A 144,179-nucleotide genomic window follows, 5' to 3' on the forward strand; every position below is an offset into this window, starting at 1 on the left:
TTCATAAAATATCATTTTATAAAATATCTCTTAGTTAAAAGATTTTCTGATTTATTAAGCCTATCTTTTGGGAAAATCTGTTTTGGAAAATAATCTTTAAACGTGTGTTTTTACCAAGTCAAATTCAGTTGAGAAAGTTTAGGAAGCTGTAAAACATTTTCTGGAAAGTAGAGAAGTGGTTCGATTTTGCTTGCTGCCCAAGATCCCACTACTTGCACTTCCAATTTTTGAGGAAGTTGTGACTTAGTGGAGAATAAGCAACGACAGTTTTAACTTCCTCCTTAGTCTATAAATAAGACTTGGTTTTCTGTTAGAAAATACACACTTGAGCATTGCAATCTTTTAGTTTTCAGAAAGAGTTTTAAATCCACTTAAGTCCTTGAGTGTCTTAGTACTTAGCATTAGAGATTAATCTTGTGGTATTGGGTTAGAGTTTAGGTAAACTCTAAAGTGTTTTTACTTTGAGTGAAGTAAAGAAAAAAAGAGAAAGAGTTAGAAAGCTCAACTGGTTGAGGGATCAGTTAAAGGAGACTCAAGTTCGTTGAGGAACTTGGGTTAGTGTCTTAGTTTGTAATAGGTTGTTTGCCCTATTATAATTAAGACTTGAGTCTAAAATCCCTTGTGATCGAGGTTTTTCTTCTTGATTATGGCCAAGAAATTTTCCTCGTAAAAATCTCTCTTTGCACTTTAAGTTTCTTTAAGTTTATTTTATATATTCCGCAAAAATTACCCTAGTTCCTCTACAATACAATTCACCCCCCTATTGTACTGTTCATTCGAGTCAACAATAATAGTGGGGATTTTTTTTGTCATTGGTGGGGAAAAATTATGACCAACAAAATGTCCATGGGGAGAAGGAGTAAGAAAGTGGTTAGGTTGGGATTGGGCAACCAAAATATTGCCCATTGGTGAGAATGCTCTAATAGGAAAATTTTTCAGGAAAAAAACCTTTTAAAAACATCAATTTGCGAAAAAAACCTTTTAAAAGCTTTTTGGTTAAAAAATCCACCACATTCTTTTTTTTTTCTCCAAGAAGAAACCTGTTTAACTAATTACCCTCTAATTTGCTAAATTACTTTCTAATTTTCTCCTATTTCTTCTAATTACCCTCTAATCCACCCCTAACCACCCATCCCCTTTCCCCATCAACTTGCTGCCTAAATCCTCCCACCTCGACGACCACCCCTTTCCCCTTTATCCCCGTCGGTGGCCACCAGGCCACCTCCCTTAGAAGCAAACAAGTAACAGCAAGCAATTTTCAATTTTTGGCTCTAATTTACTCAAACATGCTCAAATAATCAAGTCCAAATCAATTGCAATTTGCTTCCAAATCACCTTAGAATCACATACATACATAATCAAAGCCAAAATAAGTATTAATTACAAGCAAGATGCACATAATTGAAAACCACCAAATTGATTTTTCTAGGGTTTTTGAACAAAATAATCACAAAATTCAAGCAAATTATATGATTAAATTTAATTATTAAATAATTAGGTGGGTTAGAGGATAAATTTTATTATAACCAAGCTAATACAAATGATATAGGAAAAAAGTGCCAAAAAAAAACTTTTAACATGCAATTTCTTTTAATGGACGTGGGTTTGAGAAACAAAAGAACAAAAATTAATAAATAAATGGTAGGTATTTGTAATTCATTTTACTTTACAACATCAAATAATAAATGATAAAAGGAAAAAATGATGGGAATAATCCCACCTTTTGAGCGTCGGAGATTAATAATCCTACCTTTGGGATTCTTTTTAATAATCCCACCTTTGACATCAATCCACTTTAAATGGTCCCAACCGGTCAAGTAACCTGTTATAACAAGTTACTTGACACGTGACGGCCTATGATTGGTTAAAAAAATAAAAATAAAATAAAATAAAATATTTAAAAAATTTAGATATTTTATAAGAAAAAATAAAAAATAAAAAATAAAAAAACCACCCACCACCAACCAGCTGCCCAACCCCAGCCACCCTCGCCTCCTGCAACCGTCGTCATTGCCGCCAATATCCCCTGCCCCACAACGCCGACCACCCAAATCGATTGCCCCAACGTCGACGCCCCCTCTCCGCCTCCCCCGAACCACCAACCTCCCTTCCACCGCCACGAAAACCCTCGAAAACCAACCATCCCACAACCCTCAAAAACCCTTTTTTCGCCCCAATCCTGAGCCCTCCCCTTCCTCCGTCCCGATCTCGGCCTCCCTCCATTTTCCTCGGCTTCGATTCAGGCCGATTGGTGGGTTTTCGATTATTGAAGGTGGTTTTGGGTTTGGTGGGTTTTTGATTTTTTGAAGGTGGTTTTGGGGTTGGGTTGGCTGGGGGTGGATTGCGGTACGGTGGTTTTGGGTCTGGGTGGTGGGGTGGTGGTTCTGATGTCGGGCTTGGTCGGTGGTGGCTATGGTGTAGCTTAGGTGGTGTTGTTTTTTTTTTCTTTTTTTTAATTTTGGACGAATCAAATTGTGACACGTGTAAAATAAACTTAATAAAAAAAAATTATCTCTTCAACAGGTTATTGGTCACCCGGGACCATTTTGAGCGGATAGATATTAAAGGTGGGATTATTAAAAAGAATCCCAAAGGTGGGATTATTAATCTCTGAAGCTCAAAAGGTGGGATTATTCCCATCAATTTTTCCATGATAAAATATCACTCTGTATAATTGCTTCATGCTTATTGAATCTAGAATATTAATATCCAAGAAGGAATCAACCATCGGTATGGTTAATTATAGCTAATTAGAATTTATTTTATTGTGCAATTACCAAGGAGTTAAGAAAAAAATTTATATAAGGAGGTCATATAAATGCATAGAGTGTTCCATTGGACTAAACATTATTATAGATGTTATGCATATGAAAAGTTTTTCAAGTAAGTTAAACATTATTAGCGTCCATGCAATGCCTTATTTTTTTCTATAAAAAGATTTTATGCAGTAACCTGTCACGCCAACGTAAGGATGCCACATAGCATGTGGTGCCTTGACTATTAATAAAGGCAACGTAAGACATTAGATAATTAGTCCCGGATCACTTTGCCTTATTTATGTTGAACTTAAATAATTTTTTATTGAACCAAACTTATTTTTACTGAACTATGAATAGTATTTTTATGGGTAATTCTTATCCCTGCACTATGTTGGGCACATCACGGATTTTTAATGAGATTTGTGGGTCCTGAATGTTGTAGTTTGGTAGAAATACATGCATTGTACTATGAATACAAAATACATGGGCGTTTATTTCCCGTTTGAAACGGTTACCCGTTATTTAGGCCGTTATTGTATTGAATCATGCTCATTTCTCAAGTTCGTCTTCTCTCTTTTTCTGTAAGCTCTGGTGACTAAAATTCCCCATTTTTCCTCCTTTCATACTTGGAAGGAGCTTCCCATCGACCTGTTAACCAAAAATGTCATCATAAAAATTGTATGCGAGTCGTTTTCAGTGATGCAAGGCCGTAATTGAATGGAATGCGGAATTTGGTTAATTGAATTGATTGAGGTAATTGTAATCAAGCTGAGCTGTGTTCTTCCATTTCCTCTGAGCTGAGCTGTGTTCTTCCATTTTATGTTGGGATTTTAGGGTTTGTGTAATTCAATTTGAATTTTATGGTTTTATGAGGTCAGTTAGTACACTATGAACACAAATTTGGATTTATTGTTAATTGAATTGATTCTATGTATGTTTGTTAGTGTCTGGTAATGAGCCATAAGTTTGGATTTCTGCTAAAAATGTAGTAATTGCAGTCTGTAACTTTGGGCAAGCTATAACAAGAAATTTCTGTTTGACAAGGTCTGATTGTATGAATGGTTATTGTTATGATAAGATTTATGGAAAGCTTTTGTTACTTGTATAGAAATTTTTGTTTGATTAGATTTGTGGCTAGCATGTGTGATGCTTGTATGAATGATTATTGTTGTCTGATTGTATGAATGGTTTTTGTTATGATTATCTTTACCCCATAAGTTGTTGAGTTTGTTATCCCCTAAGTTGTTGAGTTTAGTTATCCATAAGCTGTTGAGTTAGTTAATGGTAAATATTTGGGTTTGTAATGTGCATAGTGTAGAAAGGGGAATTCCTGAATGATGTTGAATTCGAAAATGATGAAGAAATGTTAGAGTATAATCAACAAATTGTTGAGCTTCATGGAGAGCTAGACGGGAGTGGTGATAGTGGAGGATATTGCATTTCTGATTAGCAGGAGGAGAAGGGTAATGTGTCCATGGTGAACATGGACTCTGTTAGGGTGGATCCTCCTAAGGTGGGAATGATTTTTGAATCATGGCAAGAAGCTGATGTTTATAATAATGCATATGGTAAGCAGGAAGGATTTGGGGTAGTGCTTGCTCAAAGTGCGTATAAGATGGTGTAAGGAGTGAAGGTAAAACGTGCCGCAATGTGGAAATGTGACTACTTTGGTATACCAGAAAATAGAAAGAGGGTTGCGGGTAAAAGACTTTCAAGGGACTTAGAAGGGGAACCTGTGGCAACAAAGAAGTCGAAAAAATGTGGTTGTGGTGCAAAGGTGTATGCTGGATTGTTGGAAAATGGTAATTGGGAGTTGAAGAAAGTGGAGTTGAAGCATACTAACCATATTCTAACCCCATCTTAAGCATTGTTTGTTCCAAAGTACAGGATGGTTGAATTGGAGAAAGTGCCTTATGTTAGGCGAAGGCTTAAATTTGGTGTTGATGTTGGTATAAGTTCCTCAACAATGCACAACATGTTGGCTAGTGAGAGGAATGGCTTAGGTAAATGCCATTTACTAAGAGGGACTTGCATAATTATAAGGCTAGGCAGAAGAAGCTGAAGTTCAAAGATGGAGAAGCAAATGCGATGATGGATTATTTTCAGATGATGCAGAAGAACAACAAGCTAAGAATTTCTATCACATGTAGAGGTTGGATTCAAATGGGGTGCTACATGATGTGTTATGGGTTGATGCTAGAAGCCAAGCTGCTTAAGAGGATTTTGGTGATGTCGTGTGTTTCGATACGACTTTTCTAATGAATAAATATGATTTGCCATTTGCAAATTTTGTTGGTGTAAACCATCATGGGCAGACAACTTTGCTTGGCTGTGCCCTAATATTTAAGGAGAATACTGAAACTTTCAAGTAGGTGATGTTATTCTTTTTCATCTCTAAAACTTCTATTTATACGCTTAATTTTGCTTAATTTTGTACTGCTTATTTTGTTTACAGTATTTGTGAAATGTTATGGTAAGTGGGTGTTTTCAACATGGATTGATGCTATAGGGGGAAATCCTCCCATGGCAATCTTAATTGATCAAGGCGCAACAATGCACAAAGCATTGAAGGAGGTTATGCCACAAACAAGGCATAGATGGTGTCTTTGGCAATTTACTGAAAAGCTTGGCAGCAAGTTAGACAAGTGTAAAGGGTATTCTGAATTCAAAGAGGAGCTAAAGAACATAATATATGATACTTTAAGTATGGAGGAGTTTGAATTAAGGTGGAAGCATTTCATAGCATAGTATAAGTTGGAGAGTAACATGTAGTTGGCTGTATTGTATTTGAAGCGGGAAATGTGGATTCCCGCTTAAGCTCATGTTTTGGGCTAGAATGAAGACCATGCAGAGGTTGGAAAGAATTCACTATTTATTTGATGATTTTTTCGATAAGAATACTGGACATTGTGACTTTGCTGAGAGATTTGTGAGGGCTATGAAGCACCGGGTGGATGCAGAGAGGTTGGCTGATGGGAAATTTGCTATTTATCTTCGTGGCTTAGTGACAGATTTCAAGATTGAAGAGACATTTAGGAATGTTTACACAGATGCAAAATTCGTGAAAGTACAACAAGAGTGCAAAAGGTTGATGTATTGTAATTGTAGCAGCACAAAGGAGCTTGGATCTAGGTTGTTTGAGCACTTAATAAAGGACAGAGTTAATGTTTTAGTGAGTTTGATAAGAAGGAAAAGCCGGTAAATAGGTGGAGATTTTGCCGGGTTTTGTATAGTTCACAAACCGAAGAAGAAGAGTGTCAATGCAAGGTGTATGATTATAGTGGGATCTTTTGTAGGCATTGCATCAATGCTCTTGAAGTGCAACAGGTATTTAATGTGCCTAAGAAGTACATCTTGGATAGGTGGCGTAAAGATATTTACCGCAAGCATAGTAGAGTGAAGGTTGCATACCATGATATTTCTAATACTGCAGAAGTCCTTTGTTACGACAAGATGATGATTGCATTTGAGCCTATTTACTGCCTTGCTGGTGAGACAAACGAGGCGTTGAAAATGGTAATTGCAGGGCTCAAAGAGCTAGAGACAAAGGTTAAGCAGATTATTAAACCTGGTCTTCCATTGAGTAGTGTTGGTAAGACAAGGACTAAGAGCACACTACATAATGTGAACAAGGCAATCTGTGCTACTGTAGCAGCTACTCCTTCTTCTGTCGGTAGGAGTGTTATTTTAGGGGATGCTCTTGTGGGAAATACAGGTGAGGACCTGCCACAACCAACTGTAGGTGGCATTAAGGATCCACCTACCAATAGGGGTCCTGGTTGTGTGAGATATTCTAGGTTTATGACCACATTTGAGGAAGTGTGCAGACAAAAAGAAGCACAGAAGAAACACTATGAAGAAAAGAAGTGTCGCAAGGACAGAGCAAAACAAAGAGAACAAGCCGCAATAGAACAGCTGAGTGATCAAGGGGTAGCAAGGCAAATTGACTTCGATCACAGCCTAGGACCAAATAGTCAGGTAATCATAAGTAGATCCATAAGTAGATCCATGTGATCAATTTTATGTAATTATTTGCATGTAATCATAATTTAATCCATAAGTAGATCCATGGCAAGTTATATCTAATGCGTGCACGTGTTCTTATGTATAGTTCAGTGAAGTTACGGTGGGAAACTACTTGATTTCAACGGGATGTGATTACTCAGAAAACCGATGTTCGAGGATGAGCTGATGCAACGTAATGGTATTCAGTGGGGTTGATGAAAAATGTGTTGCTTTGAAATCATGAGAAAATGGGGACACTTAGACCTGGGCCTGTTGTGTTGTATAAATTTAATGGGTTGTTGTTCTTATCATGTTATGAACATTTCATTATTATATTATGGCTTTATATGGACTTTTTAATCTGCGGCCTTGTAGGTTGTTTATGCAAGAGTGAGTTTAACTTTCTTCTAAATAGTTTAACTAGTTATTGGCTCGAGTGATGCCCCCGGGTCAATTCAAAGTGAATAATTGAAACTTACTACCTTTAAATTTAAATTATACGCACTTACTCATAAAAGTAATTGGAATTGTATTACTTGTGTGTGTGTGTGTGAATATATATATATATATTACGATTGACAACTATACATTATATATAGGCACATTTGAAAAATCCAAGCCAATATCAAAGACAGAGGAAAAAGGTCCGAAAATAAAAAAATAAAAAATAAAAATTTGCTAATTAGATATATTATTACTAAGGAGTTACAAAAAAATTTAATAAATAAGAATATTTGCCCATTTAAAAAAATATTATTATTATAGAGAGTAGATGCCTCAATATCATGCCTCAATTTAAATAGAATTGAATGCTTAGACCGTAATAAATATATGTGACTGGTTAGACCATAGATGATACATGTTGTAATAGTTTTGACAGTTTATAAAACTGTTATAACATTTTCTCTTATTAATTAGTTTTATCATTAAATTTATGGTCAAAATGAACATTTTTATTGTCATTTACATGTAAACTTTGAAAACTATCAAATGCGAACGCTTTGGCATTCCCATGTTTAATTTAGTAATTTGAACGACGAAATTACTTGTTTACATAGTAATTTCAATGTTCATCCGTTGTTTTTGGCATTCCTATTTTTAATTTAGTAATTTGAATGACGAAATTACTTGTTCAAATAGTAATTTTAATGTTCATCCATTGTTTTTGGCATTCCCATTTTTAAAGTTTTAGTTAGTGTGTGTATACCATCTGGAACAATTAACCGTATAATACCTTAATATAATGGTATATATATGTACAAGAATGATAGTATTATTATTAATATTAAGCTTTACTAACCCATCTCAAACAATCAATAGTATACAATGACAATATGACAATATTTAAATATCTAAATGACAGTATTTTTTTTTATTTTCGCAAACAGTTTATTTAGAGGTTGTCAGACAATGGCTAATTGACCACATTGGTATAAAAGTTAACACCCTTGTGACATATTAGTATAAAATTTATTGTCGGCGACATATTGGTATAAAAGTTAACAATTGGCGACATATTAGTATATAAGTTAACAAGTTGTGACATCTACCCCTATTATGTCATCAGAGTATATGCGTAGTTTACTCGCACTTATTTTAGTGTTAAAAACTTTTATCTGACATTTCTTTTTCCTGTTCTCTATTTTTTAAATTAATTTAAAAAGATTTGAAGTAATATCCAAAGAAATATGAAAAGTCAATAGTGAAAAAGAAGGAGAAAATGAACAGGAGAGCCAATATGAAGTAACTAGTAACTTTTGTATGTATTTTTTGTTCAACACCAGCTTAATAAGAAGTAATTGTTATTTTAAGGTGTTGGTTGAACTAGTAAGACTAGGCAATAGCTTATTAATATGATCCGATCTTCTCTTTTGCGTTTAATAAAAAATTATGGATGCGGGGAAGGATTGATTCATCAAAGTTATTGTATTAATTTTATTTTTTTTTTTTACTTTTTACTGATGCTTATTTAATAATTTAATTTAAGATGATTTAACTATTCATAACATAGAATTTTTTATAATTTTTTTTAAATGAAATAAAAAGAAGAAATAATTATTGATAATATTAGGTGGGAGGGAAGAGGGAAAAAGTATATTCTGGTAATAAAAAAGTTATGAAAGAAATTAAAAAACATTATACGAAGTATATATAAACATAGTGTAGAACACGCGCTTTCATCCGACGAGAAAGTAGAGGTAAATATTGCAAATTGTTAACTTAAATTATATACCAATATGTCGCCACATGTTAGCTTTTATACCAATAGGTCGCCACATGTTAACTTTTATACCAATATGTCGCCGGAAATAATCATTATACCAATCTGTCAGAAGGATGTTAACTTTTATACCAATATGGTTTATTTGTCGTCGGAAAATTACTATTCAATTACTAATGACAGTATAAATAATGAATTTAACATCACAAATCATACATTTGACAAAAAAAAATAAGGATAAATTTGTCTAGAATGAGTATTTTATACTTGACAACAATGGGTATTATATACCTGACAAGAATGGGTATTATAACTTTGACATGAACAAGCACTACAAGAAATACGGCTTTGGGCGATGAGCTGTATTAGCATGGGCGACAAAATATATTTTTGTAGCCTAAACATGCTAAGATTCGAATCCAATTTTGTGCAACGAGTTTGAATATATTGGCTACCAATTTAATTTTCATTGCCCAAATTTAATACGGCGACGAAATAATTTAATTCCACTGTCGCCCAAAATTATAAAAAAAAGGCGGAAATTTTGATTTTTATTTTGTAAACTTCCCATGTATAGGAATTGTAGAGGGTTTGCTCGCAGTTTTTCCCAAAATAATGAACTCTTAATTAGTTTTCAACTCCTACCTCACCTCTAATTCCATCTTTTCCTCAACTCAATATCAATTTTTTTTTGAAGCAATCAAAACCCTCGTACAATTTTTCTTCCGGTAGCCGCTCCGATCAAGTCAAAATCTGGGTTTTCTCTGGCGCGTCTTCAACACGCTTGGTAGTGTAGTTTGCATCTATAGATTATCTATTCCAGGTAATTCGCATCCACATATTCAATTATTTTAACATTATTGGGTGAAATTTGGTCTTTGAATTGATATAATCAACTATGGGAGTTGATTGATATAACATGCAAGGTAGAAAACCCAATTTGTTTGCCGAATCCTATTACACTGTTTTTGGTTCGTTTTCTCTCTTTTTTTTTAATTCTTTTGCGATTCTTTGTTATTGGTTTAGATATGTTTATTTTCTTGCTGATTCTGTATTAAATTATTGTTTGATTTTCGATTTTATTGTGATTTTTATTGCAATTTTCTAGTATTTTTATTGGGTTTTTTGCGATTTTCTTGCTGATTCTGTATTAAATTGTTGTATTTGTATTGTGATTTTTATTGCAATTTTAAATATAATTTTATTATAAGATAAATTTGACAAGAATGGGAATTATATACTTGACAAGAATGGGGATTATATACAAGAGTGCGGATTATATATTTGACTCTCTACCTATAAAATCAAACACATTAATTGAATATTAAATTCGTAAACAAGCTAAATACCAATGAATAGATTTCCAATTAATAACATATTCTCAATAACATTAAGAGTCCTTTTAACATGCTAGGATAATTAATGTATTTGTGTAGTGGTGTTCCTTTATGCACTAGTTATTGGAAATAGTTTTGCATAGTATAACATTGTTATGTTATATAATGCAGATTGTCGGATTATGATATAATTTAACTTGCAATTTAAACAAGTAATTATGGTAATACTTTTGTTTATGTTGGATTTGAATATAATTTTACCTATCAAATATGTTAATAAAACATGCTATATATTTTAAACCATCAAAGATGTTTTTATTATTATAATTTCAAGAACCAATGCATTATATTTGTACCGGGTAGCTAATAACAATAAAAGATTCAATTTATGACATATTTCATATCACAATGTCGGAGAATTGACTACACAATGTTGATTTAATTATTTCACTTTTTGACCATAATTTGAAAAAGTGTGACATATTTTATTAAAGAATAGTATTTTAATAAACATAATTACAGATAAGTCAGGCACATTCCAATACTGCCAAGATTCTTTACGTACAATGACGTCCTCTCGATCCTAATGCAATGTCGGTCATTGTTAATCTAGTACAACGTCCATAAAATGTATTTCCTAGTTTTATTGTTAAAAGTATATATTATACAGTCATTACTTGTAAGTATACTATCAAACAAACTTTTGTAGACTAGATTGCAAAACAAGAATTTTATAAAGTTAAATGGTTATATTGTCATTATTGAACAATAATATAATATCAAAAAGCAATATAATGGATATCATCTAAAAAGCTTTTACAATCATGCAATTTATTGTTATATTATGATGTCAGTTTCATAGTTTATACTGTCGTATAGCTAATATATACAATTAGATGGCTATTAAGAGCATTCAATTTTGAATGACAATATAGTATTTTTATACGACATTGGAAAAGGAATCTTTTGATTCTAATCGAGTGAACATCGTCTGAATTGAGTTATCACAACCCATCGCACATATTTCAAGTTTCTGAAAAATTAAAATGACTTTGTTGACTATTGTAAATGGAATATTTTGAATCTAAGCGTAGTACTTGTTTCTTTATATAAATACGTTTATAGTAAACACTAATACTGTCATTTTGTCTTAAGGGTCTTATAATCGTTAAAGTAATACTGTCATTTAGACTTAGTTATACAGTTATTTCTATGTATTACATAACAAATACGATATTCATGTGGGTGAGCATTATTTTATTATATATGATAGTAAAAATATAATTAAATGACGCATACTCTTCCTATAATTGTTTTTTATTGAGAAGTCATTGGATGACAAATAATACTGTTGTTTGAGATTGTAAATGGAATCATTTAATCGAAACCTAGTGGACTGATCTCTGTATAGAGTAGTCGCACATCCATCACACATATTTCAAGGTTCTGGAAAAATGAAGATTACTTAGTAGAGTATTGAACAGGAGTAACAAAGTAACTGTCTATAAATATGGACTAATGTCATAAGTCCCTACATACCTCCTAAGCCTTTTCCAGAGTTCTCCTAAGATGTCTTCGATAAATAATCAACAATATCATGTTTTTATAATTTATACTGTCAGTTGTATAATATTAGATTAATTTTAGTTTAATTAATAGTTGTGAATTTCTTTAGCGCAAGGTTTACGACTCGCTAGCGAACATTACAATTGTATGCGATGAAAGCAATAACAATGTGGTAAATTATTTTTTTTTTTATTAATTTTTTGTAAATATTAATGCTTTTGATTAATTATTTTATTTTAATAGTTACGGTATATATAAATGTTAGTGCTTGGAATTAATTGTTTTATAAATACTTTTTATTAATTATTTTATTTGTAATTATTAATACTTGTAATTTATTGTTTATAATTAGTAAATTCAATTAATTTTTTTTTGTTTGTGAAATGCAGCGTATCCCCGATGTGTTCAAAGGTTTAATTTCTGATATGGGTGGGCATGCACATATACATAGGGTCTCGGACACTACCCACTCATGGAACTTGGTCACCACGCTAGTGGAAATTGATGACTAAAGATTTGCAATCTTCATTGACAGCGGGTGGAAATAATTTGCTACGGTTAATGATATCTATGCAAATGATACTCTAGTTATTTACTACGCGTATCATGGTAAGTTTTATTGTAGAATTTTCAGGGGTGAGGTTGATATCACCGGTGATGAACAATTTCAAAAAAAAACCAATCAAGTCCTGTTTAAAGGCCACCCGCTGTGCAATTTGAACAAAGGAAACAAGTTACTAGGAGGAAACTGAGTAGGATGATTCATCATTGTCACAATTCCCCGCGGGTGCCCTGCGAACAAGACGTGGTTGGTTTTGTTGAAATTGTTCATCATCGGTGATATCAACCTCACCCTGGAAAATTCTACAATAAAACTTACCATGAAATGCGTAGTAAATAACCAAAGTATCATTTGCATGAATATCATTGTCCGTAATAAATTCTTTCCACTTGCCGTCAATGAAGATTGCAAATCTTGAGTCATCAGTTTCCACTGTGGTGACCAAGCTCCGTGAGTGGGTAGTGTCTAGACCCCTATGTATATGTGCATACCCACCCATATCGGAAATTAAACCTCTAAACACATTGGGGATACGCTGCATTTCACAAAGAAAAAAAAAAGTAATTGAATTTACTAATTATAAACAATAAATTACAATTACTAAAAATTTCAAATAAAACAATTAATAAAAAGTATTTATAAAACAATTAATTCCAAGCACTAACATTTACAAATACCATAACTGTTAAAATAAAACAATTAATCAAAAGCATTAATATTTACAAAAAAATTAAAATAAATCAAAATAAATAAAAAAAAACTAATTTACCACACAGTTATTGGTTTATTGTTTTCATCGCATACAATTGTAAAATTTGCTAGCGAGTCGTAAACCTTGAACGAAAGAATTCACAACTATTAGTTAAACTAAGATTAATTTAAGATTATACAAATGACAATATAAATTATGAAAAAGATGATATTGTTGATTATTTACCAAAGACATCTTAGGAGAACTCTGGAAAAAGGCTTAGGAGGTATGTAGGGACTTATGACATTAGTCCTTATTTATAGACAGTTACTTTGTTACATTAGACTAGGGCTACAGCTTACTCCTGTTCAATACTCTAATAAGCCATCTTCATTTTTCCAGAACCTTGAAATAGGTGTGATGGACGTGCGACTACTCAATTCAGAGATCAGTCCACTTGGTTTTGATTAAAAGATTCCATTTACAATGTCAACAACAATACTATATTGTCATCCAATGACTTCTCTATAAAAAAAATAAAAAATAAATAAATAAAACAAAAAACAAAACAATTATAGGAAGATTATGTGTCATTCAGTTATTTTTTTATTGTCATATTTAATAAAATAATGTTCACCCACATAAACATCGTATTTGTTATGTAATACACAGGAAAATACTATATAATTTAGTCTATATGACAGCATTAGTGTTTACTATAAACATATTTATAAAGAAACAAGTACTACACTTAGATTCAAAAGATTCCATATATAATAGTAAACAAAGCCATTTTAATTTTTCAGAAACTTGAAATATGTGTTCACTCAATTAGAATCAAAAGATTCCTTCCAATGTCGTATAAAAATACTATATTGTCATTCAAAGAAGAATGCTCTTAAATAACCATCTAATTATATATATATATTAACTATACAACAGTATAAACTATGAAGCTGACAGCATAATATAACAATAAATTGCATGCTTGTAAAAGTTTTTTAGATGATATCCATTATATTGCTATTTGATATTATATTGTTCAATAAATGACAATATAACCGTTTAACTTTATAAAATTCTTGTTTTGCAATGTAGTCTACTAATGTCTATTTGATAGTATACTTACAAGTAATGACAGTATAATTGTAGACACCTACTTGTGTCTCCCCCAGAAACCAAACCTAGTGATGAATACCTTTCACGTCATTGATTATCGAACGAGGTGAAATGTGAAAGAGTCTCGTGAATTCCTCTGTTTTTAATAAAAAAAAAAAAAAACCTTTCTGTTTTCGAAAATCTTTCTTTTCGTACCCTGTTTATGAAAAATGTCCAATCCAATTTAGTTTTGTCCATGACAAGGGTCCAATAATAGTGTAGTTAGATTGGGTTCGAAAAGAGCTTTCCAACGATATATTATAAGCCCAATTCCGATTAATAATGAGGAAGTTATGGCCAAAATACTAAGTTGGGCTCGAAATGAGTTTTATATACGGCCCAATGATCTAGTGGAGGGCTCATTAATTATTATTCCTAAAGTCATTAGTATTGACTTTAATCTTCTAGAATAATCTAGAAGGTTCTTTTAAGTTCTAATGGAATTAAGATTATAATTATATATTTAGAAAATAAAGAATTTTATTTGGAATAAAACAAGTGTTTTAAAAAGAATTAAATCTGATTTTTAAAGATAAGTACGGACGTTAATTAGTCTAATTTAATTAGATTAAGGACTCTGTACGGCTTTGGGTTAACGCGTGAACCATCACGAAACGACAGCTCCATCGCGCGCGATGAAGCTGTCGTGCCGCGCTAGACCTTATCACGCTGCGACAGAAGTAGTTTTATTCCAGATTGGATTCAGTCTTTTTCTGATCGTTTCTGAACTATTTTTCTTATAAATAGGGTCGTATTTCCCCATCTTCAAGAATGAACAATCATCTAATTCTATTCTCTTCTCTCTTAAGCAAAGCTTATTCTTTCTCCCTCTTTATAAGCCTAGCCTTCTCATAAACACAATACCGCATTTACGAGTTCTAGACACACCTAGCCAAGCTCGAAGTTGCCTTCGCCCTAGACGTGAAAGGTTGATAATTTCTAAGGGTTTGGTCCCAAATCCCTATTTCAATTATTTAAATTAATTGTTTGATTTAATACTTTAATTGAAGTTACTAACATGTGTCTTTTGTTATTAGAAAGAGATACGAGGCAACAAAGTAAGTAGTTTTATTGCTTTAGAAAGTATGTTTATATTATTTTAATTCCTATTATCGTGTTAGGATGCTTTTATTTCTTTCTAGTATTATGTTTAGATTGCTTCCTATTTTCTTCTATCATGTTAGTATCATGTTAGGGCTAAATCTTTGATTTTTAATGTTTAGTGACATGCTAGGATTTGTTATTAATCTTGTTAGTATCATGCCTAGGATCTTGCTAATATCATTATGCTTTATTGAGATTGAATATTATGATGATGATTTGTTGATAATATTATGTTGCTTGATATTATTTTTATTGCTTGATCACACCCTCTCTTGCAGGATTAAAGGAAATTTGTACTTGTAATCACGCTTAATAAGATAATTAATAATTTTATTTAGGTTAATGTGATTTTAATTCAAGTGATCGCCAATAATAGATTTGTTTGTGCATTAATATTCAACCTATATAGATTAAACAGGTTTAGGGTTAATATATTGATTGTATGTTAGTCAGAAAGCGCACATGAATATGAGAAGAATAAAGTAGAGGTCTATTTTTAGGGTAGGTTCAATCTCTTTTAGGTTGGATTTGTACCTTCATCCCCGAATATCCAGTCATGGTTCAGGACCACTATGGAGTTAGCGATCTCATGGATTGTGAAGGGGTGTAACCTTCACCCTGCGAACGGTTTACAAGTTCCTAAAACTTGTTGGCGACTCTTTTACTCTATCTTCCTTCCCTTTGGACGCCACCATGCTTAGGTGTATGATCACAGTGGGGCTCAAGTGTGGATGCTTGAAATATTCCCTACAGATAACATATTAAACAAAATATACAATGAGTAATGCATCTAACAACTTCCGACGTATGCAATGAATAATCCATTAACCTATGACTCACACATACACATGAACCTACATATGACTCAAAAAAATGCAAGACAATTTACAATGTGTTAGGTTTCGATGAGTCTAACTCACCGCGGAAATAAAACCCGAGCCTAAGGAAAAACTCACAATTAATATAACCAAAATGCATAAATAACAATATTAGAGAAAAGACAAAATTACCCTTGAAGCGTGCTTCGCTCGACCACCAGAGTTGTTATTTGAGAAAGCTCAACATCGTAAGCGCAACAGCCTCCGACGATATCCACCCACAACGCGACCCCGATCGGTCTCTTGCTTGGAGGTTAGCCAAGCCGGACCAAAACACTACTCGAGTAATTAATGAACTTATAGGTTTTCTCTCAAGTGGAGATGCCTAATTGAGTTCTTACTCAAGTGAGTTTTCCCAATTCCCAAGTGGGATATTTATAGGGAAACTCAAGTGAGAAATCCACTCTCCCATCAATGTGGGAGAGTTGGTAACATCAATTTTCTCCTTTTATTTTTAAATCAAAAACAAAAGAAAATAGCCAACAACTAATTAATCAACAAGTGGCATTCTAAGAGGAGGGGTTAGGTAAGGACCACAAGGGAAAGCGGGGACCAATACTTGATCCCCAAGGCTCCCAAAATCGGCTCCCCTATTGCCACATGCGCCAATGGGCTGCTGCCACGTGGCAGGCCAAGCCTTGGCACCCAAGCAGCCTAGCTGGCGCTTCGTGTGCGTGGCTGGCCTGCGACTGAGCGGCTAGCCGAAGCCCCATGCAGCAACGCTGCTAGCAGTACTAGCATGCTAGCGCGCTGCTAGCTAGCTAGCACTACTAGCTCAATGCTGCGGCTGCCCCCGCACATGCTGGCATGGCTTGCTAGCCATGTGCTGGCAGCCTTGCTAGCAATGGTGTGCTAGCATGCCGCAGCACCAGCTAGCCAGCCTAAGCTCGGCTTGGTGCGCATGCTAGCCACCTTGATATACCAAATGCCCCTAGCACTTGGTTTGCTCGGGGCATTCCGATGCTAGGGGTATTTCGGTAAATTGTTGATTAATTATTGATTTTACCGTCTCGTCTTTTATTTATTCGACTCGACTTGCGACGCTCGGTTTCGACGTTCCTAGCTCGATTTCCGACGTCTAAATATTTAATACTCAAGAAACTCATTAATTCCTTCTGAATTAATTCATCGTGTCGGATCTTTAGTTGCTTGGGTCTGACCCGAAGGGTTCAGTCAAGATTAAGATGTAATATTAATTATGCATTAATATTACTGATCGGAAGTGGACTCCACCTAGGCATTCCGATCACTAGAACTTACTGAATAAATAGCCTTCCAATAGCTCCGAACCCTTTATCGGAATAATACACTTGTTCAAAGGACACCATTCCTTTCACAATGTACATTGTGGATTTAAGAAAATCCATATTTTATAGGACTTCTAGTCTAAGAGATAAACTTTTTATCATTATCATTATCATTATCATTATGTCGACATTAAATGAATATATATTTCAGATCCCTTATTCACTAGTCCATTCCTATATACATATACATATTATTTATCGTTTCCATAGCATACAAGTATCATAAAATTCTTTAAGATACAATTTTGCATTGCTATTTTACAATTATATCTGAATACATCTCCAATCGGTACCATTATCACCTTTTTCATATCATAGATCATCTATTATAGTTCAAATATCTATACCACATATCTAGGGTATTTCTCACACCATGATATTAATATACTATTATTATACTTTAAAAGTATCAACTGCACTATCTTTCCATATATCATATATTTATATTGGAACCAATCATACAATCTACACTTCCGGTGTAGTGATTCAAAAAAAATTGGCAAGAAATATCTTAATGTATGCACATAATATCATTATCACTATGACCAAAATGTATCTCTCTATGCCTCTGGATGGGTCATAATGGTATACAAATCAAATCATAAATGTGTAACATATCTTGGTACAAAAGTTGGCATGTAACTTTACAAAGTATCATTAAAGAGATCAACTAATTATAATTTTATAATTTTGCCAACTTACTTCAATTCTTCTTCCCCTAAGTTGGTAAAATAACTCAAAAATATTGGGGCAATTCTTCACCAACTTAGAATATAATTTCATGTGCAACAAATTTCATCTTACAAGAAATTATAACTCAACAAATTTCTATCTCTTCTGAATAATAATGAAATCTATTAATAGGGAATCATGAATTGTGCAGTTGTCTATTTTTTTTAATTCTATTTCTTATGTGTTGACATAAAATAGCCCCAATCAAGAAATTAATTTAATATTAAAATCACTTGTACACAAAGCCACTATATGGTAATGCTCCAAATACTTTAATGATGAGTTTCTAATTACTCAAAATCGCTACACATATAAGTTATAGTGAGCTTCTGGCCACTTATTACTTGTTTACATGTAAAATTGTTCAAAACTAGCATATAATCTCTTGAAATTTCTTTAAAACAAACTATGAAATCACAATCTAAATATAAATCAATCTCAATGTTATGTATTGTCATTCAATTCATTTCATATACTCTCTCCGTCCCTTAATACAAAACCTCTATAAATGCTAGAAAGAGGCTTTGTATTAAGGGATGGAGGGAGTATCTAACATGAAAGAGCGTCAGCACATTTTCATATCAAATGAAACATTGATTTTCTAAAACGGGTAATAATTAAACCCGGATGGCCAAATTTAATTATCACATCTAATCACTTCTCTACATTTGAACTCTGGTCGATTTTCCAACACTAGTGATCACTTTATTAAACATGCATTGTTTTACGTATGGGCATGAATATGATGTGATATTAGAACACCAACATGTATGTGTTTCGTTATACAATTGGCAAGATGATCAATTAATATTTTATCCAACAATTACTCATACTTTGTTGGAGTTTTGACTATAATCTTGATACATGTTAATCTTATTGGACAATTCATACTCTTCAAGAGTTGTTTTTATAATCATGTAATGGGATTTATCACTTCCTTAAATTTGTCATTGTCAATAGTTGCTCATTTCCTTTTTCAAAGGTTCCTATATTTTAAATCTATTGGACTACCACGCTTTAGGCGTGCTTTAGGTTCATTAGTAACCGATGTTGTCCTTCTGGGACATTAATTTTAATTGGAGCATTTGCAAATGATATTTAGTCAATGACATTTATTCATATCCATCTTTAGGATAGTGTCATTGTAAATATGTAATATTATGTTATGTGGTCGCTCTTATTAAATAAATTGCTGACATTAATATTAAAGGTAATGTATGCACTAGTGACCATCAATGTATCATATAATTCATGTGCAATGATTACATATAATAATAAAATAAATAATATCTCCCCCTAATCCTTGCATATGGGGGTATGAAATTAATCCAATGGCATTTGAAATCCCTTGCATTTTTTAAGCCATAAATTCTTTTGGCAATGTCATGTATCAAGTAAAGAAAAATATTCTTATTAAACTCTTACTTGTTCCTCTTGCCCAATTATATTAATCTTTATATTGAAAATTCTGTAAATTATGGGCATAATAAATATATTTTTCAAGTAATTTGCTCAAAATAGCGTGTTTAATTTTTTGAACTCATAACACTATTCTTTGCTCAAATAGATACTCTTATGAACTTTTCCATAAATTATATATAATCAAGAAAACAACATACAAATGTACTTATTAATTCTTCAATAATCATGAGATTTCTCATTCATTTTCGAGAATGAGCTAATAAGTCTAGTTAGATATGAACCACCAATTCTCACTCAGAGTTTGGTATCAACAATATCCATCCAAAATCCTTGTATATTTCTCGCATGATATATATAGGAACACATTAGTTTTGTGAACGGAGAATAATCTAGTCAACATACTTTCAAAACTATTAGACATTTCTAGATCGTTCTAGAAGGTTTCTAATCATTATAATTTTAAGGAACTTCAAGTCCGTATGTCCAAGACTTCTATGTTCAATTTACACATCATTCCAATAATAATCCAGCTTCATGTATTATCGTGTCTACTAAATAATTATCCCTTACTAAACAAATGTTTACAAATATGAAACATTCACTTTAAATAAATTAACTTAACTTAATTCAAATAAATTAATTAGACAATCTACACATTTTAGAACAAGAAGGTAACAACAAAATAGGACCTAAGCTGTAATCAAAACATACCTTAGTTGATATACTCAACTATACTGGAAAAAATGAATGTTAAGAAACAAGAGCAACCACATGATGAGCACACAAGATTAGCGTGTCATATGTTAGTGGAAAAACTGTACTTGAGATATCAAGGTCATTCATAAAAAAATTTTGTAGCACATAATCCAACTTCACCCACAGTTTCATAAGTCATATGTCTTATGTGAAACACTTAAGAGAAATTAATTATTCATAGTTGGAAACCCCAACCCACATCATGTTATGCATATCGCATGTGAATAAACGTGACTTCTTTCATAATTGTAAGGAATGACAACTAGCTTTTGGGTAAGCCGCATGATATAAACAACAAAAATAGATTTGCTACCGCAAATTTACAAAATTCATGCACAAAACATTTATAAATGTTCATGAAATAGGGCTTCGAACTACAATACATTGGGTTACATACAAAGTGTACTTTGTACAACCTTACTTTTCTTTTCTATCCTTTTGCTAATAAGCACAGAAAAGTATTGGATTTAACTCGACTTTCAACAAGAAAAGAATGCTACACCTCAAAAAATTTACACATTTCAAATTCAGTAAAAAACATAGTTCATAAGAATTAATACTAATAGTAATTGTAAATTCCCTTTTAGAGTCAACTAATAGGGATAATCAAATATTATGCTCCATGATAAACAAGACCAATGACCAAGATTATAGAAAAAGGATAACAAAAGTACTTTCAAGAGATCGAACAAATAACGTCATGAATCAACTAGAACAAATTATAAAGTTCCTGATCATACAAGATTTAACAAAGAACGTAACAGGTATTTAGAAGAATCAAAGAAACTGCAAATCAACAAGTCGCACAAACAAATAAGCTATCAATCTAACATAGAAATCTTCCTTCTAACACACTCACCAAGGTGAGTTACACTAAATTTTAATTATAATCAAACACCGCATAACAAAACAATACGTCATAATAACATCACATGTATAAAAGGGAATAATAAGTATATTTTGTAAAGTTAAACTCAATAAAATAAATGAAATTGTGAGGAACTTCCCTGCTAATCACAATGGCTTCATGGATTATCATTGCACGAGCTCTTGTTACCGCCTATCGAAACTCAAATATTAGCTTAATTTTAACAGTAATTTGATGCTAAATTCCTTGTTTTCAAGGCCATCAATTCTTCCACAAATTCAAGAAATCAACAGTACAATAATAATCGGTGGCTTAGAGTTATGGTGCTGATAACGTGTTATGAAATAAATAGAATAGAGAATAGTGTAGAGAAAGATATAGATGGTAATGTATACTACTATCCATTTCATTCAGTTATGCCATATTTATACATGAGCATATGATAACCCACATGGACAATGAAGAGTCCATTTAAGTAGGGGTTACAAAGTATAGTAAAGTAGTGTCATAATATAAGGGGGTACAAAGGGGTTACAATGGGAGTTATTAAGAGGGGGGAGTTATAAACCATAATGGACATCCATAATAATAACAAATTACAACATAGCATGTTTTATTAACATATTTGATAGGTAAAATTATATTCAAATCCGACAATAAACATAAGTAATACCATAATTACACGTTTAAATTGCAAGTTAAATTATACCATAATCCGACAATCTGCATTATATAACATAACAATGTTATACTATGGAAATCGATTTCAAATAATTAGTGCATAAAAAAACACCACTACACAACTACATTCGTTATCCTAGCATGTTAGAAGGACTCTTAATTTTATAGGAAATATGTTATTGATTGAAAATTTATTCATTGGTATTTAACTTGTTTACGAGTTTAATATTAAAGTTGATTAGTGTTTTTGATTTTATAGGTAGAGAGTCAGGCATATAATCTTCACTCTTGTCAAGTATATATAATCCCCATTCTTGTCAAGTATATAATCCCCATTCTTGTCAAATTTATCTTTAATAAATTATATTATACTGTCAGTTTGTATCCTATTCATCCCCGTTCATTCAAAGTATAATACTCATTTTTGTCTAGTATATAATACCCATTGTCAAGTATAAAATACCCATTCTAGACAAATTTATACTTCTTTTTTTATCAATTGTATGATTTATATTGTTAAATTCATTGTCATTAGTACTCCCCCCGTTTTAAATACTTGCTCCACTTTCCATTTTTTGTTGTTTTTAAATACTTGTTCCATTTCCTTATTTGAAATTATTTTATAATATTTAATTCATTTCTCTCACCTAGTGGGCCCAATCTATTAAGCTATACTAAAAGCAAACCTATAATGACATTTGGCACAATTTCATTAATTATTTTCCCGCCAATTTCATTATTTCCGTATTTAATTATTATTATATTTTATAATATTATTATTTCCTTATTATATTTTATTCTATACTTATATTCTTATATATTATTATAGTATAATATTTATGTATGATTCTATTGCATAATATTATTATTAAACTAATGTAAGAAAATATATACATAGCAAATATATCAACCATATTGTTCACAAAATAGAAATAATGTGAAAAGGCAGTATAAAATCTTTTCAAACTTCCAATATTAAATTTATACTCCACAATACATACTATCTAAATATAGTTTAAATTTACCATTAAATATTACTTTTATGCACGATTGACAAAGTAATAAAAGAACATAGAAAAGACAAATTTACATGGAAAAGTTAAATTTGCACAAATATTGTTGCAAATTGGAGGAAATTTGGGTAAAAAAATGATATTAATGGTACTTGATAAAAGCAAATGAGACTATCATTTTGAAATTTAAAATTGGTCATAAGTGACTATCAATAAGGGACGGATGGAGTATGTACCTACCACGACCTTATATATGAATCTAAAAGTTTAACTACAAAAATGTTGTATGGTATAAAAAAAATCAATATAAAAGAACAATCTTGTGATGATATATGTATTAAAGTATATGATTATAAGAATGGTTAACACTTACTAATTTAACTTCTACTTCTTTGTAAAAAAAAAAAAAGAAAAAAAAAAAGCTATCTCTTATAGATGGATATAGCCCTATAACAATTCTTCATATAAAAAAAAAAAGAAAAAGAAAAACCTATCTCTTATAGATGGATATAGCCCTATAACAATTCTTCATATATAAAAAAATAAAAAAAAATAAAAAATAAAAAGAACAAAACAAAATCCATTACAAAAAGGTCTTATATAATGACCATGATTAATAATAATAATTCAATTGTATCCGTGCATGGCACGGGTCTTACACTAGTATAAATTATATTTTACTAATTTCATATTCACTCTCTTCCAATTCTCTCAACTACTTTTACATTTTACAACATTTTATTCTTCCTCCTATCCCACTACCTCCATATTTAATTATTTTCTCCAAATTCTCCTAAAACTCTGCGTATGGAGAAATTGAGCAAGTATTTAAAAACGGAGGGAGTAATTGAATAGTAATTGTCCGATAACCTCTAAATAAATTGTTTGCGAAAAAAAATATTGTCATTAAGATATTTAAATACTGTCATATTGTCAATGTTACTATTAATTGTTTGAGATGGGTCAGTAAAGCTTAATATTAATAATAATACTGTCATTTTTGCACATATATACCATTATATTAAGGTATTATCCGGTTAATTGTTCCAAATGGTATACACATAATAACTAAAGCTTTAAAACATGGGAATGCCAAAAACAACGGATGAAAAATGAAATTACTATGTGAATAACTATTAAAACTATTGAAAATCATCGAAAAATTTGTGAATGCCTTCCGAACTCTACATGTTCTTCATTCCAGCCCAAACACATGTGCTTCATGGCCACGGGAATCCACATTTCCCGCTCCGAGTACAATACAGCCAACCACGTACATGTTACTCTTCAACTTATACTGTGCTATGAACTGCTTCCACCTTAATTCAAACTCCTCCATACTTAAACTATCATATATTATATTCTTTAGCTCCTCTATGAATTCAGAATACCCTTTACACTTGCCTAACTTGCTACCAAGCTTTTCAGTGATATGCCAAAGACACCATCTATGCCTTGTTTGTGGCATAACCTCCTTTAATGATTTGCGCATTGCTACGTCTTGATCAGTCAAGATTGTCATGGGATGATTTCCCCATATAGCACCAATCCATGTTGAAAACACCCACCTACTATAACATTTCACAAATACAGAAAACAAAATAAGCAATGCAAACTAAAGCAAAATTAAGCGTAAAACAGAAGTTATAGAGATGAAAAAGAATAACATCACCTACTTGAAAGTTTCAGTATTCTTCCTAGATATTAGGGCACATCCAAGCAAAGTTGTCTGCCTATGATCGTTTAAACCAACAAAATTTGCAAATGGCAAATCATATTTATTCATTAGAAAAGTCGTATCGAAACACACGACGCCAAAATCCTCGTAAACAGCTCGGTTTCTAGCATCAACCCATAACACATCCTGTAGCACCCCATTTGAATCCAACCTCTACATGTGATAGAAATTCTTCTTATTCTTCTGCGTCATTTGAAAATAATCCATCATCGCATTTGCATCACCATCTTTGAACTTCAGCTTCTTTTGCCTAGCCCTATAATTATGCAAGTCCCTCTTAGTAAATGGCATATTGTCTAAGTCATTCCTCTCATTAGCCAACATGTTATGCATTGTTGAGGAACTTATACCAACATCAGCACCAAATTCAAGCCTTTGCCTAACATAAGGCACTTTCTCCAATTCAGTCATCTTGTACTTTGGAACAAACAATGCTTTAGATGGGGTTGGAATATGGTTAGTATGCTTCAACTCCACTTTCTTCAACTCCCAGTTACCATTTTCCAACAATCCAGCATACACCTTTGCACCACAACCACATTTTTTCGACTTCTTTGTTACCACGGGTTTCCCTTCGAACTCCCTTTAAAGTCTTTTTCCCGTAACCCTCTTTCTAGTGTTTGGATTACCAAAACAGTCACATTTCCACGTTGCGGTACATTTTACCTTCACTCCTTGCACCATCTTATACACACTTTGAGCAAGCACCACGCAAATCCTTCCTGCTTACCATATGCATTATAATAAACATCGGCTTCTTACCATGATTCAAAAATCATTCCCACATTAGGAGGATCCACCCTAACAAAGTCCATGTTCACCATGGACACATTACCCTTCTCCTCTTTCTCATCTGGAGTGCAATATCCTCCACTGTCACCACTCCCCTCTGCATGAAGCTTAACAATTTGTTGATTATACTCCAACATTTCTACATCATCCTCAAATTCAACATCATCTAGGAATTTCCCTTCCTCACTAGACAAATACAATACTTTATCTGCAAGTGCCATTTACACCTACACTATGCACATTACAAACCCAAATATTTTACCATTAACTAACTCAACATCTTATGGATAACCAAACTCAACAACTTAGGGGGTAAACAACTCAACGACTTAGGGGGTAAAGGCAATCATAACAATAACCATTTATTTTGGGTGTTTTTGTCCCTTGGGAGAGTTACAGCTCGAAGACTGGTCCGACGGCGCCTGTATCTGCAAAAACAACGGAGACTCTGGTTGGTTGGAGCTCCGCCTCCGACGATCAAGTTAGAACGTGTATGGAGTAGGTAAAAAGGTGCAAAAAGTAAAGGAGATCTTCTCGGATTCCGAGATCAGGTGTTTTCTCTGATGTAAGAGAATGTAGGGTATGCTGTAATTAATTGTAGGTCCCCCCCCCCAAAAATGGGGAAAATCTCCCTATTTATAGGGTCATTGGTAAATGTGCCCCTGATTAGGTCACTCTGACCTAATCCTGTTGGGTTGCGCCGAATTACGACTTTTCTCGGGATTTGGACCCTTGAAGGTCGCCATTTCTCCCAAATTATAAGAATGACAAGCGTCAAACGGAGATTGGTCCAATTTGGACGAATCTTGGGTTGACACGTGTCACCATCTGGTTGGCCCACGTGGCATAGGTAAAATTGCCTAAACATTTGCCCATCACATATATGACGTGGCACGCCACGTGGCATCTGTGACACGTGTCACTCAACCACTTTTTTTTTTACTATGAAATTTTAACCTTTCATATTCCGGAGAAATTACAAGGATGCCCCTATATTTACCCCTCTATAAATACGAGTTTTACCCTCCTTATTTTGGACGTTTCCAAAACTTTTTTAGAGAGAGAAAGTCAAAGCATTATAGAGAGAGAAACTCTGACCACCGTTTGTGTTAACACACAATCGTCGTTTCTTTTCCGCCTGCCCCAGCCGATTGAGCAATCGCTTATGCCATATACAAGCAAGGTCACCCTCACCAGCCTACTACAGCTGGTCAACGCTTGACCCCTTCCAGAGTCAAATTCTAAAGGTACCGTCTCTACCCCCTTCAGCTCATTCTTACTTTTTCCGTTTGTATACTTTCATTCAATAAATGGACTCATCACCAACACACACGGCACGACCTAGGTCAGTAGTCAGTCGGTCTCCTGGTACGGCTGAGTCTAGGACTGGGAGTGCCGGCTCTAGGTGCATGGAGCAATTTTTTACATCCCCCCAACCGACCGTCTCTGTGTCTGTGCAGGACACAATGGCTAGAACTAAGCAAACAGCCACCAGATGGCGGAGAAGAGATGGTTCATTGGAAGTGTCGTCTAATAAAGTGACCCCGGTTGAGGGGGAAGAGATGCAAGATGATTCGGGAGAGTAATCCCCGTCTGGGATCCTTAGTGATACAATATTAGGTGAAGTTGAGGGTAAAGACGGCGAGGAAGCTGTCTCCCAAGTTGAACTTGAGGAAATTGGACCCGAAGACGGAGACGGGGAGGAATCTGCGTTTGACTCGGGGTCAGATGGCGAAGAAGTCTCCCAGGAGAGAGACGGGGGGAGCATCACCTCTCGGTCTAGCTCTGAGGATAGTGGCGATGCTCCTCTATCCCCGCTTGAGGATAGTGAGGCTGAGGAGAGGAAAAAATGGGACAAGAAGGCGAACCCCTTCGAAATCCACATCTCCGCCAAAGAGAGAGAAAGCATGGTGAAGGAGCTTAAAAATTTTAAACTCAAACGGCCCCTGGGGGAAGGATATATGATCCGGGTGCCGCCTGAGTTAGGCACCGTCTCTTGGAAGGATGATCAGGAGAACGCCAATGCCTACTTTGGCTGTTATGAGGCGGCATTCTTGGCTGGCCTCCGGTTCCCCCTCCATGATGTTGTGAAAGCCATCTTGCGAGGCTATAGCCTAGGCATCTGGCAGTTAACCCCAAACTCGTGGACTAACATTCTTGGATACGTCGCCGCCTGCGAGATGTAGGGTCTGAATCCCGGCTGGGAGGCTTTTGCACACATGCACTACCTTAGACGCAACCCAAGCGGTTGGAGGGCGTGGTACACCCTGACCACTTACCCCAAATATCAAATGACCTTGGACAAGGTATCCAAGTATGACAACTAGAAGCACCGGTTCTATTTACTGTCTGATCCCACCCGACGTGAAAATTTTGAACTTCGTTGGTATAATAAGAAGTCTGACCTTCTTAGTCAGAAATGTGCCCTCCCCTAGATTCCAGAGGAAGATTATGAGAAAATCATAGAACCTGGGTTTTTTGAACTTGACACTAAGACCCTCTCAACTCGGGGACATAATAAAGGTTCCGAGGAATTGGATACCCATGAGTGCATGGCTGAGGGACGAGGCATTCTTGTCCGCCTGCGGGTTGAGCACAATGTTCACAAAGCGTACGTTTACTGCGCATCCGGTATTTTGCCGTTTGTACTATTGCTCTGCCAATTAATTATGCTATTGAACTGAGTCTGTTTACTTATTTTTTTTGCAGAAGAGGCTTTGAGGATGCTCCCCGAAGACAAGACCCCCAAACGGTCCTCTGCCCAAATTCGTAAGAATCTGGCGGACGCTAAAGCTGCTGAAATAAAAGCCAAGGTATTAACCCATTTGGATACCCATGCTTCGACATTCACTAGAGCAGATTTGCCGGTTGCGTGCTTAATAAGCAATTTCATGTGTAGGATGGAGAGGTTCCTAAATCCCTCATCAAGTTGTTCAAGCGAGGACAAGACGACACCGCCTCCACTCCTGCTAAGTCTTTGAAGACTTCGTCCACCGAGACGGCTCTAGATGCTTCGTCTGGAAAAAACCGCCTACGCATCGGGGGGAAAAACGTCACGTTTGGAGGCTTCGAACTTGGCCTAGACTTGGTCAGGGGTGCCCTGACTCCATTCGGCCTCTCTGCGCCCGCAGGTGATGCAAACCTGCGGGATTCCAAAGGTATATATAATCCTTTCGAAACATCGTCTGAGCTTGGCTGGCCCTTGCGAGTGAAATCTCACTCTCAACAGACCTCTTCGTCGGACAGCCGGCAAGAAGCTGGTGCCGCCTATATAGCTCACTCACCCACTATTACATGTGGTGCAGATCAATCCCCCCGATGGCCGGACGTGCAGGCGCATGCCAAGGCCATGCTTGTAGCCGTCTCCAAGAAGGAGAAGGACGCCATTCCGGACATAAGGACGTTCAACCTGGAATACATCTTAACCCTCCTGTCTGAGGTATGACTATCTTCTCAAAAATATTAAATATACTTTCGCCTATATTTTTCACACCGTTTGTGTATGCAGGCTATGCTAAGGGTTGATGGGCTCAAGCGGCCATACACTCGGAAGAGAGAAGAGGTAAAAAGAGCTAATAAATCGGCTAGGGATTTTGAGGATGTTGCACAATATCAATGTACAATAAATGAACTTGAATCTAAAGTCGTGGAACTAAAACAGGTGGAGAAAATCAAGAGCCTATCTGCATCTCCGGAGACTGCCAAGGAGAAGGCCAATAATGCTGAAACCTCCCTCAAGAAGGCTTAGGATGACCTCAAGGCTCTGCAGGGTGTTGCCTAGGAGAATACCGATCTCAATGCAGCCGTTGAGCGTCTGAAGAAGGATGCCGAGCAGGTCTAGCTAAACATCAAGGCTACCATTGAGGCAGAGCAAGACCGCCTTACTGCTGAGAATGAGGTCGACTCAAACACCCGGATGAAGATTGCATGGGATGCGCTCTATCTAGGGAAGGAGTATGGAATTTGGGCACTGGCTTTCCAATACGCAGAGGATGTTGTGTACAGGAGAGAGCAAGGACTGCCAGAGCCTGAGTCATTCGAAGCCTGGGCGAATGCTGAGCTTGAGGAGCCTGCTAAGAAGCTTCTTGGACCCGGTGAGACGGTTAGGCTTTCCAAATTTATTTCTTCCGGCCTGTGAGCCGTGTATTTGAATGTTTTAATCAACAATTTTATTTTATTTTTTTTAAATCTTATCCTTTCCGGATGATAATCCGGTTCAACATTTTCCCCGGCTCTTTGTGGCCGGGTTTAATCTATGAAAGTACCTACTGAGTCGATTTTTCATTTTTGAATTTAAATTTGCACTTAAATTTTGCTTATATATATGCCTAACTCAATAAGAGCATGTGGTAGGTATTATCCGGCTGTACTTGCCCTTGGGCGGCTGTGTGGTTGGTTTTAGTACCTTGTCGATTGATTAGCTTAGAAACTTTTGATACTTTAGAGAGTATGGGAAGTTCCCAATTCAATCAATTACAATAGTGATTTCCCTAAACCAATCGCACAACCATCCAAATTCTCAAGCGGGCAGCCGTCATGCCAGGTGGTGGAACTGATGACTTGCGCATTATGTCCTCCACCTGGGGTACCTGCAATCCATTATACTCAATGTCCCTTTACCCCATTGGGGGAACTTGTATAATTTCGTTGAATAATCTAAGTTAGAACTTCAGTCGGCAACCGGCTGATGTCACTAGACATCTAGCTTTTGAGCTTAATCATTCTTTAGATTATTTTGGTCAGACGGCTATGAGTTGACCAATAGGTCGTTCAATCTTTGTTGTATGCATGAGTATGTATAGAGCACTTGGTTACTCGAATGGGAGATACTCTCTGCGACAATTCAACCCGATGGGTGCCGCTGGACGTCTTACTTATGTTGGAGCAGACAAATTTATAAAGTAAAATAACATCCGGCCATTGGCCTCATAGTTCGAACATTAATTTAGCCACTAAGTTTTTACTTAGTTTAATTCATTCAATTGACCGTCTGTGCATTGCACAGGCGGTATTTGATCATTACGCATGTATATATATGAGGTAATTAATCAGGATTGAAAACAAAAGGCAACTTTTTCATTGATAGGCTTTTCATTTACAAAAATTTACAAATCTCAGAAGTAGTACTTTTTCAAGTTGTCTACATTTCAAGTTTTGGGCAGCCGCCTGCCGTATGGGGTTTCCAGGCGGTTGGTGTCGTTTCTCACTTCCTCATAGATCCGGTAAGGGGCCTTCCCAATTAGGAATTAGCTTTCCATGCTCATTGGCCCTACCGGTTGCCTCCATCTTTCATAACACAAACTCCCCAACTTTTAAGGGCCGTTTGTACACTCTTTTGCTGTAGGAACGGGTCATTCTCAAATGGTAAATCTCACGGCACAAGGCGGCATTGCCCCTGCGTTCCGGGAGTGAGTCCAATGCTATCCGCATGGCCTCCCATTTTGCCTCTTCATCGTATAGTATGACTCGTAGAGTCGGCTCATAATGCTCGATGGGCAAGACAGTTTCAGCACCGTAAACCATGAGAAATGGGGTTTCACCGGTTGCCCCTTTTTCAGTTGTTCGGATGGCCCATAGGACATGAATCAATTCTTCAGCCCATAAACCACCGGCTCTTTCAATTTTCTTTTTGATGCCGTATGAGATGAGTTTGTTGAAGGCTTCAACCTGGCCGTTTGCTTGGGGTCGGCCGACTGATGCAAAACAATGTGAGATCCCTTGATCTCCCAACCAAGTCTTGAGCTGAGGCGTCTCAAACTAAGGGCCGTTATCAAACACCATAGACATAGGTATCCCATACCAAGTAATGATGTTCTTCCAAATGAAAGAGATGACATCCTTCGTCTTGATGCCTTTGACTGCTTCTGCCTCAACCCACTTGGTGAAATAATCCACAGCCACCAGAATATAGCACTTTCCGCCTGGTGCAGGCGTATAAGGACCTAGAATGTCCATGCCCCATTTAGCAAACAGGATTGGGCTGTGGATTGATGTCAGGTCAGTAGCCGGCTGATGGATGAGCTTGCCAAACCTTTGGCACTTGTCACATTTTCTAACCATCTCCATGGCGTCTGCCTCAAGAGTTGACCAAAAGTAACCTTGCCGCCTGGTCTTAACAGCCAGTGATCTGCCGCCTATGTGAGAGGCGCAATATCCCGAGTGCAACTCTTCGAGTACTTCTTTCCCCTTTTCTGGGGTAACACACTTCAACAAAGGTTTTAGGAAATCCGCCTTGAAGAGCTCTCCGTCTTTCATCTCGAAGTTTGCAGCACGCTTCTTTAATACGGCCGCCTCTTGGGGTGAATCAGGAAGCGCACCATCTGTAAGGTATGCTCGGATGCCATCCATCCAGGTAGAGCTTCGGTCAAGCACTCCAATGGGCTCATCATCAGATATACTCCGTTTTTCTATAACTTCCCAGAAGACTGACCGAGGCGTATCACAGGAGGCGGAGGATGCCAATTTTGTCAGAGCATCCGCCTGGTTGTTTTCAGACCTAGGCACTTGACTTAGATGAAATTCTTCAAGTGTCCCTGCCTCAGCTTTGACCGCCTGCAAGTATTTGATCATTGCATGATGGGTGGCTTCATAATCACCATGGTATTGGCTAACGACCAACTGAGAATCTGAGCAGGCGTCAATTTTTGTTGCCCCTGCGCCTTGCACATGTGGATACCAGCTAGTAGGGCTTCATATTCCGCCTCATTGTTTGAGGCCTAGAACTTGAACCGTAGTGCGTATTCATATTTATCTCCTTCCGGAGACCGACATATTATGCCTGCACCACAACCGTTCATAATAGAGCTCCCGTCTACATACACTTTCCAAACCTGATCAAGGTTGTCCTAAGTAACCGGCCTTGTCATTTCGACAATGAAGTCGGCAAACGCCTGACCCTTCACTGCCTTTCTTGGCTCGTAGGTGATTTCAAGGCTTTGCATTTCAATATCCCATTTGAGCATTCGGCCGGATGGCTCCAAAGTTGTCATTGGCCGCTTGAGGGGTTGATCTGTATAGATCACAACCGAATGTGCCAAGAAGTAAGGCTTCAACTTCTTAACAGCCATGTAGAGAGCAAGGCCAAATTTTTCAACCATGGGGTATTGGAGTTCAGCATTTCTGAGAACATGGCTAATGAAATAGACTGGGAGTTGAATGTCGTCTCTCTCATCAAGGAGAACGGCGCTGAGGGCATGATCTGAGATGGCTAGGTACATGTAAAGCGTCTCCTTTGGCAAAAGGCTAACAAGCCTTGGCAAGGAGTGTAAATGTTCTTTCAGCTTTTGAAAGGCCGCCTCAGCATCATCTCCCCATTCAAATCTAGCCTTCTTCCTGATTGCTTGGAAGAAATAGAGACACTTGTCACTTGACCAGCTGAGAAATCTTCCCAATGCCGCCAGACAACCGGTTAACTTCTGAACTTCCTTGACATTGCAGGGTGACTTCATGTCAATTACCACCTGTATCTTCTCGGGATTAGCCTCTATCCCCCTTTGATCAATCAGGAATCCGAGAAACTTCCCAGACTCAACACCAAAAACACACTTTTTGGGATTTAATATGACCTTATGCCGCCTGAGTGTGGTGAAGGTTTCTCGGAGATCAGCAAGGTGATCCGTCTGTAGCTTGGATTTGACTATCATGTCATCAATATATGCCTCCACATTCCTCCTAATCTAATTAATGAAGACTGTATTAATCATCCGTTGGAAAGTAGCCGGCGCATTCTTCAAGCCAAACGGCATTACTGTATAACAGAATAACCCCTGATCAGTGACGAAGCCTGTCTTCTCTTGATCTTTTTTCCACAGGGGTATCTGGTGGAAGCCGGAGTAGGCATCCATGAAGCTCATCAAGGTATGCCCGGCTGTAGAGTCGACTAGACTGTCGATCTTTGGAAGCGGGTAACTGTCCTTTGGACATGCCTTGTTCAAGTCAGTGTAATCTATACACATGCGCCAAGTACCATTCGGCTTCTTTACAAGCACTGGCTGAATGAATCCGGCGTCTAACAGCTTTTTGACCTTGGCAGCTGCCGTTTGACTTCTTTCTTCGCCGTGATTTCTTTTCTTTTGCCGGATGGGCTTCTTTTTTGGATCCACAACAAGTTTGTGGACAGCAAGATCCGGGCTGATGCCTGGCATCTCTTCCACTTCAAAGGCAAAGATGTCTTTGAATTCTTTTAGCAGGAGGTGCAAGTCTACACCCAACCTTTCGAAGGCAGCCGTCCCCACCTTAACAGTTCTCTCTGGACAGCTGTCATCCAAAGGAATATCAATATGCTCACCAGCCGGCTGGGGACAGAGTTCATCTGACCGTTCCCCGGTCAGTGATTGCTATTTCTTCTCCTTCTTCACCTCCACCAGCTGATCAATTTTTCTTTTCTTTTCTTTGCGGCTGTTGGAGGGGGTGAATTAGGGTCCTTGACATCGTCAAGGTCTATTGGCTCCTTCGGCTGACCGGCTGTAGCAGCCATTGGTTTAACGTTTGAGAGATAACACTCCCTTGCCGTCTTCTGATCCCCGTTGAGGGAGCCAACAGAGCTATCACCCTTTTCACACTTGAGCAACATGAGAGCTGGGATGATGACGGCCTTGCACTCGTTCAGAGTGCGTCGGCCAAGAATGATGTTGTAGGCAGTCAACTCTTTAACCACCAAGAATCGGACGATCATATGCCGCCATTTTCCCTTCTGCCCCAACCGGATGGGTAGGTCAATTTGTCCGACTGGGTGCACGACCCCTCCACCAAAGCCAACTAGTGGATAAGAGACGTCGCGTAGGTTGTCCAGCTTATAGCTCAGCTTGGACAAACACTTGTAGCTGATGAGATCAGAGGAGCTACCCGTGTCTATAAGGATCCGACCAATCAGCTGGTTGGCGACCTTACACTCAATGACGACTGGGTCGTCATGCCGCCGGCGGACTTTGCCCCGGTCCTTCTCAGTGATGAGGACGTCTGGAAACGTACCACTGGTGGACGTCTGTCCATCATCAACCGAGTGGATCATCTTCTTCAGATGATCCTGGTGCCCCGAATGGTCGGGCCACCGCTTGTGAACCCGCCTGCTATTGTGTAGACCGGATCCTTGTCGGTGTCCGAGCTATTAGTAGGCTAGACAGTCTTAGACGACTGCCCCGGATTCGTCTTGGAAGCCGCTTTGGACTTCAAGACATAGGACTTCAGCAAGCCCTTGTCAGCCAGACGATCCAAGGTCCGCTTGAGACTATAGCAGTCGTTGGTGTCATGGCCTACTTCCTCATGGAAGTGACAGTATTTATTCTTGTTTCGCGTCTAAACGGAACTCTTCATTGAATTCGGCTTCTCAATGGTCAGTCGGTCCTTTATCTCCATGAATATGGAGTGGCAGTCTTTATTGAATTCGTACCGAGAGACGTATAGCTTGAATTCTTTCTTTTTCTTTTTGGCTGGCTGTAGGGAATATTTCAAGCCATTAACCCAAACTTGAACCCCACTGTGATCATACACTTAAGCATGGTGGCGTCCAAAGGGAAGGAAGCTAGAGCAAAAGAGTCGCCAACAAGTTTTAGGAACTTGTAAACCGTTCACAGGGTGAAGGTTACACCCCTTAACGATCCATGAGATCGTCAACTCCAAAAGGTCTTGAACCAAATAGGGTTTGGGGATGAAGGTACAAATCCAACCTAAAAGAGATTGAACCTGCCCTAATAATAGGCCTCTACTTTATTCTTCTCGTATTCATGTGCGCTTTCTGACTAACTTGCAATCAATAGATTAACCCTAAACCTGTTTATCTATGTTGGTTGAACTTAATGCACAAATAAAACTATTATTGGTGATCACTTGAATTATAATCAAATTATCCCTAAACAAGATTATTAATTATCTTATTAAGCGTGATTACAAGTACAAATTCCCATTAAACCTGCAAGAGAGGGCGTGATCAAGTAATAACAATAAATAAGCATCAAGAAACATAATAATCATAAAAATAACAATTATAATCATGTTCATGATAAAGCATAATATTAATAGCAAGATCCTAGGCATGATACTAACAAGATTAATAACAAACCCTAGCATGTCACTAAGCATTAAAAATCAAAGCTTTAGCCCTAACATGATACTAACATGCTATTAGAAAAGAAAATAGGAAGCATCCTAGAAATCATAATTGATATAAGAAAATCACCCTAAATATCATAATAAGGAAAGCATCCTAACATGATACTAGGAACCAAAATAACAATCTAAGCATGATTTCTATATCATAAAATCAATTAACCAATTAAAGTACTTACTTGGATGCCTCGTATCTCTTTCTAATAACGAAATACACGCGTTAGTAACTTCAAGGAAAATATAAAATCAAACAATCAAATCAAATAATTGAAATAGAGATTAGGGACCAAACCCTCAGAGAAAGCTTCTAGCTTTAGAGAGATGATGATTGTTGATGAGAATTCTTGATGATTAAAAACGGAGGTTCGGGACCCTATTTATAAGAAAACAGTCTGGATATAGGTAGAATTTGATAAGGAATAAAACTCCACTCTGTCACTGCAAAACCGACCTTGTCGCCAGGCGACAGGGTCTGTCGCGTGGCGACAGGCTGTCGCGTGGCGACAGCCTGGATTCCTACGCACTTTCAACACGGAGTCCACATATGAATCAAAATCGATTTGTAAAGTCCGTATGAAACTGAAATCGTATCTTTCATAAAATAATATTTTATTCCAAATAAAACTTTATCAAAATATAATTATTAATTCTAATTCTATTAGGATCAAAGAGAACCCTCTAGAGAATTCTAGAAGACTATAATTAATTCTAATAACTTTAGGAATAATAATTAACATTGGGCCCTCCCCTAGATCATTGGGCCGTAAGTAAAGATCAAATCGGGCCCAGTTTAGTATTTTGGCCATAACTTTCTCATTATTCATCGGAATTGGGCTTATAATATATCGTTGGAAAGATCTTTGCAAGCCCATCCAACTACACTATTATTGGACCCTTGTCGTGGACCAAACTAAACTGGATTGGCTGTTTTCATAAAATAGAGTTGTTTTCGAAAACAGAAAGAAAGAATTTTAATAAAAACCAACCGCAACACTTGACTTTTCACACTTTCACCTCATTCGATAATCATTTGACACAAAAGGTATTCATCACTGGGTTTGGTTTTGGGGAGACACATTTGGGTGTCTACAGAAGCCCCCACTTTGACTAAGTTTGGAGAAACGCAAGTTTCGAAAACAAAAGTCAAAGTAACGATAGGGACGGAGAATGATTCAGAACGTTTGGCGATCCTAAATCATTCTTGTAACACCGGTACCTGCAAACTAGCGTTAGTTAAAACAGATAAAAGAGTTAAGAAACGCGTATCTTGCACCGTCGAGCACACGTCTCTGAAGTAACCGGTTTGTTGCATTTGTTGAAGACCGCTCTGCTTGTAGCTGCCTCCTATTTCATCGAAGATGACTCTGCTTGTAGTCATTCTCCTCCGCTTGTGACCATCTTCCACATCCTAGGGAACGTCGTCTATCATTGCTGCTACATCTCGAGCTTTTTTCTTGAATCATAGCGACAACCTTCCCAATCATAGCAAAAGCCGTCGAAGACCGCGTCATCACGAATCGTTCTTCTCAAATCTTGGTAACAACCTCCACAATCTTAGCGAATGCTGTTGAAGACCGCCCATCTCGTGCTATCTTCTCAAATCTTGGTGACAACCTCCACAATCTTAGCGAACGCTGTCGAAGACCGCCCATCTCGTGCTATCTTCTCAAATCTTGGTGACAACCTCCACAATCTTAGCGAACGCTGTCGAAGACCGCCCATCTCGTGTTATCTTCTCAAATTTTGGTGATAACCTCCACAATCTTAGTGAACGTTGTCGAAGACCGCCCATCTCGTGCTATCTTCTCAAATCTTGGGGACAACCTCCACAATCTTAGCGAACGCTGTCGAAGACCGCCCATCTCGTGCTATCATTTCAAATCTTGGTGACAACCTCCACAATCTTAGCGAACGCTGTCGAAGACCGCCCATCTCGTGTTATCTTCTCAAATCTTGGTGACAACCTCCACAATCTTAGCGAACGCTGTCGAAGACCGCCCATCTCGTGCTATCTTCTCAAATCTTTTGTAAATTAAAGCTCCTCATCTCTAATTTACTGATCTATGTAACTCCTCTCATCTTGGAAGAATCTCATGTGTCATATTCGCGGTTTTTCGAAAAAATCCGGGAATGTTCTTGCTTGCTGGGATGCTCCTGCATTTATATTTGACTATAGGACTTTGCTTATCTTTCTTTAGGGTTGACCTAAGACTTAGTGTTATTTGACTCATTGACTTGACACGACTCAAGGTATAAACTTGACTCGCTGTGATTGACTCGAGGTTGACTCGACTCGAAGTGAAATGACACGTGTGACTCATGACCCGTGTGTTTATAGTGTTGACTCATGAAGCTTGATATGTACATGACTCAAAATGCAGAAAAATGAAAAATAAAAATTTTTGTCATTTTTGTGGAGGGTACCGACTTTCTCCCGAAAAAGAAAGACGCAAAAAAGGAATAAGTTTTTGATGGTTGTTTATGCAAAATTTCGTCAAGTAGGATTTGATGTGGGATACGGGCTACGGATCAACTAAATTAAAATAAGGAATGTTGGATGCGGAAATTAAATGACGGAAGAAATAAAGAAAGAGAGGGGAGGCACGATATGGTGACGCGGAAAACCCCAATGAAGGTGGGTAAAAACCGCGGGTGGCAATGAGGCCACCAATCCACTATAATATGGGCATGAAGCCAAACATTACAATTACAATGTATACGATAATTATAGAAATATAAGGAGCTAATTACAAGTAAACAGGGAGTATGGACTTTGTATGTAGTACGGCAGGGTGTATATGGCGTAATAGGCTAAGTAGTATTGTGGAAATGCATTGCAGTAGTGGTCTTTTAGGAGAGTGGTATTGGGATTAAAATATAGTAGTTGAGCAATGACACTTTTAGTGGAAGGTCCATGTGGATGGAGGTTGGAGAAATTGCATGGGAATAAAGGAGTAGTATGTTTAGCAGGAGGTTATGTACGTAGGATGTGTCTTCTTCATGGGAAGAGGGCTTTCCTATTTATAGAGCTTCAATGTAGCAGCACCGTGGTTGTGAGATACTTTGGGTGGTTGTTGCATGATTTCCTCAACCACATCCTCAAATAGTGGGAGTAGCGGTTATTCCTTTTACTTGGTCTCCAATGAATTTGGACTTGCTTAGATTGTAGATACGTAATAACAACATTGAAGAATTATTCTTGTTGACCTATTATTTCTCCTTGACTTTAGGGACCACTACTAACTATCTTGACATGGTCTTGTATATCTTGGTCTTGAATGTCAATGTCGGTCAACAGTTGTACAAAATGTCCCATAACAATGGTGCATGTTGAATGAGCTTAGTCAAACGTTGTTTGATATTATCTCTCAAGGTGCAAGGATTAACTCATCCTAGGCTATCTCAATTGTTGACTCAATGATGAAAGTATTTGGGTAACTTAGGCACGGAGGCTAAGTACTTCATACTTTGTGATGCAATGATGAGCGATGAGTGATTTTGACATGACAAGGCATGCTTCAGCGTTGTGTTAAGATTTCATGACAAAGGATTCCTAAAGGGAAAGACTATTTGGTCATGTATCTGTGTAGTGTGTTAAAGTGACACTAAAGTTAGGCCGCAAGAGCTAAGTGCGTGGAAAAATATTGAAAAGAGTCCAATGGTGGTGACTCTTAGGCTGGGTAAGCTAATAATGCAAGGATCAAGCCCCCAAGTCTAGCTCTAAATGAATAGGGATGAGCATTGGAGATCCTTTGATATGATCAATGTAAATATGAATGCATGTTTATTACGGCCGCACCCCAATGTGAGGTTGCCTACGTATCCGTTAGGAATCAAGCCGAACGTAGCTCTAGCCGAACCTCGCACAAGTGTGTATACCTTAAAAAGGTCTTTTAAGGGTTGTAACGTGGTTAGGCTAAAGGTTATAGAAGAAAGGGATAAAGGCTCAAGACCCTAGATAAGCCCCCAAGGTGTGCAACCTTGCTTTTGAATCTTTGTATTTTTATGCTTGAGTGTTTTAACTCTTTTTTTCTTTTTTTTTTTTTTTTTTTTTTTGCTTTTGCATTCTTTTTATTTTTATGAGTGTGGGCAATCCCGATCATGCGGTCTATCACTCACTTGGCATTTATATTTCTCAGGCACGGTACCGAGCACTCGACAAGAAACGCAATCTGAGACGTGTTCATATCAAAGACATATTCATGTCAAAGACATTGGAACACTTGCCCTTTTGTACACTTTCATTGTTTCTATTTTGCTATTTTAATCTTTTGAAGTCACTCAAGATTTTGAATTTGCATAAGTTGCACACCATCCCATCCCAAGGTTAGGTATAAATGGGTTGAAAAATGAAAAGTCTATCGTTAGACGAGGCTCAAAGTGGTTTATCAAAAAAGGATTTATTTTTTAAAGGGTGAAAGGTGGTATGATGTGGCTACAAGGGGTGCCTCAAATCATTGGTATACCTTATGCTTAGTTCGACGTTTTTTTTTAATGCAATGCAATGTGATGATCACATGAAAGGAAATAAAATGCTCATTTTATTGAAAGGGAGATAGAAAAAATCTACAAAGTAAATCTAAAGAAAAAGAAAAAAGTGTTTATGCTAGACTTATTGGGGAAAAGAAAAAATGAAAAGAGAAAAAGAGGTCATGAAATCTTGTCGTTGAAGTTCACCTCTTGTCTTGTCTCGTTTGCTTTATCATCACTCGCTCTTCTTGCTAGATGGAGGTATGGGAAGCTTGTTATTATCGATCAAATGTTGGATAGCCTCTTTTAGCTTCCAACAACTCTCAGTAGTATGACCCCTACCTTGATGGTACTTACATTGTGAATCGAGGTTCCAACTAGGCAATCTTTTTTCGGGCGCGGGATCTTGAATAGGTCCAATGGGAGTAATGAGTCCCTTGGCATGGAGTCGGTCGAAAGCAGGATCATAGCTCATCCCAATGGGGGTGAAGTCTTTCCTTAGTTGTTTCTTAGATCCTTGGTTATCCATGGCTAAGACTTCACTGAGATCAAAGGTACTAACATTGTTACTAGAGTGGGCGTTTTCGGAAGAAGAAAGATTGTCGTTCTTCTTTCCTTTCCAGCCACTGTGGTTACTATTGTTAGCAGCTTTTTGTTTTGCGAGGTCATCTTCGATCTCGATGCCTATGTCATAGACGGCCTTGAAAGTATTCAAGTTGTGTTGATATTTTAAGTGCTTTGAATACTTTTCTTGTAAATTTTTTATGAACATCCTCACGGACTCTTTCTCACTAGGCACCTCAACCATTTTTGCAGAAGTTTCCCTCCACTTATTAAGGAAAGAAGTAAAGCCTTCATTCTCCTCTTGTCTCAGCATCTCAAGTTGTCTATAATCAGTTTCGACTTGAATATTACATTTATATCTATCAATGAAAGCGTTTACAATAGAATCCCAAGTAGAGGTTTTCTCCTTATCAAGAGAAAAGTACCATTGTTGACAAACGGTTTCTAAAGATAGGGAAAACACAGAATGAAAAGCTTTCTTGTCTATTCCCTTAATATTCATTACAGTTTCAAAGGCTCTTAAATGAAAATAAGGGTTATCCATTGCTTTGAATTTCGGGATGTCGTTGGCATTGAACTTCTGCGGAAGAAGATCCTTGTCCACCGAGACCCTTTGTGAGCTAATGCCTTGCAATCTATAGTCATTGGACAATTTGCCCAAATTTTCTTGGATGAGCTCCATTTGCTGTTGTCTCACAGGGTCATTGATTTGGAGAGTCAGATTCTTCAACATTTCAGCAATGTTAGCCACTTGTCCCATGAGTTCGTTGACTTCTTCCTGACTTGCCATTATCTTCTTAGCTTTCCTTTTTCGACCAATTCGCTTATCAAAAAGTTGAATTTGAATAAAGGTGTTGTCTTTGATTAATCGTCCTTCTCTCCTTGACCAAGTACTGTGGAAAGGGAAATTAAGGGATATTCGTTGTTAATTATTCGACTTAACTCTATTTAACATGCAATAGATGGAAAAAGGTAGGAAGAATGAATATTGTGACATGGGGAAAGCATGTAGAGAATGGAAAGATGATGTAGATGGAGAGATATGAAAAAATTAGGAATAGAATGTACCCCCAACTTAAATGACGGAAAAAACCAACTCATGCTTGAACCTAAGACATGGTCATGGTGACATATACAAAGTGTGTGCTAATACTAGTGAGTGTAGGTGACATGCTTTGACTCTTATGTATGACCATGGGACTAGGTGCCTAGACTCAATTAAGGACTTAAACATGGCTAAAGCCATTAACAAATTGGTTAAACTGATTAGCAGACTGGTTAATTAGACTCGTCGTGATGACTCGAGTAAGAATCTGGACTGTCGCCGGAACAACAGAACCGTCGCCACAATTTAAATCTTGTCGCCAGACGACAAACCTGTCGCCAGGCGACAAGCAGTAAACTGTGGCGCCACAGCCCAAACTCCTGCGCCATTTCTGGAACATTAATCTGGGACTGTTTCCAGTAATTTTACTCTAAGAGGACATGCCTAAAGTCGTACTAAGTCATATTAACTACTTCATTAGTCTTTGATTAGTCAAATTAATTAATTAATTCATTAATTAGACAAAGTCCTTTTTAGTCATTAATTGGTTTATCTAGACTTAAACACAAGTCAAACAAACGGTTAGCACATATAAAGTATGCACAAGCAAAGAATGCACAAATAGTCAAGTAGTCACAACATGATGCAATGAGTTTGCAACCTAACCATGGCTCTAGTTCTCTAAAGTTCGGGATATGGGTTAGTCAAAGAGGGTCTATGGTTATGAGTCCGGATGCACTGCGCGGAAGCCTTACCTTTGGAAGGGTTGGCGCGAGTGGATGGGACCCCGCAAGTTAAAAACTTGCTTCCATGGTTTGGTAGATTCACAAACTCGGATGTACCCGTCGTTGCCAGGAGCGTTCGATTGGGTAGATGGAGCGTGAACCCCCAGAGGGTTATGTCCATATGTAGAACACATATGGGTTTTAGAAAAGTGAGAAAAACTCAATCAGGAAGTAGAATTGAGCCAACAGTGCTAGAAATGGTCAAAACAAGAAGGCAGAGTTCTGGCTCGGTATTGGAAGAACTTGGCGCCAGTTTACAGGGACTGTCGCCGCAAAAGTGCCCCTGTCGCCAAGCGACAGAAGCACTTTACAGGCGACAATCCTGTTTTCTAGGCGCTAGTTCCTACATGCCTCAACAGGTATCTACGTTCTTAGAATTTTCCAGATTTCACAACGTTATTTCAACTCTAGTTGTGAAAGATATTTCTCAAGTTTCCTACTTGTAAAAATCCTATGTTTTTGACTCATTTCGGATGGTCTATCCAATGAGGACCTTTTTTTATGCATATGACAATAATATTAATCAAAATTACGCACATGAAATACTTAGAACTTTTCGAGTCTCATCCACTCATTCTAAATCATTGCCGAAATAAATTTCAGGAATTAAAATAGAAATCCTCCCCAGTGGAGTCGCCAAAAACTGTAGGGAATATTTCAAGCCATTAACCCAAACTTGAACCCCACTGTGATTATACACTTAAGCATGGTGGTGTCTAAAGGGAAGGAAGCTAGAGCAAAAGAGTCGCCAACAAGTTTTAGGAACTTGTAAATCCTTCACAGGGTGAAGGTTACACCCCTTAACGATCCATGAGATCGTCAACTCCAAAAGGTCTTGAACCAAATAGGGTTTGGGGATGAAGGTACAAATCCAACCTAAAAGAGATTGAACCTGCCCTAATAATAGGCCTCTACTTTATTCTTCTCGTATTCATGTGCGCTTTCTGACTAACATGCAATCAATAGATTAACCCTAAACCTGTTTATCTATGTTGGTTGAACTTAATGCACAAATAAAACTATTATTGGTGATCACTTGAATTATAATCAAATTATCCCTAAACAAGATTATTAATTATCTTATTAAGCGTGATTACAAGTACAAATTCCCATTAAACCTGCAAGAGAGGGCGTGATCAAGCAATAACAATAAATAAGCATCAAGAAACATAATAATCATAAAAATAACAATTATAATCATGTTCATGATAAAGCATAATATTAATAGCAAGATCCTAGGCATGATACTAACAAGATTGATAACAAACCCTAGCATGTCACTAAGCATTAAAAATCAAAGCTTTAGCCCTAACATGATACTAACATGCTATTAGAAAAGAAAATAGGAAGCATCCTAGAAATCATAATTGATATAAGCAAATCACCCTAAATATCATACTAAGGAAAGCATCCTAACATGATACTAAGAACCAAAATAACAATCTAAGCATGATTTCTATATCATAAAATCAATTAAACAATTAAAGTACTTACTTGGATGCCTCGTATCTCTTTATAATAACAAAATACACGCGTTAGTAACTTCAAGGAAAATATAAAATCAAACAATCAAATCAAATAATTGAAATAGAGATTAGGGACCAAACCCTCAGAAATTATAACCTTTCACGTCTAGGGCGAAGGCAACTTCGAACTTGGCTAGGTGTGTCTAGATCTCGTGAATGCGGAATGTTGTTTGTGAAAAGCTAGAGAGAGAAAGCTTCTAGCTTTAGAGAGATGATGATTGTTGATGAGAATTCTTGATGATTAAAAACGGAGGTTCGGGACCCTATTTATAAGAAAACAGTCTGGATATAGGTAGAATTTGATAAGGAATAAAACTCCACTCTGTCACTGCAAAACCGACCTTGTCGCCAGGCGACAGGGTCTGTCGCGTGGCGACAGGCTGTCGCGTGGCGACAGGCTGTCGCGTGGCGACAGCCTGGATTCCTACGCACTTTCAACACGGAGTCCACATATGAATCAAAATCGATTTGTAAAGTCCGTATGAAACTGAAATCGTATCTTTCATAAAATAATATTTTATTCCAAATAAAACTTTATCAAAATATAATTATTAATTCTAATTCTATTAGGATCAAAGAGAACCCTCTAGAGAATTCTAGAAGACTATAATTAATTCTAATAACTTTAGGAATAATAATTAACATTGGGCCCTCCCCTAGATCATTGGGCCGTAAGTAAAGATCAAATCGGGCCCAGTTTAGTATTTTGGCCATAACTTTCTCATTATTCATCGGAATTGGGCTTATAATATATCGTTGGAAAGATCTTTGTAAGCCCATCCAACTACACTATTATTGGACCCTTGTCGTGGACCAAACTAAACTGGATTGGCTGTTTTCATAAAATAGAGTTGTTTTCGAAAACAGAAAGAAAGAATTTTAATAAAAACCAACCGCAACACTTGACTTTTCACACTTTCACCTCATTCGATATTCATTCGACGTAAAAGGTATTCATCACTGGGTTTGGTTTTGGGGAGACACATTTGGGTGTCTACACTAGCTGATCAGGCTCATCAACTGCCCAAACTTCTTTTCTCTTTTTTCTCTCTTCAACTTTCTAAGCCGGCTGAGAAGACCGACTCTCTTTTTTCTTGTCAGACTTCTTAGAGTCCGACTGATGGTTGGACGAGAAAAGGTCGGTAGCTTGAATAAAGCTCTCCGCCTCTATCAACGCCTCTTGAAGGGTGAAAACCCTCTTTCGGACAAGGTCAAACTTAAAGGTCGACCCATCCTTCAGACCCTTGAAGAAGTCTGTATAGGCTACCTCGTCAGACAGCCCCTGAATCTGGATTCTCACCAGATTGAACCGTATGACATAGGAGCGAAGACCTTCTCTCTCTGCCTGCGTATGGTGCTCAAGTCAAGACTTGTTTTCTTGGCAGGGATGTTTATTGAGAAGTTGGATGCAAACAGGAAGGCAAGCTTCCTGAAGTTGTCAATACACCCGGCTGGCAAGTTGTCGAACCATTGTTGGGCTATGCCCTTTAAGGTAGCCAGGAAGCATCGGCACCACATAGCATCCTCCAACCCCTGCATGTGCATAAGGTTGGAGTAGGCCATGAGGTGGTCCTCCGGGTTGGAGGTACCATCATAGGCACCAACCAACACATTCTTAACCTTGGCCGGTTGTGCCGCCTCGGTTATCTCCTTGGTGAACGCAGAAATTTGTTCACCAAGTTTGAGCAGACGGAGTTTCCAGTCCAAAGGTTGGACATTGAATGTCGCATGTCCTCCAAAGAGGGCTAGCTACATGAAATGAGGGGTGTATGGCCCGTATGCCATCTGAGGCACATACGGGGCATTCCCAATCATCTGAGGGCTAGAATGGACAGACTTGCCGCCTGTATGGCTCTCATGCAAGGACTGAGTATTCCTTGCGGATGTGTTCTTGAAGCTATCTGGAAAGCTTGATGTAGAAGCTGACTCGGATAGCTGCTGATTCCGATTTTGCTCGATGATATGTCGAGCATCGGTGAAGGTCTTCTTGCTGCCATCCGGCTGAACTGCACGGATGACCTTCCTTGTGCCCGTCTGGGCAAAAGGATCTTAGTCCAGTTAAGGGCAGGCATAGTCTTCTCCTTGGGATGTGGAGTAGGCTGCCTGTCTCTAACTGACTTCTTCCTAGCAGCTCGAGGAGATTTTTTAGCCGACTGACTCTTGCTTGAGCCAGCCGTCTTCTTTTCGATCAGGTCCTTGATCTCACCCTTGAAAATTGTCATGAATTTCATGAGCTCGTCTCGGGTTACTGGAGCCTGACCTCCGGTAGTACCAGGCGGTGGTCCAGCAGACCTGCTGGTACCGGCTTCGTTGTTTACTCGTTCCAGCTTGTCTCTGGAACGGATGTGCTTGGCAATGAGTGATCCGTCAGGGGCCAAAAAAGTTTCGACGTCCACATCGTGGTCGTCTTCATGGTCTGTGAAGACCTCCCCATCAACCGTAGGACGGCTGGGGTCTGGCGGTGGTACAGACTCTTGAACCATCCTTGAGGTACTCTCCCCACAGACGGAGCCAAATGTTTTGGGTGTTGTTGTCCCTCGGGAGAGTTACAACTCGAAGACTGGTCCGACAGCGCCTGTACCTGCAAAAACAACGGAGACTCCGGTTGGTTGGAGCTCTGCCTCCGACGATCAAGTTAGAACGTGTATGGAGTAGGTAAAAAGGTGCGGAAAGTAAAGGAGATCTTCTCGGATTCCGAGATCAGGTGTTTTCTCTAATGTAAGAGAATGTAGGGTATGCTGTAATTAATTGTAGGTGCCCCCCCCCAAATGGGGAAAATCTCCCTATTTATAGGATTATTGGTAAATATGCCCCTAATTAGGTCACTCTTACCTAATCCTGTTGGGCTGCGCCGAATTACGGCTTTTCCCGGGATTTGGGCCCTTGAAGGCCGCCCTTTCTCCCAAATTCTGGGAATGACATGTGTTAAAGGGAGATTGGTCCAATTTGGATGAATATTGGGTTGACACATGTCACCATCTAGTTGGCCTACGTGGCATGGGTAAAATTGCCTAAAACACCATTCATACAATAAAACAACAATAATTATTCATACAAGCATCACACAAGCTAGCCACAAATCTTATCAAAAAGAAATTTCTATACAAGCAACAAAAGCTAGCCACAAATCTTATCACAATAATAACCATTCATACAATCATACCTTGTCAAACAAAAATTTCTTATTATAGCTTGTCCAATTAAAGTTACAGACTGCAATTACTACCTTTTTAGCAGAAATCCAAACTCATTGCTCATTATCAGAAACTAACCAACACATATATAATCAATTCAATTAACAATAAATCCATTTTTGTGTTTACAATGTACTAGCTGACCTCATCAAACCATAAAATCGAAATTGAATTACACAAACCCTAAAATCCCGCACCATGAAATCGAAATTGAATTACACAAACCCTAATAAAATCCCGCAACTACCTAAATATTGCCTAATTTAATCAATTATTTGTTTAACATGACACCTACAATCGCAATTGAGTATTTAAGATAGGTACAATACCTTCAGGGGTGAGAGGAAATGGAAGAACACACCTCAACTCGATTACAATTACCACAATCAATTCAATTAACCAAATTCCGCATTCCATTCAATTACAGCCTTGCATCACCGACAACAACTCACATACAATTTTTAGGATGACATTTGGGGTTAATAAGTTGATGGGAAACTCCTTCCAAGGATGGAAGGAGAAAAAATGGGGAATTTAGGTCACCAGAGCTTACAAAAGAAGGGGGAAGACGAACTTGAGAAATGAGCATGATTATAACGGCCTGAATAACGGGTAACTGTTTTAAACGGGAAATAAACGCCCACGTATTTTGTATTCATAGTGCAATACATGTATTTTTTACCAAACTACAACATCCGAGACCCGCAAATCTCATTAAAAACCTGTGGTGTGCCCAGCACGGTGCAGGGCTAAGAATTATCCGTATTTTTGTAAAGTGAAGAGAATATAGCCTTAAAGTAATTATTATTACAATACGTAGTACTCCACAATTTCATATGAAGATAGGTGGTGGATCATTAAGGGCGAGGCTATTTTAGTAATGAAATATAATAGAGAAATAGTTAAAATATATATATATATTTTTTTTTATTATGTTTGGTAAAAATAATTTCAGTTTATCAAAAATATTGCGAAAAAACCGGATATTACAGACGGTCCGTTGATGTATTTCCATTACATTTCCCTTCCTATTATTACTCCTTCCCCCTTTCATCTCAAGCCCTAAAACACCTTAGTAACCCCTCACCTTCAACACTCCGGCGATCCCCTCCGACGAGTCGGCCGACCAACTCCCTTCTCCCTCGCATCTTTACAACCTTTACTTCCTTCAATTTTGTACTTCCGCTTTCTAATTTCTCTAAGTCATTTTTATTTTTATATCATATTTTTTGCAGCTAATTATCGTTTTCGAAATCACCCTTTTTTTATTTTTCTATCTGTGATTTTTTCGAAAATATATATATTTTTTGTTTGTTGTATTTCAATTGTTTCAATTCAAATTCTTGCCCCTTCTTTCGTCAATTCGATAAACCCACCTTTTCCTAAGCATTAATTGAAGGTTAGGTGATTATTTTGGGAATTAGGGTTCTTATTAGTAAAATAATATTCAATTTCATCTCATTGAGTTTATTTGTGCTGAATTTCTGTTGTTTATGGAAATTAATAATGGATCAGAATGATAAAGAAGTAATGACGAGTGAAGAAGGCAGTGCTCAAGCCTTAGCAGCAGCTACTGCTGATCCTAATTTACTTGAGGTAATTATTAATTTGTATCATTTTTAATTTTCCGTGTTAAGTTGATTTCATGCCAACTTCAATCAATATTATTCTGTATTGGAGTTTCTGTGAATCAGTTAGCTGCAACTACAATCTTATATGGACTGTGTCATTGTTTAATTAACGATTTAAGCCCGGTTTATGTATTGAAGAAACTATATGGGATATACGATGATGTTCGTGTTTTCGAGTTTTGGTTTTGGGCATTAAGTTGCTAGAATAGAGTTAATGTTTTAATTTATGAGGTTGGATGACACTTTTAATGCCGTATTTGGTACTCTGTATATTGTTAGAGGGCTGGAACCTTTAGTCATATTGATTTGGATAATTGTATTTTGCAATTCTTTTGATTTTAGCTTTTAGCATTTGTTTTTTGATAGTGCATTCCAATTGTGTCAGTGTTTGAGTGTTTGACCCTTTAAACTTTGAATGTTTGGATTGGATTTTTTTTTATTTTTTATTTTTTATTTTATATGGATCCTTGTACTTGAATGCCTGAGTTGTAGTAATCATTGCCTGTGATAATATGTGTTTTTTTCCTTGTTGTTTATCTACGACCTATTAGGTTGAGGCAAGCGTTTTTCAGCACTTTTTTGATCTGGATATCCAGTCGTTGCATATAGAGAATGAATATTGTTCTGTGATTTTTGAGAGCTTATCATGGTTGAATAATACACCCTCTTACCTGAATTAAGTTATCACTCTGTCCCTACCTCTTATAGTCAAGGATATCACCTCTTGTAGTAAAGGATATGGCATGAAACATTCATTTGTGTTACTTTTATCCCCTCCTTATCACTTAGTTTTGAATAGTTACACAAGGATATTTATCATATAGGAAAGGTTTTTCCAGAATCCTAACATAATACTAAAGTGTGTCTCATGCATTATCAATAACATTAGAGATCTAAATATGAATACAACAACAACAACAATCACGTAGTCCGAAAAGAGATCTATACATGAATAACTCATAAATATTTGTGAGAAAATTATAATTATAAAAGTGTGATATAAAAAAATGATTTGGCCCTTGAATTTTTCTGATAGTTTTTAATAAGATAACGATCACATAAATAAAGGTTCAACCCATTAGATGACCGTAATTGTCCTGCATTATTCTATTATTTTTTTTCTTGTTATTTAACTTAATGTAACTTGTAATATATTTCCCCGTATTTTATCTTTTTTTACTTGTAATGTTTCAGTTTTTCACATTTGCCAATTCATAACTTTAATCATATATATTTTTAATTATGCAACAAGAACAACAAAGCCTTAGTCCCAAAATGATTTGGATTGCCTAACATGAATCGTCATAAGGAACCGTGCGATTTAAAGAAAGGGGCATAACAAGATAATCAGTTGAAAATTAAAGTTTCTATCTTTAATTATGCATTTGTAAAAATTATGAAAATTAAATTTTAACAAAGTTGACGTTGCATCGAATCTAACAGGATTCAATGACTGTTCTGTGCAAGTATATATCACATAATGTAAAAAAGGTTAGCATGTGAATAGCGTACACTATTGAAATGTTGCAAGTGAAAAATTGAGGAAATTTTATGTACATAATAATATTTTCTTATTCATTTAGAAGTATGCAAGTATTTCAACTTCAATAATAATGCAAAAATGGGACCATTAGTGGGTCTCTTTAGTAAACAAAACCCAAGTATAGCATAGAAAACAGATACGAAATAATTCATTTATTTTTTTTACAAAACAAATATATAAAACTTCACCATGTACAAAATATTTGATCCATTTCACCAAACTTAACTTAAAAGTTAAAGTAATCCTATATAATCCACAAAAAAAAAAAAAAAAAAAAAAAGTCAGATTAATTGTAAGATGAACATCTCATTAATTAACGAAGCATTGACGTAGTATGTATTTTATTTTTCCATGATTTAAGCTTTTATTATATACATCTCCATTCTTCTTAGTCTGTTAAGAAAAACAGTTGCTTTGTCTTTTATTTTATTTTATTTTATTTTTTATTTTCTAATATTTACCATTCTTGACACTAAAACATCATACATATACATAGAATTATACTCCCTCCGTCCCATTACTCCTATAATATAGTTCCTATTTTCCTATTTTGAAGAGTCAAAATGTTGTTCCTAATTCTATTTTTGGATAATATGTAAAGACCATTATATCCTCACTTTGTTCTCTTTATTCGTTGTGCTTCCTACATTACCCTTGAACTTTGCACATGCCTTATACTTTTTTTCACTTTCTCTCTCTTACTTTTTTCTTTAATTGTATTTTTCACTTATATTAATGTACTTCATCCACTTTCTTCTCCTATTTCTTAAATACTGTGGTAAATACAAACAGGAACTATATTATGGGACAGAGGGAGTATCTTAATAAAGCATAAATTTAAGCACAATAATACTTAACCAAAAAATGCACCAATTACTCAATTAGTACATTCAGTATACATTTTTTATTTTTCTATTTCTTAAATACCTTAGTTTAACCTTATACAAATCATAAATTCATAATACCTTAGCTTACTATTTGTAATGGACAATGTCTTCTTCAATACATTAATTGAAACAAAAAATTTGATGATATGTTTCCCATGCTTGGACTTTTGGGTGTTGTGTCTAACACAGTGTCAAGTCCTCTAGATTTTACATAATTTCATATAAGGCCACTATATATTTGGGTATCATGTCGTGTTGAAGTGTCACAAGATTTGACACGCGACACGAAACATAGAACAGGGTGTTAAACTATCATAGCTCTGACGAGTTTTCTAGGAAACGAATAATCAAGCAAAAAATGGGTATAGATATATAGTTTTGACCAAAATTGGAAGAAAATCAAAGCATAATTGTTTGATTGAATTGCTCATCGAATCAATACGAAAATAAATTATTGATCTTGGGTTTTTATTAATGCAATTAAATGTTGAATTATACCTCCTCCGTTCCCCTAATATTGCAGCAAGGGTGGTTGAAGATGAGGAGAGGTATAAAGAGAATTGTTGCAATATTTGTGAAGCATCCTAAATTGGTAATTATTGCAATATTAGGAGAAGTCAAAGAATGAGAAAATAAATTCGCACTTAAAGAAAAACAGGTGAAATTTGCGAAGATGAGTAGACTTGGAATTTGATATAAAATTAGTCTGCTATTTATCTTATTTAATATACGCCTTTGGACTTTTTATTTTGGTAGTAGTGATAATACTGTTATGGAAAATCATTTACTTTTCATGAAAAAATTTCAATTTCATCCGAATAAGTGTCTTCATGGTTAGATTTTCTTCCTTGAAATTAAGGTTGATAAACATGGGTGGTTTCATGATATTTGTTCTTTTTATTTATTGGGATATGCATGTAATCTCTTGTTTCTCTCCCACTAGGGAGTAGGTTAGTAGTTAAATGTTTGAAAAGTGATTTAGGTGGGAATTGTGAGGGAAAGGAATTAGGCATTTGGCACGTTCACATTAAAGTGACTCCTAAATTAATATATAGATATTATATATGTGTCTATGGATAGAGGAGTATTATTAACAAATATCTTTAAAATCATTTATTCTGTTTTGTTTTATCCTGAAGTATCGAGCTGAAGGGAGCCAGGGGCACACATATCAATATTACCCGTCAGCAGCTGCACCTACGCCTATTGCTTGGCCTGTGCATGGGGGTGACCATTCAAATTTAGGGAACAGAACTGTTCAGAATGTGAGCTACCAGTATCAGCAGCAGCCTACTACTGTCCAGGATGCTACAAACATGCCTTCTATTGCCTCTACGTCAACAGCATCAGGGACTGATAATGCTTCACACATGTACCCTAGTTATGCTACATACCCTACTTCCAGTAATCCCTATAGTTATCCAAGTTCCGAATACACCAATTACTATAGTGGTTACCAGCAGCAGCCAACTCAACCATACACTCAAGCAACTGGAACATATCAAAACTCAGGTTCTTATCAGCCTATTTCCTCATTTCAGAATACCGGGTCTTATGCTGGGTCTACAAGTTATCCAAGCACTTATTACAATCCTGCTGATTATCAGACAACGGGAGCTTACAACGGAAGCAGTTACAGCAGCCAGACTAACTTGTGGAGTCAAGGGAACTACACAAATTACCCTCAGCAGTATGGGAATTATAGCCATGACACAAGCAATGCTTATAGTTCTAGTAGTGCTGCTGCAACTACGAATTATCAGCAGCACTATCAGCAATGGGCAGATTATTACAGTAGTCACACTGAAGTTACCTGTGCTCCTGGGACAGAAAATACTACTGTTGCGACCACAGCGGTTTTGTCGTGTCCAGTTCCTGGAGTTTCTAGTGGGTATGCAGCTCCTGTGAATCAGCCACAGGCAGCTTATGCCCCGGCTTGGAAGCCCGAGATTGCCCCCTCTGCATTGCCTTCACATCAGGTTTGAGTTTAATTTTGATATTTTGAAAATATAGATGAATTGCTTGGTTAATGCTATTTATTTCTTTGTCTTTGGTTAGCCTTGGTCATTAGTTAAATGATTTTTCTTAATAACTAACTTTTTTATGTGATCGTGCTCTTGATTCTTTATGTTGTACGTTTGACTGTAGACTTTCCATTTATGAGTGTCTGTGTGTGCGCGTGCTTGCACATGTATGTAGAGACTTGTTATAGATCAATTGGGAGAGAATCAGATCAGGACTGTAGCAATCAAGAATTTTTGATGTACCTGTGATCTATTTCATGTATGATTTCAATGGGTTCGTTTTTATAATTGAAGATGATTATTTGGGCCTGAAGGTGAGGTCTAAGGAAGCTGGACGTTCTGTGGAAAGGGAGTGGAGAATTAATTCACACTTCTCTTTATGCACTCTAACAATGTCCCAGTTCTTCTGTAAACCATAACCATGCTTGCTCCTAATCACTTTATGCCTCTGGTGTTTAGGTTACAATGTGAACTTATTTCATTTTTCACATATGTGATGATTTTGGAAATCAAGTTACCCAAACCCAGACCCCTTCCTCATGTCTACATAATCCAACTCTATAGGTGATATAATTAGAATTAACTGCCTAACAATGTAAACATCATTGTCAAACTTCTTGGTTATCCCTACCAGAATTTTGAAGAGGAACAGATGATGTAAAGTGGTATTGAACTAGAACTCTAGAAGGATTGTTAGAGTGATACAAAGCCAAGAGTCTGCCTTCTTATACCTATCTAACCTCTTATAAACTCTCTTAACCCTGGAATTTGAAGGACTTGCTCCTTGAACTCTGTTGCTTAGGCAGAATTTAGGAGGATCCTGAATTGCTAAGCATGCTAAGGAGCAAAGCCTGGAAGGATTTCAGGCTCCTGATCTATACTAGAAACTGTAGACTTGTGTAAGCTGTATGCATGGAGGCTCAAAAATCTGATGCGGGTATATCATCAGAAAGGTATGAAGGTAGAATATTTAGCGAAGCCTTATTATATAGGGCAAAGATGGTGTGAATATAGGGGAGTGTATTGGATAGCAGCAAGTAGAATTGATGCAAGTCCTAGTCTGACTGTTAGAGCTTTGGTATAACATGTCATTAGGTTTTTTGACAATGTCTGTTAGAAAATTAAGAACGTTAAGTTGTTGGTAAAAATTTACAATTCTCGAACTTCCGGTGTTTCTTTAACTGAATAATTTAGTTTGTCATATCAATTTAATCGTTGTTCAGAAACTGTATAGTAGGCAGCCTAGATGATTAGAATTTATCTTCACGAAAGGTTAATTGGTGTTAGTGAATACTTATAATTGTATGTCTACATCTACCTATCCTTGTATTAGTAATCTATTTATGTATATCAATTTGAGAAGAGAGGAGAGAATTAAGGGCTGTAAGAATGTAAGATTCTTAAATACATGAGAATGAGGCTATGCAATGCATAAGAAAGATAAGGGTACCACTGTATGTCAAGCCTCCTCCACTCTCCAATGTTTCTCTGTCTTTTGTTCCCATTGTTATGATTCTTGTGAATCATGATATAACACGTCTAAGGCATGAAGTTCATTGAGGTCAACTGCATAATTCTTTCAAGGCATAGGCAGTACTGGGTGCTAAAGGCAGGGCTTCATTTCACCTTCTTCTTTCTCTCCTTTTCTGTTTCAAAGCCTCTCTCATCCTTCATGAACCACATCCATTATCTTACATTAGACCACACATAGTGATGTTTTGTGAGCCAGGGCTCTTGCTATAATAATTTGGTTTGTGTAATTGGTGTCAAAATTTGTACTTCTAAATTTTATGAGTTATGATAGGTTCCCTCTAAAATAAAGGCATTTGGTTGATTTTTTGCTTTGTGATGGCCTCGGTCTCCCACTGTCGTCGTTGCTAAATCCTAGCCCCAGAACATTAAAGGCTGTAAGTGGGTCTTATGAGCTCCTAATAATTGCTCCTTTCTGTTTGTTACTCTTTGCTGTCTCTCATTTGTCATAACAAAGTGCAAAAGCCTAGTGCTTTCCATCTTGAATTGTTTTTATTTATGAGTGGTTACCATTTAGTATAACAAAATTTATGTTTTCCATAGTATCCTATTGCAAGTGTTTGCCTTTTAACACAGCAAAGTACTATGTGCAAGGTGGCAATATTAATGATAATAATATCCTATCGAACCTCATGCTCTGTGGCCATGAAGTATGTTTTTTTTACTTGCACTTTTTGTTGTGATCTGAACATATCTCAAACCATGTGCATGTTTGCCAAGCTGTGAGGGCTGCTTCTTTTTTTCCTCTGTTACTTTTATATTATGGTTGTTTGACGGGTACCAAACTTATCTTTTTGCTGCATTTGACATGCTTATGATTTATGAATCAGTGCTTGCATTCCTTATATTGCAGCCTTCTATGCTTTGTGGTTACGTGTAATTCTCCCTCCATATCTCATTTGCCACAGATGTGGGAGAGGAAACGTTGGGATTGCTATGTGTGTATAAGCAAGTAAATAAAAATAAGATAGTGGATTTTTCTTATTGTTTTTAAATTGAGGCGAGAGTAGGGTGGAGAGAGAAGAAGAATAGAAAAAGTAATAAAAATGAAGAATATTATTATCAATTTTTTAGGGAGAAATGGGAGGGGAGGTTTATTTTAGGATGGAGGGAGCAATTGCCCAATTGTTATTCTGAGTACAGTCTCTGAATGTCATATGAAGTTTTATGTAGTCACTGTTTTGTTTCCCTGTTACATTGTATTTAATATATTTTTCTTCGTTTGTTGTCTTACCAGACAAGCAGTCCAGTAGGTGCTTATAATGAATACTGGAAACATGCTACTCAAGCTTACCAAAACCAGAGCGCTTCTAGTTCACAGTCCAATTTTCAGAAGCCTTTAGATGTAAACCATCCTAGCGCTCAGGATCAGCAGCATACTCTTGCACCACAATCACAGCTACCCATTTCAATCTACACCGAGGTGCAACAAACTCACCCACAACCCTTGCAACCCCTTACTCCAGCAGATACACTCAGGGTAAGCAACCTTCAGATTCCATCAAATCCTAGAATTGCCTCAAATTTGGCTTTGTCTATGCCAAAAAGTTATAAAGATGCGGCCACATCAAGTGTAACAGCAAAGCCTGCCTATGTTAGTGTCTCATTGCCAAAACCTGCCAACAAGGCTCTGTCTGGTAGTGCTTCTGACTCAAATCTCAAGGTGAGGCTTTTTATACCTTTTTTACCTTCATGTTAATTGTGACCCAATTAGAAGTATCCTTCCAAGCCGAGTGACTTCTGTTTCTGTTGATAATTTACATTTATCCATGTTGATCGATGATCAGTTCCCAAACTTTTTCTTTATATTTCATGTTTATAGTACTGTTTTGCAGCCTGGAATGTTCCCAGCATCGCTTCGAGGTTATGTAGAGAGGGCCTTGGCTCGTTGTAAGGATGAAAAACAAAGAGCTGCTTGTCAAGAAGCCATGAAGGAGGTGAGCCATAAAATATAGGAATGTTTACTTGATGGGCTCTTTTTGTATTTGTGTACGTGGCTATGTGTTTGAGTGTACACATGCGCACCCAGGACTTAGTTGTAGATAGGCTGGTGGAGCATTTATGGTGTCTGAATTTTTATTTATTTATTTATTTATTATTATTATTTTTTTTTTTTTATGTTTTACAAATTGTAAATTATAGAAATAATGTTTAAAAAAGGTCTTGTGGAGAACAAGTACTTTTGCTTATGCTTAAAAACATATGCTTTTGCTTACAGACTTGCACATTGTTTCTGTTGGATTTTCCATATGGGCTGAGACATATTTCCAATTTGGTTGACTGTTTTGTATTTATTAGATGATTATATTTTTGTATTACTGGAAGATCCATACTGTCTCTTAATATATCCTGTTCAGTTCCTGTATATTTTTTTAGGTGATACCTTATTTTGTTATTGATGTTTAATTCTCCAGATAATCACTAAAGCAACTGCTGATGGAACACTTTACTCGCGAGACTGGGATATTGAACCCCTTTTCCCGCTACCTTATACAAGCACCGTGAATAATGAGTGTGTTTCTCTTCTTTCTTTTAGATTTTTTGCTTGTTATTTTAGGATCTTCAGGCTTAGGATATATATATATATGAAATACTTCTTGTGCCTTGTGGTTTGTTTTGTCCTTGATTTTGTAATTGTAAGTTATTGCAGTTTGTTCAGGCTGACTGTTCTGCATTGTTTTGTTAAGTTTTAAGTCATTATTTTTGTATTTTACTGTAATTTGTTCCAGTGCTTCTTCCTAAAATCTCTTGTCTTGAATTTGGGGCAGTAAAGGTTCTGTCTCTATTTCTGTTGATCTCTAGCTCTTTTAAGTTTTTTTTGGATACGATGCTTCAGTTGGAAAGCCATCTCTCAGCTCAACTTTTTAACAGAACTTGGTATTCCCTTATTTTTGTCTCCTCTCTTTCTGTAAGACTGTCAAGCCAAAATGGGTTTTATACTTTATTGGCAATTGCGTTGTTGGATATGCTTGTCTGCCAGTTGGAAAGTTTAGGGGTCGTTTGGTTGGAGTATTTGGTTAGAGTCCATTCCAACCATTTTCTTGTTTGGTTGGGCAAATTTAGGTATGTAATCTCATACCAAGGGGTTCTAATTCCACCATATCCCCTTAGAATCTCATACCCACCTTACCCCCAAAGACTCACTATCCATTCCTTTAAGGAATTGTAAAAACCATTCCAAAGAATAAACCAAACAAGTTTAGACAAGTATGGGGTTTAGAATCCATACCTCCCTAGTATGAGATCCCATACCAATCATTCCAATTTAGCGAACCAAACGACCCCTTAGTCTGTTGTGTTTGGTCTTTTGGAAGACCTGTATGTGCTGTTTTTTGTTTAAAAAGTGGTTTTTTCTTTTATTTTTTTTTTTAAAATAAAAATTGGGTTATGTATTTTATTGGCAATTCCTTTTGGACCCTTCTATAAAAATTAATAAATTAATGTATTGGAATCAAGTGGATTGTGAAAAAAGTGGATGTCGTGTTCTGCATTTCCTCATAAAAGATGTTTGTTGATTTCATTCATTTCTTAAATGCTTTACCTATACTCTATGTTGAACTTGGGGATGTCCATCATAATTTTTCTATTCTACAACCCAGGGTAAGATTTCTTGCCTATATGATGATGTGGGAGAGCTTAAATTAAAATTAGACTCTTATAGCTTACCCTTTTCTTTTTTGTTTTTTTTTTGGGTTGTAATTTATTGTCAAGATGTAATACTGTTTTAATTTATAGAAATGGACCTGAATCAGCCGTAAAAGATTTCATCACAAACTTACCAGGTACTTTCATTTTCATGTGCTTTACTCTGTAATATCCACAAACCAACGAAATTGGTGGATGAGTTTAAGAATAAGATAAATAAAGTAAAAAAGATGGAGTATAAAGGTGGGTATGCGGTTTTGGTTGCAATTGTGGGTGCTGTTGGAGTGTCACAGTTTGGATATAACACGTTTATTACAGACTGTGTCACTGTTGTTGCGATGCAAATTTGATTCTAATGTCTTTATAAAATTTTATAGTAGTTGTAGGTTATTAGAATAGTTAGAGTATTATAGTGAAGGATTAGATCCATCAGTGGGGAGGCATGGGGAATCTTAAGATTCACTATATATTTGCATAGGAAGTAACTTTTGTGTAAAACCAGTGATATAACATACAATGCAGGGTGATTTGTGGCTGGACATTTAATTCAGACAAGATAATGGGTTTTTGATACACCCCTTGTTGATATGGACAATTTTAGTTTGGTCAACTGAAAATCCAGGCCCAACCTAAACGATGCAGCCTTGTTTTTTACACCGGGAGAGAGTAAAAGGTGATATTGGGGGTAAGATGGGGAAATTGTGTTTGCTAAAAATAGAATAAGTAAAATTGTGTTGAAGATATATTTACTCCCCTACATAGGAGGTGGGTAGATCATATGAAAAACCAAGGTAATACATAAATTTGGCATTTAGGAAATGTAAAGCCTTCTGTCTCTAAGACATTCCATGTTCTGGGGTTTATGGGTGAAAAAAAAAAAAAAAAAACTATTTTCACTGTCAACCTAACAGTGATTAATACTCAATTTGTCTTTATTGGTGGTGAGAGTTGGTGGTAAAGTTGGTATTGGTAATGATGTTAAAAATTCTGATAAAACATCTAGTAGAGATTGGGTTATTTGATTAAGCTTTTTTTTTTTTTTTATTGATTCAGAAAATTAACTACTGAGTCTCCCCTTTGAATGAATTAGTTAGAAGTTGGGGGGCTTTACTTTTTGCGGTGCTTTACAGGTGGGTGCTGGGAATTCTCGTTTTAGTATCTGTTTTGCATTTCTTGGTCTATGTGCTCCTCTTCAGACAAACAGTCAAAGTGCATTTTGTTATTACTATGTGTATAATTTTAAAAAAGATAGCAGTGTAGCATTTTTTGCATTTATATTTTGAAGCTTATGAGCCATACTATGAAGTTGTGGGAAAGGGTGATTGAACAAAGGTTGAGGGCATGCACAAGCATTTCAGATAACCAATTTGGTTTTATGCCTGGGAGATCTACTATGGAGGCAATCCATTTGATAAGACAAATGATGGAGTTTTATAGGGTAAAGAAGAAAGATCTTCATATGGTCTTTATTGATTTAGAGAAGGCATATGACAAGGTGCCAAGAGAGATACTTTGGTGGGCAATGTTGAAGAAAGGTATCCCACGAAGGTATGTAGACCTAGTTAAGGATATGTATCGGGATGTGTCAACAAATGTGAGGACATGCGGAGGGTTGACAAAAGATTTCCCTATTACAATCGGATTGCATCAAGGGTCTGCATTAAGCCCTTTTCTTTTTGCAACGGTTCTAGACGAATTAACTAGACCAATTCAAGATGAGGTTCCATGGTGTATGCTGTTCGCAGATGATATCGTTTTGGTGGATGAGACTAAGGATGGGGTTAATGTCAAGTTGGAGCAATGGAGGCAAAGGTTGGAATCTAGAGGGTTTAAGCTAAGTCGGAGTAAGACTGAATATTTGGTATGTCGTTTTGGCACTCAGAGGGGGACAAGCAATGAAGTGGTGAGTTTGGATGGAAAGGATTTGACCATGAGTGAATGTTTTAAGTACCTAGGGTCGATCATCCAGAAGAATGGTGACATTGATCAAGACGTGACCCACAGGATTAAGTCAGGGTGGCTTAAATGGAGAGCGGCCACGGGAGTGCTATGCGACCGCAGCATTCCCTTAAAGTTGAAGGGAAAATTCTACAGGACTGCCATAAGACCAGTGTTGCTCTATGGTACAGAATGTTGGGCTTCTAAGAAAGAGCATATTAAAAAGATGGAGGTTACGGAAATGCGCATGTTAAGGTGGATGTGTGGAAACACTTTAAGAGATAGAATCAGAAATGAGGTTATTCGCAAGAAAGTAGGTGTGGCGGGCATTGTAGATAAATTAAGGGAAAATCGTCTGCGTTGGTTTGGACATGTAAGACGGAGACCCGAGGGTGCACCGGTGCGAAGAGTGGAAGAGTGGGACCATGGAGGGATTAAACGAGGAAGAGGGAGACCAAAGATGACTTGGTTGGAAGGAGTGAGGAAGGATATGAAGTGCATGGATTTACGTGAGGATGAAGTTTTGGATCGTAAGGGATGGAGGAGAAAGATTTATGTTGATGACTACACGGAATAATCAAATTTGGTTCATGTTAGCCGACCCCACTTTTGGGATTAAGGCTTTGATTGATTGATTGATTGATTTTGAAGCTTGCCCAAATTGCTTGTGGGGCTTTCTTATTTTGTCAAGTGACTATTCATTGAAGCTGAGAATACCTATTTTGAATACATGCTCATGCTGAAGATTACTTTTATCATTTTCTTATTGCAGTCATTGTTCAACATATCCTGATTTCTTTGTATGAACCTGTTCTACTTCCTTGTGTCAATGTCTTTGATGAGCTTACTTGGAAGTTAGCCAATCATCTCTTCTGCATGAAGGGTTTTTAAATGTATTTTTTTTTTTCACTTGCTTTTGTTTACCTGCAGACAGAGTGCAGCACCAGCAGTATCATTGTCCATATTTAAAAGAAGCCCTAGCAGACGAACTAAAAGTCGGTGGGAGCCTCTACCAGAAGATAAACCGATTGAGAAACCAACATCGACGCATCAGGAATCTGCTAGGCAGGGTGTATGGGCTCATTTCAACGGAAGGGATCATAAGGTATATGGCCTGTCTTGTTTATGCTCACTTAAGTGTAGTAGATTTGTCTCTTAATTATTGCTCTTCATCATTTTTTTGAGCTGGTGTGGATCAAGAGGGTTTTCTGTTTTTGGCAAATGTACAGGAAGAGCAAGCCTTTGTATTTGCACATTGAAAAGTTTATATAGATGCTTAGTTTTAAAAGTGTTCCTTGGGTGGGTGCAGTCAAGCGCGAGAATTGGCATCTAAGCTTTGCCAAGTCCAAAGCCCTACAACAGGCGCATGTCTATGCTCTTTTTTTTAGCCTGTTTATTGTGCCTTTGCGCCTAATGTTGTAAGGTGTCGATAGCTGATGTGTAGGATTTTTTTACCACTTGACTTTGCAAAGGTCAGATTAGCTATCGATCGCATGACCCTTTTACCTTAACAAATAACATTCTGTAATGATAATTTAAGTTCTGTAATAATAAGTTCAGTTTAGTAAAAATAATTTTTAAGGTTAGTTTGGTAAAAATAATTTTTAATCAATAAAAATTAGTAACCTCAAAGAACAAATAAAAAAGACAATTAGTAAAATAATTTAAGTTCAGCAAAAATAATTTAAGTTCAGCAAATATCAAGTGAAAAGAACAGGGCCTTATTTAGTAGAAATTGGTTATATATATATATATATATATATATATAAAGTGTACCTCACCTACAAAAGGCGTGCACCATGTGCCTAGGCGCCAGGTACTTTTGTGCCTTGGTCACTTGGTGAGCCTCGCACTCTTTAAAACGAAGGGAAGAAGTACAGGTTAGATCTCACATACAGGATATACCTTGTCATCATCTCTGTAATATACATTTTCAATCTACTTGAACCAAAGAGTTTGCATCTCACTAAAGTGGACAGACTTGATTAGAACTTCAGGAGACTCATATGTTTTAGAATGCTGCCACTTACAATATTTTGAAATCTATCTCCTTTCTTCCTTGTTTAATAACCCGTTTTATCAGTTATCCTTGCAGTCTGTTGCCGGAAAATCCGAGAGAAAAGATGCAAATTTCAGTAGATTTTCTACTTTGGAGCAGACAACTACTAGAAGTGCCCACAGGCCTTCTAAAAGACAACGCTTTGTTAACGACTCTAGTGCCACTGAAAATGGTGATGCCTCAAGTGATAGTGATAAGGAACAAAGTTTGACAGCATACTACACTGGAGCAATTACACTTGCCAACTCACCAGAAGAAAGGAAGAGGCGTGAGAATCGTTCCAAGCGCTTTGAGAAAGGTAATGGACAAAGATCTGAGAATCGTTTTAGACCAAAGAAGGCTAGTGTTGGAAATCTGTATGCCAGAAGGGCCAGTGCGCTGGTGCTTAGCAAAACTTTAGAAGATGGAGTTTCCAGGGCTGTTGAAGATATAGACTGGGATGCCCTTACTGTTAAGGGTACATGCCAGGAAATTGAGAAACGCTATTTGCGACTTACTTCTGCACCTGATCCATCGACTGTAATACCTTCTTTCCTCACAATAACTTTCTGTCTTTGTCTACTATATGTAAGTGGCAAATTCAGGTTGATAACACTATTGAGCAATGTGGTTTCTTCAGGTTAGACCTGAGGAAGTGTTAGAGAAGGCTTTGCACATGGTTCAAAACTCACAGAAAAACTACCTATACAAATGTGATCAATTAAAATCGATTCGTCAAGATTTGACTGTGCAGAGGATACGGAATGAACTGACAGTCAAGGTATATCAATATTATATTCTATGCACTTTTAAATTAAGCATTATGATTTGTTCAAAATAACATTTTTGTTGCCTCTTAAAGTTAGTTGTCTCTTAGTTTGTTATCAAAATAATTTGATTTTACATGAATTAAAGGTGTTTTTATGTTTTTGTTTTAAGTTCTGCTTCATACCATTTCATGACTTTTATAATTCTCTGATGCTTCCAGGTCTATGAAACTCATGCTCGACTTGCTCTCGAATTTGGGGACTTGCCAGAGTTTATTCAGGTTGGTCTTTGTGCAATGGTGAAAACATCAGCTATGTCTTGTTCAGTTTAAATTGATATAGCGTACTGTGTTTTCCTCAAAAAAAAAAAAAAAAAAAAGCTTACTCTGTGGCATGGATCTCATGATCAGTGTTTGTTCCTATTGTATAGGTCTAAATCTGCTATAGGGAGTATGAGACTCACAGTTGGTCTTAGAAAAAGATAGGCAGGATAATTGCTGTCTGTAATCTAAATCTAATGTTATGTGTTTGTGTGTGTGGACTTGTGTTCTTTATCTAATAATTTAGTCCCTGTTCTCAAATATAATCATTTGTCGATGGATTTTGCTGCTGTGTAACGGTCGCTTGTTAGTAGGTTGGAGTTATCCAGTTCAAATTGTATATATATATTTTAATTAATTTTATTACTTTTTTAATGATAAAAAAAGATGAATTGGGTTGTTGCTTTTGCTTGCAGTCTCAGTCGCAGTTGAAATCGTTGTACGCTGAAGGAATTGCAGGTTGCCACATGGAATTTTCTGCTTACAATTTGCTTTCAATCAGTTTACTTTCCAATAATAGAAGAGATCTGCTATCATTGATGTCAAGGTTAGTGATAGATTGTGAAATAACTTTTCCCTGTATCAAGTTTCTTATATATAGACTAAAACTGCTATGGAGTACAAGACTCACTCTTGATCTAAGAAGCAGATAATCAGAGTCTGTAGTCTTGAATACTCCTGTACTTATATAAATGCTCTATTTTCCTTTTGCGCTGCAGAATAAGTTCTCCAATTCTGTTTTCGGAAACTTACAACAATATTTTACTATTCTCCTCCCCACTAGTGGCCCCCTCATCATATTTTAATAATTTTCATATTCTCTCTGCTCCCCACTTATACCCACTTGTTTTTTCAGATTTTTTTTTTTTATTCTTCAACCTACCCCACTTCAATCGTAAATTAATGCTTTTCTACTATTCCTCCCAAAACTCCGTGTCTGGAGAAGTGGAGCATTTATTTATTTAAATACGGAGGGAGTATAATTTAGTGCGTGTGTGATTTTACTCAAGCCCTGTTTTATTATTATCTGGTCCCTAATTCAAGAATTGTTCATTTGTTTCTCTATGGTGAGTGAAGATGCATGATTGCGTGTTAAAGAAATCATAGTAGGTGCCTATGGATTGTTGAGATGATAAAAAATATAAATATAATTGTGCTCATGGGAAATCTTCCTCATGGTTCACAAGGGCCTAATGTACACTTGGAGTAGTGTTTTTGTCATACATTTGATAAGAGATCAAATGTTAAGTTTTTGCTTGGTCATTATTTTGTTCTTCTTGATAGGGGATCTTTTCTCCAGGAGTGGCGTGATTTTTGTCTATTAGTAATTTGTGAATGAGAGGGAAATTTGATTTTTGGGGGTTAGTCAATTTCGGACAGCAATCCCTGACCTTAAATTTGGCGCTATTCTAAGTCAAATAGCCTTCCTATGTTTGGGCCATTGTTTGTTTGGGTTGTGAATTGGCTTGCCTGTAGGGCCAGAGCTACAAAGATAGTGTCTATTGGTAGAAGTTTTTGTCTATTTAGAGAAATCTGGTTGATAATGTATAAATGTTTCAGCTGTTTGACGTGTGTTTAACTTTGTTGTATGAATTTATAATTGGTTTTTTCAATCTACTGTATCTAGTCTTTTAAGCTGTACTAGTTTTAGGCCCATTTGTTCTCCTAAAATGTGAAAATATGTTTAACATATGTTTATGCTTGAAGTATGTTTGTTTAATTTGAGTGGCAGATTATCTGATGAAACTAAAAGGCATGAAGCTGTGAAGCATGCACTTTCAGTTAGGTCGGCTGTTACATCAGGAAATTATGTCCTGTTCTTCAGACTGTATAAGTCAGCACCTAATTTGAACACTTGTCTCATGGGTATGTTGTATGTGTCATCTTCTCTTTCAAGTACAGTTCAATTTAATCTCTATCATTATTTGACATGTATGATTGTTATTCAACAGATCTCTGTGTAGAAAAAATGCGCTTTGAGGCTGTGAAATGCATGTCTCGTACGTATAGACCTACAATTCCTGTTTCTTATGTTACTCAAGTTTTGGGATTCAGCAGTGTATCTGAAGGTGAAGGGGCTGATGAGGGAGACGTGGATGGCTTGGAGGAATGCATGGAATGGTTGAAGGCGCATGGTGCGTGCCTTATTGCAGATAATAATGGTGAAATGATGATTGATGCAAAGGTATGGCTCGATTCCTTGGACAGTTCACTATCTTTTATTTAAATTCGTGCTTGTAACGAGCTTTTCAAGCCATGTTTGGTTCATATTGACTTGTTAAGGTCTACAGCTGAGGCTGAGCTTTGTTCATCTTAGCTTGTAAAAGTCTGGAGCTGAGCCGTGGTCAAATAGATGGCCAGATGAGTTGGCTCATTATATTTCTTTCCAGGACCCTCTATATTGGTTATTGTTAAGTGGTGGCTCTGGCACTGTGTTTAGCTGTTACAATTTTGACTTCTTATGGACTGTGAATTGCAATATGTTTATTTTGGCAATGCAGTCTTGTATTTTGTGTGCTGGTTTTGGTTGTGTCAAACTTCCCTTTCCACTTTTCGCTTTTCATTTACATCAACTGTTTGTGTTAATATCTTTTAAATTTTCTTTTTAGTTTTGCATCATTGTAAGTTGATTACAAGCTGTTCAACATTCATCCACGACTTTGGTTTTTTATTACGTCATCGTGTCATGAATATATATACTTTTTAAATTTATTTTCATTTTTAATTTTATTTTAAGCCCACTAATGTTTAATGAACTGTATTGTTTTCCTTTGCTGAAGTTTTTTCAAACCTTTATGTTTTCAACTTGAATGATTTAACCACTCTTTTAAAACTTTCTTGAATTTTATTCTTGATTCTCTTTTAAAATTGCCTTAATTTTTCTTAAATGCTCTTTCTTTTACTCACTTTACTCACCTTTTAAAAACTCTTTAAAATGATGGTTTTACTATGTACTACCTCCGTTTCATATTATTTGCAACGATTTGACATAAGTTAACCACTCTTTTAAAACTTTCTTGAATTTTATTCTTGATTCCTTTTTAAAACTGCCTTAATTTTTCTGAAATGCTCTTTCGTTTACTCATTTCACTCACCTTTTTTTAAACTCTTTTAAATGATGGATTTACTATGTACTACCTCCGTTTCATATTATTTGCAACGATTTGACATAAAGTAGAGAGAAAAAATGTCTAATCGTTACAAATTAAATGGAATGGAGGTAGTATATATATATATATATATATATATATATATATATATATATATATATATATATATATATATATATATTTGAAAACAGGTAGTATTTATATCGTACGATTCCTTATGACGATTCATGTTAGCCGATCCTAAATCATTTTGGGACTAAGGCTTTGTTGTTGCTGTTGTTATAGTCAAAGTCCAAGTATGTGATGCAACATAATTTTACCTCAAAAATTGGTCCTCTCTTTTACTTAATGGCTGGTGTTGTGAACAGGTCTCCTCATCTAGTCTCTGCATGCCTGAACCTGATGATGCTGTGGCTCATGGAGATGCCAATCTTGCTGTGAACGATTTCTTCACTCGAGCATCCACTTAACTGTTCTTACTAAAAAAAGGTTTGAGAACACTGGGAAGTCATGGTATTGATATTCATCTGACCATCAACAGTATAATTGATGACAAAATAATCATCATTAAAAGGGCAGGACTAGGGTTTTAGAAAGTCTGGCCCTCTGATGCTGATCTTAAAAAGGATTTTATGTTGGTGAGGGATGGAGTATTCAAATAGCATTGGAATTGCTAGAGACGGAATCTGGCACAGGCACAAGCATGCGAGTGGCTTGTAGATGCACCAAAGCCTCATAGCAAACTGATTTGTCAAAGATTAGTCTGTAAACTTGTTAGTGAATGTAGTTGTAACATCAATTCATTCTTGTTCGAGTAAAAAGTACATATAGGCAAGAAAAGCAACGCGAATAAGGTTGTCATCCATGTATCTGATGTAATTTTTGCCAATTTTTTGTTCTAAGTTGACTATTTTCAGAAATTTTGTTTTGCCCATCAAAAAAGTTGGCAAGCTATAGAGTTGTTTTTTTTTCACTTCAATTGCTTCTGTCGTATACAAGCTTTTTTTACTACTGTTTTTCCTCCCTTACCAAGCCATTGATTCCAAAACACATCTGGATTAAAAACTAAACAGCATTTGTATCTTGAGACTTAACAGTCATTCGAGTATTCAACTGATTTAGAGTAACCTTATTTACCTGATCCTTACATCGAATCATTACTGTAGCCATTCACTGATCTTCAGAGTATAGGACAGTGGCGAATCCAGTAACTTTACAGAATTACAGCAATGGAAAATGATTTATACGCAGCATAACTTTAATCATACTCTATAACTCAACAATTTTACAACAGATTACAGAATCAGAAACAAAAAAAGCAGCAGCTCTCTGTATATCATTTCTTTGCATCAGTCTGAGGCCAAACACTAACCTTCTCTTTCTCAAACTTCAAATAAACAGCACTAACAGCAGCCATAAAATATATCTGAATAAAAACTATTGAAGGTGTATGATAGCTTATCACACTCTTCCCCGTCGCCAATTCCACCAACAACAACGCCACCAATCCTACACCAGCGAGTCGCCCGTTAACCCGCTCCGTATACGGACTAAACCCAAAATCCACCTTCAGACCACCTGAGACCGGTTCAGTCAACGGAACCGGAGGCAGAAAAACCGGTTCTTTCCCGGTTCCAGCAGAATCAGATTGCTTTCCTTTCTTAATCTTTCGTATTTCAGCTTTTTTCCCGGTCCCAGACCGATACTTGAGCCGCATTTGGGAAAGCCGGGAATCAAAGTCGTCATCAGAAGAAGGGGATTGTGGGTCGGATTCCGGTTCAGGGTCCGGTTCAGAAGCGGCTTTTGGAGTGAAGGTGAGATGGGTGGAGTTGGACCGGGTTGATGGGTGGAAGAAGAGGTTTGTGCGAGGAGAATTGGTGAGAAATTGATGAGATGATGCGAATGAAGAAGCTGCTGTTGCTGCCATTGTTGATGGTTATGCTAGTTTTGGAGATTGATTATATTGATGATGGTGTTGTTTTTAGTTAGTAGTTGTTTTTTTGAGGTTTGTATTTTTAGTTGGGTCCAAAATTTTTGTGGTGGATAAGGTGTTTTGTTGGTGGTGTTTCACCCTTGCTTTTCATGGCTTGATTTCTCTAAAAATTGCTTAAAGTAATCAAAGTTCCACGATCACTTTATTTTTTTTATGAAAATTCCCTATATACCGTTCGAGTCAGCAAAATCAATGAAGCAATTTATTTTATTTTATTTTAATAAATAACTTAATAACGTGAAACCATTAAATCAATTAGCGTTTTATTGATTAATGAACCGCTAAATGAATTAGCGGTCTATGTTTCCACCAAACATGAGTATGCGCACCGATGTAGTGTTTTGTAGTTATTTACTATAATAACTAGCGGTTTTACTATAGATAAAACCACAAATATGGTAAACCGGCTAATTTAATTAGCGGTTTTGCACTGAATCTGTAAAAAAATTAATTAATTTCAATAAGCTAAGGTGGACGGTATGTAGGAAATTTTTTTATAAAAAGTAAAATAATTGTGAAATTTTAGTTTGTTTAAGAAATTTTAGGGAAATTACTCTCTTGAATGAATTATTTTTATGACAAAAATTAAAATAAAATAAAAATAAACTTCGAGCACATACATTGGGACTAATATGAAGGATTAATATCCATATTATTACTAACTAATTAAGCAACTTAAGCAATTCAATAAGTTTTTTTTTTTTTTCACCATACATGTAATAAATGGTTTAGGCTATAAGTTGTTGAGAAGATAACGGACGTCTGAGGTGAAATGTTCAATCTGCAAAAAATGTTGATTGGTGTCTTGGACTTAGTTGTGTTGGGGATGTTCATCCCAAGTCCCACATGGGAGGAGTAAGGAGGTGAAGAGCTCTTTATAAGTGAGTGCACACTCATTTAGTATGAAGCCAAAAAAAACACTACATTAGTATAATAATGATGTCATTTAGGAAGGTGTCCAAAAACAAATCCGTGCGGGTTTGGTCCAAAGCGGACAATATGTGGAGTGGAGTGGAGTATTTGTGGACTCGTCAAGGTGGGTGCCCTAAGCCCAACAAGTTGCTTTTGCTGTCTTTGATGATGATCCTCGTTGTGATAACTAAACCATGAAAATTAAGTTTGAAAGGGTTGGATGGCGAGGCAACTAGGATGGAGTTGGGAACAAGCGAGGAAAAGAGAGACGGAGTGGATCTCCTTTTGGAGATCTCGAAGAGAAATGATTTTGGTGTGAATTATGTTATGCCACTAATTAAACATAAATTGCTATCAGTATTAAGTCCACAATTTTAGATAGTAATTGTCAAGGGTTTCATTATGGTGAAAAAAAATTGAATTACACTCTTAATTTAAGGTAGAGCAACATATGAGCATCCAAAATCCTCAACTAGATTACACCTCTTACAATAACGTTCTTATATTATTAACTTATAAAGAGGTTTAAAATTTAATTTTTAAATTTTATGCTTGCATACCACACGATCACTTAATGACTTAATGCATCACATAGCACATGTAGAGTAATACTTTATAAACGGCACATCATCATTATCAATTTATCATGCATGGTTTCATCTTTAATCTTTATCTTATTTCTACACTAAGATATGAAGATGCAACCAAAACCAATGTATAAATTGGTTTAATCAATTTTTCAATATATTTTCTTTCTTAAAAAAAATGTTCAATATATTTAATTTTAATTTAGAAAATCATGTAAAGATAACATGACTATGTATGAAACATTTGATTAATTATATAATGTATATATTTTTTTATTTATTTATAAGTGTATCTATAACTCTCATAAAAAATCTAGTAATTATGTGAAAATGCAACTTACCTACAAGGAAAGGAAAAGACTCATTTATTTGCTTAAAAATCATTATTCTTGACGTAAGTTGGGAATGTAAGCATGTGGCAAGTTTAAAATTTTGTCATTGTGTATAGTTTTTGAATAATATAAGTTCTAAGCATTGGTGACATCTTACCTCGCCTCTATAACGTTTGATTTTAGTAATTTTTCCCTAAGAAACTTATTGCTTAGGTAAGTTTCATTTTTAGATTTTTGTTTTTAAGTGTGTTTTGCGTGCAGCTGACTACATGATGTGACCGCTTGTAAAAGAGCAAAAGTACCCTCCATAACGCTGATCGAGTTTCTTTTATAATACTGACCGAGTAACCCCTATAATACTGATGAAGTAAACCCTATAAAACTGGCCAAATAACCCACATAACACTAACTAAGTAACCTTCATGGTGGCTAGTCACACCGTGTGGCCAACCACATATAAGAATTAATGGCAAACAATGCCAAATGAATGTGATCATTTTACCATATAAATATTCGGAGTAAGAAATAAATAAATAAAATAATAAGAAATTGTTTATTGAGGTATTTTTTTTTAAAACAATAAAGAGTGTGTGGTAAGTTATAAAAGGACAAAAAGTAAATACACCCAACTTTCAGGGCAATTATTTATTATCATAAAGCAGGTTTTACCGTATAATCGTTTATCATGTAATAACGAATCGTGTATACTCATTTGCTCAAAATGAACAAATTTTTTTGATGTAATGAACAAGTATTATTCTAGCTCATTTGATATAGATAATTTTTTGTTTAATTATTTTTACAAAATGAATAATCAAATATTAACTAGATATTTCCCGAGTCATGCTCTGTTTTTAAAAAATGGTATTCAAAATTCAGATGTAAAAGTATCTAGAAAAATGTAACTCAAAAGTTAATTATATATTACAATAAGTTATCAAATAATACAATTTCTAGGCAAATTAATAATTTTCCAAAATAATCTAATATATATAAATAAAATATGCATTTTTTGGGAGCATTCAGCGCGCCACATAAGCAAAGGCATTATTTCGAACAATTAAAAATTAGATTTGTCTTTTATTTTAGAATTAAAAAAATTCATTCACCACATAAGAAAAAGTGACGAATGAGATTTAAGAATTTTTCATGTAATTAAAAACAATAATTAGTGATTTATTATGATTTAGATTATTTAAAAAACTAAAAATTATCTTTTTTAAGAACTACAGATTATCTTTAGATTTTAAAATTTAAATATCAAATTTACAAAAAAAAAAAAAAAAAAAAAAAAAAAAAAAAAGTTATGATTATATGGGAAAGATTTTTATCGTGTGATTATTAAAAAAAAACATAATAATTTAGAAAAAAAAAACATATATGATAATTTATACTTCATACAAAAAAAAAAATTTATCATGAATAATTTTATAAAATATTATTATGTTATCTTACAAAATAAAATTTAAAAAAAAATCATGAATACAAATTTAAATTGAAAAAGATAAAGATAATAAATATTATTATTATTTAAAAGAAAATCACAATTAAAAAAATGTAATCCTTATAAATGATCTATAATGCCACATAAGTAAAGATATTATTTCGACCAATTAAAAATTATTTTTGTATTTTATTTTAGAATTAAAAAAATTCATTTTCCATTTAAGAAAAAGTGACGAATGAGATTTAAAATTTTTTCCACGTAAGTAAAAACAACGAATAGTGATTTATTATGATTTAATTTATTTAAAAAACTAAAAATTATCTTTTTTTTTTTAAGAACTTCAGATTATCTTTAGATATTAAAATTTAAATATCAAAATTTACAAAAAAAAAAATGCATATGATAATTACAAAAAAAAAAAAAATGATTATATGGGAAAGATTTTTATCGTGTAATCATCAAAATTAAAACATAATAATTTAGGGAAAAAAAAACCCCCATATACGATAATTTATACAAAAAAAAAAAAAAAAATTGATTATATGGGAAAGAGGTATAGTTAATTAAATATTGTTATGTTATCTTACAAAAAAAAAAAAAAAAAATTAAAAAAAAACCATGAATACAAATTAAAATTGAAAAAAATAAAGATAATAATTATTATTCTGATTTAAAAGAAAATCACAATTAAAAAAAAATATAATCCTTATCTATATATGATATATATGATCTATGATAAATGTTTTAACTAAAAACTAAAGTACATAAACATAGTATGATTTTAAAAAGTCATTCACGAGAGGCCCAAGTTACCTTATATAATAGTATTTGGACAATTATATCCTCTTAAATATTTATTTACTTATTTACCCTCATCAATGTTAATTGCCTCTTTTATTTTTTCAATGCTTAAGAATAATGTGTTAACATAGGTGGATCCTGGGGGTCTAGTTGTCTACCCGGGCCTTGGCCCCCCAATGCCCATATTTTGATATCATATAAATAAAAAATGTTGTACAATTTTTTTTTTTTTTTTTTTTTTTTGTTGGCGCAAGAGGATCTTACAAATAAAACAACAATACAACAAAACACACGAGATGACTAAAACAAAGTAACAAAAACCCAGGGAGGACCAATGCGAGTGCACTTCACATGAACTAACTTGCTGGACTCCAAATCGAAAGGCAAAGACGGAGCTAGACGTCGCTTTAAGCCACATGATCCACCCAGCAACCTACAAATATCCTATCATAAAACATCTTACCTGACATCAGAAGACGAGAATGAGAAATAGTTCATTGTTGATGATTTAGACGAGATGAGTCCTTGGAAGGCAAAGGTAGAACTCGAAACTTATGACCCTGACGACTACCTATAAACCCCTGGAAAACTGCCCCTTTTGTCAAACGAACTTGTAATATTGATGGCTTGATTAACTCTTCCGAAACCTGATTTGCAGCTACCTTAACTGTGGACGATTGAGAAGAAGCACTCAAGACCTGATGAGAGGGAACCGCTTGGTGCTCCGAGCCACAGAAGGAAGAACTAAAGGAATAGAAGTCTCTGCTTCCTTGGATTTTTCACCTATGGGGACCTCTGTCAAGATTTGAGTTTTACTCGGAGTGACCCGAACTGACATTGCCGACATAGACCTAGAATGATAATAACTAAGCACTTCACCGTGCTTAAGACGTTGCAAATTAGATGATGCAATATGAAGAGATGGACCAAAACAACCATAGGATCGAAATCGATGCTGATTCAGACTATTATCCAATTGAATTGATTTTGGAGTAGACTCCCTATCCAAATCGTGAGAAATCGTCTCATCTAACACTAACTATAGAAGGAGTTCCACTGACAAGACTTACCACATCACAGTCCATGTGATCTCCGCTAGGTAACTCCTCGGGAATGATCTCTATATCACAAACCTCCTGATTGGTTGGAGAAACAACTTCCCCCAAAGTGAGAGCTACAAAAGAGGCACAACCTAAAAGCCTTTCAATCTCCTGTAATTCTTTTAACAATTCCACATTCCTCAAATCACTATTAAGTACCTTACAAAGGTTAGATTTGGCAGATTGAAGATCGCCTAACCCCTTAAAAGCCAAATCTCTCTTAAATAAACCTTTTGTATGATAGGAATCATACCTCAACACAAACGAACATAACTTATTTACAGAATCAAACTCCTGTAATTTCAGGACACAAGCAGCCAAATTGAGATTTAAAGTTAGGGCCAAAGATCGAAACATAGCATATGTCTCTTGGGATGAAGGCAAACTAAAACATAACACTTTACTCGCTAAATCATACTTGGAAAAAGCAAGCTTAAACTTGCGTTCCCGGAACAAGGAATTACCTTCCTCCTTGAAAACTTTAGAATGGACTAAAACATCATCAAGACAAGCCAACGAATCAAGGATACGAACATCATGCTTGTCATTAAACTTAGCCGGAAGATGGAACTCAGCAAAAGAAGGACACAAATCCATCTACTAAACAACCTGATTAACCGCACAGAACTCCTATAGGATCAACCACCCACTTTACCTAATTACAAACCCAGACACATATAAGACTCACCAAGGGTATCCAAAAAACCAAAAGAAGGGCAGCAAACAACAACCAAAGACCCAAAACAAAACACCGTAAAAAACTAACCAAACTGAAGAAGACTAAACTTAATTAACTAAGCTATATAGAACAGCCACCACCTCACCTCTAGGCTCTCAGAAACTGAAAATAAAGCCACCATGACCCACGACCCTTATGTTGTTGATCCTGCTAACAATTGAAGGTAAAATCGTGGAGACCGATAGCGCCAACCACTAAGGTGCTGGGGACCACTCGCCGGCGACCGAAGGAAACGACCAGGGGGCGCAGGTTGCCGACGAGCAGTGAGGCGGTGCGAAGATTGGGCTTAGCGGTGGGATAAAAACGAGTGACAGCTAGCTATCCTAATTTAGAGAAAGAAAACTTTTGCAATCGCCTTAGTTTAAAACTAAGGTTTGCAACATTTAAGTTTTATAGTTGGTTAGTTATTACTTGTTGTATAGATTTGAAAGGTTAAGGGTTCAATTCCTCTTGTGTAGTTGTTCATCTCTCTCATGCTCAAAACCACTTTTAGATAAGAAAAGATAGATTCATTAAGGAGAAAACTAACTACTTGAGTTATGTAAGGTAGAAACCCAGGGAGTTTAATTTTTCCACATGAGCTCCATGTGGGCATTGGCCAGTGATGTGTGTTCTATTCTGCAATAGTACTATAGAAATTCCAGAGGACAGAGGTCTTAAGAAATTCTTACATCACCCATTATTAATAGCTTGGAGATTTTAGAGACTAATCCATTTTAATCAATTCAAAAATTGATTACTGAAGGAATATTATTATTGCAATTTCTTTTAAAAAAAAACTTTTGAACAAGAAAAGTAAAGTACTTGATATTTGTGGGACTTTGTGTTGTTCTCGTGCCGGTAATTTTTTAAATGGAAAGATACACAAGAAGTTAAGACAGTCTTCTCTTAACACTACAACCTAACCTATCTGAATTTTTTTTTAAGAAAAATTGACTATCTAAAAAAAAAATTTATTATCTTCCAACAAATACTAAATCTTTTATGGCGAAAAGAAGGCCATTGCGAAGGGCCAGGCGTACTCGTACCAATGGTATAAGAAAGACAAATTTGATTATTTGACAAGTTGAATTAGATTATTCAACTTGTCAAGTGGAAACATCAAAGATTATTCAAAATAATCCAATTTTTTTCTAATTATTTGATGTTTTCATTTTTTGTTGAGCATATTCTTCATTTAATTGACAAATTGATTGCAATTTTGATTGTCTTTAACTATTTTTTTTCTCTCTTTAATTGGATGTAGATAATGCAATGTTAATGGATACATGACATGGAATATAGCTACTGAGAGGTGAGAATTGGGGTTTTGGAACAAAAGCTTTTTATTCTAACATTTTTTTCTCCAATCAGATATTCATATTGTTAATTATAATACTTATACATACACAAATTCTTATATGTGGCTGGCCACATCACTCGTATGGTCAGCCAGCATGGGAGTTACTTCGTTAGTGTTATAGGGGTTACTAGGTCAGTATTACAAACGATACTTAATAGAGGTTACTCAATCAGTATTACGCGGATTACTCGATCGGTGTTATAGGGGTTACTTTGTTCCTTTACGAGCAACCACATGGTGTGGCCAGCCGTACACAAGACGCACTGTTATGATCAAGTTTGATTGTATTACCAATTTCAGTTTTTTATTTATATTATATCAACTTAAAATTCAAATTGATGCTTCAATTTTTTTTTTTTTAATTATTATTTATAGTGTTAGAAATTTTTGAGATAAAAACTTGGTTGCCTTTGTGGTGTGAGAAGTTTGATTGTATTTTCTAATTTCGGTGATCAATGTTGTCAATTTGTTTTTCAAGTTGAAATTGCTTAGTTAAGTTCATCTCCTTAGTTAAGTTAATTGATATGATGTTCTTCATTGAGCATGATCGATTGAAAAAAATTGATGTGAGGAGATGATGTAACGAAAGTTGAGCTAGAGTGGGTTAGGGGTTTGAAGATTCTCATAAATCTTACTTTTGAAAAATAATACCAGCTTTGAAGCCTTTTGTAATTTGACCAAGTCAAAATCAAGTCGGTTGTGCATGCATTCGTCCAACGGAGGAAAGCTCTTCTAACCCTACCAATGATGTTGCATTCTCAAATGAATTGAAGCTCAAAACCATCGATAAATTGTTAAATTAACATAATTATCTAAACTTATTACTCCATAAATGTATTTAGTTGTAGATCTTTTTTTCCCCCTGAAATAATCAATTCTTTAATTAAAACTCATTAGAAATTTTACAACTGAATTTAAATTTAACAAATAAATACATAAAAAAAAATATTAAATCAAACAAAGGATTCGCTCATGATGAAGCTATAATTGTTAAATAGACCTTATACTGTAGTACATTATCTCAATATCTCATGCACATGTTGCTAGAATATACAAAAGGGACGATCTAACGATTTTTTGTTGCGAAGAAGATGATTTCATCTAATTTATCATTTGAATGTAGTTTAAAGTTTGACAATCATTGCAATCATGTATGAATCTTTACTAATAAATCGATTATAGAGAAGAAGATGATAGATTTCTTGATAAACCCTAGTGTTGGAAAATTCACTTAGGAGAACGAACAACTACAATTCCAGTATAGGGAGATTGGAACATCTAGACTTCGTTCTCATGTAGATTTATCGAAATTAATATCGAAAAGAGGGCGGGATGCCCCAGTTTCTCATAGTGGGAAACAAAATTTGTTTCTCACTTGCCATTTTTGTAAATAAACCAACAACTTTATTCAACTTTATTCAATTGTGGAGCCCACAATAATGAAAAAATTATTGATTTATTCACGAAATGCCCCCATGAAAAACAAATTTCGGTTCTCAATATGAGAAACAGGGAATTTCCCCAGAAATAGTCTAATTTCCACAAAAATTAGATTATTGTTCTATTTTCAGCCTAAATAGCAAATAAAAAAAATATATATGAAACCCTAGCTAGAGAAGAGGAAGAAAAGGGAGAGAGAGTGTTTATGCTTTTGTAAAATTTAATATTTAAGAACTTCTTTTTCTTCACCAACTTTTTTATGGCCAATCACCATGACGGTTACTTCATTAATGTTATAGGAGTTATTTAGTCAATCTTACAGGGGTTAATCGGTCAGTATTATAGGGGTTACTTAGAGGTGATCAACATCGGTCCGGCTTGCTAGCCTGACCCGATCCGACCTGAAAATAGAGCGCGTTTGGGCAAGCCTAAAATCGCATTTTTAGTTTAAAGCCCGAACCTGCCCCGAAAAAAGCCCGTTTTAGCCCGTCAAGTCCGCTACTTTTTTTGCGGGTTTGGAAACGACGTATTATATTAAGGCCCGGCCTGGCCCGATATTTTAATCACCTCTAAGATTACCGTGTTCTTTTACAAACAGTCACATAGTGTTAACGCGCTGCTTCTTCTTAAACTTATTATATAAACGATCTTTCTTAAACTTTTATTTAAACTTATTTTCCGAAATAAGTCAATTCAAGATATAAGCCAAGAAGTGGCACAATACACAACACTGTTAGCAGCTGATCAAAATGTACGTTGGTAAACAACTACACAAGATAAGATCACGCCACAAGAAAATTCCAAATTATAATGACAATTACAAGTCTAATCTCTAATCTGCTGTGAGTATCTCATTACCTTACTTACAAGTCAATTTCTTTCATTTATTATATTTGAATATACACTGCTTTGGCGTGTGGCTAATTTACTTGCAGCATTAACTATCTAGAGAAAGCCCTTTATTGGTACCTAATATGTACTCAAATTAGCTTGAATTTAGTCCTCACTAAATTATGCACAAAATTAGCTTGAATTTCGTCCCCACTAAATTATGCACAAAATTACAATCAAATAACCCAATCAAGAAAAAAAAATGGAAGATACAATAATTATGTTATACTATCTCCGTTCTTTTTTAATTTACTCCCTTACTTTGTATTAAAAGTAAATTGTAACATAAAATAACTTTTTAACATAAAGTTCTATAATATCAACTTTTTCATACTTTTTAATTCTATATATCTAGGGTCAAACAACTATTGTTTTGACATACTTATTAAAATTTAATTGTGTTAGTTATTATGATATGGAGGAAGTATTATTTATTGAGTAAAAAAAAAAAAAAAACTTTGATGTATTTTGCTACTCCCTCCATTATACGGAACTAAAAAAATTATCATGTAGGATTTTTATTTTATTTTATTCTTTTTTTTTTGACGTTTATAGAGCCAAAGGCAGGTGATAAGAATTGATCCCAAGATCTCTTAGAAACAAGAGGAAAGCTTTAACCACTTGGGATATCTCTTAAATTTATTTCAATGTGTATTATCCAAATATCAAATTATCATATTTTATATTATTGCTTGATTAAAGATATAATTGGTCAAACACATGTGTTAGAGATTGTACAAAATACAAGTGAATAGATTAAAAAAGAAAGGAGGATGATGTATTATACTCCCTTTACGTTCGGCCAATTGACCAGATTGGTAAATAAAAAGACCCCTAGCGATAATTTGGTCAAAAAAAAAAATTACTCCGGCCACAATATGGTAAAAAAAATTAACTCCAAGCGACAATTTGGTAAAAAAAATTAATCTCAGGCGACATATAGGCCAAAATATTTAATTTTTTTCCGAAGAAGTCTTCAAATTTCCTAATCCAATTCGCAATTGTATTTTTTAAAATTATTTTTTCCATTTTTAAATTAAATTAATATGTCATCTTCTTCTATTTTGCTATATCCCAATATCAAATTTATTTCCAACCCCATTTTAAAAAAAATTCGATAATAAGGGGTAGGAAAATTGCGTGAAAATTAAAGTTTAAATAATATTTCTTCTTCAAATTGTTAATTCCAAAAAAAGGTTGGAGATTTAGGCAGTGGCGGATCCAGGATTCGGACAATGGGGGGGTACGAAGTCAATAAAAAGCAGAAAAAAATTTCAATAGAAAAAATTATATTCAATAACAAAAAAATTACAAAGTCCATATTACAAATAATGAAAGACAAAGACAAGGATTACATAAGTTTCACATTAAATCTTACAAATGCATACGACGAGTTTTCATAACTTGAAAGCGATTAATTACATCATCATCACTAACTTGCAAAAACAAGTCCCTCTCAATAAATGTAACTAAACAATCATTCATAAATTGGTCACCCATACTATTCCGCAATTTGTTTTTCAAAATAGTCATCGAGGAAAAAACCCTTTCCACACTTACGGTTGCTACGGGAAGAATCAAGGCTAGTTTTAAAAGTAAGTAAACTAGCTTATATGATTCATGTTTCTCGGTTTCAACTAACTTCATGGATAGCTCCCCAAGATCTTTGACATCTCGAAACCTTTCATCATTTCGCATTTCACCAACAAAAGAATCAAGCTCAAAGGCTAGAGTTATCAAATCAATTTCCGAGAACTCATTTGGATATAATTCGGCAAGCCTAACCAATTTGCACTCATCAAAAGCCGCAAAAGAATTAAGTGGACTCAAACAAGCCATACAAGAAAGTAATTCCATGTTTGCCTCATTGAACCTGTTGCTCAGCTCTTGAAGTTGCAAATCAATGACAGATAGAAACTTTCAACACGAAAACGATGAAGATTTGTAGCTTTTGCAAAGAAGCGTTTTGATCTTCCACGGGGTTCATACATACCATTCATATCAGGAACTACAATGTCATGTTTAGCACAAAAGGAACGTACCTTATCGAAAAAGTTTTCCCATCTATGATCTTTCATTCTTTGTAAACGTTCCTTAGTTAAAGAAACAAGAGTCACGGCATTAACAATATTTGTGTCCTTTCTTTGCAAAGCTTGACTTAATACATCTGTGTAACCAAATATTTCAAGCATTAATTGTGTCATGGAAACAAATTCAAAAGACTCAAATGTAGCCATAATAGTTCTAGCCTTTCCACGGTCTTCTCCATAAATGGGGTTGTTTCCAATTTTCTCAAGTACCTTCATGATTGTGGAATACAAAGTAGTGACATTCAAAAGAGTTTTGTAGTGTGACCCCCAACGAGTTGCACCCGGCCTCTTTAAACCAAGTTCTTGGTTTAAGCCTTGTCCACTTTCAATTTCACCCAATTCTAATGCTTGTAACTCTTCTTGAACTTGAATTTCTCTAAGCATTTCTCTACGCTTACAAGAAACCCCAATGACATTCAACAAATAGCCAAGTTGTTCAAATAGCCAAATGCAATCATCATTATCCTTAGCAACCGCAACAAGAGTCAATTGAAGTTGATGTGCAAAATAATGAACATAATAAGCAGAGAAAGTTTCATTCTTGATCAAAGTTTTAAGCCCATTTATCTCACCCCTCATATTGCTAGCACCATCATAACCTTGACAACGTACTCTAGACAAACTCAATGAATACTCCATAAGTAAATAATCAATCATTTAGGTAAGAAAACCACAAAAAACGAACTAAATTAACCATTTGAGAGTAATTTGTCAGAATTTTTTGTATATTTTGGGTTAATTGTCTCTTGAGATGATTTTTTTACCAAATTGTCACCGCAACTATTTTATTTACCAAATTATCACTTGAGATCTTTTTTATTTACCAATTTGGTTAATTCTCCTTTTATGTTCTATATAGTTGCGCTATTTTTAAGGTTACATGTCTATTACTCCTTTCGCAAATGAAGGGCTAGGTTGTCTGGCCTGGTGCCCCCTAAAATATTTGACTAATAAATCAACAAATCAAACCCAAAATAAATTAGCATCAATCAACGTAAAATATCAGTAACATTTGTAATTGACAGCTAGAAACATTTTCAAAAAGAAACAACAATCAAACCAAATTGATATATTCCGTCGTTGAACAATTAAAAAAAGACAACAATCAAACCAATTTAATTGTTAAAGGACCAACTCAACCAAAAGTTTAAACTGATGGTTGAAATCCAGGAATATCTATTATACTCCATCACGCCCCTTTATACGAGAGTCTGTTGGGCTTGAAGTGTGAATATAGCATGGACCCTCCTCATACTTAGCGCTTAATATTTCACTTGAAAGTGGGGTTGGATGAGATTTAAATTCGTAACATTTATGTTACGTTGGGTTCAAAGGTTTCCTAACGTGATTAAAACTCATATTGTAACTCTATATATATTGATCAATGATAAACAATCCAATTTGAGGAGTTTCCCCGAAATCAAACATTAATAAATTTTATTTTTTAAAAGATAACAATAAAATGTGAAATAAATAATCACTATCAAACTAGTGTTTCTCAAACCAATTTATAGACTCAAGCGCATACTAATCTTTAGAGTTAAACACATACAAAGTTTCAATTTATATATACTAGTTTTGTGCCCAAACGATACCCAGATTGTCCTAAACTTTTAGCTTGAATGTTAAATACGATCATATAATCCTTTTTGATAATGTAAAATATTTAGAAATACGATATCATATCGTTTATTTTTATAATAGTGTACTTATGTAGTTTTAGATATCTATGTTATTATTAACTTGATATTTTTTTTATTACACTTAAATTATTTTTAATGAACTGAAAGTATTTTTACAAAACTGAAATTATACATTCTGATTAAAACTTATTTTTACTAATTTTTTTTATTTATTAAAATTATAAATGGATCTCATTTTATAGAATTTCTTAAAATGAAATTTATGATGAAAATAGTTATTGATTATAAGATATTTATTAAAAGTTGTAATTAATTTTGCATATGTGAAATATTAGAATGAAGTATATCGATAATAAAACACTATATGTATACAACATTTATTTCTGGGAAATTTTCAATGGTAGCCCTCTACTTTTGCTTATTCTCAATGGTAGCCAATTTTTTTTCGGATTTCCAATGGTAGTCCTAAACTTTCAAATTTTTACAACTGTAACCTTAATGTTGATTTTCCGTTAAATCTAACTTACTACGGTCTACGGAGTAATAAACAAATTAATTATTCCAATATTTAAAAAAAAAAAGGAAAAAAAAAAAAAAAAAAAAAAAAAAACCAGAAAAACAACTCCCAAAAAAACCTCCATACTCTATCTTTCCTCTTTCTTCAACCTCCAAACTCCAAAAATTAATCTCTCCACCTTCATCACCATTATTTGATAAATGTGGCAATGTCCATCAACCTCAAAACTCTTAAATGTTTAATTCTCTAAATTAAAGTGCTCTTCTTTTCTCCCCTTTTTCTTTCAATCAATTTCCAGGGGTCTTCATTTTCGTGGATGGGTTTTCAATATATGGGTGGTGATTTTCCTGGGTTTGGGGTGTCTTAGGAGGGGTTCAGGTGGGTGGGGTTTTCTTGGTTGGGGTTTTGGTAGGTGTAGGTGGTAATTGTGTGAGTTGCGGGTTTCTTGGTTGGGGTTTTGGTGGGCGGCAGTTCCATGGGGGTGTTTTCATGAGTGGGTTTTTGGTGGATGGCTGATTTCGTGGTGGGTTTTGGGGTTGGAGGCCAATTTCGTAGGATTATGGGAGGTTATTGCGGTTGAGTGAAGGGGGATGGAGGTGTGGTGGTTGTTGTGGTGGAAGGAGGGATGGAGATGTGGTAGTTGTTGGAGTGGGGAGGGTGTTGCGGGTGGAGGGTTTTGGAGTTGGAGGTGGCTGCCATGGAAGATGAATGAATGGAAGGAGAGAGAAAATGGTTAAGAGAGAGAAAATGGATGACTACAATTTAAGTTAGCAGATATTTAACGATTTGGATTTAATAAGGTTACGGTTGCAACTTTTTAAAAGTTGAAGGCTATCATTGAAAATCCGAAAAAAAAAAAATTGGTTACCATTGGAAATAAGCAAAAGTAGAAGGCTATCATTGAGAATTTCCCTTTATTTTTATCTAAAAAAAATTGGTTACCATTGGAAATAAGCAAAAATAGAAGGCTATCATTGAGAATTTCCCTTTATTTTTATCTAAAAAAAATTTATCCAACATTCGCTTACTTAGTCTATTATGTGTCATAATAATATTTATTTGTCGTCTATGTGGATCAACACTTGGCGGAAAACTGAAATTTTAAGTGTCAATATCTCGTGGCTTGGCTGTGAAACCAACTTTATATATTAGTGATATGATATTATACCAAAAAAAATGTAGATACTTTTTCTATTTTAATCTTCAATAGATTATTTCGCCTATTTTTTGTGCTAAATTGTACAAATTCAATTACATAATCCACCATTCAAACTTCACCAAAAAAAATAATCCACCATTCAACATTTATTTTTAATTATATTAACTTTTATGTACAAAATGCAGATGTCAAAAATATACCTTGATTATTTATTGTTTTGTGGGTACCTATATTAATTGAAGAGTATGTTTTAATCACGTTGCTCCAAAACTCAAATACTCCAAAAAAAAAAAAAAAAAAAAACAATTAATTTATAACTTGTTTGACATTGTTTTGTTGTTTTCAGTTTTCAGTTTTTTTTTTAAACCAAAAAATCATAAACAGAAAACAAGAAAAAGGTGTTTTCATTTTTCTGTTTCCAGTTTTCAAAATTACCATGAGTATAATAAATTTGACTTATTTTTTTATTTATCATATGACATATATCATATGATTTTGAAAAACAAAAAACAGAAAACGCCAAACGAACCCTAGTAGAAAAAATAATCCCATAATAATTTGAATCACACTACTCCTTACATCAATATTGTAAGAAAGATGAAAGATATCACGTAATATTAAAAGACAACAAATTAAAGCTCTTTTAAAGATGAGGAAAGATGGAGATCATGAACAAAAAATGTGAGTGACACTATAATTTTTGCCACAATATACCTAACAAATACGAAAGTAAATTATTATGACAATAAATATATATATATATATATATATATATATATATATATATATATATATATATAACGCAATTATATCAAAACAGATGAAGTATATGGTGTGAATACTCGATCATACAACCTTTGAAAATCAAGACATTGTTATACTAACTTGGTTATGTTTGACTATTGTTTGCATAAATACGTCAAAATCAAAGAATAGCAAACTTGTTAACTAGTAGTTCACCAATAAATCTTTTAGTCATGCGTATTACAGTAATACTCAAAAACAAAAATAAAATTGGTTGGTCCAAAAGTTGTTGATCAGAAAATAAGTAATTACGTTGTATTTCTTATCATAAAATTATGAAACAATTTTACACCAAACTCCACCTTACTTCCAATTGAATTCAAAAAGGTAACATTCAATTGTATTTATAAAAAAAATATAAAAAAATAAAATTAAAATTGCAACAAAAGGATTAATTAGCATAACATCAAGCTAGCTAATAATCCTAATTAACAAGTAAATTAATTAATTAACAAAGTATAATTAACCCCAATTTCTTTTTCTTTTTTTTTTTACCTCCTCTAATTTCACCTAGCTCCTCTTATTCTTGCTTCCTAGTAACAACGTAAAGTAAAACAAAATCCTAAAGAAAAATCCCCAAGCAACGGTAACCCATAAGCAGCCCCATTTGCTCAAGTCAGTTACCCCTTGCTGTTGGAGTATATCAGCACCGGTAGTGACACATGTCGACGGCGTAATCGTCATCCCTAAGGAGCCACTGATGGTCTGCAATAGCCTTACCTTCATGGCATTAGGCACGGCTCCAAGTGGGGTGTTGTCGAAGATTTGTACACCGCGAATGAAGCACTTAGTAGGGTCTTCAAACTCGTTTTGTAGGACACCTTCGTAAGGGTACTTGACTAAGGAGATATAATGGAACCAAATCCAGTAGTCAGGGATACGATCACGGTTGATGAAGAAACCCGAAAAGAGGAGGAAGTATGCAAGGATCGCGACTACTATTACATAGCCGAGCATGACATGAGGGACTACGCCTGATAGGAAGGACACGAAGGAGTTACCAGCCCAGAATGAGGCGAATATGATTCCGAAGTAGAAGAAGAAGCCTGAGGCTCCTCCGTCTAGGCCAACAGCCCAGAATGTAGTTGCTGCGAATGCAAATGAAAGGAAGATCAAGGAAGGTAGCGCGGTTAAAGCATGTGAGAGTACATACGAGGATCGTCGATAGGCGTTGTAGGCTGTCTCGCGCATGAAAATGTACCTCTCCTGTAGGAAGACAGGGAGAGCGTCTGCACAAGTGTAGAAGGTTGTTGACATTGCAAACGCGAAGAATCCTAGTCGTTCTTGTACACCCTTAGGGGAGTTGTCGAGCTGCCAAAACATTGTTGCAAGGATGAATCCCGTGACTAGAACTGCTCCTAGTCGGATGCCAAAAAGCTCTGGCATCCGACGGGAGTTCATGACTGATCTCTTAGACAGAGTGACTATCTCGTTCCAGAATGGGTTGGCGAATGTTGGAACCATAGAGGCAGGGCTTGCATCAGTGTTAGTAGCTCCGGAGACGAGTTTTCCCCTAGAGATACTAGCACTAATTGCCTCCTTTAAGGACAGACCACCCCTACTATCTTGGGGTGCACCTTCAATGTTGGGTAGGTTGCTTTTGTGCTTGATTTGCCAACCTTTGTGGAACTCAACTAGAGCTTTTGCTCCTCCTTGTGAGCCCTCTAGCTCTCTGATCAAGTCTAAGGCAAACTCGGTCTTGTTCTCGTTCTCAGGTATTGGAGCCCCGAACTCCCCAAAGTACCCTGGTAAGTCAGAAGGTGTACCACTGAATACTGTCTGTCCTTTAGACAGGAAAAGAAGTCGATCTAACAGCCCCATAATTCGGTAGCTAGGTTGGTGAATTGACATTATGACTATACTACCACTTTGAGCTATCCTTTGCAACACTTTGACCACCATGTACGCGCTTGTTGAGTCTAGCCCTGAGGTAGGCTCGTCGAGGAAGAGGATGATGGGGTCGTGAATGATGTCGATACCAATCGACACTCTACGACGCTCTCCACCGGACACCCCACGGTGTCCTTCATCACCTATGATGGTCTTAGCCGCGTTCCTTAGCCCGAGCTGATCAATCAGCTGCTGGACCCTGGCTTGCTTCTTGGACTTAGACAGGGTCCGAGGAAGCCGAAACTCTGCAGCAAACATCAGTGTCTCCTCCACAGTTAGCATAGGGAAGAGCAAGTCATCCTGCATAACATACGCCGATATAACCTTAAGGAGCCGCGACTCAAGCGGCTCCCCATTAAGGGTTACCTTCCCTTTCAGACTCCCCCTTGCAATACGATTTGCAAGGGCGTCAATGAGCGTTGACTTTCCGGACCCACTCGCTCCTAGCACAGCCATCACCTCACCATCTCGAGCCTCACCACATATATCATTCAAAAGAGTCTTCGTACGAGAAAAAACTCCTCCAGGAAACTGCTCACCAGGGGACAAATTATGAGTAGTAATTCCCGGAATCCTTAACTTCCTTTGCATCTTCACATTGTATGTAAGATTAGCGAACCTTAACACAAACGGAAGAGCCCGTGTCTCAGGGCTCATGTTAAGGGTATGGTGGACGGGGGTCTCATCCCCGGTAGCCTCCTTTCGAGCATCCCCCACTCGCTTCAAGAGCTGGCCTAACGTTGGTGAGAATGACACGCGACGACTATCACCAGCACCACCACCACCACCAACACCGTTGGATTCAAGATCCATGGTGTGGTAATTATTAGATGATCCAAAGTAAGGTAAGAGAGTAGGTGATGAACTGGCAGAGTCATCATCTACCACACGAGACATTTTAGTTGTACCTCTAAGGATCTCCAGCTTTGCACTTCCTATTTATAAGAAAAACAAACTATTTTTGGGAATAATAGAGATTTATATTACTTCAAATATGCAAATAAAAGGCTTGTTTGTTTGTTGTTAAAATTTAAAATTTGGTAGTTTCATAAAGGGAAAGAAAAAATAAACTTAATGCATGTATGTGTCCCTTTTGTTTTGGGATGGCTTAGTTTAGCTGAAATGCAAAAAAATATGGGAAATGTATATATAGGATGATTTTCATACAAAAAAATATGGTTGAGTTATATTGATTTTTATAAGATATAGTTTGTTGTGAATGTGAAATTGGGTGTGATAGTGGAGAAAACGGAAGAATTTATGATACTAAAAAGAGGGAGAGGAGGGTGAGAGAGAGGTGACCTAAAATCTCCTAATCTCTTGTCAACACGCCTCAAATTTCTTGAGTGAGCAAATCATATGCATCATTCAAGGCTTGTAACAAAAGGGTTTTTATTTCTTTGATTATTTTATTCTTCTTTTAATTTTTATTTAAATACTTAAATTAAATTAAGTTTTTAAGAGTAGTTACTAGTGATGTTAAGAGGCCACGTGGCGAAGTGGGTGTTTAAGTTTGAAGGGTAGTCATGGCTTATGTGATATAGTATGGAGAAAAAAGGGTGGGAGTATGGAGGAATTAGGTGTGGGTGTTAATCTACTGTTGGCCTTTTTTAATAATTTTGGTCCAAGTAAAAATGAAGGACTTTCTAGTTGCTATTAAAGTTTTGCTACTATTACATCATGTATTTTTATTTTTTAGCTCCATTTTTCTCCCTTGTTCCGATGTCAAGGAACCATAGTCCATGGACTTTTTTGCTTGCTTAATTAATTTGCTAGATATTTTTTTAGTGAATTTGCTAGATATTTTTTAGTAAGTTATTAGAGGAAAAGTTATTAGAGGAAAGCTTTGGAAACCAACTATCAACTATATAAATACAGTTTTATGGAACTCTTTTCTTTGATATTTTGGTAGTTATTTATATGAGGAGAAGAAACAAAAGTAACTAAGACAATGTTATTTCACCAGAAATAAGTAATTAAGACAATGTTATTTCACCGGATATAAGTAATTAAGATATTACCCATACATAAAAGAACATAACTTATAAATAAAAAAAAAAAAAAAAAAAAAAAAAACATTACATATAAATATATTCTTTGAATTTATATGAAAATGGGCATATAAAAGAAAATATCGTAGTTATAATAATTTATTGTACATTACAAACAAACATAGCGTAACATCATGTTTTCTGAAAAAAGAACATTACATATAAAATAAAAAAACATTACATATAAATAGAAAAACATTAAATAAAAATCATAGTTATAATATTTATTATACATTATAAACGAACGTAGAGTATATCATATTTTCTGAAAAATAACATTACATATAAAATAAAGAACATTACCTATAAATAAAAGAACATTAAATTTATCCCGATGTTCTTTTATTTGTATCTAATGTACTTATGGGTATACCATGAGCATGGTACACCCGCGTATTAATCAACGATTGTATATAACCAAGGAAGTTGATTGTTGAGTTTGATTAACCCTTAAAAAAAATTAAATATTTATATATTAGTAATAAAGTGAGTTTTGCGTGTTTTGAAAAACCTAATAACAGTATGTTAGGTTGATGCATGAGTAATTCAGTGCCGAAATCAAAAGAAATGGTGAGCTTTATATTTTATGGAATGGTTTATTAATATCTATAAAATGAATTATGGAGTACAAGTGATATATTATATGTTATGCAAAACTACAAATTTCTTACTCTAAAATGTAGTTTTCGAGTGTTACAATATATGCAGTACAAAGACAGTTAAATTGGACAAGAAACTTGCTCTCATAAGTGCCAATTACATTCACGACAATTTGTTGCTTAGAAATATTTGCATGCACAAATTAAACTGCCCATTACGTAATACTCCGTAATATTTTCATCTATATAGATACGCAATTTGAGTTTTCATTGGAAAATTAATAATGTCTACCGTAAGCAGGAGAGGATAATATTCATTAAGGCTTTACGGCCTAGCAGTCTATAAATTTAATTTATCTTTATGGACATGGAATTTATTGCTTTAAATATGAGTATAAAAAATGTAAGTAGTATTATGGTGGTGAAGTCATTTATAGTTAAACTAGAGGAAGATTTACAATTTGGTCAAGATCCGCCACCATCCTTAAAATTATTCAATATGAGGCAAACAAATATTTTAGATAAAAATTTAATATACAAAGACATACCACCTAGAGTAACGGGTATATTTCTTTTTCTTTTTTTTTTTTTTTTTTTTTGGAGAAAACTAACGGGTATATTTCTAGATAATACTCAGTAAAAATAACTTCAATTCATTAAAAATAACTTCAATTTAGTAAAATCAGCAACTCTAAACAAGAAATATAATAGAGAATCAATAAAGAAATAAATAAAATTATTCAGCAAAAATAAAAAAAAATAAGGTAAAATGAACAGAACCTAATTAATCAACCAATAATGCTAGATTATTTTTGGATTATCATCCTTGATAATTTAAGTTACAATCTTAGAATATTAAAGACTTAAAGTTAAGATATTACGCCCATAACAGGATCACGTAAACATATATTTGCAAGATTTTCAAGTGACGTAGAACCTCTCATGCATAACAAGGTAGTTCAATCTTTAGGTATAAACATATCCCCACAAGCCCCCCAACTTTGTTGACTTGTGTAGAGGTGCACATGGATCAACAAAAAGTAAAACTTGCATGATTAAACTTACCAAAATGTGTAGAGTACGAAGATGGTGAAAGAGAGTTCTGTGCTCGTGTACTCCGGTCAATCCCTTTCAAGAAGAGGGAGCAATGCCTTTCAGTCGAGATGTCGACAACGCGGTCTTAAGAAATGACAGTATGGCAAGAAAGATCACAAGTTACTCATCAGAATATACTAGTAACAAGAGACAGACAAACTACAAACTCAAATGGTAAAGGATCAAAACAGTATAATGTAACAAAGACTAACAATCTTAGCTAGGCACATCAAAGATCTCGGAGCTGTAACTTTCAAGAAAATACAAGTTGTTGTCAGAGATGTCGGACAAGCTACTGCTGAGTATATGGCCAAAGGATTAGGAACAAAGATCACTGGCTTGTATATCAGTAGAAGTTTGGTCCAATGACAACTTTTTACTTTAAGACTTGATCTCTCGTACTCAAAGCGCTAACTTTGATCAGGTCACGCTGATATCTTTATGCAAAAGGAGTTTAGTTTGTTTTCATACTATCACCGTTGAAGCAGTCATCCTTAATCACTACAGACAGGCCCAATAAAAACTACTGCCCCGGAAAGAAAAGAAAGATTGCCGAGGTTGTGCAACTATATGTATCTAATAGTAGTATTTCCTTCCATTCCACAGTATGTCCTAAGAAGTCAGCAATTTTAATTACACAACCAATACCAAAAATTCATTATCAGTAGAAAGCAGAAATATTTCTGTAGCTTGACTAGCAGGTACAAACAGTGAGAACTTCATATCTGGTCATCCACAAAGTTTGCAGCCAACTCCCAGTAGTGGCCAACACCAGCATCAAAAAATACTTTGCGGGCAGCAGCCTCAGTTCTGCAATCATGGATGAAGAACCGATTAAAACAAGGTTTTGCCACACTTCCTTGCCACACGAGAACACATTTATTTGGTGGTTTTTCCTCATCATCATCTTCCTCCACATCCTCATTTTCCAGCTTGGCAGCCCAATCTATCCGCCGAAGCATCAGCTTCCCATACCTCTTAATGGATTTGCTTCCACCTTCAACGACCACAACACTAAAACCCTCAGAAATGACAGCGCAACCAGTTAAACGATTCTCTTGTGCATTAATGTCAACTTTAAACCGATTTTTTGGGTGTGAAAGGTCATTGATCTTATAAACTGATACGATAGTTTCCAGGGTATTTGGATCATCAAACAGCTTCCTTTCTTTCTTTTCACGCCGCTCAGCAGGTGTGAGTTTGCGAGCAATGTTCCTGTCCACATGGGCCTGCTCACGCTCAGCTGCTGCAGTTCGAATTTCCATCTCCAATTTTGTGGGGTCTTGAGTTGCCTCAGAACCCAACACCTTCATGAGGTTACTCATTTTAACTTTAGGTTTGGGGGGCTCAATTAAACCTTGCCTAATCATCTCCTGCCTTTCCTTCTCCTTGGCCAAGCGACGCTGTGTACGGAGTTTCTTCTGTTCTTTCTTAGTAAGTTTCAGCGGTTGAGGTTGAGGAGGGGCTGGCTCTGCAGGAGGCTCAATAGGACGGGGGTGCTCCACATACATCGTGATCTTCTCCATCTTTACTATATCTTCAATGGTGCTACCATCAGCAATATCAGCAATATCAGCAATATCACCAGAACGCAGAAGAGGCACATCCCTGAGCATATATCAGGTAATTAGCAATCAACTAAAGATCAAAATATGTTCACAAACAATGGTTAACCAAACCGAAGATAAATCAAATGAAAATAATAACAGCACAGTTCAATTTTCAGTTCTACTGAAACTAAGAAAGACACTAACATGCCCTTACTATAAAACAGCCAGAAAACTGATTACTTGGTCTCTATGTTTAATTGCTGACTGAAAAACAGACATAATTGCTGACTGAAAAACAGAAATAAAAAACTAAGAAGTGCAGAATAAGTCCCGTTGCAATTGACAGTACTACTTTGAAATGGGCAAGTACAAAACATTAGAATTCGCTGTCATGGGAGTAAGTCTCACTATTTCATCATTAAGCAAAAGAGACACTCTCAGAGTTCAAATACATACAGCAAGCATATCGTACTAGCTCAAACCTAACCACAACAAATGCACCATATCAGATTCAGAGGAGCTGGTTCACACTTCACAGCACATAGATGATGACATATTGACATTCCCTTGGTCAACAATAGAGCACATTACAAGGAAAATTTACAGACCACAGATCAGAGGGTTTGCAAAAAAAAAAAAAAAAAAAAAAAAGGAGAATAAGAGTTCAACCAGAATGGATAAGTCAATTAATCAAGAAAGTACAATTCAGCATTCAATTATACAGTGATATAAAGCACATCAGCTAGCGAAGAAAACTAATTTCGTTTCTCTCATTTAGCAACCAAAAAGTTGGCATCAACAACCTCTATCTTCTAGAAGTGACTTGAATCCAAGACAATAAGGGAAAAAATAACATTGGCAATGAAGAAAACGACATGTGAACAAGCAAATGCAATCTGAAGAAAATTATAATTGGACTTATCAAAATTTCTGTCGACATGTGAATTAAAGTAATCTCCCAACAGACAGGTGAGTAGGAATGGATCTTTAGTTCATTTTAGAAATTAACCAACTTACATAAATCACATACTTCAACAATACTAAAGGGTGTTTGAAATGAAAGTTTCAAGAATGGAGGTAATACTAAATTTGCCTATAAAGTGGTACTTCGTATTTGACTGATATTTCAAAATAAACTCTTTCCTCATTTAGTCTTAATTGCCCCCACAAGGGACTTAAATTACCCAAGCTCCTCTAAAATCCACCAGGGCCCAACCTAAACCACCAACATCTAAATCCAGTCAGCAACTAGCTCTATTTATATTTTATCCCCATCAGTCACCACAAGCTACCAACAATCCAGTTCAAACACCAACACCAGATACCACTACCACCATCAGTCATCCCATTTCCTTGAATAAAAACCACAGCCACCATCAACATAAACACCAATACCCCTTCTTGACCCCGAGCCCAAAGATCAACCCCACCACCCAAATCCCTACCCCATTTTTCCACACCACCTCAGCCCAACAACCCAAAATTGCCACACAACTACCCATCTCCTTCATAAACCCACAAATGCTACAGGCTACAGTGTTATAGATCAAGCTCCTTTGAGGGACTGTTTGCCGTTTGGTTCATAGATTTTAGGTACGAGGTATGGTTTAAAATTGGTAAATTCTGTACCTAATGTTTGTTAAAAAAAAAAAATTCAACTTCTAGACTCATAGCTCAAACCTCAAACACACAAGGTATGGGGTTTAGAAACCCAAGGGGAAAGGAGGGTATCGTATCAATATGACTAATACCATACTCAAGTTATCAAATATAAAAGAAAAAATACATTCCCTAAAAACAACCAAACACAAGGTATTAAGAATCAAATTCCTACCTTGTTTCATTCTTGATTCCAAAACATACTATAGTGTGAATCAAACACCCCCTAAATATCTTCAATGCTTTCTAAGTCTTTTTTCAAAAGTTTGCTACTTTGCAATACCTTAGAAGATATTATTATGGTAAAAAAAATGTAATTCCAAAATAAAGCTCTTTAGGGGCAGTGATATGACAGATCCAAGCTTCCTAAACTAAGTTTTTTTTGCTTTCATGATTGTATTGTCGATAGACTTATGTTAATAGTGATCTAAGACACCCATCACTGAACACCATGCACTCTTGTCTGCCAATAAATATAAGCCCCCTTTCAAAATCAGATCCCGCTTGTATTTCAATGTGCTCACAGGTTGAACTTTCTTTTTTAAATCAAATCCAATGAACACAAAGTTCTTCAGTGGCAATAGTCACAAATAGCAACTGGAAGGAAGCAACAGCATGATGGTAGCTGCAAAAGCACACAATTGAGCTGGTATAATAAAGGTGGTAATAAGAACACTTAAGAGTAGGGAACAATAGAGTGACTAATGAATAATGAGTGAGGAAGAGAAGTTTAATTCCTTTGCCTCCGCAAATCAAGCAATAAGAATTTAATATATTTATTTCATTCAACAAATCACAGTATGCAATTTGAGGGTTTCTCAATCCTTTCCTTTAGGTCCCTCTCTTTATTTCATTCATATTCCCCATCAGGCCATCAGCCTCCCAAACCAACAGAACAAAGCAAATGTAACACGGATTTTTTAAAAAAAACAACTGAACTCATGCACATTAAAAACTGCCGAGTTGACACCATAAAAACTACTCTATTCCAACATCAACAATGTTCAGTTATTCTTATAGCCTATGTAACTTCAACTCTTCATATAGTCTTCCATATTAGTGTCCACCATAAAAACTACTCTATCTCAACATTAACAATGTTCAGCTATTCTTATAGCCTATGTAACTTCAACTCTTCATATAGTCTTCCATATTAGTGTCCACCACTCTTGACATTCTGACAAGGGTACGAAATCCTTACCCGATACTTCAATGCCCACTCAGACAATATAATCATCTTGAACCACATATACAGGAAAAAAAAAAATGTACATATTAAAGGGAGAAAAAGAACATGTGCATCATGTGCTCACAAATAGGCTTCAAACAAGCATTGTTTGCAAATGTATTTGAGCTCTCTAGGTTAAAGTTCATGCAAAAAGTCTTTAAAAAACAGGAATAATTTCCATTTATGCCATATCCCTGCACCCATGTCCATATTTAAGACAGAATCTCCTTTTCGAAAATTGATAACCTTGAGATGTCGAAATCTTAAATATGTACCGGCACATCATGTAGCTACACTACCTTCCTTAACCCCCCCCCCCCCCAAACTACCACCACCGAGGAGAAAGAAGGAACAACCCAATGAAGGTGGAAAATTGGAACATGAGATGAAACTGATAATGACCTAATGGCCACCAAGATTGTCAAGAAGCAGCACACGGTACACAGTTAAGTGTGTGAACAACAGGTGCATAGTAGCATGCAACGAAAAAAAAAGCTTTTATTTATAAGATAAGGTAGGCTAACTCTAACAATGATTAAACCGCAACCTAGAAAAATCCATGTAGAACATTGCTTGAGTATGAAGAAATTTAAATTTTTCAAAAGATGTATTCAGCTTATCTTGAAATACAACTATAATACTCACCACCATTCAACTTCTGGAATTGACTCCTTTGGCTTCTCTTTTGTGATAACTCTTTCTGAAACTTCAATCAAATTTGGATTAATGTTCGGCTCTGCCTTTGCCTTAGCCAGCTGTGCCTGTTTAGCCTTATGCTCCTTGGCTTGGGCTTCTCCAAATTGACTCTACATAGCAGAACCATATCCATGTATAAGTGCACAAGAAACCAGAATACAGTACAAAATATTCCTAGAAAGAGGTACATACCTTCAGTTTGATAATTTCAGCATCTTTAGACCATTTACCTTCCTCAACAAACTGGAAACTCATTCTCTTGGGCCTGAGAAGTTTGGTTTTGTCAATACCCATCCTTGGGTCGAAATGAGGATTCTTCTCTGGATCAACTTCCAATTCTGGCTTGTGAATCTGGAATGCATCTTTTTTCTGCTTGTTAATGTTCACCTGAAAAAATTGACGCAAGACATTAAGTCAAAAACAGACAGATTTGCACACATGCTATGAATGATAAACAAGTCATAGACCAACCTTAAGAGTACTAAGACTGCTTGGTTTAGATATGTTGACAACATTTCCATGCTCATCAATTTCCCTACCAAAAGCATCCAATCGAAGAACGGGAGCCTTTGCAGGTTTTTGAAGTGCCGCAGCATCAGGTGGCAACTGCCCAGGAAACAAATTAATCAAAGGAGCAAATTCTGTATCCTGGTGGAAGCCCATCTTGGCAGCAAGTTCCTGAGCACGCTTCACAGCTTCATACTTGGCAGGGTCTATCATGCCAACTGTTTTAGCAGAAGAAGAAGCTGGAGGAACGACAGGTGGTGTCTGCTGAATTCCAGCAGCATTAGAGGATTTATTTTCTTCTTTATTTGACTGTCACCCCAAACAAACAAACGGATAAGAAGTTAGAATAGACCCATTACAACATTATGCGGCAATTAGCAGAAAATATTGTGAAAGAATTTCATTTCATAACGGTAGCAATTGAACACAAAAGATGTGGCATATGTGAAATCAGAGAAAATAAAAGGAACGCACCAAAGGAATCTTCTTCATTCTTTCAGCGATTTGCTTCTGCATCTGTAAAGCTTTCTTAGCTTTTGCTAAAACATCAAGGGAAATATTGCCACTCTTGCCAGCAGTTGAAGGTGTCCCATCTGTACTAGATTTTCCAGTAACCTCATGAGATCCGGTAATATTAACTCCCTTATTTTCATTGGTGGTAGAAATTGAAGATACCTTGGTGGCAGTATGGTTATTAGCAGAGAAAGATTCGGATGCAAATCTTGATGACACATTGAGTGATTCCTCATCCCCATCCTGCAAGAGAAAAAAGAATGATAATCAGCATCAAAAAGTTCGTGATGCTTTGAGTAAAATTTTCAACCATCGCCCCAAAAAATCTAGGTTATTAGACACTGTGTCCAACAAAGGAAAACTTGTCTTGACATTGATTCCCAAATAAATCACTTCGACAGATCAAAAGTAATAAAGATGCATAAATTCATATCATAGAAACTACCAGTAAACAGCCAGTGATAAAGCAATGACCTAGGTAGCAAAATCCAAATAAGACACAACAAAATATTTGAAACTTACACTATTAAGTTGCTGCTTCAGAAAGGGAGAAAGCACTTAATTTTGCAACCCCCCCCCCCCCCCCCCACCCCCCCTCTTCCCCCTCATTCTCCATCCCACAGCAGCAACAACAACAACAACAACAAAAAAAAAAAAAGAGTTTATATTCATTCTTCAACAGCACAAAGCTTCATTGAGTAAAATTATCAAAAAATTACAGAGCAGGGTCATTACACTAGTGAAAGTAGAGTTTGGGACACCATGCCTGTTTTATAGAAAATACATGAACAAACAACTAAAGCAATAAAACTTAATGGTTCGTAGACAAAAATATACACAGCAAGTGGAGAATCCAGACATATTAAGTCGCTCCAGGCGAAGTTGCCATACAACATAAATCCTAAATCTTGCAATCTCTCTACAATTTTTAACACTTAACAAGATGTTCAATTACAATTTCCTACAATGCATTACCTCCAACACCCAACCAAACACCGATAATCATAACCTAACGCATCCATATAATCGAACACTCCATACAAGAAAACATGCAACCCATTACACTAAGATCACCAACACTACTCAGTCATACTACATTCTAATTCAAAGACAATTAACAACATACATTCAAAAGCAATGAACCTTCAATAACAAACATAAATCATATTTAATGGAAATGATCTTACATTCGGACGGGAACCACTCCTGTTACTAGGCTCAGCAACAGATTCACCATCCTCAAATCTCCTCCTAGCCCTCTTCTTCCTATCACTATTACTATAATCACCGACATCGCGACCACCACCTTCTTCTTCGTCTTTCTTCACCTTAACCCTACCATTACTTTCATCATCCTCAAATCTTCTCCTAGCCCTCTTCCTATCACTATTACTATAATCGCCGCCTTCTTCGTCTTTCATCACCTTAAGTTCTTCCTTAACCCTACCATTACTTTCATCATCCTCAAATCTTCTTTTCTCTCTCCTCGAAGATCGACCCTTCTCATGGCTTCGTTCTGACATTGAAGGGTTGTATAAACCAAAGCCTGCAACACCATTAACAACCAAAATTGATTCAATTAACAAAGTAGGGTACAAAAACTACATCAAATTCTTCGAATAATAACAACCAGTAGGTCAATAATCCTCTTAAGAAGAACCCTAAATTGAGGATATTGACAATTCTGTTACAGATTAACACTAGATTGTGAAATTGATAATCGATGATTAAAAAAAACAAAAAAAAAAAAATCTAACCTCAGTGATTGCTTCAATGGAAGAGAGAAAGCTCACAAACTGCTTCAATGGAGGAGATAGAGAGGGCAAGGGGTGCAGCGATGCGCTCGAGTGTGAAAAATCCCTAGAGGTGGAAAAGGAGAAATATGAGAAAATCCAAATTTTTCTTTTGATAAATAAATATGAGAAAATCCAAAAAACAATTCTTTTATTTTTTCCCTAATCCCTATCCCTAATCCCTAATAATAATATATAACTTATAATATATATATATAATATAAAATAAAACTAAACTTATAAAAAGTACTTCCTCTGTTCTTTTTTACTTGACCTGTTTCTTTTATCACGCTTGCCAATGCAAAACTTTAACGGTTAATAACTTTAATTCTCCATAATTAAAAAATATAAAAGTTATATATTATGATAGTTCTTATTGAGACGAATTCAAAATGATCCACATAAATATGTTTTTCCTTACATATTATTCACAAAACACGGTCAAAGGAGAGGTGGTGAATAGTGTAAAAGTCAAAGCGGGTCAAGTAAAAAAGAACGGAGGAAGTAGAAAGTTATTCTTATAAATAGTGCACGGACTTTTATACCCTTTAAAATGTTATTTTACCTTTATACCCCTATTAACTCTTCAAAATGTGTTTTACCTTTGTACCCCTATTTGTAATTTTGTAATCCAACAGTCCAACTTCAAATTATTCTCAAGCTTTTAACTTTCTCTCTCCACACTATCTTTGTCATTTCCAAGTACTAAATTCCACACCTTTGTTCACCACCTTCTCAAAATTTCCAAATCAAATTGTGGCCAAAAAAAAGTTGACAATACCAATATATAGCGGAAAAGGAATAAATAATGAGGACCTTTTCGCGGTCGATGGTTTGGAAACGGGAACGCTGAGGAAGGGGGCCTCGAGAAGGGAGAGGGGGAGGCGGTGGAAGAGGGCGGCCGGATTTTCTGGGAGCAAAGTCCATAGATTTAAAATAGGATTATCATTAAGTTAAGAACATTCTACTATGGATTTTGAACTTCATAACCTGTAATGATAGGATCACACTGGAATTCTATCAAAGATCATTATTTTAGCATATGAGCAATTCATCAGTGTAAGATAAGATTAATTTCATAATTTAGTCTGGACTTGAATTTAGTCACTATACACTATACAGGACTTCTTAAGTCTAAGAACTCATTGGTTAGACTGGACTTGATAGGTGGATATAGGCTGCTTTAGTATAATATATATACATATCATGTACGGTTGGGCATAAGTGTGTGAAGGAATTGGTTGTTTCGGTTTCATCTAGAAGGATTGTACTTTTAAATTAGAAATGAACTCATTGATTAATATTGTTAGCCTCTGTGATGGATGAAATGAACTCATTGATTAATATTGTTAGCCTCTGTGGTGGATTAGAAATTGGTCGTTTCAGTTTCATCATTGATGATTCTTTCTCTATTTCATATTGTACCACCACAATTAAGTAATGCTAATATCAAAACTGCGAAAATAAACAAACAACAATTCTAACATTTGTTCCTTTTCTGCATTATCATTGAAAAACCTAAGAATTATATTCTAATGTAACTCTACATAGTATTCCAATTAAAAGAATCACCATATACAAATAATAAAAATAAAGATTTTTTTCAATATACGAGATATTTCACACGTAACGTTCAACTTAGCACGACTACTATAGACACCCAAATGTGTCTTTCCAAAACCAAACCCGGTGATGAATACTTTTCACGTTAAATCATAATCGAATGAAGTGAAAGTGTGGAAAGTCTGGTGTTAAGGTTAGTTTTTATTTCTCTTCTTTCTCTCTGTTTTCGAAAACCTATTTTATGAAAATAGCCAATCCAGTTTAGTTTGGTCCATGGCAAGGGTCCAATAATAGTGTAGTTGGATTGGGCTCGAAAAGAGCTTTCCAACGATATATTATAAGCCCAATTCCGATAAATAATGAGGAAGTTATGGCCAAAATACTAAACTGGGCCCGGTTTGACCTTTATATGCGGCCCAATGATCTAGAGGGGGGCCCATTATGATTTATGATACCTAATGCAATTAGGATTGATTATAGTCTTCTAAAATCTTCTAGAAGGTTCTTTTGAATCTTAATGTGATTAGCATTGATAATTGAGTTTTATGAGTTTTATTTTAAATAAAATCATAGTTTTACCCTTCGTACGCTTAATTTTATCAAAATATGAAAACGTGTGGAAAAACTGCCTGCGGCACCGCACCACAGGCTGTCGCTTGGCGACAGGGGCTATTGCGGCGACAGCGTCATGTTTTATGCCTTTTCGAACTCCGATTCCTTTTTTATCATATTCCGGACTGTTTTCATTATAAATAGGGTCCTTAGTCCTCCGTTTTCAATCATCTACAATCTACAATCTACAACCAACTCTCATTAAGAATTTCTTGATACTTTCTCTCTCTTTCTAAACCAACTTTTCACAAACAAAATTCCGCATTCACAAGTACTAGACACACCTAGCCAAGTTCAAAGTTGCCTTCGCCCTAGACGTGAAAGGTTATAATTTCTGAGGGTTTGGTCCCCAATCTCTATTTCAATTATTTAATTTAATTGTTTGATTTTCCTTGAAGTTACTAACACGTGTATTTTGTTATTAGAAAGAGGTACGATGCATCAAAGTATGTAGTCTTATTGCTCTATTCTTGTAGAAAGCATGTTTATTATTTATTAATTCCTAGTATCATGTTAGGATGTTATTATTGCTTTCTAGTATTATGTTTAGGGTGCTTCCTATGCTTTCTAATATCATATCGATATCATGTTAGTATCATGCTAGGGCTAAAGCTTTGATCTTTAATGCTTAGTGACATGTTAGGGTTTGTTATTAATCTTGTTAGTATCATGCCTAGGATCTTGCTATTATTATGCTTTAGCGTTATTATGATTATTATTATTATGTTGCTTGATATATTATTATTGTTATTACTTGATCACACCTTTTATGCATAAGGGAATTTGTACTTGTAATCACGCTTAATAAGATAATTAATAATCTTGTTTAGGGATAATATAATTATAATTCAAGTGATCGCCAATAATAGTTTTTATTTGTGTATTAAATTCAACCAACATAGATAAACAGGTTTAGGGTAAACTTATTGATTGCATGTTAGTTAGAAAACGCACATGAATACGAGAAGAATAAAGTAGAGGCCTATTATTAGGGCAGGTTCAATCTCTTTTAGGTTGGATTTGTACCTTCATCCCCGAACTTCCAGTCATGGTTCCAGACCTATTGGAGTTAACGATCTCCTGGATCGTTAAGGGGTGTAACCTTCATCCTGTGAACGGTCTACAAGTTCCTAAAACTTGTTGGCAACTCTTTTGCTCTAGCTTCCTTCCCTTTGTACGCCACCATGCTTAAGTGTATGATCACAGTGGGGTTCAAGTTTGGGGTAATGCTTGAAATATTCCCTACAACTACAAACAAACAATGCCTAAGCAATAGAAATATATACCTTTACCGGTCTTTTATTCCTCCATGTGAAGCGCAAATACAAGACAAGTAAAATTAAGTTGCAAAGGCTAGTCATTCCGCGCGCAACGCGCGCGTTGGCTGCCCTAATAAATAATAAAGGTAAAATAGTTTTTTTTTATATATATTTTTTAAATCCAAATGAGAAAATAAATGCATAAAGTCGTGAGAGGAGATAATGCAATAACTTGGGCTTCTTCAGAAAATATATGAAGTATAGACCTTAAGCATGCGTTTAGTACCTAAAGTTTCATTTTTTTTAATTGCCTAAACAGAGGTGACCAAAATCGGGTTCGGTTATCTGTTAAGAATTTATTTTGAGGAAATACTTCCTCCGCTTCATAATAATTGTAACATTTTGACCGATACACAATGCATTACCATTTAAAAACTAATCCAAAAATATTTTACATGGCAACATAGTATAAGTATTTTTTTTTATGTTTTTGTAAAATGTATAGTCAAAATAAGCATATGAGTAGTGCAAAAGTCAAAGTGTTGCGATTATTACGAAACGGATGGAGTACAAAGTTAACCAGCCTGATATATATTGTTGATACATAAAGGGGTATATTGGTAGTTTCACTAATGAAACTGGGGACATTTATGTATTCGAATTCTTGTCTTCTTCTCTTCTCAATTCTCACATCACACCTATGATTGTTCGAAATTTCTCCTTCATTTACAAGAGCAACACCATTGTTGTTGAGATGATTAAGATGTCGCGCGTGAAGAAGATGTTTTCCCTAAGGGGGTAGTAAACTTCATATGGCTCTAAATTTACACTTTTGCTAATAGGTGAAGGATTTATGTTTTCGACTTTTTGTCATGTGCAATTAATAGATATATAAATGGATCAAATTATGGAGATAATTAAGTTCGTACATTTGGGTCGTCGTTATATCATAGCTAGAGGTACTAACAATCTTTAGACTAGTAAAATAGGCAAAAACCCAATTTGACGGAACCTATAAGGTCACACAAAGGGCCTAGATCGAGCATGAGAGGACGAGGCCCATGATGGGCCTCATCCCCTAGTATGGTCGGCCATATGGAGTAGTATGGAGGAGATTGGGCTTCGTAACCTAGTCTAATTATAATAGGGATTATATATAGACTAGGTGCCTAGGGTTTGAACAGAACAATTCAGTGATCAGTTTGATCAAACCCTAATTAGCAAACACGAGACCAAACCCCTCTCAAACTCTCTCTCTCTCTCTCTCTCGGCACTCTCTCTCCTCCTCGGTGCTAGTGTGGTGGTTCATGGTGGTCGGCTTTGTCCATTAAAGGTGGTGATCGCAGTTTTCCTTTTTCACTCGACCAATTTAGTATTGGTGGACGGCTCGTTCAAATCCCGTGGACTAAGTAGAGCAGCAACTCTTGGGGCTCTATTCTCTCCTTGATTTGCCAATTGATTAGCTTCGTGGATTTCACGTTTCAAAGGTATGATTATGTGTCTTGTGTGTTATGCATGCAATCTTGGGATTGGGTTCTTTATGAATATGATTCATGTTTTTCCGCGTAATAGTACCTATAAACTCCTACAATAGGGTGTCTTTTTGTTACCCCTACTAAGTGGCGTTGGAGCCATTGTTGTCGAGAAAGTAAGAACAAGAAAAGGAAGATGGTGATGAGATGAAGAGGAAAGCTTTTGTGGGATTTGATCGGTGGGAAGATATATGGTGGTGGTTGTGTTGGATTTCGGGTGGTGGTGGTTGTGACTTGTGAGTAAATTTGATTATTTTATTTGTTTTATTTTATTTTACTTTTTTTTAATAAATAAGTTGCAAAAAATTACTTATTTTGCGACCTGACATGTATATTAGGCTAATTAACGAGGACAACCTCATTTATTTTGGTAACCTTTTATTTACTTGTTGTTCTTTAAGCTTGGTTTACCTTGTACAAAATAACAATTTAAGTTTGGTTTAGTGTGAAAGATTGCAACTTCCAACTTTAAGGTCAAGGGTTCAATCCCCACTAGTGACACTTGAAAATGAGGATCCCTTAACCTTCCTCGTCACTTTAAACCGTGAGGGTTGAGGTCTGCTCAGGGTCTTTCTCCTTACCTTAAGGAAAAAGTTTATTTTTCTAGTTCCGTGATTAGAAAACATTCCCTCCGTCCCTATTTGATAGTCACTTATTTTATTTTTGGTGCCCCAAAATGTTAGTCACATTTGTTTTTTTCAAGTACCATTAATATTAATTTTTTTTACCAAAATTCTCTCCAATTTACAAAAATATTTGTGTAAATTTAACTTTCCCATGTAAATTTTACTTTTCCATGTACTTTATTTACTTTCTCTCTCTACTATTTTTCATACCCAATGTAAATTTACTTTTTCAATATACTTTTGCTACTTCTTATTCATGTTTATTAATTCCCGTGGAAATTGCCCAAAAGTGACTATCAGATAGGGACGGAGGGAGTATAAAATTACATTTTTGGAATATACACATTAATACAAATCTAATAAGACCATATTTCATAATTTTTTTAAAATGACTTCGCGTAGATATAAGGTCAAATTTTAGTTAAATTAAGCAATCAAATCCGATCAGAAAAAAAATATTCAATTCATATGAGATAATCAAACTAATCAACCCTCAATCATACAATATACTTTCTCCATTTCTTAATACTTGCAACACATCCTTTTTCACGGTATTTAAGAAAAGTGGGTCGCATGTGATTAAAATATTTAAAATGGAGGAGAGATATTGTTAAGAGTATAATTTAGTGCACCATGAGATTATAATAAGGGTAATAGTACAACTTTTGATATAAAATAATTTCCAATTATAGTGTGCTACAACTATTCTGACATTTCTATTTTAGGAAAGTGTTGCAACTATAAAGAAACGGATGAAGTATAAACCTTTCTAACTTGTTTATTCTACTAGCGGTTTTTTCGATTTAGTTCCATCGGGTAATGGTTATTATTAATTCACACCGTTTTTAGAAGTTTTTAAAAATAGCCACTAAATATTAAATAAAAAATAAAAATTCATTAGAAAGAGTAAAATGGTACTGTAATTAATGTTATTCAATAAAGTGATTCTTTTTGTAATATTTTGAGGAACAAAGAATTCTAAACATGGGTACTTGGAACTGTAGATGATCACTTTTCAAATTTAGGATTGCCCTGAATTTTAGATTCGTGAAATAGGGCAAATTAATTGAAAGACCAAAAGACATACTATTAGCTATTACTACCATGTTCTAATTCATGGGAAGAGAAAATGAGATTCTTATCATGTAAGTCAGTAAGTGTGGTAAATTAGCTATTTCTCGACTAAAATGATATGATCAGCCACGATTTTTCCTTTTTCACTTCTATTTGTTGTAACTTTGTAATATTGATCCTGGTTGTAAAACTGGAATTATTCTATTTGGATTTGTTGTGATATTTAGTTTCGATTTGCAAGAATGCTTAACATTGACAGGTATAGGGATGAGTAACAAATATCTCTTCTAACTATCTTAACAGGTTCCTAGGTCGTGGGTTTCCCCAACACATTGGTTGGTGAGAAGGCTCGTGCTCAGGAGTTTCTTTGTTGGTCTTTTTAAGTTTGTTTATTTTCTTTGTATTCACTGTCAAAAAAGAAAAACAGCAAAGTGAAATATTGCAAAGATGGTTATCACTATTGGTGATTTGGTGATGCTTAGCTACGAGATGTATTGGATCTCTTACTGAACATGTTACGTAGTATCTATTTACTCTTTGTTTATGTATTTGAAAATCTAAAAGATCGAAACTATCACTATTGGAGATGCTTAACTATGAGACGTGGCAAACACGTGTACTCTATTTTAGTATAATATATATATATATATATATAGAATATCGGTAAATAGATTGATACGAGAGCAGGCATGTTTAGAAACGTCCATGGTGAATGGGATATAAGAAGACTGGAACTGCAAAATAAAGTACATATGGAGTTTATACAGAAGTGGGCATCAGCAAGAACAAGAAGCATTAGAGAGAGAATATGTCACCAGTGTGTAATGTGTATAATTAAGATAAGTCGAACAGTTTGTAATCAGATTTAACCTCCATATGGCAAATAAATAATGATTTGTGCAGAATTTACCTGCAACAGCTCTTAAATTTTGGCTCATACAGAAAAGAGCATAAAAGAATGAATTTAACCAAAACAAATCCTCTGTACAACAAATTAACCGTCTTCATTTGTGCAATTTCAAAGTATGCCGGAGTGGATAGTCACCACGTACACTAATAGTGGATGCAATAACATAGCTATCACCTCATAGTACCATTTCTCATTTGTGAGAAAACTGTATTCATCGAAATATCGACAATATCTGCTGCACTTCCCATGCTATATTGTCTAGTGGAAGGAAGACTTTGTAGTGGTTGTTCATCATCAACTTGCAAAGAGACATCGTCACTTCCTTGTGAAGAGGCTTCGTCTTCCTGTAGCTGCAGCGCATTTTCCAAATTCCAGAGCACTTCTCCCATTGTAGGGCGATCAAGACCACATTCAGCCAAACACTTTTCAGCTGTCTCTAGGAACTTTCTTAGAGACTCTGGTTTTATTTGACCTGCAAGATTTGGATCAATAATTTTTTCCAACTCCCCTTTCTTCTGTGACTTGGTTGCCCATTCCACCAAATTAACCATCTCACGAGGAAGGCTTGGGTCAATTACTGGCCTACCACAGAGAACCTCATACAGGACAACACCAAAGGAGTAAACATCTGATTTTTCAGTCAGCTGTTGTCTTATGAGATACTCCGGATCTAGGTAACCAAAGCTTCCTTTCACAGCAGTGCTAACGTGCGTGTGATCAAGATCAGGACCAGCTTTTGATAGACCAAAATCTGCAACTTTAGCCATCAGGTTCTCATCTAGCAGTATATTTGCTGACTTGACATCACGATGGATGATGGGCTTTGCAGAACCTGTATGAAGATAATAAAGACCTCTGGCTGAACCAATGCATATCTCAAGTCTTTGTTTCCAGCTCAAGATAGGATTATCAGAGCCATACAAGTGGCTCTTAAGTGTCCCATTTTCCATGTACTCGTACAACAATATCATCTCGTTCTGCTCATCACAGTACCCAATGAGAGCCACTAAATGGCGATGACGGAAGTGCGATAGCATTTCAATTTCAGTCCGAAATTCATTAATGCCCTGTTGAGAATCGGGATTTCCCCTCTTTATAGCAACCTCTCTATTATCATCTAGCACCCCTTTGAACACCTTCCCAAAACCTCCAACTCCAATGACCAAGCTTTCATTAAAGTTGTCAGTGGCTTTTTTAATGGCAGCAAAAGAGAAACGATAACCATATTCAGAGGCTCCCTCAATTTTGTTTCCGTTTGCATTGGAATATGTCCTCTTTCTCCTCCTGACCAGGAAGAAAGCTAAACCCAGAATCATAATGATACACACAACCCCAACGGCTAAACCCACTATCAGACCAGTTTTGACCTTAGCACTCGACTTCAAAGATGCAGCATCAACATCAAGAAAACCCTTAGAGTTACTTATTTTCATGATTTCAAGCCCATTAAGCATGGCATTGGGGTAAGAACTACCATCATTAATAGTCCCAACACTCACAGTGAGAGCACTATCATGACTATCTCCCACAGCAACATCTAGATGATAAGGAGAACCCAATTTATCAAGTTCAAGATGTTTATCGGCATACCAGGAGTTGATATAAACGTTAAACATCATCTGACCCAGTGTTTTGCTAACTATATCACAGAAATGAAACCGAACTAGATATCTGAAACCCGGATCAACATTGAAATTCCAAGTAATATTCAAATTCAAAGTAGGATCAAGTTCAGAGTTCAACTTACTGGCAGTTCTATAGACTAAAGGAGGAGCAATTTCAGGGGTTGACCCACTTCCAGTGTAATTAATAGCCTGTGCCTTGGACAAGAACTGGACAAGATTATGGGTTCTTAAGAAGGTTCCATCAGGGACCCAATGCCGCGATAGGGTATCATTTTGAGGGCTAACTGCGGTATTCCCCATATTCACCCTAAAGACAGTCTGCAAAGCTTGCTGCAAGAGGTTTTCACTCGAGCCAGGAGAATCGACAGTTCTGACACTATGAGGGATAAGCTCATCAGGAACAGAAACTAGTTCCAGGGCATTTAAGAATGCAAAGGATCCAGATGATGGGGTGATAAGAAGAATAAGCTTATCTGATGTTATGTTCAAAGAATACTCCTTGATGACAGGAGTAGCCTCATCTGGTTGAAAATTCCTCAAAAGGGTGAAATTCTGAGCTGAAACTGAGAATCTAGCAAGGCTCAGATTATAATTCTGGGATGCGAATGGGAAGAAATGAAGGCGAATCCAGTGACGACCATGTTTCGAAACAGAGAAAGTATAGTTGGAGTTTCCGGTAAAGATTTGAGCAGTTTTATACAGATCTGAAGAATCTGAAGCTGGGATTGAATTTGAGCTTGTATTAGCCCAAATTTTTTGAGAGGTTGAAAGAACAACACTAGAATTCACATTTGAATCACCCAAGAAGACTCGATCACCCACTGGAGCATCAGTGGATGATCCACAATTTATGAGATAATTATCAGCTGGGTCAAACTCTAAGGAGCATTTTATCAAACACATAGCAAACAATACCCAAACGCGAAACTTGAACTTCGCAAAATACATGATTATCAGAGCAACCAACCTCAAAACATCAAATCAACAAATACCCAGTTCACAAAACCAACTAATTAACCCCAAAATCAGCTCAAACCAACAAAATTCAACCAAAGTTTGAACTTTTCAGATTTCTTCAAATTTCAACCTCCAATCAGCAAACCAACAAAAACCCAGTTCACAAACCAATCAATTTAACCCCAAAACCAAGCAAAATCCGATCTGGGTAATCCTCAAATTTATTTAAATTTCAATCTGGAGTAAGTATATGTTAAAAATACCATCAAACTTCAAACATATACTATCAAAATTGTACAATGAAAGCGACAGAAGAGCAGTTCAAATTGATGGGATAAAGTCAATTAAAATTAAATAAAGAACGAATCATAACAGTAATGAAAAAGACTGACAGATTAAGTGAATTGGTTAGCTAACCTTTGAGGCCCCATTAAAAGGATAATGGAGGAGAAAATGAGTAGCGGTGATGGAGGAAGAAGAACAAGTAGGAATTTTCCAAGGGGTTTCCAAAAGACAGCATAATTTGTTGTTTTTTGGGGAAATTTTAAAAATGGGCGGCGCTTTCAGGTGCGGAAAACGCGTAGTTGGGACAACAAAAGCAGTAGTGTCGGGAAGGGTGAATATTGTGGGAGGATATGATATTAGTTGTACAATTTTGTACTGGATTGCTGAGATGACTGCTGCAACGCACTGGCTGTTGTTGAGCTTGCACGGTCCCCACAGTAGTATCACATGTGGCTGTAATCTTGTATCCATTGTTTATTTCTTCTACGTACGATGTATGTGGTTTGTCAAGGTTGCTCAACTCGAGTGGAGTCGAGTCCAATCAACTTCCACGAGTTTTCAAAGTTTTTATCGAGTTTTTAAGGCCATGTAGCATTTAATTTTTTCAACGCGTCATGTAAAATAATAAATTTTAGTGGTATCCAATTAAATACGAGATTATTAATTTTTTTTTTAGAATTAAATAATTCAAATGACACGTAAGCAAAACTAGTTAATGAGATTTCCCACTTTAAATTAATTAAATATAATCTTTTGATATCATGAATTTTATTTAAATATATAACAAATTTTAGCACTTATATACATACATATATATATATATATATATATATATATATATATATATATATATATATATATATATATATATATATATATATATATATATATATATATATATATATAAATTTATTTTAAAAAATTCAAACAAACCGTGCATTGCACGGGTTTCATCTAGTAATAATATAATTTTAATTTAGTAAAAATAAGACCCTATTCGCTTCACCTTACAAAAATAATATTAAGTAAAAATAATTTCAGTTCAGTACAGTAAAATTAATTTCAGTACAGTAAAATTAATTTCAGTTCAGTAAAAATAATTTCAGTTCAGTAAAAATAAGTTCAGTTCAGTAAAATTAAGTTTTTTTAAAAGAAGAATTATAATAGAAAATCAGCAAAAATAATTTTAGTTCAGCAAAAATAATTTCAGTTCAGTAAAATTAATTTAAGTTCAGTAAAAATAATTTAAGTTCAGCAAATATAATTTTGTTTCAGTAAAAATAATTTCAGTTCAGCAAAAACAAGGTGAAGTGAACGGGGCCTAAGTCCAGTTTAGTAAAAATAATTTAAGTTCACTAAAAATAAGTTCAGTTAAATAAAAATGATTTCTATTCAATAAAAATGATTATATTCATTGTTTATTTTGTTCTATGTATGATGTATGTGGTTTCTCAAGGTTGCTCAACTTGAGTCGGGTCGAGTCTGAATAGGAAGTTGATTCGACTCGACTCGACTCGACATGTAACAAGTTGTTAAACATTGGATTGATGACTAATATTAGTATTTCATATATCAAATGACATTACTTGTGTCAAATGAGATTACTTACTTGTATTTTATTCTGTAGTTAAAAAAATCATTATACGTATTCTTTATAGAATAAATAAATGATCGTTCATTAAAATCTGTATAGCAATTTTTTAATGCTTCCTTTGTTTTTTTTTTTTAGTTACATCACTTTAAAAACGGGGGACTCCTACACAATTTTTTGAGATGAGAAAGATATAGAGAAAGAGAAAAGTATACTCATAAGATAGGAGAGAAAGATATAGAATCAATAAATCTATCTATCTATCTATAAATCTATGCTAAAAGCGAAAATTTAAATGACACATGTTCTTCTTTGGTAGAAAGTTTTCCCTCTAATTTGTTTTTTCCAATTATATTCTTTTACTTTAACTGTTATTTAATCTAAATGTATCTTAAATTACCATTTTTATCGTTGAATCTAATAACATCTTTTATTTTTGTAAATAAAAGAAAATTTGTCCATGTCTAATTTATAAATTACCAAGAATAAGGAACTCAATTATATTAAAACAAATCTAAAGTTATAGAAAAATTATATCCAACAAATAAATATTATAAAAAGTCTTAATCATCAAATTAAAAAAATTGTATAAACTAATATCATTTTGAGAACATCTTGCGTATAAAATTACTTATTCAATTAATCTCTCTCTCTCTCTTTTTTTTTTCATGCACAAAATGTGAGACATAATCACATGTCAATTATTTTTGTTGCATTTTTATTGTAATATATCAATAACTATATACTAAAGGCGAAACTAAGGATGACACATGTCATTTTCTTGTTTATACTAAAGGCAAATATTAAATGACACATGTCACTGTGTTATAAAAATAATTCCCTCCTTTTTTTTTCTTTCCAAATTCTTCTTCTAATTATAATTGTTACTATATCTAAATATATCTTAATTTACCATGTTAATGGATGAATCTATTTTTTTTTAATTTATCAATAACTATATAATAAAAGTGAATAAAAAATAACACGTGTTAAAGTCTGGTTTAGATGATTTTCGCCAACTTTTTTATTTACTTTTTTTCCAAATTATCTTAGGAAATTTTTAATTCACTATAATATTTTGTTTTCTACTTTACCGGTATATATATACATTCAAGTTAGTTATTATTCCAAATCTTCCATGTATTTCATATAACTTAACATTATTTTTCTCCCAAATTCAATTATAAAACATTTTTGCAACAACTTATAGAAAACTTAAGCAAAATATTATTATTAAAATAATATGCATAATTTTTAATATAAATTTGTGTAGAGTTTATATACATCATACTGGTATATATACAACCTAAAATTAACTATGAAGTATTTTTAAAAAAGAATGTTGATCTTTTCATACTTTTTATAAAGAGTAAAAAATTCATCATAAAAAAAAGGGAAAATTCAAGTTTATTCTAAGATAAACATGGAAATATATCTCCTCTCACAATGTATTGTTTTACTTTTATTTCTAAATAATAAAAGTGAAAGAATACAGTGGCACAGAAATAAATGCATAAAGTTGTGAGAGGAAATTAACTTGGAATATTAATATCAGAGATTAACTGGGGCTCCCTCTAAAAAAAATTGTTGAAAAACTTGAAAAAATATTCTCTTAAAATTAAAATTTCGTAAATATGTGCATTGCATGGGACCATAAGCTAATTTATAAACTAAAAAGAAAGAAATACATCTAATTAATTGAAACTTCCCTTTTTAAAAAGCCATACATTTTTTTTAAAAGAAAAAAACCATAGGAAGTATGTTGAATTATGAGTACAAAGGAGAGTAAGAGAACAAGTTAATTCTCTTCTAAGACCATTCCAGCCACAGTACAAAATTTAATATCATCCCTCTCTCTTTACCACTATTTTACTACTCCATATCATCTTTACCATAGTATAATACTAATTCCTCAAAATTCATTTTACCATGGTATTAAAAAAGTATACCATCCTCCTCTCAGTTACTCCCTCCGTTTTTAAATACTTGCTCCATTTCTCCATGTACGGAGTTTTAGGAGAAATTAGAGACAGTAGTAAAATATGGAGGTAGTAGGGTAGTTGGGAGAATAAAAAATTGTAAAAAAGCAAAAGTAGTTGACAGAATTGGAGGAGAGTGAATATGAAATTAATAAAATATTATTTATGTTAGGTCCACTAGGTGAGAGAAATGAATTAAATATTGTATAAGCTTTCCAAATTAGGAAATGGAGCAAATATTTAAAAACGGCCGAAAATGAAAAGTGTAGCAAGTATTTAAAAACTGAGGGAGTACTTTTTACTATACCCTACCATACTTTCTCTCCTACATGTATTACATCATACTTCTAACAAATTATTAAATTACGTATTAAATTTCAAAAAAAGAAAAAAAAACAATTACGGGCCTGTTCTTATTGACTGAAACGAGCTGAAGTGAACTGAACTGAACTGAATTTATTGATCAGTGATTTTTAATTACGGATTAATGATATTTGATTATTTATTATTATATATATATATATATGTGTGTGTGTGTGTGTGTGTGTGTGTGTGTATACAAATATACATATTAAAATATTGATGAAAAATATACTATATAATTAAAATATTTATGAAAAATATATTAGAAACATGGAACCCCAAGACATTTTAAAAACATATACTATATTATTATTATTATTATTATATCAAAAAACCTACAAAGTCAATTAATTTACAAGGAATTGGTGGAGAGCCGAGATACAATCTGGGCCCCCACCCCCTCTAGCTATAGCGAATTCGATCCTGCTGAAGATGTGAGCAGCTGCACGAGCACCAATATCCTGAGTTTTAGCGAACGCCTGAACCCGCTTCAGCAACGCAATAGCATCATTCTCTAATTTCCCCAACGAAGATTAGGAGAAAGGAAGAAAACCATAGCCAATAGCCCTGCAACGCGCCTCATACTTGTCCCTTTTTCGCTGAGCCGCCGCCGACACAACTCGACCAGGAACGAAGTCAGATAATCCCGATTGTGTCACATGTGAAGACCCCGTCAAGTCAACATATACATCAAGGTCTCTATCCCAGGAATAAAGCAACACATCTGCTGGTCGAAGAGCCCCGTCGTGCCCTCCAGTCAACCCAACGTTAACCTCCTTTCGAGCAGAAATCCCAGACCGAAAACAAATATCAACAAGGGTGTCATTATTATTGTTATTGTTATTGTTATTGTTAATTGTTATTATTATTATTACTATTGTTATTGTTATTATTACTATTGGTATTATTCTTGTTATTCTTGCTATTGTTATTGTCGTTACTATTGTTATTATTGATATTGTTATTGTTATTGCTATTGCTATTGTTATTGTCATTACTATTGTTATTATTGATATTGTTATTGTTATTGCTATTGCTATTGTTATTGTTATTATTGTTATTATTGTCGTTGTTGTAATATAAGCTTAAAAGTATGAAATTTGGTTTTAAATCATCAGCAATTTCATTAGATATAAACTTATTAGAGCTGAAGTGAACTTAATTGAAATGAACTGAACTGAAAATAATCTAATGAGAACAGGCCTTACAATCACATTATGTATAAGAAATTAATTATATTTACCAAAAAAAAAAAATGCTAATCACCTTTAATTTAGTAATCAAAGAAAATGTGATCTAATTTTTAAGGAATTAATTTATTTTATTATCGGTATAAATTAATTTTCATTTTTAATCATCTTCAAGTATATATTAATTTTAATTAATGTCGTGTTATGATGTGTTGACTATTTAATACACGAATGACAGTCGATGATTAAAAATGAAACAAAAAACCAACAATAACACTTAAACACTAAAACTTCATGTATTATTTTAATACACTTAATCGATGATTAGAATGTTATGCTTGGACAATAACACAATTAAACGATATTTAGTGCTATAATATTGTTTTTGTTTGTAATAAATTTATGTTCATGGGCATGGCTTGGGTAGGCCCTTCCCTAGATCCGTCTATGCTTGGGGGTGGTTTCGAAGAACCCTCTCCGAAGCTTAAGTTAGCTAGTGTTTATGCCAGAGAAAGTTATTTAGAGTAAGAAACTAATGGAAACTCAAAGTATCTAACACCCTTACCGTTGTACTAGGTGTACTATTTATGGATATACGAACTCCGTTTTGAGCTGAAGCTATGTAGGTGGAGATCCAACGAGTCGTACTATTTATGGGTGTATGAACGCCGTGGAATTGCTCAACAGGTTATTTGGTGGAGATTCGCACTATGCACCTAGCTAGAGTTGTCAATTTGAGTAAACAGGTCGGTTTGGGTCGGGTAAGTGTAGGTCGGGTCAATTCGGGTTAATGTCGTAACCTATGCGGGGCCGCTTCGGGTTAGGTCATGCTTGAGTTGGGTCACATCGGGTCATACATCTTATCGGATTTGGGTCGATTTTAGGTCAGGTTAATAACAGGTTGGGTTACATTTGGGTCGGGTGAATAATAGGTTAGATCTAATTCGAGTTTTCACGGGTTAAGGTCATTCTCGGGTTCGAGTCGAGTTCGATTCTAGTCAATAATTTGCGAGTTATAATCAGGTCGGGTCATTCTCGGGTTTAAGTCGGGTTCGGTTCAAGTCAATAATTTGCGGATTATATTCAGGTCGGGTCATTCCAAGTCGGCTCATTCTTGGGTTCAAGTCGGCTTCGGTTCAAGTCAATAATTTGCGGGTTTTATTTAGGGTAAAAATACCCCCAACATGTGGTCCGATCCCATAGAGACACGTGGCCCAAATTAAAAGGCGACATGTGTCCCTATAGGAAGATGACACGTGCCAAACATGAAGAGCGCCAGAATAAGAGAAGGCCTCCTTACACTAGGAGGCCCAAAATCCGAGAAAGCCGTAAAAGCGGCGCCCAAGGGGACACATGTCCTCTCCTGATTGTGCCGCCAATCAGAGCACACCATCCTAGGTCACTAACCCTAAAGGGGAAAAACTTTCCACCCCTATAAATACCCCAATCATTTATGATGGGAGGGGTGGATTGTGACATAATTTTGAAAAGAGCATTAAGAGCTCCAACTTCTCTCTACTTTCTCTCTCTAGCCTTTCCGTTTCCGGTTACTAACTTAATCGTCGAAGGTGAATATTCCGGTAAATGGAATATTCGTTATTTTGCAGGTGTCTGAGCCCACCAATCCGAGAGCCCGACCAATATCCTAAAGGAATCACAAAAAACCCCAAAACATTTGGCGTCGTCTGTGGGGATACTCGTCCGTTATGGCAATAGATGGTTAGACACCTAACACTGGTCTCGGTCCTGGTCAAGACGGACATGTAAAGAGTTTAATTGCAACAATTAATACCAGTTGTTTTGGGTGTTTTTGTCCCTCGGGAGAGTTACAGCTCAGAGACTAATCCGACTGCGCTTGTACCTGCAAAACAACGGAGACTCCGGGTGGTAAGAGCTCCGCCTCCGACGATTAAGTTAGTACGCGTAGGAGAATGAAAAGGGTGTGGAAAGTAAAGAGGATCTTCTCAGATTCCGAGATCAGGTGTTTCTCTGATGTCAGAGAATGTAGGGTATATTGTAATTAATTGTAGGTGTCCCCAAAATGGGGGAAATCTCCCTATTTATAGGGCCATTGGTAAATGTGCCCCTGATTAGGTCACTCTAACCTAATTTTGTTGGGCTGCGCCGAATTACGGCTTTCTCGGGATTTGGGCCTTGAAGGCTGTCTTTTCTCCTAGATTCTGGGAATGACACGTGTCAAATGGGGATTGGTCCAATTTCGACTAATCGGGGTATGACACGTGTCACGATCTGGTTGGCCCACGTGGCATGGGTAAAATTACCCAAAACATTTGCCCCTCACAGATGTGACGTGGCGTGCCACGTGGCATCTGTGACACGTGTCAATCAGCCAAAATAATAATTAATTAATTTATTTTATTTTTTTTACTGTGAGATTTTAACTTTTCACATTCCGAGGGAAATTACAAAAATTCCCTTGTATTTACCCCTCTATATATACATGTTTTACCACCCCTTGTTTTGGACGTTTCCAAAACTTTTTAGAGAGAGAAAGTCAAGAGAAGTCTAGAGAGAGAAACTTTGACCACCGTCTGTGTCAAACACAAACTCCTTCCCTTACCCGTCTGCCCCAGCCGGTTTAGCAACCGCTTGTACCTCATACAAGCAAAGCCCGCTTTCAACCCGTCTGCAACAGCCGGTCAACGCTTGACCCTTTCTAGAGCCAGATTCAAAGGTACCGTCTCTACCCCTTTCAGCTCATTCTTATTTTTTCCGTTTGCATACTTTTGTTCAAATAAATGAATTCATCACCAACACACACGGCACAACCTAGGACATTAGTTAGCCAGTCTCCTAGTACGGCTGAGTCTAGGACTGGGGGTGCTGGCTCTGGGTGCATGGAGCAATTTTGTACTTCCCCCCAACCGACCGTCTCTGTGTCTATGCAGGACACAATGGCTAGAACCAAGAAAAAAACCATCAGACGGCGAAGAAGAGACGGTACGTTGGAAGTGCCGTCGATGAGGTTACCCCGGTTGAGGGGGAAGCAAGACAAACCAGCTCAGGAGAATATTCCCTGTCTGGGGTTCCCAGGACTCCAAGTGACGGGATTTTTGGTGATGAAGATGATGAAGGCGGTGAAGAGGCTGCCTCCAATGCTAGATGTGAGGAAAGCCCATCTACCTCAAGGTCAGATGGTGAAGAGGTTTCCCAAAGAAGAGAAGGGGAGAACCACACGTCTAAGTCCAGCTCTGAGGACAGCAGTGATGACGATGACCTTCCCCCACTTGAGAACAGTGAAGAGAAGGAGAGAAAGAATTGGAAAGAGAAAAATAATCCGGCTGAGATTCATGTGTCAGCCAAAGACAGGACTGCAATGGAGAAGGACTTAGAGAATTTTAAGCTCAAGTATCCCCTAGGAGACGGGTTTAACATCCGGGTTCCACCTGAGCTAGGCACTATTGCTTGGGAAGATGAACAGCGGAACGCCAACCGGTACTTTGGTTGCTACGAGGCGGCATTCCTAGCCGGTCTCCGCTTCCCTCTCCATGACGCAATTAAGGCCATTCTCTGGGGGTATGGCCTGAGTGTATGGCTGTTGACCCCAAATTCTTGGGTCAACATATTGGGGTATATAGCTGCCTGTGAATGGCAAGGGCTTCACCTCGACTGGGAGGCTTTTGCACACATGCACCATCTAAGCCGAAGTCCAGGCGGGTGGAGAGCGTGGTAACCTCTTACCACGTACCCACAATACCTAATGACCTTAGACAAAGTGTCTAAGTGGGACAACTGGAAGGAGCGCATCTACCTGGTGTCTTCTTCCAAGAGAGAGAACCGTGAGTACAGACGGTATAATAGGAAGCCGGATCTTCTAGGGCAGAAGTGCAAGTTCCCTGCCATCCCGGATGAGGACTATGAGACAATCATAGAGCCAGGTTTCTTTGGGCTTACAACTGATTACCTTACAACCGGGGAAGCTATAAACGTCCCTAAAAACTGGATTCCCCGGCATATTTGGTTGAGAGACGAGGCGTATCTGTCCGCCTGTGGTCTTAGTTCAATGTTTGATAGACATATGTCTAACTAGTACCGGCTGTGACTATGCTGTGCTCTTGAATTTATTCATGTATGTTCTAACAGACGTTTTGTTTGCAGAAACGGCTAGAGAGATGGTTTCTGAGGAGAAGACCCCCAGAAGGTCCGCTGCCAAGATCTGCAAGGACAAGGCGGAAAAGCAGAAGAAGGAATTTGCCTCTAAGGGTTAGGTATCAACCGTCTGACCTGTTTACTTGTTCTTTTTACTCTTGTAGTAGAGGCGGCTCAATGTCGGCTGTATGCTCACTGAGTCATGTACTTGTAGGAGGCTCCCCACTCTCTTCAGAAACTCTTCAAACGAAAGATGGATGAGGCGCCTAACAGCCCATCCAAGTCTCAAAAGGTGTCGTCTATTCAGACGGCCCCTGAACTGCCGGTTAGGAAGCCCCGCTTGGCCATTGGGGGGAAGAGCATCAGCCTGCAAGGCTTCGGCCTAGGGATTGACCTAGGCAAGAAGTTTGGCGCGGTTTTGGCGCCGCAGACGGACGAGAAGCCTCAGACGTCTGAAAAGCCCAAGGGGGCTCGAAGCTCTGCTTCGGCTGTGAGTAATGACAGCCTGCAAATAATTGAGCAAGGTACGACCAATCCTTTCAGGTCACCGTTTGAGCTGTCCTGGCCCATGCGGGTGAAGTCTCACTCACAGCAGACTTCAGAGGGTTCATCAGGGGGTTGTTTGCAGATAGGTGCCGCTTACTCACCCAATCTTGGTTGTGATGCAGATTCCCCCCGGTGGCCGGATGTACAGCAGTAGCCAAGACCATGCTTGGGGCAGTCCCTAAGAAGGAGAAGGATGCCATCCCGGGCATTGAGACGTTCAATGTTGAACGAATCAGTGCCCTCCTATGTGAGTTATGACTCTTCAAACCAAATTTTTCAAGTAGTTTCCTGTTTGATTTTTAACACTCCGCTTGTGACCATAGGCCTTGCTGAGGGTAGATGGGCTGAAGAGGCCATGGCAGCGCAAGCAGACTGAGGTAAAGCGAGCCAATAAAGCGGTGCAAGACTCCGCAGACATTGCTCTCTATTCAAATACAATAAATGAACTTGAGTCTAAAGCATTTGAACTGAAACAGGCAGAAAATATCAGGCTCTTGACGGCTGAGATTGAGACTGCCAAGAAAAAGGCCTCCGACTTTGAGGCTGCGCTGAAAAATGCTCAGTCGGACCTCAAGGCGCTTGAGGCAGTTGACAAGGAAAACACACAACTCCGCTTGGATGTCAACCGCCTAAAAAATGAGATGGCCTAGGCTCAGGCGAACTTTAAGACAACCCTCGAAGCCCATGAGGAGCGGATCGTTGAGGAGAACGAATCCGACTGTAGAGAGCACATGAAGCTGGCATGGGACACCCTATGCCCGGATCAGGATTATGGCCTCTGAGACTTGGCGTATCAATATGCTGACGAAGTCATCAATTCCAGGGAGGATGGCACACCCCATCCGGGAACATTCCATGCTTGGGCCAATTAGGAAGAGACTGCTCAGACTGCAGACGGTGGTGAGCAAGAGTAAAAGAAGGGAGATCAAGTGAACTCCACTCAACCACTGGCAGAAGAGACAGGGAATGAGGCCCCGGCTGCGCCTTCCAATTTCTCAAGTTTATTTCCACCCGGATGGTGATCCGGTTTTACATTACTCCCCGGCTCTTTGTTGCCGGGTTCATCTATGAAAATACCGACTGAGTTGGTTTTACATTTTTGAAATTTAAATTCTGCTTGAACTGAATTTAAATTCTGCTTGTATATATATGCTTGCATTTTTGCCGATTTTTCGCCTAACTCATTGAAAGCATGCGGCAGAAGCTATCCCGGTTGTACTTGCCCCTGGGAGGCTATGTGGTTGGTTTTACTACCTTGCCGATTGATTAACCTAGGAACTTGTGATACTTTAGAGAGTATGGCAAGCTCCTAAGTCAATCAATCACAGTAGTGATTGCCCCAAACCAATTGCACAACCGTCCAATTACTTAGGCGGACAACCGTCAAACCAGGCGGTGGAACTGATCTCCCCCGCCTGGGGTATCTGTAATCCATTATACTCAATGTTCCTTTGCCCCATTGGGAGGACTTGTACAATTTCGTTGAATAATCTAAGAACTCCAGTCGGCCACCGGCTGATGTCACTAGACATCCGGCTTATGAGCTTAGTCATTTCTTTAGACTATTTTGGTCAGACGGCTATGAGTTGACCAATTAGGTCGTTCAATCTTTGCCGTCTGCATGCGTTTGTAGTGCAAACGATAGAATGCCCTCTGCGACGATAACACCCGGAGGGGCGTCGCCGGACGCCATACTCATGTTGGAGCAGACGAATTTATAAAATAAAATAGCATCCGGCCATTGGCCTCTTAATTTGAACGTTAATCTAGCTACTAAGTTTTTTACTTAGTGTAACTCATTCAATTTGACCGTCTGTACTTTGCACAGACGGTAATTTATCACTACGCATGTATGTATACGAGGTAATTAAAAGGATTGAAAACAAAAAGCAACATTTTTCATTGATAGGCTTTTCATTTACAAAAATTTACAAGTCTCAAAAGTAGTACTTTTTCAAGTTGTCTACATTCCAAGTTCTAGGCAGCCGCCTGCCGTCTGGGGTTTCCAGGCATCAGGCGCCTTTTCTTACTTCCTCATAGATCCGTTAGGGACCTTCCCAATTAGGAGTTAGCTTTCCCTGCTCATTGGCCCTACCGGTTGCCTCCATTTTTCATAACACAAAGTCCCCAACTTTCAAGGGCCGTTTGTGCACTCTTGTTATAGGCACGAGTCATTCTCAGACGGTAAATCTCATGGTGTAGGGCAGCATTGCCCCTACGCTCCGGGAGTGAGTCCAATGCTAGCCGCATGGCCTCCCAATTTGCCTCTTCATCGTATAGCATGACTTGTAGAGTCGGCTCATAATGTTCGATGGGTAAGACAGCTTCAGAACCGTATACCACGAGAAATGGGTTTGATGCCGTCTCTTTCAATTTTCTTTTTGATGCCGTCTGAGATGAGTTTGTTGAAGGCTTTAACTTGGCCGTTTGCTTGGGGTCGGCCGACTGATGCAAAACAATGTGAGATCCCTTGATCTCCCAACCAAGTTTTGAGCTGAGGCGTCTCAAACCGAGGGCCATTATTAAACACCATAGACATAGGTACCCCAAACCAGGTGATAATGTTCTTCCAGATGAAAGAGATGACATCCTTTGTCTTGATGTTCTTGACCTTCTCTGCTTCAACCCACTTGGTGAAATAATCTACGGCCTCCAGAATATAGCCCGTTTTCCGCCTGGTGCAAGCGTATAAGGACCTAAAATGTCCATGCCCCATTTACCAAACGGGACTGGGCTGTGGATTGCCGTCAGGTCAGTAGCCGGACGATGGATTATCTTGCCAAATCTTTGACACTTGTCACATTTTTTAACAAACTCCATGGCGTTTGACTCAAGAGTGGGCCAGAAGTAGTGTCGCCTGACTCTGACGGCCAAGGATCTGCCGCCTATGTGAGAGGCGGAGTATCCCGCATGCAATTCTTCGAGAACTTCTTTCCCCTTTTCTGGGGTAACACACTTCAGTAGAGGCTTCAAAAACCCCACTTTGAAGAGTTCTCCTTCCCTCATCTCAAAGTTTGCAGCATGCTTCTTTAGTACGGCCGCCTCGTGGGGTGAATCAGGGAGCGTGCCGTCTGTCAAATATGCCCGGATGCCATCCATCCAGGTAGAGCTTCGGTCAAGTACTCCAATGGGCTCTTCATCAGATATACTCCTTTTTTCCATAACTTCACAGAAGACTGACCGAGGCGTATCACAAGAGGCGGAGGATGCCAATTTTGACAGAGCATCCGCCTGGTTGTTCTCTGACCTGGGCACTTGACTTAAATGAAATTCTTCGAGTTTCCCAGCCTCAGCTTTAACTACCTGCAAGTATTTGGTCATAGCCGGATGGGTGGCTTCATACTCCCCATGGTATTGGCTAACGACCAATTGAGAATCTGAGCAGGCGTCAATTTTTGTTGCCCGTGCCGCCTTACACATACGGATGACGGCTAGCAGGACTTCATATTTCGCCTTATTGTTTGAGGCTTGGAACTTGAACCGTAGTGCATATTCATATTTATCCCCTTCCGGAGATTGACAGATTATACCTGCACTACAACCATTCATAGTAGAGCTCCCGTCTACATGCACCTTCCAAACCTGATCAAGGTTGTCCAGAGCAACCGGCCATGTCATTTCGACAATGAAGTCGGCAAACGCCTGACCCTTCACTGCTTTTCTTGGTTCGTAGATGATTTCAAGACTTTGCATCTCAATAGCCCATTTGAGCATTCTGCCGGATGACTCCAGGGTTGTCATTGGCCGCTTGAGGGGTTGATCTGTATAGATCACCACCGGATGTGTCAAGAAGTATGGTTTCAACTTCTTAACAGCCATGTACAGAGCGAGGCCGAAATTTTCAACCGTGGGGTACCAGAGTTCAGCATTTCTTAGAACATGGCTAATGAAATAGACCGGGAGTTGAATGCCGTCTCTCTCAACAAGGTGAACGGCGTTGAGGGCATGATCTGAGACGGCTAGGTACATGTAGAGCGTCTCCTTTGGCAGAGGGCTAACAAGCCTTGGCAATGAGTGTAAATGTTCTTTAAATTTCTAAAAGGCCGCCTTAGCATCATCTCCCCATTCAAATCTAGTCTTCTTCCTGATTGCTTGGAAGAAGTAAAGGCATTTGTCACCTGACCGGCCGAGGAATCTCCCAAGCACAGCCAGACAACCGGTAAGCCTCTGAGCTTCCTTGACAGTGCGGGGTGACTTCATGTCAATCACCGCCTGTATCTTCTCGGGGTTAGCCTCTATCCCTCTCTGGTCAATTAGGAACCCGAGAAAGTTCCCAGACTCAACACCAAAAACACACTTTTTGGGATTTAACATGACCTTATGCCGCCTGAGAGTGGTGAAGGTTTTCTCGGAGATCAGCAAGGTGATCTGTCTGTAGCTTGGATTTGACTATCATGTCATCAGTGTACGCCTCTACATTCCTCCCAATCTGATTAATGAAGACTGTATTAATCATCCGTTGGAAAGTAGTCGGCACATTCTTCAAGCCAAACGGCATCACCATATAACAGAATAACCCCTGATCAGTGACGAAGGCCGTCTTCTCGTGATCTTTTTTCCATAGGGGAATGTGATGGAAGCCGGAGTAAGCGTCCATAAAACTCATCAAGGCATGCCCGGCTGTAGAGTCGACCAGACTGTCGATCTTTGGAAGCGGGTAACTGTCCTTTGGACATGCCTTGTTCAAGTCAGTGTAGTCTACACACATGCGCCAGGTACCATTCGGCTTCTTTACAAGCACCACGTTCGCAACCCAATCAGGGAAGTTACATGACCGAATGAGCCCGGCGTCTAACAACTTCTTGACCTCGGCAGCTGCCACCTGACTTCTCTCCCCGCCGTGATTTCTTTTCTTTTGCTGGATGGGCTTCTTTTTAGGGTCCACTGCGAGTTTGTGGACAACAAGATCCGGGTTGATGCCTGGCATCTCTAACACTTCAAAGGCAAAAATGTATTTGAATTCTTTTAGCAGGAGGTTCAAGTCTACAACCAACCTTTCAAAGGCAGCCGTCTCCACCTTAACAGTTCGTTCTGGACGGCTATCGTCCAGAGGAATATCAATGTGCTCACCAGCCGGCTGGGGACAGAGATCATCTGACAGTTCCCCGATCAGTGATTGCTATGTAACACCCCCAAATCTCCCTCTACAGAAATACTAGTATAATACGTATTATTATACCGTAGAGATAGACTTAGGCGTATTACCGCCCGCGTGATTACGCAAGGCTACTCAAACTTACTAAACAAAACCAATACTTTGCAGCGAAAACTTCAAAACTCTTCTTTATTAATAATAACTATAAATAGAAACCAATGTCACGAGTACTCAAATTAAATACAAGACCAAAACTCCTAATTTAGATGAAACCAAATCCCGGGACTCCAATGCATCAATTTATTCGCTCCACCTGAAATAACACTGCTTACCATTACGGTAAACAGGGCGAACCAAAACAAATAAGAAATACGGGTTAGCAAAATATGCTAAGTACGGTAAGTGTAAGATAATTAAACTCAATTTATTTGCAAACATGCTTTTAAAATCAATTCCAATAGTTAATCCAACAATTCCAAACTCATGATTCAAAACCGATTCTTAATATTCCAATATCAATAATCAATAAAACCAATACCAATTATTTTAAAACCAATTCCTCATATTAAAAACCAATTCCTCAATAATAAACCAATAAAACCAATTAAACCAATTCCTCTCCCAAGTGTGCACACCCCCCAAGCCAGTCTCCTTATGTTACAAGGCTATTCTTGAGGAAAGACCCGGTCATACAAAGTCCAAGGCCTTATCAATAAACCAAATACGCATAGTGGGATTACTAACATGCTTATAAAGCATTAATAATAAATTTAATTCAATGATTCAATAAATCCTCTTTTAAATCCAATAATTCCAATTAATTCAAACTCCTTTATTAAATTCAACATGCTTTCAATATCAAACCTTTTTAAAACATAAATAATAATTTTAATCATTTAAAGCATGATATAAAATCAATACTCCAATTTATTTATCAAAACCAATTTATTTAAACATACTTTTATTTCATCATCATAATTCAATTCAACTTAATTCAATCATCACAAGAAATCATTCAAACATGCTTATTCAAACCAATCTTTTTCAAGGTATCTAACCACCTAACGTACCTTGATCCTTGCTTAGCAAAAACACACAAAAGGAACCTCAAGATTCTTGATCGAACACACCCTACAAATAAATATAACCTTAATCAATATAAGGTTAACAAATAATCACAAATATTTAAATTAAAACCTCCCAACTATATGTACATGAACCTTTTAAATTAATTCAACATAAACATCATTAAAAAAAAAATCTGATTTTATATAATTAAAACTACTCATAATAATTTTTAATACATCCCCCATAATAATAATAATAATAATAATTGAATAAGAGAAGAGAAGAAGAAAAGATAAGAAACCGAGGAAAAGAGAAGAATTGGATTTTCGTTGGAAAGAATAGGCAGAACTTGAAGAGGCTATAACTCCTTTGATATAACTCCTAATTGGGTGATTCTTGAGCCTAACCTCAAGGATTTTTTGAGAGGAACAATCTTCTGTGAAACAGCAATACCCCAAAAACTGACCAGAAGTTCTCGAAAATTGGCTTTAAAGATAAACGGGATGATTTGTGTAAAAAGAGGAGAAGAAAAGAAGAGAATTAGTGTGAAGAATGTGAGAGGTATGGAGGGGTATTTATAGGCTACCTCATGCAAGAATTATAGCAAGAGAATATGGGAAGAATTATGGCAAGTAGGGTTTATGGAATTACTTGGAGAAGTGAATGAAAGAAATATGGAAAGTTTTGATATTAAGGTGATTGTGTATAATTAAATATGGAAGGTATGTATGTCATGAAAAATAATAAGGAAATTGGAATTACTTGGGGAATAATTAAGAAGAATGAATGGCAAGAAAATATGATGATTGGATATTAAAAAGATAGAGAATTAGAATTAAGGAAAATAGGAGATTTTGGGAGATAATTAAAAATATAATTTTACCAATTAAATTCCCCCAAAATATTTCACGAGGGACGAAAATATGGAGCTTACCATAGCTCTAATTTTCAGATTCCTCTAGATATATTTAGGAATATTTTGCTCGGTTTTTAAGAAATAAAATAATTGTATAAATAATATAGAATAATAATTAAATAATTAATTAATTAAATACCAATTATTTACTAATAAATAACCAAGAAAAATCAGATTTTCCATACATGGAAAATCCAAAAATCCTAGCTAGTTATTAGGTAATTTCAGCCACAATAATTAATTAATTAAAAAAAGTTATTTTGCTTTAATTAAAATATCCGAAATATGTAAATAATCCGGTTTTTTAGAATAGGATAAATGGATAATAAATCTTATCCAAAATAATAATTTGTTTTTAAAATACTTTTGGCGCCAAAATTCAAATATCATTTTGGCTCCAAGATTTAAATAGTAAGTTGAATTACTAAAATACCCTTTTTAGAAAATAATAATAAATTAATTAATTAGGAAAATACGTATAAAAATACGGGGTATTACAGTCTACCCCCCTTAAAATAAGTTTCGACCCGAAACTTAGTCAAAAGAAACAAAATCATTTTGAAATTATCGGTTCATGCACATCCTAACTTGACTCAAGACTCCAACTAAACTCAAATAAGACTCGAAATCACTCAAAAATGACTCGAAAAGTAGACGCGCAAAACTCTATCGCCTCTACCCCCTTAAAAGGAGTTATGCCTCCGTAACTCGACCACTAACCTTAGGCAAACAGCTCTGGGTATCGTTTCCTCATATCAGCCTCAGTTTCCCATGCAGCCTCTTCAGTTTTCTGATTTGACCACAACACTTTCACAATGCTCACATCCTTGTTCCTTGTGCTCTTTACCTTAGAGTCAAGAATCTTTACTGGTCTTTCCTCATAAGTCAAATTCTCATCCATCTTGATAGTTTCTGGTTGTAACACATGTGTCACGTCCGGAATGTACTTTCGAATTTGGCTCACATGGAACACATTGTGAACCCTTTCTAGCTCAGTAGGCAAATCCAACTTATAAGCCACTTTCCCCACTTTCTGGATGATCTCATATGGCCCTATGTACTTTGGGCTTAGCTTTCCCTTCTTTCCAAACCTCATCACCCCTTTCATGGGTGAAATTTTCAACAAAACTTTCTCTCCTACTTCATATTCCTCTTCCCTCCTTTTCAAATCACATAGCTTTTCTGTCGATCTTGGGCTGCTTTAATCTTTGCCTGGATCAACTTGACCTTCTTTACCATATCTTCAATCATTTCTGACCCAAGAACCATAGTATCACTTATATCATTCCAACAAACTGGGCTTCTACACTTCCGACCATACAATGCTTCAAACGGTGCCGTTCCAATGCTTGCATGGTAACTGTTGTTGTAAGAGAACTCTATTAAATTCAAGTGGTCTTCCCAAGACCCTTGATACTCCATCACACAAGCTCTCAACATGTCCTCCAATGTTTGAATCGTTCTTTCTATTTGACCATTTGTTGCTGGGTGAAATGCTGTGCTCATTAACAACTTCGTTCCCATCGCCTTTTGCAAACTTTGCCAAAAGTTAGACAAAAATCTTGAATCTCTATCTGAAATGAAATCCGTGGGTACCCCGTGGTACTTCACCACAAACTTCACATATGCTCTTCCCAACTGATCCATGGTCCAAGTACTTCTCATGGGTATGAACGCTGCTGACTTCGTCAACCTGTCTACTATTACCCAAATAGTGTCATTCCCTGCCTTGGTCTTTGGCAAGGCTCCCACAAAATCCATAGAAATCGAATCCCATTTCCACTTGGGCACCTCTAAGGATTGGACCTTTCCTTGAGGCCTACGATGCTCAATATTCACCTTCTGACATGTCAAACACTTAGCCACAAATTCAGCCACTTCTCTCTTCATATTGGGCCACCAAAAAGTCTTCTTCATGTTCTTATACAATTTATCCCCTCCAGGATGCATTGAATAAGGAGAATTATGGGCTTCTTCCATCAATCTTTGTTTCAGGTCACCACGATTCTGCAATACACACCATCTTCCCTTAAATCGAATACTCCCCTCATCACCAATGGTGAAATCCAACACTTCTCCTTCATCAATCTTCTTCTTAATTGCCTTTAACTTCTCATCTTCCAATTGACTTTCCCTTATCTCATCATAAATAGATGGTTGAACCACCAAGGCATTCAACATCCTAACCACTTCACCATGCTCCATTACCTCCAAGTTCAACTTCTGAAATTCCACACACAACTGATCTGGTATTACCATCACATTCACCGTATATTATGACTTTCTGCTCAAAGCATCTGCCACCACATTATTCTTTCCCTCATGATACTGAATATCCAATGTATAATCACTCATATACTCCAACCATAGTCTCTACCTCTCATTCAAGTGCGTCTGGGTGAAAATGTACTTCAAACTCTTATGGTTCGTGAAAATCCTACAAGTCACCCCATACAAGTAATGTCTCTAAATCTTTAAGGCAAACACTATTGCAGCTAACTCCAAATCATGGGTTGGGTAATTCCCTTCTTGAACCTTCAACTGCCTCGAGGCATACGCAATCACTCTTCGATTTTGCATCAACACGCATCCCAATCCCAACTTTGATGCATCATTATACACGTCATATAGATCACTTCCATCCGGCAAAGCCAGCACAGGTGCTGTGGTTAACCTTTCTTTCAAGATCTTAAATGCCTCCTCACACTCTTGGGTCCATGAGAATTTATGCTCCTTTTTCATCAAACTTGTCATGGGCTTCGCGATCCTCGAAAAATCCTTCACAAACCTTTTGTAATAGCCTGCTAAACCCAAGAAACACCTTACATCCGACACATTCTTTGGGGTTGGCCAATCACTCACAGCTCGAATCTTGCTTGGGTCCGCTGAAACTCTGTCCTTGGAAATCACAAGGCCCAAAAATGCTACTTCCTCTAACCAAAACTAACACTTAGACAACTTGGCATACAACTGATGCTCCCTTAAACATAATAACACTTGTCTCAAATGCTCCTTGTGTTCTTCTTCATCCTTTGAATAGACCAAAATATCATCAATAAACACTACTATAAACTTGTCCAAGTATGGCCTGAAAATCCTATGCATCAAATCCATGAACACTGCAGGTGCATTGGTCAAACCAAATGGCATCACTGTGAACTCAAAATGACCATATCGGGTCCTGAAAGCACTCTTTGCAATATCTTGCTCCGCAATTCTCAACTGGTGATAACCCGATCTCAAATCTATCTTTGAAAATACCCCTGATCATTTCAACTGGTCAAATAAATCATCGATCCTTGGTAATGGATACTTATTCTTCACTATCACCTTTTTCAACTCCCGATAATCAACACATAACCTTATACTTCCATCCTTCTTCTTCACAAACAATACTGGGGCTCCCTAGGGTGATGAACTAGACCTAATATAACCTTTATCCAACAAATCATCCAACTGGGTCTTTAACTCCCTCAACTCAGCTGGAGCCATCCTATATGGAGCCTTAGAGATAGGTCCAGTTCTAGGCACTAGGTCAATAGTGAACTCAACATCCCTTACTGGCGGCATACTCGAAATCTCGTCTAGAAATACATCTGGAAACTCTTCTACCACAAGAATACTCTTCTCACCTTTCTTTTCCTCACTTCTAACCTCTTGAACACTACACAAGAACAAAGGACAACCCTTCTTAACCAGCTTCTGTAGTTGCATTGCAAACACAATTCTCGACCTTGAGCTTTTCCCTTCCTTTTTGTATACCACTTTGGTCTTACTTGGGCTAGTTAAGGTGACCTTTTCAGCCGCACAATCAATCCTTGCCTCATACTTTCCCAACCAATCCATACCTAGAATTACATCGAAGTCATTCAAATCGAACTCGATCAAATCAGCTAGAAATTCTACCCTAGAAATGGAAATAGGCACACTAAAAAACAATCTCGAACAACTCCTCACTTCCCCAGATGGAATAGACACATCTAGAGAAACTGACTCAGGACTCTCTAAACCGAGACTCCCAACTACTTTCTTAGAAATAAAAGAATGCGACGTCCCTGAATCAAACAAGACTCTCATAGGAGAAGAACTTATAAAGAAAACACTAATTACCACATCATTAGCAGACTCAGCCTGACGACTATTCATCACGAACACACGACCCTTTGGGCCACCTCCCGCACCGCTACTTGTTCCAGCCTTGGTTGTAGGTCCACTAGACTGAGGTGGTTTGCTAGGTGCACTAGACTCTTTCACCATCCCAGCCTTAACATCAGCTTCCTTCTTGAAACACTCGTACTCACGGTGTCCCAACTTCTGACAGTAACGACAAGTTACCGGGTTTCCCTCACAGTCCTTCCCTAGGTGGTCTTTTTCACACCGCTTGCAGAAATACCTCCTCTTGGGTTTCTCACCCCTTTGGTTCCCATTCCCCTTATGGTTGGATGATTGGCCTCCATTCCCCTTCCCAAAGTTTCCCTTGTTGTCCCTCCTATCACCAGAATTCCCTTGGTAATTTCTATTGGGCTTGTGCCTCTTTTCACCCCCGTGAAAAGAGTCCGGGTTTTTCCTTTTCTCTCCTACCTGCTCCATCTCTCTCCCCTTAATTCCGTACAGATGGGCTGCATGGCCATAAACTTCATCCAGGTTCTCAAAGGTCACTCCCCCTAGCTTTCCTTAGAGGGTCAAGGTTAGGCCTTGCTCAAATCTCTGAGCTTTGATGGTTTCAGTAAGGACTACTTCTGGGGAAAACCTCATCAGCTCAATGAACTTGTTGTAGTATTCACTGATTGACATGTTCCCCATTCACAGGTTGGTAAACTCCATGCACTTCTGCTTTCTAAGGTAGGAAGGGTAAAACTTTTCTCTCAAGGCTTCCTTAAACTCATCCCACCCAAAGTTTATCTTTTTCAATAGCTCACCCTTTCTTTGGGCCCACCATAAATCAGCTTCCTCCCTTAGGTAGTAAACCCCATTGTTCACCTTCAGCTCACTTGGTCAATTGATAGCATCAAACAACTTATCAAACTCCCTAATCCAGTTTTCAAGGCTGGCTGGGTCCTTTCTTCCTAAGTAAACAGGTGGCTTAGCTGCAGCTACCCTCTTAAAGACTTCACTATAGGAATCAAGCTCGGGATTTCGATGTTCCCTTTTCACCACTTTCATGATGTTCTTAGTAATATGGGCTAACTGCTTAAGGACCTTCCCAACTTTGGAACCAGTGCGCTTACTCCTTAATTGATCCCTCATTCTTGGAGATATACTTCCTGGGTTTAATTATCACACTTTGAAACTTAAAACAAGTTTTATCATATAAGCATTTAATTCTATAGGAGTTTATAGGTACGAATGCGGAAAACATGAATCATATTCATATAGCACCTAATCCCAAGATCATGCATAACACATAAAGAATTAGAATTAATACCTTTGTAGCGTGATTCCACGTGTGATCGAACAAGAACAAGGGAGACAAAGAACCTCAAACGTGATTCCTCTACTTGGTCCACAGGCATGGATTAAGACCTTCACTAATGCTAGTTAGTTGCAATTGAACCCTTCAATTGACCTTCTAAGGAGAAGAACGAGCAACGAACCAACCACGAACCACCACACGCGCCACTAGGGGTGGCCGGCCATGAGTCCAAGGGGGAGGAGAAAGAGAGCCGTGGGTTAGAGAGAGAGTGTGAGGGTTTTTGGGATTTCTGGTTGCTTGATTCACAATCAACTGTTAATTGTTCTGTCAATTGTTATGTCATAGAACCCTAGGCATGGATCTTATTTATAGATCTCATCTCTAAATAAGAGTCCATGACAAAGCCCAAATCCTAACTCTAATCTAACTATGCTAGCCCAATCCAATTCATGATTAGTTACTTGCTCATGAAGCCCATTAATGGGCCTCTAACTTACTTAACCCAATACCCTTGTGTGTGACCTCATAGGATCCATTCTAGTGGGATTTGGACTATTTAACTAGACCAAAGATCATTGATCATAGTCTAGCAACAGATAATGACGACCTAAAAGAACGAACTTATTATCTCAATAATAGTGATCCTTGATATATCTAGTAATTGCACTTATCGAAGACACAACTCCTTCAAATTCACTTAACAACATAGAGAAATTTCAAATAATTCATTTTATTTCATTAATAATTAATGAAAATAAAACTTTGTCATTTAGGACAATTATTGAGACATTAGACAAAACCATAGTTCAAAATTAATCAATCAAATAACACTATGAGCATAACCATCTTCAATCTCCTTGATATATCTAGTAATTGCACTTATCGAAGACACAACTCCTTCAATCTCCCACTTTTCTGAGACAAGTGCGCAATATTCAAATTCCTTAAGTCAACGTGTGTCGATTTGATAATATGATTGCATCTCATGTCGTGATCATATTAATCTACAAATCTTTTCTTGAAAACTGAGTTAGAATTACAAAACAAATGATTACTATGTAATCCATTTGAGCACGACCATGCATTTTCTAAATTCTCCCTCTTCAAAGGGCCAAGACACATTCCTAATTAAATAGGTAGACTCAATCCAATCTTGTGGCAACCAAGGCTCCCACTCAAATCATGAAGTAACCAGGAAACACCCTTTATAATCTCCAGTTACGGGCAGACGTATGAATGTATACAGTTACATAAATCATTGAATGGAATCAATGTTCCACTCATGTTAAAGGAATCCACTAATATATCCGGAAGCTCTATACTTGAGCTTCAAAGTAGGTCGATAGTTCGATCATGCATCATTCGTGCATATCCATGTGATTGACCGAGCTTCACTACGCTCCTATAGCCCATGAAACAGCGCTATCCAATCAATCTTACATGCTAGTCCATTAATTGAAATCCGAACTAGGAACTGGAATAATATATGGATTTTGTTCACCTGTGGGGTTTCATTCACCAGGTCATTAACAAATCAACTTGATGAGCCCATCAATCCATAATTATTTTGGACATTTTATTTAATATTGAAACCACAATTAAATAAGAGAAATGATAAACTTCTGATTAAACATAATTCTGCCAATGAATGTATTACATATGTAATAAGTTTTTCTCTGAAAACAAATACAACTTAAATTACATCATTAGCCTCAATCCAGTTGCATTACCACGTTTCTCATTCTTAGGCAATGGAAGGGGTTTAGTAAGTGGATCAGCGATATTCTCATCCGTATGAACTTTGCACATCTTGACATCTCCTCTGCCAACGATTTCTCGAATGAGATTATACTTCCTCTCAACATGTTTGGATTTGAAGTGTGACCTAGGTTCCTTTGATTGAGCAATGGTGCCATTGTTGTCACAATACAACTCAATCCCTTTTTGAGCACTTGGTACAATGTCCATCTCAATAAGGAATTTCTTAATCCAAACTGCTTCCTTAGCTGCTTCGACAACAACTAAATATTCTGATTCTGTAGTAGAGTTTGCGACAGTGCTTTGCTTCGAACTCTTCCAGCTCACTGCTCCTCCATTCAGACAGAAGATGTATCTAGACTGGGATTTAAAATCATCTCTGTCTGTTTGGAAACTCACATCTGTATAACCCTTGACAACCAAGTCATCTTCGTCGCCATATACTAGAAACATTCCTTTAGTCCTTCTCAAGTACTTAAAAATGTTCTTGGCAGCTGTCCAGTGCGCTTCACCTGGATTTTCCTGAAATCTGCTACATATGCTTAAAGAATATAAAACATCCGTCCTTGTACAAATCATGGAATACATTATAGACCCTACTGCCGAAGCATAAGGTATAATCGCCATACGTCTCATCTCGTCTGGCATAACCGGATATTGAGATTTACTGAGCGTAATGCCATGAGACATGGGGAGAAATCCTCTCTTGGATTTTGCCATCTCGAACCTATCAAGAATCTCATCAATATAAGTCTCTTAACTCAGTCCAATCATCCTTCGAGACGTGTCTTGATAGATCTTGATTCCCAAGATGTACTCGACGTCACCCAAGTCTTTCATGGAGAAACAACTCTTCAACCATTCCTTGACTGACTCAAGCATTGGTATGTCGTTCCCCATGAGTAGTATGTCATTTACATACAAGACTAAGAAATTTATGCTGCTCCCACTGGACTTCTTGTATACACAAGGTTCCTCTTCGCTTTTGATAAAACCAAACTGTTTGATTGCTTCATCAAAACGAAGGTTCCAACTCCTTGATGCTTGCTTCAATCCATAAATGGATTTTCGAAGCTTGCATACCTTTCTAGGATTTTCTAGATCTTCAAAACCCTCAGGTTATGTCATATACAGTTCCTCCATCAAGAACCCATTCAAGAAGGCGGTTTTGACATCCATCTGCCAAATTTCGTGATAAAAAAATGCAGCAATCGCTAGAAGAATCCGAATGGACTTAAGCATTGCTACTGGAGAAAAGGTTTCATCATAGTCAATACCATGAATCTGTCTATACCCTTTCGCAACCAGTCTTGCTTTATAGATGTACGCATTTCCATCATTGTCTATTTTTATCTTGTAAAACCACTTGCAACCAATAGGTTTTACCCCATTAGGCAAGTCCACCAGGGTCCACACAGCATTTTCAGACATCGATTCCATTTCGGATTTCATGGCCTCAAGCCATTCATTTGAGTTGGGGCTCGCCAAACTTGCTTGTAGGTTGTAGGTTCCTCATTCTCCAATAAGAAGATTTCAGAATCCTTAGTTAACAGAACTTCAACAAACTGTTTGTTTCTGATTCTGGCAGACCTACGTGGGGTAGGAGCAACAATAGAAATGTTCTTTTCAACTCTTTGAAGATTTTCGCAAGAATTAGATTCAAGTGGGACGATAGGAGTCTTGCTAGTTGAATTAGCTTGCTCCGACACATGATTATGCGCCCTCGCCTCTGATGTGGTGTTATCCACATCCATTTGTTGCTCGTCTCGAATTTCTTCGAGAACTACTTTACTCCCACTTGGCTTTCTAGAGAGGAATTCCTTTTCTAGAAAGACATCATCGCGAGCAAGAAACACTTTGTAATCTTCACGATTGTAGAAGTAATACCCTCCTGTCTCTTTGGGGTAACCCACAAAGAAACACTTGTCTGATTTAGGGTGTAGTTTGTCGCCTTGTAAACGTTTTACATAGGCTTCACATCCAAAAATCTTGAGAAAAGACAAATTTGGAATTCTTCCATTCCATATCTCATATGGTGTCTTTTCAACTGCTTTGGACGGGCTTCTGTTCAGTACTCTGGCAGCTGCTTCTAGTGCATATCCCCAAAATGATATGTGAAGATCAGTAAAGCTCATCATGGACCGAACCATGTCCAGTTAGGTCCTATTTCTCCTTTCTGACACCCCATTTAACTGTGGCGTCCCTGGAGGGGTTAACTGTGAAAGTATTCCACAGTTAATCAGATGTTCATCAAATTCTTGGGTTAAATATTCACCACCACGATCAGATCGTAATGCTTTAATTGTTTTCCCAAGTTGGTTTTGTACCTCATTCTGGAATTCTTTGAAATTTTCAAAGGCTTCCAACTTCTGCTTTATTAAGTAAACATAACCAAATCTACTTAAATCATCAGTAAAAGTAATGAAGTATCTATATTGACCCCTAGCTTTTGAACTCATTGGTCCACACATATCCGTATGTATGAGTCCCAAAAGGTCATTTGCTCTTTCACCTACACCCGTAAAGGGTGACTTAGTCATTTTACCAAGCAAGCATGACTCACAATTTTCAAATGATTCATAATCAAATGTTGAAAGGAGTTCATCCTTATGTAATTTCTGGATGCGCTTTTGGTTAATATGTCCAAGCCTACAATGCCATAGGTAAGTTAGGTTTGATCCATCTGTTCTTTGCTTTTTATGATCTATGTTGTAGACATGAGTTGTATAATCTAAGACATACAAACCATTAATTAATTTAGCGTTAGCATATAACATATTTTCTTTAGAAATAAAACAACATTTATCTCTTATTTCAAAAGAAAAACCTTCAGTATCTAAAACGGGAACTGAAATAATGTTTTTGGTAGTAGTTGGAACATAATAACATTTATTAAGCACCAAAATAAGATCAGATGGAAGTCTCAAATGATAGTTTCCAATAGCAAGTGCAGCAACTTTTGCTCCATTTCCTACTCGAAGTGTGACTTCCCCTTTTTCTAACGTCTTACTCCCTCTAAGGCCCTGCATGTTATTAACAATGTGAGCACCACAACCGGTTTCGAATACCGAAGTTAAAGAAGAGGTAAGATTAATTTCTACAACAAAAACATCAAGTAACTCCTTACCTTCTATTTTCACTGGTGTATTATGGGGACACCCTAGTGTATGGCGAAGCCAATCACCACAATAGAAGTATTCGCTTTGTCTCATTTTCAGGTACTCCTCAGCATGGTTGAGTAAAAGGTTGACTAATGTCACCGTCGAGCCCTCATCATTATGAGTAAGCCTGACTATATCAAATCCATCGTGGAGTGAGAACAAGATTATGTCATATGCAGAGTCATCATCAAACGGTTGCCCAAGGACGTCCATCTGATTGAATAAATCAATCAGTTCATTGACATGGGTCCTTACTGACTGACCAGGCATGAGTTTCTTAGCCATTATCTTACAATGAACATTGTAAGCCTCATACCTTATGCTGTCAGTCCAGGAGTAGTAAATCTGAGGGATCGAATTAACGACCTCTCTTACATTGTAGTCGTTGAAGTTTCCTCCTCCACTTCCTAATGCCATAATGCCACCTCGACAGATGGCACGAAGACATTCACACAAGTTGGTTAACTCATATTGCCTGAACCTTCTTTTCCAACAATTTGGAATAGATTCTAAAATGAGATTCCTGACTTTCTCTGCATCCGAAACAATTTTCGCATGCCTTTCAGGATCATAACCTTCAGTATACTTGCCCTCAACAGGTATATATAAACGAGATTCAAGCTTTTGGCTTATGAGAACATTTCTCAACTCGTTTTCTCATTCCCTGAAGTTTCTGAGATTCAGCCTTAAATTTAGTTTTGTTGGCAAAATAGTGTTGTCATTATAGTTATTCATCTACCAACAAAAAACATAACGAGGCAAAGTTCATTAATTATGTTTAATAATTTTAAAGTACCATAAACGATTTAAATTGGTAACTTTAAAACATTTATTCAATATTAAAATGATCCCTATTGAATTAAATGATTCCAAGACCCTTTATTTGTGTAATAGTTGACTGGGACTGAGGCCCTACCATCAAGCATTACATTTTCAAGGTGAGTAAACTCTTTACTGATTACAACTCTTTGTAACTCTTGGTTGAATAATTAACCATCACATGTTTAATTATTACACTTAGCTTCAAGGTTCTAAAGGCTTTAGGTAACCTTGTTGAGTATAACCAATTAAATGTGTAGAACGTGATCTACCCCAAATTACCTACGATAACAAGTGACACTCTGCTAAGGCCGACCCATCACTCATGATCTAAGGATTGTTGGGTATTCAATTGGAAAAGCAACCTCAATATTACTGGGATCTAGATTCAATTATGTTGTGATTATTTAGTGAACTCTAACGCATCATCAATCAACATAAAATAAATCTAACATGCATAATCTACTAATGCATAAATAAAACATGACATAGTATGGCCCCTTAATCCTAAGAAAACTAATAAAGCAGAAAAATGCTCCCACTTGAATCCTCATGGATCTCATCCATCTTATTCCTTTGGGCCTCCACTCCATTGGCTTCTTGGATCAATTGCAACCTGTGATATTATTCTATTCTATCTACTACTTAAATAAAATAAAATAAAATAAAATAACAAAAATACTTAACGGTACGCAGACCGTATTTAGATTACAAAAATACGAAACGATGCGCAGATCGTATTTAGAATTTATGGGCCATACTAGTCTATATATAGAAATAAATAATATCATATATTATAAAGTGCCACATAATAAATCACTCATATGCTTTCCTAAACTACAACATCGAATGATCATAATTAAGGAAACATGACACAAAATATCTCATTTTTTTTAATTAATTAATTACTGCAATTAGATAATATCATATATTATTTCTAATCAATCATAAAATATCATATATTTTATTTAAGGTAAGAGATAGAATCAAATCATATTTTAATTATGGAAGATAAATCATATTTATTTTCCATGGTTATCCTAATTAATTTAGGAGATTCTATCCTAATTGCTAGCCAATCACATAATTTTAAATCAATTATTATCCAAAATAATTATGGGATAATCTCATTAAAACAATCATTATCCAAATAGAATCTTTTACTCCATAATTATCCAAACTTAACAAAAATAACAACTTTTATGTTAATTATCTTTTCAAAATCAAAACTTATCTTTTTAATTTTAATTTCGAAATCTGATTTTTATTTAAAATAATTTTTTTTTGAAAACCGTGCACCAGCCACCGTGGTGTGGCCAGCCGAAGCCGGCTACGGTGGCCGTACACCGTGAGGTGTACGCTGCACTGCAGCGGTGCACAGCAGCAGCAGCGGTGCCGCGCAGCCCTTGCACGGTGCTGCTGTTGATGCCCTGCCTGACCCGCCTGCTGCCCCACCTCGCCCTTCCTCCGGACCACCTGCAGCGCCACCCGCCGTGGCTGCGCCACCTAGTCGCGGTTGCCGCTGCTTTAAAACCTTTTTTTTATTTTAATTTAAATAATATACCGTAGAGATAGACTTGGGCGTATTACCGCCGCGTGATTACGCAAGGCTACTCAAAATACTTAACTCAATAACAAAACTTGCAGCGGAAACTCAACTTTATTTTATTAATACTTATAAAAATAGTAACATTGTTATGAGTACTCAAAGTAAAGAAAAGACCAACATTCCTAAACCGGGTGAAGCAAATCCCGAGACTCCCATATGCTCATTCACGACTCCACCTGAAATAGTAAACACTGCTTACCATTACGGTAAATAGGGCGAACCAAAACAAATAAGAAATACGGATTAGAAAATTATGCTAAGTACGATAAGTGCAAGATAATGTAAACTCAATTTATTTGCAAACAAGCTTTAAAAATCAATTTCAATAATTAATCCAATAAATTCCAAACTCATTATTCCAAAACCGATTCCAATGATTCAATATTTAAAATAATAGTTAATAAAATCAATTCTTTTATTAAGAACCAATTTCTTTTAATCCAATTCCTCACCCAAGTGTGCACACCCCCCAAGCTAGTCTCCTTATATTACAAGGCTATTCTTGAGGAAAGACCCGGTCATACAAAGTCCAAGGTCTTATCAATAAACCAAATCTGCATAGTGGGATTACCAACATGCTTATAAAGCATTAATAATAATAATTCAATGGTTCAATAAATCCTTTTAATATCCAATAAATTCTAATATAATTCAAACTCCTTTTTAATAATTCCACATACTTTCAAAATCAAAACCTTTTAAATAGATACTTGAGAATAAAATCTCATATTAATAACTTTTCAAAATCAATAACACTTCCTTGAAAAAAACCTTTTATTTAATTCAACAAACCTTTTAAAATCAATTCCTTTATTTAAACATGATATTTTAATCCAAACCATTCAAAACATGATTTAAAAATCAATCATTCAAAATACTTTTATTAAAACCAATACCTTCAAACATAATTTATTTCAAAATCATAATTCAAATCAATTTAATTCAATCACCAATCAAATCATGTAAAGCATGTTATTCAAACCAATCACTTTCAAAGGTATCTAGCCACCTAAACATACCTTGATCCTTGCTAGAAAAACCACACAAAAAGAACCTCAAGAACCTTGATTCCGAATATCAATCAACACTTCGCACTTTCAAAGTTCAATAACGAATACACCTTGCAAATAAAATAACAATAAGGTTATCACAACATAAACTCAAATCTAATGTGCATGGACTATAAAACTATTTTAATATAATACTTTAATATAAAATTATAGCTTTGAAATAGGTATTTATATTTTAGAAAACTAATCATGAAGAAAATAAAAGAATAGGATTAAAGAGAATTGAATTTTCGTTGGAAAAAATAGGCAGAACTTGCAGAGGTCATAACTCCTTCAATAGAACTTCGAATTGGGTGATTCCTAAGCCTAACCTCAAGGATTTTTCGAGAGGAACAATCTTCTATGAAACATCAATACCCCAAAAACTGACAAGAAGTGTCCGAAAACTGGCTTCAAAGGTATACGGGATAATATTTGAATGAAAAGAGGAGAAAAAAAATATGAAAAGGTTTAGGGAAAAGAGAAATAAGAGAGAAGAAGAGAATTAGGTTTTTGGTGTGAAGAATATGAGAGGTATGAAGGGGTATTTATAGGCTAGCTCATGCAAGAATTATAACAAGAGAATGTAGGAAGAATTATGGCAAGTAGGGTTTAAGAGATTACTTGGAGAAGTGAGTAAAAGAATTAAGGAAAATTTGGATATTAAGGTGATTGTGTATACTTGAATATGGAAGGTATGTATGTCATGAAAAATAATAAGGAAATTAGAATTACTTGGGGAATAATTAAGAAGAATGAATGGCAAGAAAATATGATGATTAGATATTAAAAAGATGGAGAATTAGAATTAAGGAAAATAAGAGATTTTGGGAGATAATTTAAAATACAATTTTACCAAATAAATTCCCCCAAAATAATTCAAAAGTGCCGAAAATATTGAGCTTACCATAGCTCAAATTTTCAGATTCCTCTAGATATATTTAGGAAGATTTTGCTCGGTTTTTAAAGAATAAAATAATTGTATAAATAATACAGAATAAATAATTAAATAATTAATTTAATTAAATACCATTTATTTACCAATAACTAACCAAGAAAAATCAGATTTTCCATTCATGGAAAATCCGAAATTCCTTAACTCATTATTGGGAATTTTCGGCCATAATTAAATAATTAATAAAATGTTATTTTGCTTTAATTAAAATATCCAAAATATGTAAATAATTTGGTTTTTAAAATAAGATAAATGGATAATAAATGTTATCCAAAATAATGATTAGTTTCCAAAATACTTTTGGCGCCAAAATTCAAATATCATTTTGGCTCCAAATAATAAATTTACTAAAATACCATTTTTAGAAAATTCTAATTAATTAATTAATTAGAAAATACGTTTCAAAAATACGGGGTATTACAATATACCCCCCTTAAAAGAAGTTTCATCCCGAAACTTAGCCAAAATAAAAAGAAATCGATTTTAAATACTTAGACTCATGCACATCCTAACCAGACTCAAGATCATAACTAACTCAAGAAAGACTCAAATTTACTCATAAATGACTCGAAAAGCAGACGCGCGAAACTCTATCCCCCTCTACCCCCCTTAAAAGGAGTTACGCCCCCGTAACTCGACCAACACTTTAACTCATTGAATCAACTATATTAACATTTTATCAACAATCATCAATCTAAGTAAGGAAAACCAAAAGTTTCAAACATCCAAAGAGCTTAGGTTTTAAAATGATTTGTTTACAAAAGTGGCTAGCGAGAAAACTCGTAAAATATTTTATGAGTCATTCGAAAAATTTAAAATACTTACATTAGGAGAAATCATTAAAAACACTATAAAAGTCTCATATATATTTAATTATAAGGTATGAACAGAAATCAAAATATTTAATAGAAGATTTTAAAAGACCTATGAAAGTTTTCAATCTAAACAATTATTTAAAAACAAGGAATACAAAAATTTATTTTGAAAACTGTATATTTGAAAATTCATTTTGCATACTTGTAGTAAAATACTTGTTTTAATAAAAGTCTTACTTTTTCATAAAGAAACTCAATAATCACATATTCAACTTCAATTCATAGCAAACACTATCATAGGTACCAAGCATAAAAGGAACACATCTTATCCTGACCTTCTTATCGGCTATAGATTAGTAACTTGTCTCAAGGTATTCTCCAAAAGTATTTACAATTTCCCCAACACATTCATAAATCCTAGTAATACATCCTTAAATCGTAATCATTAACTCTTGTTTACTTCATAATACTTCGTTTTAAACATTCAAAAACTCGATCATCTTTTCTCATAACTTCAAATTCCTCAATCTGGCTGCTATAGTCCATAACTCATCTTTAAGGCAATTCATTAATATCTCAATGCAATCATTGATTATTCCATCATTAATAACTTCTCTATATCAATTAACTTTGTCGTCAATCCCTTAGAGTAAAATCCTTTAAGTAACCATCCAAACAATCATTCCTTTAACTAACTTCAATAAATCCTTCACAAGGTATTATTTCTTCAAAATAAACTTCGATTTAAAACAAATACCTTTATCTCAAATACAACCTTTCACTTGAATGACTCAAAATCCTCTAACTTTTGTATTAAGTTTCTTCAAAGATTCAACCATCAACAATTTTTCTTTAAATAATCACTACAATACTCATCCTCACACAATATGGAATATATACTTTCCACCTTTAGATACAAACGATCATAAATTAATGTAAATATCCAATTCGTATCTCCCAAAAATACATACCTTACTCCAAACTTATATAGAACTAATTAAACTCATCATTACCACAAATAATATTTCCTTGCTCAAAATAAATCATATTCCAAAAATTAGGAAAGACTTGATAGCACAATTCCTCCAAATATTCATGATAACAATCCAAAATAATTTCTCATTTATCCCATAGTAATCATCAAATCCTTTAATCTCAAAATAACAACTCAACCATATTGACTACATGTAAAACTTGTATGATCCAAATACTTGCCACATATCACATATCCAGATTATACTCCTCATAAAGGGTTAAGGCCAGAGTGACAATTCTTGTTATGAACTCACTAACTGTGACTCCATTATCTTTCAAGTAATGCAAGTTAAAGTAATTTTTTCTCATTTCATCAATCCTTTTCATCTGTTTCACACACACATGCAAAACAATTAATTCAATGGTAAATCACATAAACAATTCAATTCAAAATCCATTTGCAATAAGCAATTCATTTCTCAATCAACCAAGCATAACTCAAGATCACCCAACCATGGGCAATAAACTCAAAAATTTCTGACCTCTTGACCTTACCCTAAGGTGTTTTAACACCAACTTTAATGCGCACATATTCGCATACTCAAGTTTCAAATAATTTCAATTCTTTTTATTTTCGAAAATAATAATGATGTACTTGAATCAAGATAAAGGACGGTCGAGCCCACGTCTCCCAAGAAAGTTACCTACGACGTTGAGGCGAGCCTTTCCTAGACAGAGAGTCGTACCCATTATAGGCCTCCGTAGAGAACTCAAGAATCCTTTCCTCATTCATCTTTCCACAAATAAGAAAATAGTTTTATAAAAATAAAGCTTTTGACTCTCACACAAATGTGAAACTCTATCTAACCTATATGCCCTCTTAAGTCTACCCACAATTTTTATTATTCCCAATTTTAATCTTTTTAGGACCGTTAAAACTGATACCACTTTGTAACACCCCCAAATCTCCTTCTACGGAAATACTAGTATAATATGTATAATTATACCGTAGAGATAGACTTGGGCGTATTACCTCCGCGTGATTACGCAAGGCTACTCAAAATACTTAACTCAATAACAAAACTTGCAGCGGAAACTCAACTTTATTTTATTAATACTTATAAAAATAGTAACATTGTTATGAGTACTCAAAATAAAGACAAGACCAACATTCCTAAACTGGGTGAAGCAAATCCCGGGACTCCCAATGCTCATTCATGACTCCACCTGAAAATAGTAAACACTGCTTACCATTACGGTAAACAGGGCGAACAAAAACAAATAAGAAATACGGATTAGCAAATTATGCTAAGTACGATAAGTGCAAGATAATGTAAACTCAATTTATTTGCAAACATGCTTTAAAAATCAATTCCAATAATTAATCCAATAAATTCCAAACTCATTATTCCAAAACCGATTCCAATGATTCAATATTAAAAATAATAATTAATAAAACCAATTCTTTTATTAAGAACCAATTTCTTTTAATCTAATTCCTCACCCAAGTGTGCACACCCCCAAGCTAGTCTCCTTATATTACAAGGCTATTCTTAAGGATAGACCCGGTCATACAAAGTCCAAGGCCTTATCAATAAACCAAATCTGCATAGTGGGATTACCAACATGCTTATAAAGCATTAATAATAATAATTCAATGGTTCAATAAATCCTTTTAATATCCAATAAATTCCAATATAATTCAAACTCCTTTTTAATAATTCCACATACTTTCAAAATCAAAACCTTTTAAATAGATACTTGAGAATAAAATCTCATATTAATAACTTTTCAAAATCAATAACTCTTCCTTGAAAAAAAACCTTTTATTTAATTCAACAAACCTTTTAAAATCAAATCCTTTATTTAAACGTGATAAGTAATCCAAACCATTCAAAACATGATTTAAAAATCAATCATTCAAAATACTTTTATTAAAATCAATACCTTCAAACATAATTTATTTCAAAATCATAATTCAAATCAATTTAATTCAGTCACCAATCAAATCATGTAAAACATATTATTCAAACCAATCACTTTCAAAGGTATCTAGCCACCTAAACGTACCTTGATCCTTGGTAGAAAAACCACACAAAAAGAACCTCAAGAACCTTGATTCCGAATATCAATCAACACTTCGTACTTTCAAAGTTCAATAACTGTAGACACCCAAATGTGTCTCCCCAAAACCAAACCCAGTGATGAATACCTTTTGCGTCGAATGATAATCGA

The 144,179-nt window shown here is 36.1% G+C and overlaps 6 protein-coding genes and 2 pseudogenes across 12 annotated transcripts; 1 reads left to right on the forward strand and 7 right to left on the reverse strand.

The window, feature by feature from the left end:
• Positions 1-24,255: 24,255 nt before the first annotated feature.
• Positions 24,256-25,811, reverse strand: LOC145591924 (protein FAR1-RELATED SEQUENCE 11-like). The gene is made up of 4 exons (XM_081648405.1): positions 25,561-25,811; positions 24,956-25,381; positions 24,737-24,793; positions 24,256-24,628 (listed from the first exon to the last, which is right to left on the reverse strand). Exons 1-4 carry the CDS (start codon positions 25,809-25,811, stop codon positions 24,256-24,258), a joined length of 1,107 nt encoding a protein of 368 aa, XP_081504531.1.
• Positions 25,812-48,315: 22,504 nt separating this feature from the next.
• Positions 48,316-67,690, forward strand: LOC145591585 (SAC3 family protein A-like). Of its 5 annotated transcripts, none has more exons than XM_081648090.1 (14): positions 48,316-48,677; positions 48,794-48,874; positions 52,479-53,318; positions 56,131-56,556; positions 56,729-56,830; positions 57,308-57,405; positions 61,407-61,581; positions 62,560-63,054; positions 63,155-63,295; positions 63,503-63,562; positions 64,018-64,148; positions 65,334-65,467; positions 65,554-65,786; positions 67,080-67,690. In XM_081648090.1, the coding sequence occupies exons 2-14, from the start codon at positions 48,809-48,811 to the stop codon at positions 67,179-67,181; spliced, it is 3,003 nt and encodes a 1,000-aa protein (XP_081504216.1). In that variant the 5' UTR covers positions 48,316-48,677; positions 48,794-48,808; the 3' UTR covers positions 67,182-67,690. The 5 variants fall into 5 exon arrangements, with proteins under 5 accessions (XP_081504216.1, XP_081504214.1, XP_081504215.1 ...); XM_081648091.1 differs by having other exon boundaries at positions 48,317-48,454; XM_081648088.1 differs by having other exon boundaries at positions 48,316-48,874.
• A 357-nt stretch (positions 67,691-68,047) lies between these two features.
• Positions 68,048-68,638, reverse strand: LOC145591925 (uncharacterized). The gene has a single exon (XM_081648406.1). The coding sequence runs from the start codon at positions 68,636-68,638 to the stop codon at positions 68,048-68,050; it is 591 nt and encodes a 196-aa protein (XP_081504532.1).
• Positions 68,639-79,669: 11,031 nt separating this feature from the next.
• LOC145591926 (uncharacterized) lies at positions 79,670-80,152 on the reverse strand. Its single transcript, XM_081648407.1, has one exon. It carries the CDS (start codon positions 80,150-80,152, stop codon positions 79,670-79,672), a length of 483 nt encoding a protein of 160 aa, XP_081504533.1.
• Positions 80,153-80,175: 23 nt separating this feature from the next.
• Positions 80,176-81,042, reverse strand: LOC145591927 (uncharacterized). The gene has a single exon (XM_081648408.1). It carries the CDS (start codon positions 81,040-81,042, stop codon positions 80,176-80,178), a length of 867 nt encoding a protein of 288 aa, XP_081504534.1.
• Positions 81,043-84,821: 3,779 nt separating this feature from the next.
• On the reverse strand, positions 84,822-87,410 carry LOC145590574 (ABC transporter G family member 6 pseudogene; annotated as a pseudogene).
• Positions 87,411-90,298: 2,888 nt separating this feature from the next.
• Positions 90,299-98,208, reverse strand: LOC145591586 (protein RDM16-like). Of its 2 annotated transcripts, none has more exons than XM_081648094.1 (7): positions 98,054-98,208; positions 97,484-97,842; positions 96,258-96,539; positions 95,748-96,092; positions 95,469-95,663; positions 95,226-95,386; positions 90,299-91,751 (listed from the first exon to the last, which is right to left on the reverse strand). In XM_081648094.1, the coding sequence occupies exons 2-7, from the start codon at positions 97,817-97,819 to the stop codon at positions 90,863-90,865; spliced, it is 2,208 nt and encodes a 735-aa protein (XP_081504220.1). In that variant the 5' UTR covers positions 97,820-97,842; positions 98,054-98,208; the 3' UTR covers positions 90,299-90,862. The 2 variants fall into 2 exon arrangements, with proteins under 2 accessions (XP_081504220.1, XP_081504221.1); XM_081648095.1 differs by lacking the exon at positions 98,054-98,208 and having other exon boundaries at positions 96,258-96,381; positions 96,459-96,539; positions 97,484-97,725.
• A 7,356-nt stretch (positions 98,209-105,564) lies between these two features.
• On the reverse strand, positions 105,565-108,876 carry LOC145591587 (putative receptor-like protein kinase At5g59700 pseudogene; annotated as a pseudogene). Its single transcript, XR_014102325.1, has 2 exons — positions 108,665-108,876; positions 105,565-108,484 (listed from the first exon to the last, which is right to left on the reverse strand). The product of XR_014102325.1 is annotated as a putative receptor-like protein kinase At5g59700 pseudogene (transcript).
• Positions 108,877-144,179: the final 35,303 nt, after the last annotated feature.

This window comes from Chenopodium album, chromosome 18 (genome assembly GCF_948465745.1).
Source record: "Chenopodium album chromosome 18, dcCheAlbu1.1, whole genome shotgun sequence".
In the NCBI taxonomy this organism is placed as follows: Eukaryota; Viridiplantae; Streptophyta; class Magnoliopsida; order Caryophyllales; family Amaranthaceae; genus Chenopodium; species Chenopodium album.

What these genes read in the sequence shown, in the direction of transcription:
- LOC145591924 (XM_081648405.1), bottom strand. Translation starts at nt 25,811, where the DNA reads ATGGCACTTGCAGATAAAGTATTGTATTTGTCTAGTGAGGAAGGGAAA. An exon ending in GGAATGATTTTTGAATCATG is followed by an intron (nt 25,382 to 25,560) that starts GTAAGAAGCCGA and finishes AAGACTTTAAAG; the next exon opens with GGAGTTCGAAGGGAAACCCG. An exon ending in AAGAAGAATTTCTATCACAT is followed by an intron (nt 24,794 to 24,955) that starts GTAGAGGTTGGA and finishes AAACGATCATAG; the next exon opens with GCAGACAACTTTGCTTGGAT.
- LOC145591585 (XM_081648088.1), top strand. Translation starts at nt 48,785, where the DNA reads ATGGATCAGAATGATAAAGAAGTAATGACGAGTGAAGAAGGCAGTGCT. An exon ending in CTTCTGACTCAAATCTCAAG is followed by an intron (nt 56,557 to 56,728) that starts GTGAGGCTTTTT and finishes ACTGTTTTGCAG; the next exon opens with CCTGGAATGTTCCCAGCATC. An exon ending in CTGCACCTGATCCATCGACT is followed by an intron (nt 63,055 to 63,154) that starts GTAATACCTTCT and finishes TGGTTTCTTCAG; the next exon opens with GTTAGACCTGAGGAAGTGTT.
- LOC145591925 (XM_081648406.1), bottom strand. Translation starts at nt 68,638, where the DNA reads ATGGCAGCAACAGCAGCTTCTTCATTCGCATCATCTCATCAATTTCTC.
- LOC145591926 (XM_081648407.1), bottom strand. Translation starts at nt 80,152, where the DNA reads ATGGAATTACTTTCTTGTATGGCTTGTTTGAGTCCACTTAATTCTTTT.
- LOC145591927 (XM_081648408.1), bottom strand. Translation starts at nt 81,042, where the DNA reads ATGATTGATTATTTACTTATGGAGTATTCATTGAGTTTGTCTAGAGTA.
- LOC145591586 (XM_081648094.1), bottom strand. Translation starts at nt 97,819, where the DNA reads ATGTCAGAACGAAGCCATGAGAAGGGTCGATCTTCGAGGAGAGAGAAA. An exon ending in GGAGTGGTTCCCGTCCGAAT is followed by an intron (nt 96,540 to 97,483) that starts GTAAGATCATTT and finishes TTTCTCTTGCAG; the next exon opens with GATGGGGATGAGGAATCACT. An exon ending in GAATGAAGAAGATTCCTTTG is followed by an intron (nt 96,093 to 96,257) that starts GTGCGTTCCTTT and finishes TTGGGGTGACAG; the next exon opens with TCAAATAAAGAAGAAAATAA.